Here is a 144179-nt window from a genome sequence, read left to right on the forward strand (position 1 = left end):
GTGGTCTAAACCCTTCCAAGATTGTGAGGGCAAGGAAATAGTTGGTTGTGTCAGTTGTGCTGAATTTAGAGAAATCTAATATTATATTAGGGTTGAACTTATTTACAAGGTATAATGCAACTATCGATTGAAAAGAAAGGTGGCAACTCTTGAATCTAAAAGTGAGGACCCATTTGTGTTCCTAGGTAAGGTTCAAGGTCCCGAAATTCATTAATCTCAACATTTAAGGCTGAAGGGATTACTATGGGATGGATGTACCAATTTTTTTTTACTTAGTGTGGCCAATATTATAAAGGGAACATCAGTGAGATTGGGGCACAATCTTGTGGCTCAAGGTTTTTAGATGCTTTTAGAGGAGCCACTAGGGTTATTGGTTAAGCAAGAAATTGATTCTGAATTAAAGTTGTAATGGGAGTAAAACCTTTATTTAAAATTTTGAATTGGATGGTAATTGTAGAATTGAAAGGAGTGAAGATTTAGTTGTAGGAAGGTTGAGCTTGAAATTACCAGTTTAAGTATTTCATTCTTGAGTACGCCAATGTTATTGGTGAAGATTAAGTATCCTTTGATAAGGACAGATGTTATGCTAAATAATTTTAGGAAAGGATCATCTTCTCTAGAATTGGTCTCGATTTGGTAATTACCAGTTGAAGACTCGAAAGGAGGATATTCTTAAAACAGTTTTCGTACCGATGACTCCATAATTGTCTTCAGTAAGGGTATTGTGATTCCTTTGGATGATGTTGTAACGTTTCTAGAAGCATAAGTTTTATGCCAAATATGATAAATGCAAATCTCGCTGAACCTAAAATTTACGATAAAGGTTAGAAGTTTTCTGGAATTAACAGGATGCTACAGATAATTGTTGGGGGTTGTTAACACCCTTAATAATTAGATCGAAAGAATTGAAAATAGAGGTTAACTATTGTACCAATGATAACATTGTTAGCCAGTGAGAAGAAAATGTGATTCAAGGTGGTACTTCTAAACAAGGAATAGATTGTACTCTAACACAGTTTAGGAGAGTTATTGCCTAACTATCGCGGCTACTGAAGGAATATGAGAAGTGGTATTTAAGCCATGATATTGGATTGGCAGTAATCGTTTTACATTGAAAGTTGGGCACCGTTTTTCTATGTGGATTTTTTATATGGTGAAAATGTGAAGTCTATACGGATCACAAAAGTATCAAATACTTTTCTTTTGAAAGAATTTAGATGGGAGGCAGTGGTAACGGTTAAAGTTGATTGAAAATTTTGAACTGTGTGATTTATTACCACTTGGAGAAGTAAATTAGTAGTAAATACCTTAAACTGAGGAGATTTAGGACAAGTTTGTAAAGCGAAAAGATTTTACTATCGGTTGTTGGGAATGTAACCAGAATAGGGATTGAGTTCATGATTGGAGAACTTACTAATATTATGTGGTAGTTTAATCTGTTGAAAGAAATAAAATGGCCCAGTAGAGTCATTATGAACTTTAGAAGTACGAGGAAAGGTTTGGAACTAGATTGGCAAAGAACTTTGATTTTGCTTGAAGGAAATTTTACGATATAAACCAGATTGTTGTATCAGTCCGATAAGAATACTGAGTGGAAGGTTCTAAATGAGTTTTCATGTAACAACAGTTATTAGAGCACTGTTAAAGTGATACTGATGCAGTTTAAAGATTCAAGTTTGTATATTGCTTATATAATGGATGAAAGAGCTATGCTAATCTTAAGTGTAGAAATATTAAATTTCAAGTCGGGAATTCTATCTTTCTTCAGGTGGTTCCAATAAAAAGGGAAAATTCAGATATTGGTCAGAAAAGGGAGTTAAGTCCCAGGTTAATCAGCCTGTTTGAGTTTTCAGAAAGGGAAGGTCGGGTAGCTTATTAGCTAACCATACTCCCTGTTTTATTTAGAGTTTATAACATATGCTTCAAGGTTTTAGAAATACAAAGTGGAAGAAATCCATATACAAACCTGGGAGAATATTGAATTTCAAACAGATTTGTTATATGAGGAACAATGGGTACAGATTTTAGAACAGAAAAGAGAAAGTGCTGCGGAACCAAAACTATAACACTAGTTCCAGTGCTGTGAAAGAACAATAAGAGTGAGAGGCAATTTGAAAGATGAAGGCACAGTTGCGAGAGCTGTGTCTCGAGTTGTTAGAATAAATTTCGAGGACGAAATTTCTATAAGGAGGGGATAATTGTAATATCCCGAGAATTATATTGATATTTATTTGGCCATATTTTATTAAATATGTGATTATGTGGGTATTAGAGTAGGATTATAATCCTACTTAAACTAATCATGAGTTGATTAGGGAAATATGAATTAATGATTAATAAAGCGTAATTTATTAATTACGGAGATTGTACTGGAATATGTGGGTATCGTAGATACCATATGTAATATCCCGGAAAATAAATAATGTTTAAATAGACATATTTTATTGAATATGTAATTATTTTGGAAACGAAGTAAGATTATGATCTTACTTGGGATAATTATTGAGAATTTATTTAACGAAATAAAATATTTTCGGGCACAGCAATTGTGGAAATTTAGCGATGTGGTTAGTAATGTCACGACATTAAATGAAAGAATTATTTTGAGAATATCCCGGATTAAGTTAGAATTTTATTAGAATGTCGGATTGGGAAATTAGTAAAAAATTACCAAAATGCCCCTAGGTTATAATTTAAGCTTAGGTTATTTTGAGGGATAGTTTAGTCATTTTAATGTTTTGACATTTGTTTTTTTTCTACATATTTATTTTGTGGGCTGATTGTTTAAAAAAAAAAAAAGAAAAGAAAAGGAAAAGGAAATTTTTTTTACTATTACTTAAGGACCAAGTAACCTCAAATGACCAACTTCTTCTTCTTCTTTCTCTTTCTCTCGTGCAAGCCTTGAAGCCAGCCAAAATTTGTGGAAAACTTTGCTGAAAATCATCTCTTTCTTGTTGAATCAATTCATAAAACACCATAGAAGTTTGAGGTAATCTTTGTTATGTTTTCTTTTCTTTTCTCCTTGATTTCCTATGGTTTTGGGTTAGTTTTGGTTAGGGTTTTAAAGTTTCAAGGGGCTGTGAGTTATATGGATGATGGAGTATGATCTTGGGGTAGTTTTGAGATTGTTTGAAGTTATAATGGTTGGATGTAGGGGGCTGGTTTGGAGTGAATAAGCTAGATGAGGCTAAAGTAGAGTTTTTCTTCACTTGAGTATGTGAATTTGATTAAATGAATGAGTTGTTGTGTTTTGAAGCTTGAGATATGTTGTTTTATAGTTATTACACTGTTCTGGAAAGTTTGGTTAGGTTTGGAGGAGTTTTGGGTCGAAATTGGAGAAGAGAACCTTAAGTTCTGGTACGCAGAACCTGGTCGACCGGATGGGTTCTGGTGTACCAGAACCGGTCGACCGGTTGCTTGCAGGGGAATTTTCCGAATTTGCCTCATGTTCAGTTTTGACCCGGGGAAATTGTGTACTATCTGTTTTAAATTAAATATGGGATGCTTGACCTAAATTGGGGTTGCTGGGAGTTAGGTTACGGTTGATTTCTAAATTAGGGTTTTAATCCGGAACTTTGAGTTAAGGTATTTATTGTGTTTCAATTGTCGTGACATAGGACCGGGATTGCTTAGATTGTTCTTCCACTCAGATCGGCCATACTTTTGACTTCTGAATTAAGGTAAGAAAAGTATTAAATACTGTAAAAGATTAATGTTTTGATTGTTACAGATTCGATTGAGATCGAAATCTTGTTAAACGTTATTGTGACTTAGTCCTAATCGAGGTTGACGATATGTACTGGATGTGACTCGATTATGATCGAGGGAAAATAATAGGAAACGATTATTATCGTTTGACTCGATTATGATCGAGGGAAGTATTATGAAACGATTATTATCGTTTGACTCGATTATGATCGAGGGAATTATTATGACACGATTATTATCGTTGTGGCTCGATTATGATCGAGTAGAAGAAACGGTTATTACCGTTATGAGTAATTACTCCTGAAACCGCGGATAGGTTTCTTACTTATCGTTTGTTGTATCGGACAACGATAGTGACATATACAGCTCGTGGTTAACGAGTGGTAGGGGTACTTTATGAAGTACCTAAATTATGTGGTTATGAAGTTGTGGAACGATCAAGCGTGTTATTATGTGATGAGTTGTAACTAAATTATTGTGTTATGGTATGATTGAATGAACGTTATATTATTTATGAAATTAGTCTCTGTAACTGTCGGGGGTGAAAAAAATACATGCTGTAGGGATGTAAGAATTGAGTGCTTTATGAAGCAATAAGATTATGTGTTTGAGTGTTTTATTAAGCACTGAGATTATGTGGTTACTGTAATATATGAATTAGAGTTATTTATGAGGTACTGAAAGTGAGTGTTTATAATGTTGTGTGATTAAGGTACTTAATAAACCACTGAGATGGTTGATTATGAATAGCTATAAATATTCTTTATTATGTATTAAATTTGCTTACATAAGCATTATGTTATTTTTTTTGTATATGTAGATTGACATAAGTAAGACCTACCGGTATGTATATTATATTGTTATGAAATCTGTCTGCACTTTCCATAAAGTCTAATTAGTCGCTTTTCTTGCTGAGTCTTTGTGACTCACGGGTGCTTCGTGGTGCAGGTATGGAAGTTGGTAGCTGTGTTCGGCCATGAGTCAGAGGTCTCCAGCAATGTACATATCAGCCTGAGGTCTTGGCTTCTGGAAAGCAGGATCGGAATTCCTTTCTATGTTTGGAAATGTAATTTATTGTAAAAGAATATTTTTATTTTATAAACAGGGGATCCCTATATTACGACATTATTTAAAATAAAAGTCTTTATGTTGAATTTAATTAAAGATTTAAATTAAACCACACTTTTCTAAAAATTATAGATTAATAATATTAAGTTATAAAAGCACACACGTGGCGTTCCTGAGAGTCAGGGCGTTACAGTTTCACTTCAGCTTTCGGCTCCTCTTTCTTTGCCTGGGGGAAATCTTTCTTGAAATGCCCCACCATGCCACACAGGAAGCATGTCTTCCGGTTATACTCTCCCGGATGATGTTTCTTGCACCGTGGACACTCAGGGTAAGAGTAACCCTGACGTCCTCCTCTGCCTTGGTTCCCACGGAACCGCTTACTTTGCCCCCGAGCCACCAGAAGCTGGAACAACTTTTCTTTTCTGCTCAGTGGTGGAGTCACCACCATCCCTACCATAAACAGGAGTAGAAACAGTGGGGGTTCCACCAACACTCGGAGTCACCCGGGGCTCCTGAAGGAATTTCACTGCCCCCTCAGCTCTCAAAGCCTTTTCAACCATCTCCGCATATGTGGTTGCTTCAGTGGTAGTAATCACTAGATCATGTCGAATCTTTGCACTCAAACCCCCCAAATATTTTTCTTTCTTGCTGAAGTCGGTTGAGACAATCCCAACTACAAGCTTGGCCAAACGGTCAAACTTTGTCGTATACTTTGTAACCGACATTCCCTCAGTTTGAACTAGATCAGTGAACTCTTTCCGCTTTGCACTGCAGACTGCTTCATTGTAATACTTGGAGTTAAACAACTCCTTGAATTCTTCCCAGGTCATTAGCGTGACGTCTCGAGTGAGGGTTATCAACTCCCACCACACGAGAGCGTCTTCCTGAAACTGAAAAAGTGGCGCAGGTTACCCGGTTATTTCCAACCACTCCCATAAAATTGAGAATACGATCAATCACTGAAAGCCATTGCTCGGCCTTCATCACATCAGGGCCTCCTAGAAACACTGGAGGTTCCTGTTTCCGGAATCCTTCGTACAACGGCTCCATACGGTTGCCAACAACAAGTTGTTCTGCTGGCACCGCAGGAACTGCAACGGCCTGCACCACTTGAGGAGGCACGGCAGGAGGACCCTGCTGCCTCAGTCTTTGGATCTCTTCATCTTGCTGGCGGATTCTATCTTGCATTTCAGCAAATCTTTGCTCCCAATCAGGAGGAGCTTGAGGTGGATTTACAGGGCGACCACCCTGAGCTCTGCCACGGCCACGGCCGCGACCACGAGGATTTTGAGGATTCCTCTGACTGCCTCTGGTCTCAACCATGCCACCCTGACTTCTTGTATTTCGCGGGGCGTCCATTTAATAGGACTTAGCCTGCGAATCCATAAGTCAAGCAGGTCAGACAGCGATCAAAACTTAACACCGCTCTTAAAGACTTAAAGGCAACACACTTTTATAATTAATTAATTAAAATCTAATATGCTTCCTAACATGCTTTTACATTCACATTTATGTAAAGTACTAAACAAGTACGGGCTTACTGAACCGTGAACCGAGCTTTCTCAGATGAAGATTGTACATGTCTTAGCAAGCTTCGGTAGACAAACCTGGCGGCTCTGATACCAAAATTGTAACGCCCTAATGCTAAGGCACGCTACAGTGCTTTTTCAATTATTGTGCAATCTTTGCTAATCAAAGAAATTTCTCGAAAAACGTGTCAAATTAAAACTTTTGCTTTAAATATTAAACTTTGTAATATAATATAATATTTACAGATTCCGGGATCCCGTTTTCAAACTTTATAAAATATACTTTTCAAAATACATAATTTCCAGGTCGCACAGCGACTATCAAAATACGACTCCCAGATGTCCCGAGACCGAACACTCCAGGTCGCGCTGCTTGACATGTACAATCTCACCCGAGCTCAGGTTCATTCTTGTTCAGCCTTCGGCTTTCCTTTACCTACACATGGAAGCAGAAACTGTGAGTCAACAGACTCAGTAAGAAATGCATATAACATACCATATAATTTTCGACCTGTAAATAGGCGCCCATACACCTATTTACAGAGCTTAACAGATGAGTATGAACGTTCAATACCAGGGTACAACCACTATACCACATACACATCGTACCTCACTGTACGAGTGTTGGTAGGGTTTACCCCGAACACTGACTAACACTAAGTAACACCTTAGCATTTTCCCGTGCCCGTGTTGGTATCACTATATCGTACTCGCAGTGACAATAATCACTATACCAATGCACTCTATAACTTAATCATACAAGTGTTGGTAGTGCATAATATAATTCAAGCATGCATATACAATCACATATACACACATTCACATAATCACATCATACATTATACACAGTTCTTACCTGTTTTCCGAATTCAAGTGTGCTGGTCGACCTGAACGGAATTCACGTGCTAGATGGATGCCCTAATCACAATAATTGCAACACAGATGAGTGACTCGCTAAATCACTTTCCAGGACTTAAACTTGAAACTAAAAGTTTCCCTATCGAGAAACCTCATGGCAATACCCTAAATATATCAAAATTGGGCAAAACTAGGGTTCTGGAAATTCCCCCAACAGGCAGACCGGTTCCCAACCGGAAATCCAGTTCTGGGTCACCATCCGGTCGACCGGTTGGTAAAGGTCCCCCAGAACCGGAATTCCGGTTCTGTGCTGGGAACCCAAAAATTTCCCCCATGACCTCAAATCTCAACCAAACCTTATCAAACTCTCCAGTACACCTATACAATGCATAAACAACCATTTCCAACCAACAATTCACAAAACAAACCAACAATACTCAACTTGCCATTAAAGACCAAAGCTTTGAACTCTATGTTCAAAGTTGCATAAAACTAACACCAAGCATCAAAACCAGTTGCTAGGGACTTAGATTAACTCAAATAAACCCTAATTTTCAGACTAAACAAACATCACACTCTAACAGCCACTGTTTAGGAAAAACATAACTTAAAATCAATGAAAAAGCTTAAAATCACATTTTCAATGGTTCTAGGGCTTACCTTAGATGAAACCTCCTTGAATCCTAGCTTAATCCCAGAAAATGGAAGAGAAAATTTGATCTTTGCCCTTGCTTAGCCCCAGCCGAAAGAGAGAGAGAGAGAGAGAGAGAGAGAGAGAGAGAGAGAGAGAGAGAGAGAGAGAGAGAGAGAGAGAGAGAGAGAGAGAGAGAGAGAGAGAGAGAGAGAGAGAGAGAGAGAGTTCAAGAAATAACTAAATTTCGAATTTTCCTTCTTTTCTTAATTGTTTTCTTTTCTTCAAAGTAATCCCTTTATTTTTCAATCAACAATAAAATTAATTAGGTGTCATCACCCATGGCTGCCACCTACTCCCACCAAGGAAAAGACTAAAATGCCCTTTAGACTTAAAACTAGGGTATTTCTAAAGCTAGGGGTAAAATGGTCAATTTCCATAACCCCGCTCAATCCCGATAATTTATTTTCTCTAAAATATTTCCCACTATGACATAAGGTTCTAAACTTACCCATGTGATCAATCTAGCCATCCATCGCATTTTCCGTTGTCGCCAAGCAAAAATTACAAAAATAACATATTTCACATATAAGCTAAATAATACCCCTAGAGTTTTATAAAATCTCCAGAATTGAGAAATTATAACTGTAATATTTATTTCTAAATATTGGGGTCCACAATTAAATTAATTCACAAATAATAATAAAATAATAGAAATTAGTGCTAATTGCCTTTACTAATCCACATTACTAGAGCGGTCATTACAACCCAAGTCGAACCCAGACCAAGATCAGAAACAAGGACTTAGACCAGGAACTGAATCCAGACTCAGATCGGCATTGGAACTTGGGACTCGAACCCAACCTAGACCAAGTCCCAGGAAGCCAACCCACACACGGACCCTTATATGGACCTAGACTGAAATTAGGACCTCAACCCAAACTCAGACCAGGACTCGAGCTCCGACCCGAACTCAAACCCAAACTCGAACTGAGAATTGCAAATGGAACTAGAACCAAACTAGGACTAGGACCAGGACCAGGACCTAAACCCAAACCCAAACCCAGATCAAAACCCAGACAGAGACCTAAACCCCAACCGAGACTAGGACTCGAACCCGAACCTAGACCAGGACCCAAACCCACAAAATAACCAGGACCTGGACCCAGAATAAGGATAGGGACCTGGGAAATAGAAGAAGGACTTACACCTAGTACCCGACCCAGACCCAAACTTGAACCAAGGACCCAGGTCGTGACTCGACACCAGAAATGCAACCAGACTGCGACCCGATATTGGGATCCAGATCTAGACCCAGCGCTTGGACAAAACCCGTAGTCGGTTTCTGGATTTAGGACCCAGCCCTACACCCGAACCCACACCCAGTCCCAAACCCAAAAGTGGACACGAACCCGTACCCTGTGACCCAAAATTGGAACCAAAACCGGAAGTTGACCAGGACTTGAACTAGGACTTAGACTTGGAATCATAACAGAAATTGGACCTAGATCCAGAACCGTAACCGGACCACGACCCGGACTCCAAATCAGACGTAGACCCGAAGTGGGAGCTGGACCCGGATCCCCACCCAAACCTGGACTCAGGATCCGAACCCGAACCTGAACTCAGACCAAAACATGGAACCAGACTAGGAACACAGAACCAGGGTCGGGACCTAGAACCGCACCCCAGTCTCGATCCCGAACCCAAACTCAAAAATGGGACATGGGACCTGAACCCGAAAAGGACCGAGACCCGTGATAGTGATCCAGATCTTGACTCGGGATTCGGGTAAAGGGTCTTGGAAAAGACCAGTAGTCGGTGTCTAAATCAGGAACTCAGACTAGGACCAGAACCCAGACGAAGAACCAAACCCGCACCCAGACCTAGACTTGGGACCACAAATTAGAAGCTGAAAAAGAATCGCCGAACAAGGACCCTAGAACAAGACTATGTCGTGACCAGGACCCAGACCCAGACCTAGAACCGAAAAGAGACCTAGCCTCAGACCCAAACTGAGACTGGAACTCGGGCCAGGACACTGTCGTGTACCCGGACAGGAACTGAGACTCGGACCAGGACCTAAATCTGGGACCCGATCCCAAACACAGACTTGGACCTAGATAGGGATTCAGATACGAAACTTGACTCGGGCCAAGACGCAGACTTGGATCGGAATGCTGGACCTAGATTTGGACCGAGATCCTGACCCACACCCAAACTTGGACCCGCACTCTGGACCCGAACTTGGACCTGGACCCGAACCTAGACCCAGATCGGGGTCTAGACCTAGACACAAACCCGGACACAGACTACCACCGGAACTCAAACACCCAATCCTAGAATCGGACCAACACCTAGATTCGGACCCGAACCCAACTCGAACCCAGACCAGGATCAGAACCAAGGACTTAGACCCAAAACTGAATCCAAACTCAGATTGGGATTGGAACTTGGGACATGGTGTGGGGAATTATTTTACCAGGATCTTAGATCTACTCACAAGTATGTTTATTAACATCCTAAATATAAACTTTCTAAAACGATAAAATAAACACATATAAAGTTAAGAAAACCTTACATTGATGCAGCGGAATAAATGTCTCCTTCCACTCAGATCTCTAACCCTTGATTCCTTTCTGTAGCAGAGTATAATCAAGATCTGAGCCCGAATGTCCTTCTTCTTCAAGTTTTGATCCTTCACAGTCTTCCAATCTATGATTGAGTTACTGCTTGCTGTGTGTGGGCACTTACTCTTTCACTAGGGTCACGAAAAAGATGAAGGGAAAAGAGAGAGAGAGATTTCGGCCAAGGTAGAGAGTGAGGAAGGCTCAGTTTTCTGAAGAGAGAAATTTCTGTCAGAAAGCTAATCTGAAAACTTGTGTTTTGACTGAGCCATCACTTTCTATTTATAGGCAACTACTAGGTCTAGGTTTAGAATTATTTGGCATTAAAATAATGAAAATATTAATTTGAAAAAGCCTTTTAAGTGGCCGGCCATATGGTGTTAATGGGCCTCACTTAATTTTGCAATTTTATCAAATTTTATCTCTATTTTCTCAAAAATGCCAATTTTCCAATTCTAACCTTTTAAATGCCAAAACTAATTATTTAATAACTAAAATAGATTATTAAATAATATTGTCATTTAATTTAATTATTAATTAGACATATAAAGTCTATTAATAAATAAATAAACCTAGAAAACTCTTTTCCTTACAATTTCACCCCTGCTTAGTGAAAATTCATAAAATTCGACATAGTCTAACTTTAGAATTATAATTGATCAATCACGAATCAATTAATGAGTCTTACAAGCAGAATGTTCTCAACTAGAATGGGGACCATGGATCTATATGCTGAGCTTCCAATAAGTGAACCAAATTTACCAAGTAAATTCCTACTTATTAATTCTTCGTTGAATCCACTCTTAGAACTTAGAATTGCACTCTCAGACTTATAAAGAGCATATTGTATGTTTCACGATACCAATATACTATCTCATTTAACCATTGTTATAATCTTATTGTGATTTAAAGATCCTCTATATAGATGATTTACATCGAGATGGGATTTCTTTACCGTTCTCACCCCTCAATGTATTTTGCCCCTTAAAACACTTAGCTACCTGTAAATGGTGTTTAGTGATCTAATAATTAGTCAGTTAAACAAGAGCTCATCCATTTACTTCTATTTGCTAAGCTCGAAGGGAATCATCACTTGACCTCTATACACCAGTAGAAGCTATAGATTCCATATTTATGTTCAGCACTCCCACTCAATCATACTATCATGTTCCCAAAATATACGTATCACCCTGACCCGAAAGTAGGCTTAACTAATAAATCTAAGAACATGAATAGCACTCCTGAGTTGAGCCTAAGCATATCAGGATTTAGATTCTTTTTAATCTTAAGATCAACTACTGATATTGACTTGGAAAGATATGTATAACGGTAAGTTTGTAATATCTTAACTTAGTTGCAATATCGGTCCAGTCCAATGTATACTCCATACATTCGAAACTAGTATACTTTACTAATGTCCTGGAAAGAACATAACACTTACTCCAAGTGTAAGTGCACATCATCGCTGATTATCACATTAGTGTAAATCCAATAACACTGATGAAACAGGGACCAAAACTTTTGATTCATATGATCACAATCACATTCCACTGTGTTGACGATACTGTAATTGTGAATAAACATATGATCTGGATTTAACTGATTTTGTGTGTATGAATGTAATAAACATATTAAACATGTTAAACCACTAGCATGTAAAATTCATGCAAACATCAATCACTTCAAATTTCTTATATTGATAACTAATCAGATTGTAAAGAGTTTTATTTAGGGCATAAAACCTAACAAACTCCTACTTGCACTAATATAAAACAAACTGCGCAAATAGGTCAATCTGATGTCTCGATCTTCAGATCAAGTGTAGTATATTTGAATCCACCCAAACTTCTGGAAACTAGTTCATAAAAACTCTTATGAAACATCCTTTACTATATGCTTTACTCATCAAGGGATACTGAAATCTTTACTGTTTTAAAAGTACATCTGAATTAACAGAAGACATATCTCTCATATTTTAAAATATGTAATTGAGATAATACAGTGTAGACTTTTTTTAGTGATTTAACTTTCTGGTATTTTCGAATAGACCAAGTTATAGTTCTTCTCTGGTAGAGCTTGAATTATTATACAATAATTCCTCCACCCCCAAAGTAAGCACCATCTTATAGAATTTCGAAATTAGATGGTGAGATACAGGGATAACTGATACACAGTTCCTTAATATCTGACATATAGATCACTTTCATAAATCTTTCTTGAATATCTTCTAATGTTCCCTATTCGATTACATCTCAGATAGCTCCCACTCAATAGCAGATGTCTGGTTAAATAATACTTTTAACCTCTGATTGTTTAGAGAGTTACCTAGTTATGACTTTTGTATTAGTCTAAAACTTTAAGTTAATACTAAGTCATCAACATAGCATACTAGTATTTGAAGTGAAAAATACATGCCAGAGATAAAGTAATCAAAATTAAGATACCATAAAATTTTATGAGGATTAAGAATTCTTGGTTCAAGTCATTCGAATGGACTGAACTAGAGTTCTTTATCTTATTCTCATAATTCATATAAGCTATACCTATCCATGTGAATGGTTAGATTTGCTTTTCAGTAATGTTCTTAAGTACCTATCACAAGTATCAACCTAATGAAGATGGGTATAGAACTTTAAAATTCTCCCACTCAATTAAGGTAGTGTGAAACTTTAACAAAGAACTTTCAAAGGTATCAAACTTTTACTTACAACAGTAAAATCGAAATGGAACATACAATCAAGATCAAGAATTTATATTGACAATAGCTGACTCATTATATTACTTCTATGTTTAAACAAGATATGTGTTTCATAGGGAATTGTGGAATAGACTCCACCCCTAAGAATATACATATAGGGTACTATGGATAACCTCCACCCCTAAGTATATAGAGATTATGATCCACCCCTAAAGGTTGTAAAGATCATGATTCTCTTAGTGTGATAGAGTTTATGTGGAGTTGAATACTATCCAGAGTTCATTAGGTATAAAAGATCGTTGAACTGCATAGTTTTCTTAACTTTTCTCCACCCCTATCAGATTATAAGATCCTTTTATTCAACAAATTCTTAATAATTGTATGAGAATTGACAATTATTGATAAACATACAAATAATTTGTAGTGTTTATATAATATAACTCTATGAAGAGTTGTAAATATTATAGAATTTGCATCAATAATAAAAACACTTACACATACAAACGTACAAATATAATGTGGTAATAATTGATGAAGATAAAATAAATGAAGCTCAATCTCATAATTTGCAATAGGGAATTTCGAAAAAAAAAACTTTATTAATAAAAAAAAATGTATTGCAACAATATGAGAGAAATAGGGATAAATATCCCTAACTAAAATTTGAAATCCAAACTGTCTTTAAACTAAAACAATTAATTCAAAAATTGAAGAGCTTCATCTGGACGATTTCACCCTTGGTCAAGCTTTCTCATCCAACTCAGTTGAGTTCAAGTAGCTTGGCCTATAGGAAGAAGAAAACAAATAAACAAAGTTTAGTCCAGAATCATAAATCCAATTGGAAAATAATTCACTAAAACTCTTAAAGTTTATAAATGGAAATACCTTGTTTCTTTGCAAGAAGTTTAGGACACTGGGGTTTCCAATGACCTTTTTCATTGCAGTGGAAACACTTTCCTTTAAGTTTAGCATCACCAGAAGGAGCAGCCTTTTTCATGGCTTTTGTTCGCTTCTTGGTGTTCTTCCACTTCTTCTTCGATTTGGGCTTTGAAGCAGAGGCAACATTTGCTTCAGGTTTCATCGTCCCATTACCATTACCGGGATTGTGAGGTTTACTCCCTTTCTTCTTGGGTCCTCCAATCAAATTTTCATAAGTTTGAAGGTCATTGACTAATTCATGAAAGTCAATTTCCTTCTTATTCATGACATAATTTGATGTGTATGGTAGAAATGCTGGAGTCAGGCTATTCAAGATAAGACTAACTTGAGTAGCACTGTCCATTTCAGCACCATGATCCTGGGCTCCTTGGAAATAACTGGACATGAGGAGAACATGATCACGCACGTTTTGATGAGGTTCCATCCGTGCATTAATGTACTTCTTAGTCGCGTCAAAGCGTGACTAAAGTGATGCCTTACCGAATAGCTCATTTAACTTCGTCATAACTTCAGCAGCCTTCTCAGTTTTAGAAAACCGAGTTTTGAGGGTGTCAACCATGCTAGAAAGCATAAAGTATAGAGCTTTGTCATTTGCCTTCTGCCAACGCTCATACTTTTCTTTCACAGCTTTGGATGCATTATCCCTAGGCACTTCAGGTGACGGCTCAGTTAAAACAAACAAGGCACTTTCTCCTATGAGAGCAATATTAATGTTCTCATTCCATTTATTAAAGTTAGATCCATTCAGCTTATTTTCAGTCAACAGTGATAACATGGGATTCATTTTGACAAAACAGGATACTACAAAATAATAGAAATCAACAAATAGAAATTAAAAAATGGTTTAACACACAAAATCAATTCAGAAATTATAAGCACATAGCAAGTAGGAATGATATGAGAAAATACTTAAAAATTCAATCCTAAATAATTTCCAAGGTTTTCAACAAACTGATATCAGTGTCCCGTTTAGGCGAGAGTCAAAGCTACCATCCATTGATTAGAGTTGTCAGCTCATCTAAAATGTTAAACATTCTAGCAACCTTTTATTCGATCAAGATCAGAATCCAGCGTTGTCCCGTTTAGGCGAGAGTCAAGGCTATTCTATCTCATGAGCTTCTACCATTGTTTCGCAATTTGCAAGTCAAATATGGTCGCCACCATTAGGGTGATCTATACCATATAAAACACTTACAAACCACTTATCATGCGAGATTAAACGGTGCGAAATTGCTAATGAACGTTCCTCCATTAGGGAGGATTACTCACTAAAACAAACGCGGTGTAAAACCCACAATGGAGATCGAATATCTTAATAATAATAAAGCTCATTGTTTAAAATGTATTTTCTTTATTATTCTAATAAATAAATCTCATTAAATTCTATTTAAGAATTAAAATTCAAAAAATAAGAATTTAATATAATATTTATAAAATTATACTTAGATGGTGATTGAAATAAAATTAATTATTTCCATCTTAGTAATAATCTTAAATATAAATATTAAGGAAATTAATTTAAGTTGAATTAAATAAATAATTAGCAACTTAAAAATTTCCTTTGAGAATATATTTATTGGGTTCGAAAATTTAAAGTATATAAATATACAATTTTCGAAAAATAATAAAAATAGAAAAGAAATACTTCAAGCAAAAATATCACCTATCTAGATTTTCTTTTGACTAGTTAATTCAATTTCTAATAATATATATATATATATATTTTAAATTCATTTATTTTAAATTAATCAATTAGATGAAAAAATCATTGATTGTAGTTTGTCCAAGAATTAATTAAAATAAATAATTAATTTACAACTCAATCTATTTTTCAAAATAAAAAATTCGAAAATATTGCATAAATAAAATGCAATTTTTTAAATTGATTAATAAAATAAAGAAAAATATATATTTTGAAAATTATTTAAATTTAAGTTGAAAAATTAAATTTCAATCTAAAAATAATTTTCTATTTTAATTAAGTGTCATGAAAAATCAATAAATATTCAAGTATCATGATGAAAATCAACTTAGATATTTACATTTTTCAACTTAATTAAATGTATTAAATTCAAGAAATAATAATTAAGTGTAGAGAAGCCTTAATTATTAATTTCTATTTAATACTAGGAAAAATATACTTAATAAAATTGTACCAAAATTAATTATTTAAATAATTAATTTCACAAAGTATGATTTTCCTATTTAAATATTAGAATTAATAAGTAGTCTAGAAATTACTATCTAGAAAATATCTTATTTGACTAAGTATCTTTTCAAAATTTGAAAAATATCTAATTTAAGTTATATAGAAAAAAATCTAAAACTTAAATAATTTCAAATCTAAATTTAATTAAATATCACTAATTAAGTTGTAACCACTTAATTTGAAGATATCTTTTGAAGTTAATATTTGAAAAGATATTAACCAAAAAAATATCTAAGATATTCCATTTCAAGTTAATATTTGAAAAGATATTAACTTAAAAAATATCTTAAGAATCTTTAATAACTGATGCCTAAGATTCCTCAACTTGATTTAAAATTTAAATCAAATATTCAAATTTAAGTTAGTTAAGAAAAATCAGTTGATACAACTAATTTATAACTTAAATAGGAATATTTAATTAAATAAGCTCCAGAAAGAATCTTAGTTAGTTAAAATTCTATATTTAATTAAATACAAGAAAAATACAAATAGTTTGTCTAGAAATAATATCTAAACTAAAAGTGTTTTTCTTAAAATTAACTTTAAAATATTAAAATGAAAAATAAATTTCCATATATTTTAAAAGTTAATTATGTTGCTAATTCAATTTTATTAGGTCAAACTAATATAATTAACCTAGTACAGTTATTCAAATCAGGCAAATGGGCCTTCACAATTGGGGTAGTTCATGTGAGGGGGTGCTGGGTTCAGTATGTCGTACCCACTTCTATGGCTCCCAACTCTCACACAAGGCCCAAAAGAGAGGAATTTAACCTTAAAATGAATAACTGTTATTAATTGAATAGGTCCAATAACTAAATGGACCTAAATAAAATCTATCATGGTGTGACATTTTATTTAGCAACAACCTATATGTATCTATATTAAAACAAAATAAACATATAGGCTCACACAGGCACACTTTGGATGGATCCTATCATGTTGCTAGGTCATACACAGATGAAAGAAGATTGTAAAATTTACCTGTTACAAATTATTAACTTGACCAAGGGAGCCATCAGATCATTAGATCTGGCAAAAAGTAACCATGGCTATTTGCAATCAAGTAATAATAGGTTTTTAAAACTTACACACAAGCTAAAAACACATACTCCTGCAACAAGGTTAGCTGGATAGTTGGAAGTAGGATTTATTTAATTTTAAATAAATAATTTCGAAAAATAAATAATTAAATAATAAAAAAAATATTTTAATTAATTTCGAAAAAAATAAAATTTAAAAAAATTTAATTAATTTCGAAAATAAAATAAAAAAATAAATTTAAATTTCGAATTTATTAAAAAATAAATATTTAAAATTAAACCTACTATTTTGAAAAATTAGGTTTCAACCAACCTAAATATCATTTCAAAAATTTACTAACTACTTTTAAAAATTAAATGTTATTTTAAAAATAAAAATTAAATAAAAATTAGAAAAGATAAATGAAATATCTTTTCAGATTTTTAAATTTAATTCAAATAAATAAAATAACAAAATTTAAAAGTTAGCAAAATATCTTATATCTATTTAAAATTACATGATTATAAATATCTTATTTTAAATTTAAATATGGTCAAAATATCTAAAAAGATTTAATTAAAAAATCTTACAAAGATAAGATATTTTTAAAATATCTTAAAAGATAAGATATTTTTAAAATATCTTAAAAGATATTATAAATATCTTATAAAATCTGACCTTAAATTTAAAAAAAATATAATCAAATTTAAAAATAAGATAGATTTTTAAGCAAAAAGATAAATACTAATTCTATTCAAATTCAAATTACACTAATATCTTGAATTAAATTAAAAAAAAATAAATTAATTCAAAATGATAATTAGAATTGAATTAGAAATAGTAATAGTATATATACAAAATCATACAAAAAATTGGAAGTTAATTCCATGAAAAAGTATGAAAAATTGAAGAAAAAAGGAAAAATTCGAAACTGTACGGACAGTTCTGCGATCGCAAGAAAATATCAGCACAGCCCTCATTTTGTCAAATCTTCAAAAAATCATAACTAATTCAAATAAAATCCAAATTGAGTTCTGTAAAAGGCTAACTTGCTTAATTTTTTTCATACTATCCAATAAAAATAATTCCCGAAACGAAATCACAATTATTTTTTACGAAAATTTCACAAACATCAATCAATCATTAAATAACATCCAATACAACATGATACCATCCAAAGAACATACAAACAATCGTTTTAAAGTCCAAATTACATGTAAGTAAATCAATACCATGGCTCTGATACCAGTTGTTGGGAATTATTTTACCAGGATCTTAGATCTACTCACAAGTATGTTTATTAACATCCTAAATATGAACTTTCTAAAACGATAAAATAAACACATATAAAGTTAAGAAAACCTTACATTGATGCAGCGGAATAAATGTCTCCTTCCACTCAGATCTCTAACCCTTGATTCCTTTATGTAGCAGAGTATAATCAACATCTGAGTCCGAATGTCCTTCTTCTTCAAGTTTTGATCGTTCACAAGTATGTTTATTAACATCCTAAATATGAACTTTCTAAAACGATAAAATAAACACATATAAAGTTAAGAAAACGTTACATTGATGCAGCGGAATAAATGTCTCCTTCCACTCAGATCTCTAACCCTTGATTCCTTTATGTAGCAGAGTATAATCAACATCTGAGTCCGAATGTCCTTCTTCTTCAAGTTTTGATCGTTCACAGTCTTCCAATCTATGATTGAGTTAGTGCTTGCTGTGTGTAGGCACTTACTCTTTCACTAGGGTCACGAAAAAGATGAAGGGAAAAGAGAGAGAGAGATTTCGGCCAAGGTAGAGAGTGAGGAAGGCTCAGTTTTCTGAAGAGAGAAATTTCTGTCAGAAAGCTAATCTGAAAACTTGTGTTTTGACTGAGCCATCACTTTCTATTTATAGGCAACTACTAGGTCTAGGTTTAGAATTATTTGGCATTAAAATAATGAAAATATTAATTTGAAAAAGCCTTTTAAGTGGCCGGCCATATGGTGTTAATGGGCCTCACTTAATTTTGCAATTTTATCAAATTTTATCTCTATTTTCTCAAAAATGCCAATTTTCCAATTCTAACCTTTTAAATGCCAAAACTAATTATTTAATAACTAAAATAGATTATTAAATAATATTGTCATTTAATTTAATTATTAATTAGACATATAAAGTCTATTAATAAATAAATAAACCTAGAAAACTCTTTTCCTTACAATTTCACCCCTGCTTAGTGAAAATTCATAAAATTAGACATAGTCTAACTTTAGAATTATAATTGATCAATCACGAATCAATTAATGAGTCTTACAAGCAGAATGTTCTCAACTAGAATGGGGACCATGGATCTATATGCTGAGCTTCCAATAAGTGAACCAAATTTACCAAGTAAATTCCTACTTATTAATTCTTCGTTGAATCCACTCTTAGAACTTAGAATTGCACTCTCAGACTTATATAGAGCATATTGTATGTTTCACGATACCAATATACTATCTCATTTAACCATTGTTATAATCTTATTGTGATTTAAAGATCCTCTATATAGATGATTTACATCGAGATGGGATTTCTTTACCGTTCTCACCCCTCAATGTATTTTGCCCCTTAAAACACTTAGCTACCTGTAAATGGTGTTTAGTGATCTAATAATTAGTCAGTTAAACAAGAGCTCATCCATTTACTTCTATTTGCTAAGCTCGAAGGGAATCATCACTTGACCTCTATACACCAGTAGAAGCTATAGATTCCATATTTATGTTCAGCACTCCCACTCAATCATACTATCATGTTCCCAAAATATACGTATCACCCTGACCCGAAAGTAGGCTTAACTAATAAATCTAAGAACATGAATAGCACTCCTGAGTTGAGCCTAAGCATATCAGGATTTAGATTCTTTTTAATCTTAAGATCAACTACTGATATTGACTTGGAAAGATATGTATAACGGTAAGTTTGTAATATCTTAACTTAGTTGCAATATCGGTCCAGTCCAATGTATACTCCATACATTCGAAACTAGTATACTTTAGTAATGTCCTGGAAAGAACATAACACTTACTCCAAGTGTAAGTACACATCATCACTGATTATCACATTAGTGTAAATCCAATAACACTGATGAAACAGGGACCAAAACTTTTGATTCATATGATCACAATCACATTCCACTGTGTTGACGATACTGTAATTGTGAATAAACATATGATCTGGATTTAACTGATTTTTTGTGTATGAATGTAATAAACATATTAAACATGTTAAACCACTAGCATGTAAAATTCATGCAAACATCAATCACTTCAAATTTCTTATATTGATAACTAATCAGATTGTAAAGAGTTTTATTTAGGGCATAAAACCTAACACATGGACCCAACCTAGAACAAGACCCAGGACGCGAACCCACACTTGAAGCCTGATTCTGACCTAGAATGAAATCACGACCCGAACCCAAACTCATACCAAGACTCGAACTCTGACCCGAACTCAAACCGAAACTCGAACTCAGAATCGCAAATGGAACTAGAACCGAACTAGGACTAGGACCAGGACCAGGACCTAAACCCAAACACGAACACAGATCAAAACCCAGACAAAGACCTAAACCCGAACCAAGACTAGGACTTGAACCCGAACATAGACCGGGACCCAAACCAACACAATGACTGGGACCTGGACCAAGAATCAGGATAGGGACCTCGGAAACAGAACTACGATCGAGACCTAGTACCCGATCTAGACCCGAACTAGAACCTAGGACACAGCTCGTGACCCGACACCAGAACTGGAACCTGACGGGGACTCGAGATTGGGATCCGGATCTGGACCTAGGGCTTGGAAAAAACCGGTAGTCGGTGTTTGGATTTGGGACCTAACCCTGGACCTGAACCCTGACAAAGACCCGAACCCACACCCAGACCTGAACCCTGTCCCAAACCCAAAAGTGGACCCGACCCCGTACCGTATGACCTAAAATTGGAACCAAAACTGGAAGTTGACCGAGACTTGAACTAGGACTTGGACTTGGCATCATAACTGAAATTGGACCTAGATATAGAACCGTAACTGGACCAGGACCCGAACTCCAAATCAGACCTAGACACGAATTAGGAGCCAGACCCGGATCCCAACCCAAACCTGGAGTGAGGACCCGAACCCGAACCTGAACTCCGACCCAAACATGGAACCACACTAGGGACACAGAACCAGGGTCGGGACCTAGAACTGCACCCCAGTCTCGATCTCGAAACCAAACTCAGAAATGGGACTTGAGACCTAAATAAGAACCAGACCGAGACCCGTGGCAGTGATCCAGATCTTTACTCGGGATTTCGGTAACAGGGCCTGGAACAGACCAATAGGCGGTGTCTAGATCTGGGACTCAGACTAGGACCAGAATCCAGATGAAGAACCAAACCCGAACCCAGACCTAGACCTGGGACAAAAAAATAGAACCTGAACAAGAATCGCCGAACCAGGACCCTAGAATAAGAGTAGGACCGTGACCAGAACACGGACCCAAACCTAGAGCCGAACAAAGACCTAGCCTCAGACCCAAACTGAGACTCGAACTCGGGCCCGGACACGGTCGTGTACCCAGACCAGAACTGAGACCCGAACCTGAACCTATATCAAGGACTTGATCCCAAACACAGACATTGAACTAAATAGGGATTCGAATACGAAACTGGACTCGGACCAAGAACCTGATTGGGATCGAAATGGTGGACCTAGATCTGGACCGAGATCCTGACCTAGACCCAAACTTTGACCTGGACCCGAACCTAGACCCAGATTGGGCTCGAGACCTAGACAAAAACTCGGACACAGACTCGGAGCCGAACTCAAACACCCACACCTAGAATCATACCAAAAGCTACACCTGGACCCAGACCCAACTCGAACCCAGACCAGGATCAGAACCAAGGACTTAGACATAGAACTGAATCCAGACTCACATCGGGATTGGAACGTGGGACTCAGACCCAACCTAGACCAAGAACCAGGACGCGAACCCACACCCGGAGCCTGATCTGGACCTAGACTGAAATCAGGATCTGAACCCAAACTCAGACCAGGACTCGAACTCCGACCCGAACTCAAACCCAAACTTTAAGTCAGAATCGCAAATGGAACTAGAACCGAACTAGGACTAGGACAAGGACCAGGACCTAAATTCAAACTTGAACCCAGATCAAAACCTAGACAGAGACCTAAACCCGAACTGAGACTAGGACTCGAACCTGAACCTAGACCACGACCCAAACCCAAAAAATAACCGGGATGTAGACCCAGAATCAGGATAAGGACTTGGGAAACAGAACTATGACCGAGACCTAGTACCCGACCCAAACCCAAACTTGAACCTAGGACCCAGCTCGTGACCCGGCACCAGAAATGGAACAGACTGGGACCCGAGATCGGGATCCAGATCAGGACCCAGGGCTTGGTCAAAACCCGTAGTCGGTGTCTGGATTTAGGACCCAGCCCTGGACCCGAACCCACACCTGTACTCGAACCCAGTCCCAAACACAAAAGTGGACACGAACCCGTACCCTGTGACCCAAAATTGGAACCAAAACAGAAAGTTGACCGGGACTTGAACAAGGACTTTGACTTGGAATCATAACTGAAATTGGAGCTAGATCCAGAACCGTAACCGGACCAGGACCCAGACTCCAAATCAGACCTAGACCAGAATTGGGAGCCGGACCCGGATCCCAACCCAAACCCGGACTCGGGTTCGAACCCGAAACTGAACTCAAACCCAAACATGGAACCAGACTAGGAACACAAAACAAGGGTCGGGACCTAGACCCGCACCCCAGTCTCGATCCCGAACCCAAACTCAGAAATGGGACATGGGACCTGAACAAGAACCAAACCGAGTCCCGTGAAAGTGATCCAGATCTTGACTCGAGATTCCGGTAACGGGGCCTGGAACAGACCAGTAGTCGGTGTCTAGATCAGGGACTCAGAGTTGGACCAGAACCCAGACGAAGAACCAAACCCGAACACAGACCTAGACCTGGGACACAAAATTAGAAGCTGAAAAAGAATCGCCGAACAAGGACCCTAGAACAAGACTATGCCGTGACCAGGACTAAGACCCAGACCTAGAACTGAACACAGACCTAGCCTCAGACCCAAACTGAGACTAGAACTCGGGTTAGGACACTGTCGTGTACCCAGACTGGAACTGAGACCTGGACCTTGACCTAAATAAAGGACCCGATCCCAAACACATACTTCGATCTAGATAGGGATTCAGATACGAAACTTGACTCGGACCAAGACGCAGACTTGGATCGGAATGCTGGACCTAGATCTGGACCGAGGTCCTGACCCAAACCCAAACATGGACCTGCACTAGGGACCCGAACCTAGACCCAGATCGAGGTCCAGACCTGGACACAAACCCGGACACAGACTAACACCCGAACTCAAACACCCACACCTAGAATCGGACAAAAAGCTAGATAAGACCCGGACCCAACTCGAACCCAGACCAGGGTCAGAACGAAGGACTTAGACCCAGAACTGAATCCAAACTCAGATCGGGATTGGAACATGGGACTGGGACCCAACCTAGACCAAGACCCAAGACGTGAACCCACACCCGGAGCCTGATTGTGACCTAGACTTTAATCACCACCCAAACCCAAACTCATACCAAGACTCGAACTTCGACCCGAACTCAAACCAAAACTTGATTTCAGAATCGCAAATGGAACTAGAACCAAACTAGGACTAGGACCAAGACCAGGACCTAAACCCAAACCCGAACCCAGATCAAAACCTAGACAGAGACCTAAACCCGAACTTAGACTTGGACTCGAACCCGAACTTAAACCGAGGCCCAAACCCACACAATGACCGGGACTTAGACCCAGAATCAGGATAGGGACCTAGGAAACAGAACTAGGACCGAGACCTAGTACCCGACCCAGACCCGACCTTGAACGTACGACCCAGCTCGTGACCCGGCACAAGAAAGGGAACCAGACGGGGACCCGAGATAGGGATCCGGATTTGGACCCAGGGCTTGGACAAAACCCGTAGTCGGTGTCTGGATTTGGGACCTACCCCTGGACCCGAACCCTGACAAAGACTCGAACCCACACCCGGACCTGAACCCAGTCCCAAACCCAAAAGTGGACCCGACCCCGAACCCTGTGACCCAAATCGGAACGAAAACTTGAAGTTTACCGAGACTTGAACTAGGACTTGGACTTGGCATCATAACTGAAATTGGACCTAGATATAGAACCGTAACTGGACCAGGACCCGGACTCCAAATCAGACCTAGACCCGAATTGGGAGCTGAACCCGGATCCCAACCACAACCTTGACTCGGGACTCGAACCCTAACCAGAACTCAGACCTAAATATGGAACTAGACTAGGGATACAGAACCCGGGTTGGGACGTAGAAACGCAAGCCCTTCTCGATCCCGAACCCAAACTTTAAAATGGGACTTGAGACCTGAACCAGGACCAGACGGAGACCGTGACAGTGATCCAGATCTTGACTCGGGATTCGGGTGACGGGGCCTTTAACATACCAGTAGTCGTTGTCTAGATCTTGGACTCAAACTAGGACCAAAACCCAGACAAAGAACCAAACCCGAACACAGACCTACACCTGGGACAAAAAATTAGAATCTGAACAAGAATCGCCGAACCAGGACCCTAGAACAAGACTAGGACCGTGACCAGGACACGGACACAAACCTAGAGCCGAACAAAGGCCTAGCTTCAGACCCAAACTGAGACTGGGACTCGGGCCCAGACACGGTCGTGTACCCAGACCAGAACTGAGACCCGAACCTGGACCTAAATTTGGGACCCCATCCCACACACAGACTTGGACCTAGATAGGGATCCGAATACGAACCTGGACTCAGACGAAGACCCAAACTGGGATCGAAATGTTGGACCTAGATCTGGACCGAGATCCTGACCCAGACCCAAACTTGGACCCGCACTCGGGACCCGAACCTAGACCCAAATCAGGGTCCAGACTTGGACACAAACTCGGACACAGACTCGATCCCGAACCCAAACTCAGAAATGGGACCTGGGACCTAAACCAGCACCAGACCGAGACCCGTGACAGTGATCCAGATCTTCACTCCGGATTCGGGTAACGGGGCCTGGAACAAACCGGTAGGCGGTGTCTAGATTAGGGACTCAGACTAGTACCACAACCCAGACGAAGAACCAAACCCGATCCCAGACATAGACTTTGGACCCAAAATTAGAACCTGAATAAGAATCGCCGAACAGGGACCCTAGAACAAGACAAGGACCGTGACCAGGACCTGGACCCAGACCTAGAACCGATCACAAACCTAGCCTCAGACCCAAACTAAGACTAGAACTCGGGCCCGAACAAGGTCGTGTACACAGACCGGAACTGAGACCCAGACCTGGACCTAAATCTTGGACCCGATCCCAAACACAGACTTTGACCAAGATAGGGATCCAGAAACGAAACTGGACTCGGACAAATACCTAGACTGGGATCGAAATGCTGGACCTTGATCTGGACCGAGATCCTGACCCAGATCAAAACTTGGACCCGCACTTAGGACCCGAACTTGCACCTGGACACGAACCTAGACCCAGATCGGGGTGCAGACCTGGACACAAACCCGGACAAAGACTAGTACCCGAACTCAAACACCCTCACCTAAAATCAAACCAAAAGCTAGACCTGGACCCGGACCCAACTCGAACCTAGACCAAGATCAGAACCAAGGACTTAGACCCAGAACTTAATCCAGACTTAGATCGGGATTGGAACTTTTGACTCGGACCTAATCTAGACCAAGACCCAGGACACGAACCCACACCCGGAGCCTCATCTGGACCTAGACTGAAATAAAGACCTGAACCCAAACTCAGACCAAGACTCGAACTCCGACCCGAATTGAAACCCAAACTCGAACTCAGAATCGTAAATTAAACTAGAACCGAACTAGGACTAGGACCGGGACAAGAACCTAAAACCCAATCCCGAACCTAGATCAAAACCCAAACAGAGACTTAAACCCGAAACGACACTAAGACTCGTACCCAAACCAAGACCGGAACAAAAACCAACACAAAAACCGGGACCTGGACCCAAACCCAGAATCAGGATAGACACCTGGGAAACACAACTAGCATAGGGAACTAGTACCCGACCCAGACCCAAACTTGAACATAGGACCCAGCTCGTAACTCGGCACCAGAAATGGAACCAGACTGGGACTCGAGATTGGGATCCAGATCTGGACCCAAGGGTTGGACAAAACCTGTAGTCGGTGTCTCGATTTATGACCCAGCCTTGGACCCGAACCCGGACAAGGACCCGAACCTACAACAGACCTGAACCTAGTCCCAAACCCAAAAGTGGACATGAACCCGTACCCTGTGACCAATAATTGGAACCAAAACTGGAAGTTGACCGGGACTGGAACTAGGTTTTGGACTTAGAATCATAATTGAAATTGGACCTAGATCCAGAACCATAACCGGACCAGGACCCAAACTCCAAATCAGAGCTAAACCTAAATTGGAAGCCGGACCCGGATCCCCACCCAAACCTGGACTCGAGACCCGAACCCGAACCTAAACTCAGACCTAAACATGGAACCAGACTAGGGACACAGAACCAGGGTCGGGACCTAGAATCGCACCCAGTCTCGATCCCAAACCCAAACTCAGAATTGGGAGCTGGGACGTGAACCAGAACCAGACCGAGACCCGTGACAGTGATCCAGATCTTGACTCAGGATTTGGGTAACGGGGCCTTGAACAGACCAGTAGTCGGTGTCTAGATCTGGGACTCAGACTAGGACCAGAACCCAGACGAAGAACCAAGCCCGAACCCAGACCTAGACTTGGGACCCAAAATTAGAACCTGAACAAGAAATGCTGAACCAGGACCCCAGAACAAGACTACGTCCGTGACCAGGAACTGGACCCAGACCTAGAACCGAACACAGACCCAGCCTCAGACCCAAACTGAGACTGGAACTCGTGCCCAGACACGATTGTGTACCAAGACAAGAACTGAGACCCCGACCTAGACCTAAATCTGAGACCCGATCCCAAACACCCGGAGCCTGATTTGGACCTAGACTAAAATCAGGACCCAAACCCAAACTCAGACCAGGACTCGAACTCTGACCTGAACTCAAACCCAAACTCGAACTTAGAATCGCAAATGGAACTAGAACCAAACTAGGACTAGGACCAGGAACAGGACCTAACCCCAAACCCGAACCTAGATCAAAACCCAGACAGAGACCTAAACCCGAAACGATAATAAGACTTGAACCCGAACCTAGACCGGGACCCAAACCCACACAATAACCAGGACCTAGACCCATAATCAGGATAGAGACCTGGGAAACAGAACCAGGACCGGGAGCTAGTACCGGACTCAGACCTGAACTTCAACCTAGGACCCAGCTCGTGACCCGGCATAAGAAATGGAACCAAACTGGGACCCGAGATTGGGATTCGGATCTGGACCCAGGGCTTTGACAAAACCCGTAGTCAGTGTTTGGATTTATGACCTAACCTTGACCCAAACCCTGAAAAGGACCCGAACCCACACCCGGACCTGAACCCAGTCCCAAACCCAAAAGTGGACCCGAACCCGTACCCTGTGACTAGTGTTGCACATAAACACCACGGGGATGGGGACCCGCGTGGATCTGCCCCTACTTAGCGGGGATCGGATGCGGGGACGGGGTTGATTTTACGTACCCGAGTCGGAGGCGGGGCGGGGTCGGGGAAAGTACTATCCGCCCCGATTTATCCCCGATTGTATATTAATACATATAAATTATAATTGTTAATTACTTATAATAAATATATACCTTGGACTTTTCCTCTTCTCAATATATGTCATTTCATATTCATTGATTAATTACATATATAATTATATATGACATTTATATGGTTTACGGTTTACCCTTTTTTTTTGTAATCATATCAATTTGATTTTAAAAATCTTGCTGATTGATTGGTGATTGGTATTGTAAATTGCAAATGAATATAAAAACTAAAAAGTCACCTCAGTAACCTTACCTCACCCTCACCCATCGACTATTATATATTAAAAGTAATTGATATTAAATTGCAATTGATTGGTAATTGGTGATTTGAGAGGATAATAATAGTAATTGATATTAAATTTCATAAATTATATGTTATTAATTTAAAAAGATTTTACTGAATATTATATATTAATAGTATATTTGCATACAAAGTAGAGTATATAGTATATACATACAAGCAGATATCTTATATATTGTTTTCACTTTTTCAGTTTCTTTTACAGTCTAAACTAAAATTCCTCTCGCATAGATTGAGGTTGTAGTGTGTGTGATACTGATAGTGGCTCTGAAATGGAAGGAAATATGATGTTAGTAGTACTCTATTTTACTTTTAGTAGAATATTTTTTTTTTTTTGAATAATATTCTGAAATTTATTTTTTTTATTATTATTATTAATATCATTCATTCTTTTCTTTGGTAGTAATTTTTTTTGTCTTGTATGTATACTATATATATATATTTATTAAAATTTGAGGTAAATTTTATATTGTATATATATATATTTATTAAGATTTGAAAATTTTTACCTTGTACGTAAATTGATATGTGATATATGTATAATTGTGCATAATTGATGAATGTACATAAATTTATATATACATACACGATTCACATGAATATAAAGATAGATTATAATAGTAGAACAAAATATTATTTTGTATTTTATTCCTAATAAGATGTATGGAATGTATATAAGTATATGTTGTAACTGTTTTCTTGTATCGACTTTTGCATGTTTATATTTGTGTGTCTTACATATGTTATTTATGTTTATATCTACATGTAAAGTTGTAATTCTTGTAAATCTTGCGGTATATTATATATATATATTAGATTTTGTATTTAAATATGTGTATCATATTATATATAATAAAATAAGTTTATGTATTACATATATTTTTTTATGTTTTATTATTTTATGTTATTCTATTTTAAACATTATAAATTTATAAGTCTATAACTGTTTTTTCTTTTGTACTTTAAAATAATTTTTGCATTTTATCATGTGTATATTGACCTTTTACATGTCTATTATTATATGTAGTGGAACTATGAGTGAGAATGAAAAAGACACACCATCAACATATGGACAAATGGAAGGAGACTCATCAACTCCTCTTAATAATATTGATTCAGAAACTCAAACTATTATTGATGATGAGAATACTTAGGTGAAGAGAAAATTGACTTCTTTTGTTTGGAAACATTTCAAGAAGGTAAAAATTGAAGGAGTTGATAAGGCAATTTGCAACTACTAGTCAAATGAAATTGGGAGGATCAAGCAGAAATGGAACGAGACATTTACATGATCACTTCAAGATTTGTCCTCTTAGAAAGAATCGTGATATAAAACAATCAATCTTGAATCCAAGTAGGAAGAAGGATGGAAGTACTTCTCTTGCTGCCCACAACTTTGACCAAGAGTTTTCAAGAGAAAAAATTGCTAAGATGATTGTTTTGCACGAGTATCCACTCAATATGGTTGAGCATGATGGATTTAGAAGCTTTGTCAACTCTCTCCAGCCATTATTCAGACATGTATCTCGAACTACTATTAGGAGGGATATTTTGAAGATATATGAGAATGAAAAGACCAAGACAATGAACTCAATGAATGACAATCGTAGTAGAGTTGCGATTACAACTGACTTGTGGACATCAAATAATCAAAAGAGAGGGTATATGGTGGTGACTGCACATTATATTGATGATTCTTGGATTTTGCGTAATCGAATTATCAGGTAATATGATAAATTGCTTAGAATTTTTTTTATTATGTCAATATTTGATATCGATATATGCTAATAATTTTTTTGTGTACATTCAGGTTTATATATGTGCCCGCCGCTCATACTGCTAAACTTCTAACAAAAGTGTTGATGGAGTGTTTGATTGAATGGTCTATTGAGCGTAAGTTGTCTACCCTTACCTTAGATAACTGTACTGTGAACATTGCCATGATGGATCAAATGAAAGAAAAATTGAGAAATGCTTCTTTACTAATGAAAGGGGAACTACTTCACATGAAATGCTCTGCTCATATCTTGAACTTGATTGTTCAACAAGAACTAGGGGCAATTCAAGGTGCCATAGAAACTATACGTGAGAGTGTAGTTTTTTGGACTGGCACTCCAAAAAGAGTTGAAAAGTTTGAAGAGGCTAAGAAAGGATTATCATGCTCTAGCAACAAAAGGTTTGTGATTGATTGCAAGACTAGGTGGAATTCTACTTATTTGATTCTAGGTGTGGGTTCGCGTCCTGGGTCTTGGTTTAGGTTGGGTCCAAGTCCCAAGTTCGAATCTCGATCTGAGTTTGGATTCAGTTCTGGGTCTAAATCCTTGGTTTCGATCCTGGTCTGTGTTCGAGTTGGGTCCGGGTCCCAATCTAGCTTTTGGTTCGATTCTAGGTGTGGGTGTTTCAGTTTGGGTGGGAGTCTGTGTCCAGGTTTGTGTCCAGGTCTGGACCCCGAGCTGGGTCTAGGTTCGGGTCCTGGTCCAAGTTTGGGTCCCGAGCGCGGGTCCAAGTTTGGGTCTGGGTCAGGATCTCGGTCCAGATCTAGGTCCAGCATTCCGATCCAAGTCTGCGTCTTGGTCTGAGTCAAGTTTCGTATCTGAATCCCTATCTAGGTCCAAGTCTGTGTTTGGGATCGGGTACCAGATTTACGTCCAGGTTCGGATCTCAGTTCCGGTCTGGGTACACGACAGTGTCTTGGCCCGAGTTCCAGTCTCAGTTTGGGTATTAGGCTAGGTAATTGTTCGGTTCTAGGTCTGGGTCCTGGTCACGGCATAGTCTTGTTCTAGGGTCCTTGTTCGGCGATTCTTTTTCAGCTTCTAATTTTGGATCCCAGGTCTAGGTCTGGGTTTGGGTTTGGTTCTTCATCTGGGTTCTGGTCCTAGTCTGAGTCCCTGATCTAGACACCGACTACTTGTCTGCTCCAGGCCCCGTTACCCGAATCTCGAATCAAGATCTAGATCACTTTGACGGGACTCGGTCTGGTTCAGGTTCAGGTCCCATGTCCCATTTCTATGTTTGGGTTCAGGATCGTGACTGGGGTGCGGTTCTGGGTCCTGACCCTGGTTCTGTGTTCCTAGTCTGGTTCCATGTTTGGGTATGAGTTCAGGTTCGGGTTCGTGTCCCGAGTCCAGGTTTGGGTTGGGATCAGGGTCTGACTCCCAAATCGGGTCTAGGTCTGATTTGGTGTCGGGGTCCTGGTCCGGTTACGATTCTAGATCTAGGTCCAATTTCAGTTATGATTCAAAGTCCAAGGCCTAGTTCAAGTCCCGGTCAACTTCCGGTTTTGGTTCCAATGTTGGGTCACAAGGTATGGGTTCGTGTCCACTTTTGGGATTGGGACTGGGTTCAGGTCCGGGTGTGGGTTCGGGTTCAGGGCTGGGTCCGAAATCAAGACACCGACTACGGGTTTCGTCCAAGCCCTTGGTCCAGATCTGGATCCCAATCTCGGGTCCCAGTCTGGTTCCATTTCTGGTGCCGGGTCACGAGCTCGATCCTATGTTCAAGTTTGGGTCTGGGTCGGGTACTAGGTCTCGGTCCTTATTTTGTTTCCCAGGTCCCTATCCTGATTCTGGATCCAGGTCCCAGTTATTTTGTGGGTTTTGGTCCTGGTCTAGGTTCGGGTTCGAGTCCTAGTCTCGGTTCGGGTTTAGGTCTCCGTCTGGGTTTCTATCTGGGTTCAGCTTTGGGTTTAGGTCCTGGTCCTAGTCCTAGTCCTAGTTCGGTTCTAGTTCCATTAGCGATTCTCAGTTCGAGTTTGGGTTTGATTTTGGGTCGGAGCTCGAGTCCTGGTCTGAGTTCGAGTTCGGGTCCTAATTTCAGTCTAGGTCTAGATCAAGGTCTGGGTGTGGGTTCGCTTCCTGGGCCTTGGTCTAGGTTGGGTTCGAGTCCCAAGTTCCAATGCCGATCATAGTCTGGATTCAGTTCTTGGTCTAAGTCCTTGGTTCTGATCTTGGTCTGGGTTCGAGTTGGGTCCGGGTCCGGGTCTAGCTTTTGGTCTGATTCTAGGTGTGGGTGTTTCAGTTCGGGTGGGAGTCTGTGTCTGGGTTTGTGTCCATGTCTGGACCCTCATCTGGGTCTAGGTTCGGGTCCAGGTCCAAGTTCGGGTCCCGAGTGCGGGTCCAAGTTTGGGTCTGGGTCATGATCTCGGTCCAGATCTAGGTACAATATTTCGATCCAAGTCTTGATCTCGATCCGAGTCCAGTTTCGTATCCGAATCACTATCTAGGTCCAAGTCTCTATTTGGGATCAGGTCCCAGATTTAGGTCCAGGTCCGAGTCTCAATTCTGGTCTAGGTACACGACCGTGTCCGGGCCTGAGTTCCAGTCTCTGTTTGGGTCTAAGGCTAGGTCTGTGTTCGGTTCTAGGTCCTGGTCCTGGTCACGGTCTCAGGTAATTCTTGTTCAGGTTCTAATTTTGGGTCCCAGGTCTAGGTCTGTGTTCGAGTTTGGTTCTTCGTCTGGATTCTAGTCCTAGTCTGAGTCCCAGATCTAGACAACGACTACTGGTCTTTTCCTGGCCCCATTACAAGAATACCGAGTCAAGATCTGGATCCCATTTCTAAGTTTGGGTTGAGGATCGAGGCTGGGGTGCGGTTCTAGGTCCCGACCCTGGTTCTGTGTCCCTAGTCTGGTTCCATGTTTGGGTCTGAGTTCATGTTTAGGTTGGGATCAGGGTTCGACTCCCAAATCGGGTCTAGGTCTGATTTGGAGTCGGGGTCCTGGTCCGGTTACGATTCTGGATCTAGGTCCAATTTCCGTTATGATTCCAAGTCCAAGGCCTAGTTCAAGTCCCGGTCAACTTTCGGTTTTGGTTCCAATTTTGGGTCACAAGGTATGGGTTCGTGTCCACTTTTGGGATTGGGACTGCGTTCAGGTCCGGGTGTGGGTTCGGGTCCAGGGCTGGGTCCGAAATCCAGACACCGACTACGGGTTTTGTCCAAGCCCTTGGTCCAGATCTGGATCCCAATCTCGGGTCCCAGTCTGGTTCCATTTCTGGTGCCGGGTCACGAGCTCGGTCCTAGGTTCAAGTTTGGGTCTGGGTCGAGTACTAGGTCTCGGTCCTTGTTTTGTTTCCCAGGTCCCTATCCTGATTCTTGGTCCAGGTCCCAGTTATTTTGTGGGTTTTTGTCCTGGTCTAGGTTCGGGTTCAAGTCCTAGTCTCGGTTTGGGTTTAGGTCTCTGTCTAGGTTTTTATCTGGGTTCAGCTTTGGGTTTAGGTCCTGGTCCTGGTCCTAGTCCTAGTTAGGTTCTAGTTCCATTTGCGATTCTCAGTTCGAGTTTGGGTTTGAGTTCAGGTCAGAGCTCGAGTCCTGGTCTGAGTTTGAGTTCGGGTCCTAATTTCAGTCTAAATCTAGATCAGGGTCCGGGTGTGGGTTCGCTTCCTTGGCCTTGGTCAAGGTTGGGTTCGAGTCCCAAGTTCCAATGCCGATCAGAGTCTGGATTCAGTTCTTGGTCTAAGTCCTTGGTTCTGATCTTGGTCTGGGTTCGAGTAGGGTCTGGGTCCGGGTCTAGCTTTTTGTCTGATTCTAGGTGTGGGTGTTTCAGTTTGGGTGGAAGTTTGTGTCCGGGTTTGTGTCCATGTCTGGACCCCGATTTGGGTCTAGGTTCGGGTCCAGGTCCAAGTTCGGGTCCCGAGTGCGGGTCCAAGTTTTGGTCTGGGTCAGGATCTCGGTTCAGATCGAGGTACAACATTTCGATCCAAGTCTTGGTCTGGGTCCGAGTCCAGTTTCGTATCCGAATCACTATCTAGGTCCAAGTCTGTGTTTGGGATCGGGTCCCAGATTTAGGTCCATGTCTGGGTCACAATTCCGGTCTAGGTACACGACTGTGTCCGGGCCTAAGTTCCAGTCTCTGTTTAGGTCTGAGGCTAGGTCTGTGTTCGGTTCTAGGTCGTGGTCCTGGTCACAATCTGAGGTAATTCTTCTTCAGGTTCTAATCTTGGGTCCCAGATCTAGGTCTGTGTTCGGGTTTGGTTCTTCGTCTAGGTTCTGGTCCTAGTCTGAGTCCCAGATCTAGACACCGACTACTGGTCTGTTCCTAGCCCCATTACCAGAATACAGAGTCAAGATCTGGATCACTGTCTCGGGTCTTGGTTTGGTTCCTCTTTAGGTCCAAGGTCCCATTTCTGAGTTTGGGTTCAGGATCGAGACGGGGGTGCGGTTCTAGGTCCCGACTCTAGTTCTGTGTTCGTAGTCTGGTTCCATGTTTGGGTCTGAGTTTAGGTTCAGGTTCGGGTCCCGAGTCCAGGTTTGGATTCGGATCCAGATCCGGATCCCAATCTCGGGTCTAGTCTGGTTCCATTTCTGGTGCCAGGTCACGAGCTAGGTCCTAGGTTCAAGATCGCGTGTGGGTCGGGTACTAGGTCCCAGTCCTAGTTTTGTTTCCCAGGTCCCTATCCTTATTCTGGGTCTAGGTCCCGGGTATTGTGCGGGTTTGGGTCCCGGTCTAGGTTCGGGTTCGAGTCCTAGTCTCGGTTCGGGTTTAGTTCTCTGTCTACGTTTTGATCTAGGTTCGGGTTTGGGTTTAGGTCCTTGTCCTGGTCCTAGTCCTAGTTCGGTTCTTGTTCCATTTGCGGTTCTAATTCGAGTTTGGGTTTCAGTCTATGTCCAAATGAAGCTCCGGGTGTGGGTTCGCGTCCTGGGTCTTGGTCTAGGTACGGTCCGAGTCCCAATTTCCAATCCCATTATGAGTCTAGATTCAGTTCTGTGTCAAGTCCTTGGTCCTGATCCTGGTCTGGGTTCGAGTTTGGGTCCGGGTCTAACTTTGGGTCTGATTCTAGGTGTGGGTGCTTAAGTTCGGTTCCGAGTCTGTGTCCGGATTTGTGTCCAGGTCTGGACCCCGATATGGGTCTAATTTCCGGTCCAGGTCCAAGTTTTGGTCTGAATTCCAGTCTCAGTTTGGGTCTGAGGCTAGGTATGTGTTCGTTTGGGACTGGGATCAGGTCCGGGTGTGGGTTCGGGTCCAGGGCTGGGTCCCAAATGCTGACACCGACTTCTAGTTTTGTCGAAGTCGTAGGTCCAGATCTGGATCCCAATCTCGGGTCCCAGCCTCGTTCCATTTCTGCTGCCGGGTCACGAGCTGGGTCGTCCTGGTCGTAGTTCTGTTTCTCAGGTCCCTATCCTTGGGTTTGAGTCCCGGTCTAGGTTTGGGTTCGAGTCCTAGTCTCGGTTCGGGTTTAGGTCTCTGTCTGGGTTTTGATCTAGGTTCGGGTTTTGATTTAGGTCCTGTTCCTGGTCCTAGTCCTAGTTCGGTTCTAGTTCCATTTGCGATTCTGAGTTCGAGTTTGGGTTTGAGTTCGGGTCAGAGTTCGAGTCATGGTGAGAGTTCGGGTTCGGGTCCTGATTTCAGTCTATGTCCAAATCAGGCCCTGGGTGTGGGTTCGCGTCCTGGAACTTGGTCTAGGTTTGGTCCGAGTCCCAAGTTCCAATCCCGATCTGAGTCTGGATTCAGTTCTAGGTCTAAGTCCTTGGTTCTGATCTGGTCTGGGTTCGAGTTTTGGTCCGGGTCTGGGTCTAGCTTTGGGTCTGATCCTAGGTGTGGGTGTTTGAGTTGGGGTCCGAGTCTGTGTCTGGGTTTGTCTCCAGGTCTGGACCCCGATCTGGGTCTAGTTCGAGTCCAGGTCCAAGTTCGGGTCCGGAGTGCGGGTCCTAGTTTAGGTCTTGGTCAGGTTCTCGGTCCAGATCTAGGTCCAGCATTTCGATCCCAGTCTGGTTCTTGGTCCAAGTTTAGGTTCCTATCCGGATACCTATCTAGGTCCAAGTCTGTGTTTGGGATCGGGTCACAGATTTAGGTCCATGTCCTTGTCTCAGTTTTGGTCTGGGTACACGACCGTGTCCAGGCCCGAGTTCCAGTCTCAGTTTGGGTCTGAGGCTAGGTCTATGTTCGAGTCTAAGTCTGGGTCCGGGTCGTGGTCACGGTCCTAGTCTTGTTCTAGGGTCCTTGTTCGGCGATTCTTGTTCAGGTTCTAATTTTAGGTCCCAGGCCTAGTTGAGGGTTCGGGTTTGGTTCTTCGTCTGGGTTTTGTTCCTATTCTAAGTCCCACATCTAGACACCGACTACTGGTCTGTTCAAGGCATCGTTACCCGAATCCCGAGTTAAGATCTGGATCACTGTCACGGGTCTCGATCTGGTTCTGGTTCAGGTCCCAAGTCCCATTTCTTAGTTTGGATTTGGGATCGAGACTGGGGTGCGGTTCTAGGTCTCGACCCTCGTTCTGTGTCCCTATCTGGTTCCATGTTTGGGTCTGAGTTCAGTTTCGGGTTCGGGTCCCGAGTCCAGGTTTGGGTTGGGATCCGGGTCCGGCTCCAATTCCGTTCTAGGTCTAATTTGGAGTTCGGGTCCTGCTACAGTTACGGTTCTGGATCAAGGTCCAATTTCAATTATGATTCCAAGTCCATGTGCTAGTTCCAGTCCCGGTCAACTTCTGCTTTTGGTTCCAATTTTTGGTCACAGGGTACGGGTTTGGGTCCACTTTTAGGTTTGGGACTGGGTTCATGTCCGCGTTTGGGTTCGGGTCCTTGTTAGGGTTCGGGTCTAAGGCTGGGTCATAAATCCAGACACCGACTACGGGTTTTGTCCAAGCCCTGGGTCCAGATCCAGATCCCAATCTCGGGTCCCAGTCTGGTTCCACTTCTGGTGCCTGGTCACGAGCTGGGTCCTAGGTTCAAGTTCGGGTCCGGGTCGGGCACTAGGTCCCGGTCCTAGTTCTGTTTCCCAGGTCTCTATCCTGATTCTTTTGGGTTTTGTGCCCTAAATAAAACCCATTGCAATATAATCATATTTACTTATTAATAAAGATCAGAAATAACATTTTATGTTGCATGGTTCACATGATTTATTTCATGATTATATATATAATGTATGAATTCTATTTAAGTCTAGAACATATGAATTTGTTAATGATTATAGTGTTGTCAGCACAGTGGAATATAATCTTAATTATATGTTCGAAAGTTTATTCCCTGATTTGTCAGTTCACTGGATTTAGACTGACATGATAATCAGCAATAGGTATTCTTACACCTTGGATAAGTGTTATGTCCTTTCTACGGCATTGGCAAAGTTTACCAGTATCGGATGTATGGAGTATACATCGGAAGGGACCGATATTGAACTTTGATTAGATTTGTTAAAATTTAACGTAATATCTATTCAATTCAATATCACCCGTTGATCCTAGATCAAATGATCTTAATCCTGATATGATTAGGTTTGATCTCAAGAGTATTATACATGTTCTTTGATTTTTCAGTTAAGCCTACTTTTGGGTCAGGGTGATACGTACATTTTGGGAACTTGATAGTATAATTGAGTGGGAGCGCTAAGATAAATAGGGAGTCTATAACTTCTATAGGAATTTTGAAGTGAAACGATGATATCCTTCGAGCTCGGCTAAACAGAGATAAATGGTGGAGATCTCATTTCACTTTGCTGAAATATCATTTATACGGAGCTAAGTATTTTAAGGATAAAATACATTGAAGGTGTAACGGTAATTTAGTGCCTAGTCAATGTAGATCATCTATTAGAGGGTCATTATCAAATTAGGATTATAACAACGGATAACTAGTAGCGTATCTATATCGTGGAACATATAGAGCGTTCTATGTAACTGAGAGTGCAATTCCAAGTTCTAAGTGTGGATTCAATAAGGAATTAATAAGTTAGGGAATTTACTTGGTAAATTGGGTTCCACTCCCTGTCAACTTTCGGTTTTGGTTCCAATTTCTAGTCACAGGGTACGTGTTCGGGTCCACTTTTGGGTTTGGGACTGGGTTCAGGTCTGGGTCCTTGTCAAGATTCCCAAATCCAGACACCGACTACGAGTCCAGTGCTGGGTCCCAAATCCAGACACCGACATCGAGTTTTGTCCAAGCCCTGGGTCCAGATCCAGATCCCAATCTCTGGTCCCAGTCTCGTTCCATTTCTGGTGCTGGGTCACAAGCTGGGTCCTAGGTTCAAGTTCGGGTCTGGGTAAAGTACTAGGTCCTGGTCCTAGTTCTGTTTCCCAAGTCCCTATCCTAATTCTGGGTCCAGCTCCCGGATATTGTGTGGGTTTGGGTCCCCGTCTAGGTTCGGGTTCGAGTCTTAGTCTCGGTTCGGGTTTAGGTCTCTGTCTGGGTTTTGATCTGGGTTCAGGTTTGGGTTTAGGTCGTGGTCTTGGTCCTAAGTTTAGGTCTAGTTCCATTTGCGATTCTGAGTTTGAGTTTGGGTTTGAGTTCGGGTCGGAGTTCGAGTCCTGGCCTGAGTTTGGGTTCGGGTCCTGATTTCAGTCTAGGTCAAGATTAGGCTCCGGGTGTGGGTTCGCGTCCTGTGTCCTCGTCTAGGTTGGGTCCGAGTCCCAAGTTCCAATCCCGATCTGAGACTGGTTTCAATTTTGGGTCTAAGTCCTTTGTTCTGATCCTGGTCTGAGTTCGAGTTTGGTCCGGGTCCGCGTCTAGCTTTTGGTCTGATTCTAGGTGTGGGTGTTTGAGTTCGGGGTCCAATTTTAGTTATGATTCCAAGTCCAAGTCCTAGTTCTAGTCTCGGTCAACTTCTGGTTTTGGCTCCAATTTTGGGTCACACGGTACGGGTTCGGGTCCAAGGCTGGGTCCCAAATCCAGACACCGACTATGGGTTTTGTCCAAGCCCTTGGTCCAGATCAAAAATCCTATCTCGGGTCCCAGTCTGGTTCCATTTCTTGTGTTGGGTCACGAGTTAGCTCCTTGGTTCAAGTTCGGGTCTGGGTTAGGTACTAGGTCCTGGTCCTAGTTTTGTTTCCCATGTCCCTATCCTGATTTTGGGTCTAGGTCCCAGTTATTGTGGGGGTTTTTGTCCCGGTCTAGGTTCAGGTTCGAGTACTAGTCTCGGTTCGGGTTTAGATCTCTGTCTGGGTTTTGATTTGGGTTCGGGTCTTTGGTTTAGGTCCTTGTCCTGGTCCTAGTGCTAGTTCGATTCTAGTTCCATTTGCGATTCTGAGTTCGAATTTGGGTTTGAGTTCGGGTTGAAGTTCGAGTCCTGGTCTGAGTTTGGTTTCGGGTCCTGCTTTCAGTCTAGGTCCAGATCAGGCTCCTGGTGTGGGTTCCGTCCTAGGCCTCGGTCTAGGTTGGGTCCGAGTCCCAAGTTTCAATCCCAATCTGAGTCTGGATTCAGTTCTGGGTCTAAGTCCTTGGTTCTGATCCTGGTCTGGGTTCGAGTTGGGTCCGGGTCCGAGTCTAGCTTTTGGTCCGATTCTAGGTGTTGGTGTTTGAGTTTGGGTGCGAGTCTGTGTCCGGGTTTGTGTCCAGGTCTGGACCCCGATCTGGGTCTAGGTTCGGGTCCAGGTCCATGTTCGGGTCGCTAGTGTGGGTCCAAGTTTGGGTCTGGGTCAGGATCTGGGTCCAAATCTACGTCAAGCATTTCGATCCCAGTCTGGGTCTTGGTCCGAGTCCAGTTTCGTATCCGGATTCCGCTCTAGGTCCAAGTCTGTGTTTGGGATCGGGTCCCAGATTTAGGTCCAGGTCCCAGTCTCAGTTCCGGTTTGGGCACACGACTGTGTTTGGGCACGAGTTCCAGTGTCAGTTTGGGTCTGAGGCGAGGTCTGTGTTCGGTTGTAGTTTTGTGTCCGGGTCCTGGTCACGGTCCTAGTCTTGTTCTAGGGTCCTGGTTCGGCTATTCTTGTTCAGGTTCTAATTTTGGGTCCCAGGTCTAGGTCTAAGTTCAGGTATGGTTGTTCGTCTAGGTTCTGGTCCTAGTTATAGTCCCAGATCTAGACACCGACTACTGGTCTGTTCTAGGCCCCTTTACCCGAATCCCGAGTCAAGATCTGGATCAATGTCACGGGTCTCGGTCTGGTTCTGGTTCAGGTCCCAGGTCCAATTTCTGAGTTGGGTTCGGGATCGAGACTGAGGTGCGGTTCTAGGTCCCGACCCTCGTTCTGTGTCCCTATCTGGTTCCATGTTTGGGTCTGAGTTCAGGTTTGGGTTCGGGTCCTGAGTCCACGTTTGGGTTGGGATCCGGGTCCGGCTCTCAATTCGGGTCTAGGTCGGATTTGGAGTCCGGGTTCTTGTCCGGTTACATTTCTAGATCTAGGTCAAATTTCAGTTAAGATTCCAAGTCCAAGTCCTAGTTCCAGTCCCGGTCAACTTCCAATTTTGGTTCCAATTTTGGGTCACAGGTAGGGATGCACATGGGGACGGGGCAATGCGGGGAATGCATTCCCCGCCCCCGTACCCGCCTATTATATTTCCCCGTCCCCGGATATTCCCCATCGGGGAACGGGTGGGGAATCCCCGTCGGGGGTGGACACCATAACGGGGACCCGTTTATTGAAAAAAAATGTAAAAATACAAAATTAATATTTGCAAATATTAAATTAAAAACAACAATAACATAAAACTAAATTCATTCCATAATTGATAGTCAATTAGATAAATTCTAAAATTAAAAATCCTTCAATGTAAAACTTAAAATCCATAAACATAAGCTTAAAACATAAACATAAACTTGAGAACCAAACAAACACACACAACTTAATAAAATTGTAATAATGTCTTCATCTTCAACTTTGAAATCTAGTAGTAGTCACCACCACCATTCAAGAGTTTTTATTCTTCAAGCATCGTAATCCACAAAACTTGGGCCCTAAAATAAAAATGTAATCAATTATAAGTAAATAGATATTTTAAAGAAAAAATAGTAAACAAACAAATAAATAAATGCTAACTTACCGCTTCATCATCTTCCACATCATCAAAAAATGTAATATATGAAGCCTCATTTTGTGATGCATCTATGAAATAAACAATATTGGCATTAATATATTTTTTTAATATAAAAGAAAATTAAATAATAAGAGTAGGTTAGAATAAACATACCTAATTTCTCATCCCATAGCCAATCTTGTGTACATACTAAAGCCTCCAACATGTTCGGATGAAGCCTATTTCGACAAGGAGTCACATGTCTTCCACTAGTACTGAAAGCAGACTCAGATGCAACTGTAGACACTGGGATAGCCAAAACATCTCTAGCAACTTGTTGTAATATTGGATATTTAAGACCATTTGTCTTTCACCAAGCTAAAATATCAAACTCTCCACTCCTAGGCAAAACTGCTTCCTCCAAGTATAAGTCTAACTCAGACTTGTAAGTTTCCACATTTGAAGTACTACTAACATACAAGTCAAAACCAACTAAATCATCTACACATCCATCATTATCTCCACCAACTCCAGAAGCATTGAACCTTGGATCCAAAACAGTTGCTATGGCTAATATGCCATGAATGGAAGTCCAATACTGCTCAAATTTATCCATCATATTTAATGCCATAATCCTAATCTCATCATAGAAAGATTTAAGACACTCCTTAAGCAACAACCAAATTTCACAAATCTTAGAGAAGAAATGATTAGCAGTAGGATATTTAGTTCCAAAAAACATCACAGTTACATTGTAAAACAACTTCAATTCTTCACACATAACTTTCGCCAAAAGCCAATCTCGCTCACTAGGTTCTTTTTTGTAATTTTTCTCAGTATGTATTAGACGACTAAATACATCTTTATAAATAATGGCACTAGTAAGCATCAAATAAGTAGAATTCCACCTAGTCTTGCAATCAAGCACTAACCTTTTGTTGCTAGAGCATGATAATCCTTTCTTAGCTTCTTCAAACTTTTCAACTCTTTTTGGAGTGCCAGTCCAAAAAACTGCACTCTCACGTGTAGTTTCCTATGGCAACTTGAATTGCCCCTAGTCCTTGTTGAACAATCAAGTTCAAGATATGAGCAGAGCATTTCATGTGAAGTAGTTCCCCTTTCATTAGTAAAGAAGCATTTCTCAATTTTTCTTTCATTTGATCCATCCTGGCAATGTTCACAGTACAGTTATCTAAGGTAAGGGTAGACAACTTACGCTCAATAGACCATTCAATCAAACACTCCATCAACACTTTTGCTAGAAGTTTAGCAGTATGAGGGGCGGGCACATATATAAACCTGAATGTACACAAAAAAAAAATATTAGCATATATCGATATCAAATATTGACATAATAAAAAAAATTCTAAGCAATTTATCATATTACCTGATAATTCGATTACGCAAAATCCAAGAATCATCAATATAATGTGCAGACACCACCATAAACCCTCTCTTTTGATTATTTGATGTCCACAAGTCAGTTGTAATCGCAACTCTACTACGATTGTCATTCATTGAGTTTATTGTCTTGGTCTTTTCATTCTCATATATATTCAATATATCCCTCCTAATAGTAGTTCGAGATACATGTCTGAATAATGGCTGGAGATAGTTGACAAAGCTTCTAAATCCATCATGCTCAACAATATTGAGTGGATACTCATGCAAAACAATCATCTTAGCAAGTTTTTCTCTTGAAAACTCTTGGTCAAAGTTGTGGGCAGCAAGCAGTCCCAGTCATCTTCTGATTTTGATTCAAAATTTGGGTCACATGGTACGGGTTCGGGTCCAACTTTGGGTTCGGGACTGGGTTCAGTACTAGGTGTGGGTTCGGGTCAAGGGCTGGGTCCCAAATCCTGACACTAACTTTGGGTTTTGTCCAAGCCCTGGGTCCAGATCCGGATCCCAATCTAGGGTCTCAGTCTGGTTCCATTTTGTGTGCCGGGTCACGAGCTGGGTCTTAGGTTCAAGTTAAGATCTAGGTTCGGGTTTGGGTTTAGGTCCTGGTCCTGGTCCTAGTCCTAGTTCGTTTCTAGTTCCATTTGCGATTTTGAGTTCGAGTTTGGGTTTCAGTTCGGGTCGTAGTTCGAGTAATGGTCTGAGTTTGGGTTCGGATCCGAATTTCAGTCTAAGTCCAAATTAGGCTCCTGGGGTGGGTTCGCTTCCTTGGTCTTGGTCTAGGTTGGGTCCGAGTCCCAAGTTCCAATCTAAATCTGAGTCTGGATTCAGTTCTTGGTCTAAAACATTGGTTCTGATCCTGGTCTGGGTTTGAGTTGGGTCCGGGTCCGGGTCTAGCTTTAGGTCTGATTCTAGTTGTGGGTGTTTGAGTTCGGGTCCGAGTCTGTGTCCGTGTTTGTGTCCAGGTTTGGACACCGATCTTGGTCTAGGTTCGAGTCCAGGTCCAAGTTTGGGTCCCAAGTGCGGGTCCAAGTTTGGTTCTCGGTCCAGATCTAGGTCCAGTATTTCGATCCCAGTCTGGGTCTTGTTCCATGTCCAGGTTCGTATCCGGATCCCTATCTAGGTCCAAGTCTGTGTTTGAGATTCTTATTTAGGGTCCTGGTTCGGTGATTATTGTTCAGGTTCTAATTTTGGGTCCCAGGTCTAGGTCTGGGTTCGGGTTTGGTTTTGGTCCTAGTTTGAGTCCCAGATCTAGACAACGCCTACTGGTCTGTTCCAAGCCCCGTTACCCGAATCCTGAGTCAAGATCTGGATCACTGTCACGAGTTTCGGTGTGGTTCTGGTTTTGGTCCCAAGTCCCATTTTTTAGTTTGGGTTCAGGATCGAGGCTGGGGTCGATTCTAGGTCCCGACCCTGGTCCTGTGTCCTTAGTCTGGTTCCATGTTTGGGTCTGAGTTCAGGTTCGGGTTAAGTTCCCGAGTCCAGGTTTGGGTTGGGATGCGGGTCCGGCTCCCGATTCGAGTCTAGTTTAGATTTGTAGTCCGGGTCCTTGTCGGGTTACGGTTTTGGATCTAGGTACAATTTTAGTTATGATTCCAAGTCCAAGCCCTAGTTCCAGTCCCGACCAACTTCCAGTTTTGGTTCCAATTATGGGTTACAGGGTACGGGTTGGGGTCCTGTTTTGGGTTAGGGCTTCGGTTCAGGTTTGGGTGTGGGTTCGGGTCCTTGTCAGGGTTCGGGTCCTTATCAGGGTTCGGGTCTAAGGCTGGGTTTTAAATCCAAACACCGACTACAGGTTTTGTCCAAGCCCTCGGTCCAGATCCATGTCCCGATCTCTGGTCCCAGTTTTGTTCCATTTCTGGTGCAGGGTCACGATCTGTGTCCTAGGTTCAAGTTTGGGTCTTGGTCGGGTACTACGTCCCGGTCCTAGTTCTGTTGCTCAAGTTAGGTCACGGTCTAGGTTCGGGTTTGAGTGCTAGTCTCGGTTCAGGTTTAGGTCTGTGTCTGGGTTTTGATCTGGGTTCGAGTTTGGGTTTAGGTCCTTGTCCTAGTCCTAGTTCGATTCTAGTTCCATTTGCGATTCTGAGTTCGAGTTTGGGTTTAAGTTCGAGTCGGAGTTGGAGTCCTGGTCTGAGTTTGGGTTCGGGTTCTGATTTCAAACTAGGTCAAGATCAGGCTCCGGGTGTTGGTTCGCGTCCTGGGTCTTTGTCTAGGTTGGGTCCGAGTCCCAAGTTCCAATCCCGATCTGAGTCTGGATTCAGTTATGGGTCTAAGTCCTTGGTACTGATCCTGGTCTGGGTTCGAGTTTGGGCCGGGTCCGTGTCCGGGTCTAGCTTTTGGTATGATTCTAGGTGTGGGTTTTTGAGTTTGGGTCCGAGTCTGTGTCCAGGTTTGTCTCCAGGTCTGGACCCCTTTCTGGGTCTACGTTCGGGTCCAGGTCCAAGTTCGGGTCTCGAGTGCGGGTCCAACTTTGGGTCTGGGTCGGGTTCTCGGTCCAGATCTTTTTGCAGCATTTCGATCCTAGTTTGGTTCTTGGTTCGAGTCCAGTTTCGTATTCAGATTCCTATCTAGGTCCAAGTCTGTGTTTGGGATCGGGTCGCAGATTTATGTCCAGGTCAGGGTCTGAGTTCCGGTGTGGGAATACGACTGTGTTCGGGCCCGAGTTCGAGTCTCAGTTTGGGTCTGAGGCTAGGTTTGTGTGGCTAGGTTTGTGTTTTGTTCTAGGTCTGGTTCCGGGTCCTGGTCACGGTCCTAGTCTTGTTCTAGGGTCCTGGTTCGGTGATTCTTGTTCAGGTTCTAATCTGAGTCCCAGATCTAGACCCCGCCTACTGGTTTGTTCCAGGTCCCGTTACCCAAATACCTAGTCAAGATCTAGAACACTGTCACGGGTTTCGGTCTGGTTCTGGTTAGGGACCAGGTCCAATTTTGTGTCCCTAGTCTGGCTCCATGTTTGGGTCTAAGTGCAAGTTCGAGTTTGGGTCTCGAGTCCAGGTTTGGGTTGGGATCCGGGTCCGGCTCCCAATTCGGGTCCAGGTCTGATTTGGAGTCCGGGTCCTGGTCGGGTTACGGTTCTGGATCTAGGTCATATTCAGTTATGATTCCAAGTCAAAGTCCTTGTTCCAGTCCCGGTCAACTTCCGATTTTGGTTCCAATTTTGGGTCACAGGGTACGGGTTCGGGTCCACTTTTGGGTTTGGGACAAGGTTCAGGTCCGGGTGTGGGTTCGGGTCCTTGTCAGGGTTCGGGTCCAGGGTTTGGTCCCAAATCCACACTTAGAACTTGCAATTGCACTCTCTGTCAACTTCCAATTTTGGGTCGTAGGGTACGGGTTCGGGTCCTCTTTTGGGTTAGGAACTGGATTCAGCTCCGGTTGTGGGTTCGGGTCCTTGTCAAGGTTGGGGTCTAAGGCTGGGTTTTAAATCCAAACACCGACTAAAGGTTTTGTCCAAGCCCTGGGTCCAGATCCGGGTCCCAATCTGGTTCCATTTCTAGTGCCGAGTCACGATCTGGGTCCTAGGTTGAAGTTCGGGTATGGGTCGGGTACTAGGTCCGGGTCCTAATTCTGTTTCCCACGTCCCTATCCTTATTCTAGGTCCAAGTCCCGGTTATTGTGTGGGTTTGGGTCCTGATCTAGGTTCGGGTTCGAGTGCTAGGCTCTGTTCGGGTTTAGGTCTCTGTCTGGGTTTCGATCTGGGTTCGCGTTCGGGTTTAGGTCCTAGTCCTGGTCCTAGTCCTAGTTCGATTCTAGTTCTGTTTCCCTGGTGTCTATCATGATTCTGGGTCCAGGTCCCGGTTATTGTGTGGGTTTGGGTCCCAGTCTATGTTCGGGTTCGATTCTTAGTGTCGTTTCGAGTTTAGGTCTCTGTCTGGGTTTTGATTTGGGTTCAGGTTTGGGTTTAGGTCTTGGTCCTCGTCGTAGTCCTAGTTCGGTTCTAGTTCCATTTGCGATTGTGAGTTCGAGTTTGGGTGTGAGTTCGGGTCGGAGTTCCAGTCCTGGTCTGAGTTTGGGTTCTGGTCCTGATTTCAGTCTAGGTCCGGATCAGGCTCTAAGTGCGAGTTCGCGTCCTGGGTCTTGGTCTAGGTTGGGTCCGAGACCCAACTTCCAATCTCGATCTGAGGTTGGATTCAGTTCTGGGTGTAAGTCCTTGGTTCTAATCCTGGTTTGTGTTCGAGTTGGGTCCGGGTCCGAGTCTACCTTTTTGTCTGATTCTGGGTGTGGGTGTTTGAGTTCGGGTCCGAGTCTGTGTCCGGGTTTGTGTCCAGGTCTAGACCCTGATCTGGGTCTAGGTTCGTTTCCAGGTTCAAGTTCGGGTCCTAAGTGCAGGTCCAAGTTTGGGTCTGGGTTAGGATCTCGGTCAAGATCTATGTCTAGCATTTCGATCCCAATCTGGGTCTTTGTCTGAGTCCAGTTTCGTATCCGGATCCCTACCTAGGTCCAAGTCTGTGTTTGGGATCGGGTCCCAGATTTAGGTCCAGGTCCGGGTCTCAGTTCTGGTCTGGGTACACGACCGTGTTCAGATCGGAGTTACAGTCTCAGTTTGGGTCTGAGGCTAGGTCTGTGTTCGGTTCTTGGTCTAGGTCCGGGTCCTGGTCAAAGTCCTAGTCTTGTTCTAGGGTCCTGGTTCGGCGATTCTAGGTCAAGTTCTAATTTTGGGTCCCAGGTCTAGGTCTGGGTTCTGGTTTTGTTCTTTGTTTGGGTTCTGGTCCTAGTCTGAGTCCCAGAACTAGACACCGACTACTGGTCTGTCCAAGGCCCCCTTACCCGAATCCCTAGTCAATATCTGGATCACTGTCACGGGTCTCGATCCTTTTCTGGTTCAGGTCCCAGGTCCCATTTCTGAGTTTGGGTTCTGGATTTAGATTGGGGTGCGGTTCTAGGTCCTAACCCTGGTTCTGTGTCCCTAGACTAGTTCCATGTTTGAGTCTGAGTTCAGGTTCGGGTTCGGGTCCCAAGTCCATGTTTGGGTTGGGATCCAGGTCCAGCTCCCAATTCGGGTCTAGGTCTAATTTGGAGTTTGGGTCCGGTTACGGTTCTGGATCTAGGTCCAATTTCAATTACGATTCCAAGTCCAAGTCCTAGTTCCAGTCCCGATCAACTTCCAATTTTTGGTCACAAGGTACGGGTTCAGCTCTGGGTGTGGGTTCGGGTCCTTATCAGGGTTCGGGTGCAAGGCTGGGTCATAAATCCAGACACCGACTACGGGTTTTGTCCAAGCCCTGGGTCCAGATACGGATCCCAATCTCGGGTCCCAGTCAGGTTCCATTTCTTTTGCCGGGTCACTAGCTGGGGCCTAGGTTGAATTTCAGGTCTGAGTCGGGTACTAGGTCCCAGTCCTGGTTCTGTTTCCAGGTCTCTATCCTGATTATGGTTCTAGGTCCTGGTTATTGTGTGGGTTTGGGTCCCTGTCTAGGTTCGGGTTCGAGTCTTAGTGTCGTTTCGTGTTTAGGTCTCTGTCTGGGTTTTGATCTTGGTTCAGGTTTTGGGTTAGGTCCTGGTTTTGGTCCTAGTCCTAGTTCGGTTCTAGTTCCATTTGCGATTCTAATTTCGAGTTCAGGTCAGAGTTCGAGTCCTGGGCTTAGTTTGGGTTTGGGTCTTGATTTCAGTCTAGGTCCAGATCAGGCTCCGGGTGTGGGTTCGCGTCCTGGGTCTTGGTCTAGGTTGGGTCCTAGTCCCAACTTCCAATCCCGATCTGAGTCTGGATTCGGTTCTGGGTCTAAGTCCTTGGTTCTGATCCTGGTCTGGGTTCAAGTTGGCTCCGGGTCTGGGTCTAGCTTTTGGTATGATTCTGGGTGTGGGTGTTTGAGTTCGGCTCTGAGTCTGTGTCCGGGTTTTTGTCTAGGTCTGGACCCCGATCTGGGTCTAGGTTCGGGTCCTGGTCCAAGTTCGGGTCCTGAGTGGGCGTCCAAGTTTGGGTCTGGGTCAGGATCTCGGTCAAGATCTAAGTCCAACATTTCGATCCTAGTTTGGGTCTTGGTCTGAGTCCAGTTTCGTATTCGGATCCCTATTTAGTTCCATGTCTGTGTCTGGGATCGGGTGCCAGATTTAGGTCCAGGTTCGAGTCCCAGTTCCAGTCTGGGTACACGACCGTGTCCTGGCCCGAGTTCCAGTCTCAATTTGGATCTGGCGCTAGGTCTATGTTCGGTTCTAAGTTTGGATCCGTGTCCTAGTCACGCTCCTAGTCTTGTTCTAGGGTCCTGGTTCGGCGATTCTTGTTCAGGTTCTAATTTTTTGTCCCAAGTCTAGGTTTGGGTTCAGGTTTGGTTCTTCGCCTAGGTTCTGGTCCTAGTCTGAGACCCAGATCTAGACACTGCCTATTGGTCTGTTCCAGGCCCCGTTACCCGAATTTCGAGTTAAGATTTGAATCACTGTCACGGGTCTCGGTCTGGTTCCTGTTTAGGTCTCAAGTCCCATTTTTTGAGATTGGGTTCGGGATTGAGACTGGGGTGCACTTCTAGGTCTTGACCCTTGTTCTGTGTCCCTAGTCTAGTTTCATGTTTGGGTCGGAGTTTAGGTTCATGTTCGAGTCCCGAGTCGACGTTTTGGTTGGGATCCGGGTCTGGCTCCAAATTCGTGTCTAGGTCTGATTTGGAGTCCGGGTCCTTGTCCAGTAACGGTTCTATATCTATGTCCAAATTCAGTTATGATGCCAAGTCCAGGACCTAGTTTAGGTCTCGGTCAACTTCCCGTTTTGGTTCCAATTTTAGGTCACAGGGTATGGGGTCGGGTCCATTTTTGGGTTTGGGACTGGGTTCAGGTCCGGGTGTGGGTTAGGGTCTTTGTCAGGGTTCAGCTCCAGGGCTAGGTCCAAAATCCAGACACTGACTACGGGTTTTGTCCATGCCTTGGGTCTAGATCCGAATCCCAATCTCGGGTCCCCGTCTGGTTCCATTTCTGGTGTCGGGTCACGAGCTGGGTCCTAGGTTCAAGTTCGGGTCTGGGTCAGGTACTAGGTGTCGGTCCTAATTCTGTTTCCCAGGTCCCTATCCTGATTCTGGGACCAGGTCCCGGTCATTGTGTGGGTTTGGGTCGAGGTCTAGGTTCGGTTCGAGTCCTAGTCTCAGTTCGGGTTTAGGTCTCTGTCTGGGTCATTATATGGGTTCGGGTTTGGGTTAAGGTCCTGGTCCTGGTCCTAGTGCTAGTTTGGTTCTAGTTCCATTTACGATTCTGAGTTCGAGTTTGGGTTTGAGTCTTGGTATGAGTTTGGGTTCGCGTCCTGGGTCTTGGTCTAGGTTGGGTCCAAGTCCCATGTTCCAATCCCGATCTTAGTTTGGATTCAGTTCTGGGTCTAAATCCTTGGTTTCGATCCTGGTCTGTGTTCGAGTTGGGTTCGGGTCCCCATCTAGCTTTTGGTTCGATACTAGGTGCGGGTGTTTGAGTTCGGGTGGGAGTCTGTGTCCGGGTTTGTGTCCAGGTCTGGACCCCGAGCTGGGTCTAGGTTCGGGTCCAGCTCAAAAATCGGGTCCCGAGTGCGGGTCCAAGTTTAGGTCTGGGTCAGGATCTCGGTCCAGATCTAGGTCCAGCATTCCGATCCAAGTCTTCGTCTTGGTTCGAGTCAAGTTTCGTATCTGAATCCCTATCTAGGTGCAAGTCTGTGTTTGGGATCAGGTCCCAGATTTACGTCCATGTTCGGGTCTCAGTTCCGGTCTGGGTACACGACAGTGTTCTGGCCCGAGTTCCAGTCTCAGTTTGGGTCTGAGGCTAGGTAATTGTTCGGTTCTAGGTCTAGCTCCTGTTCACAGCATAGTCTTGTTCTAGGGTCCTTGTTCGGCGATTCTTTTTCAGCTTCTAATTTTGGATCCTAGGTCTAGGTTTTGGTTCGGGTTTGGTTCTTCGTCTGGGTTCTGGTCCTAGTCTGAGTCCCTGATCTAGATACTGACTACTGGTCTGTTCCAGGCCCCGTTACCCGAATCTCGAATCAAGATCTGGATCACTTTCACGGGACTCGGTCTGGTTCATGTTCAGGTCCCATGTCCCATTTCTAAGTTTGGGTTCGGGATCGAGACTGGGGTGCGGTTCTAGGTCCCGATCCTGGTTCTGTGTTCCTAGTCTGGTTCCATGTTTGGGTCTGAGTTCAGGTTGAGGTTCGGGTCCCGAGTCCAGGTTTGGGTTGGGATCAGGGTTCGACTCCCAAATCGGGTCTAGGTCTGATTTGGAGTCCGGGTCCTAGTCCAGTTACGATTCTGGATCTAGGTCCAATTTAAGTTATGATTCCAAGTCCAAGTCCTAGTTCTAGTCCCGGTCAACTTCCGGTTTCGGTTCCAATTTTGGGTCACAAGGTACGGGTTCGTGTCTACTTTTGGGATTGGGACTGGGTTCAGGTCCGGGTGTGGGTTCGGGTCCAGGGCTTGGTCCGAAATCCAGACACCGACTACGGGTTTTGTCCAAGCCCTTGGTCCAGATCTGGATCCCAATCTCGGGTCCCAATCTGGTTCCATTTCTGGTGCCGGGTCACGAGCTGGGTCCTAGGTTCAAGCTTGGGTCTAGGTCGGGTACTAGGTCTCGGTCCTTATTTTGTTTCCCAGGTCCCTATCCTGATTCTGGGTCCAGGTCCCAGTTATTTTGTGGGTTTTGGTCTTGGTCTAGGTTCGGGTTCGAGTCCTAGTCTCGGTTCGGGTTTAGGTCTCCGTCTGGGTTTCTATCTGGGTTCAGCTTTGGGTTTAGGTCCTGGTCCTGGTCCTAGTCCTAGTTCGGTTCTAGTTCCATTTGCGATTCTCAGTTCGAGTTTGGGTTTGAGTTTGGGTCGGAGCTCGAGTCCTGGTCTGAGTTCGAGTTCGGGTCCTAATTTCGGTCTAGGTCTAGATCAGGGTCCGGGTGTGGGTTCGCTTCCTGGGCCTTGGTCTAGGTTGGGTTCGAGTCCCAAGTTCCAATGCCGATCATAGTCTGGATTCTGTTCTTTGTCTAAGTCCTTGGTTCTGATCTTGGTCTGGGTTCGAGTTGGGTCCGGGTCCGGGTCTAGCTTTTGGTCTGATTCTAGGTGTGGGTGTTTCAGTTCGGGTGGGAGTCTGTGTCCGGGTTTGTGTCCATGTCTGGACCCTCATCTGGGTCTAGGTTCGGGTCCAGGTCCAAGTTCGGGTCCCGAGTGCGGGTCCAAGTTTGGGTCTGGGTCATGATCTCGGTCTAGATCTAGGTACAATATTTCGATCCAAGTCTTGATCTGGGTCCGAGTCAAGTTTCGTATCCGAATCACTATCTAGGTCCAAGTCTCTGTTTGGGATCAGGTCCCAGATTTAGGTCCAGGTCTGGGTCTCAGTTCTGGTCTAGGTACACGACCGTGTCCGGGCCTGAGTTCCAGTCTTTGTTTGTGTCTAAGGCTAGGTCTGTGTTCGGTTCTAGGTCCTGGTCCTGGTCACGGTCTGAGGTAATTCTTGTTCAGGTTCTAATTTTGGGTCCCAGGTCTAGGTCTGTGTTCGAGTTTGGTTCTTCGTCTGGATTCTGGTCCTAGTCTAAGTCCCAGATCTAGACAACGACTACTGGTCTTTTCCTGGCCCCATTACCAGAATACCGAGTCAAGATCTGGATCACTGTCTCGGGTCTCGGTTTGGTTCCTCTCTAGGTCCCATGTCCCATTTCTGATTTTGGGTTGAGGATCGAGGCTAGGGTGCGGTTCTAGGTCCCGACCCTGGTTCTGTGTCCCTAGTCTTGTTCCATGTTTGGGTCTGAGTTCATGTTTGGGTTGGGATCCAGGTCCAGCTCCCAATTCGGGTCTAGGTCTAATTTGGAGTTTGGGTCCTGGTCCAGTTACGGTTCTGCATCTAGGTCAAATTTCAATTATGATTCCAAGTCCAAGTCCTAGTTCCAGTCCCGATCGACTTCCAATTTTGGTTCCAATTTTGGGTCACAAGGTACGGGTTCGCGTCCACTTTTGGGTTCGGGACTGGGTTCAGGTCCGGGTGTGGGTTCGGGTCCTTGTCAGGGTTCGGGTCCAAGGCTGGGTCATATATCCAGACACCGACTACGGGTTTTGTCCAAGCCCTGGGTCCAAATCAGGATCCCAATCTCGAGTCCCAGTCTGGTTCCATTTCTTGTGGCGGGTCACGAGCTGGGTCCTAGGTTGAAGTTCAGGTCTGAGTCGGGTACTAGCTCCCGGTCCTGGTTCTGTTTCCAGGTCTCTATCCTGATTACGAGTCTAGGTCCTGGTTATTGTGTGAGTTTGGGTCCCTGTCTAGGTTCGGGTTCGAGTTTGAGTGTCGTTTCGGGTTTAGGTCTCTGTCTGGGTTTTGATCTTGGTTCGGGTTTGGGGTTAGGTCCTTGTCCTGGTCCTAGTCCTAGTTCGGTTCTAGTTCTATTTGCGATTCTTTGTTCGAGTTTGGGTTTGAGTTTAGGTCGGAGTTCGAGTCCGGGTTTAGTTTGGGTTCGGGTCTTTATTTCAGTCGAGGTCCAGATCAGGCTTCGGGTGTGGGTTCGCGTCCTGGGTCTTGGTCTAGGTTGGGTTTGAGTCCCAAGTTCCAATCCCGATCTGAGTCTAGATTCGGTTTTGGGTCTAAGTGCTTGGTTCTGATCCTGGTCTGGGTTCGAGTTGGCTCCGGGTCCGGGTCTAGCTTTTGGTATGATTCTAGGTGTGGGTGTTTGAGTTCGACTACGAGTCTGTGTCCGGGTTTTTGTCTAGGTCTGGACCCCGATCTGGGTTTATGTTCGGGTCCAGGTCCAAGTTTGGGTTCCGAGTGTGGGTCCAAGTTTGGGTCTTGGTCAGGATCTCGGATTAGATCTAGGTCCAGCATTTCGACCCTAGTCTGGGTCTTAGTCTGAGTCCAGTTTCGTATTCGGATCCCTATTTAGTTGCATGTCTGTGTTTTGGATCGGGTGCAAGTTTTAGGTCCAGGTTCGGGTCTCAGTTTCGGTCTAGGTACACGACCGTGTCAGGGCCCGAGTTCCAGTCTCAATTTGGGTCTGAGGGTAGGTCTATGTTCAGTTCTAGGTCTAGGTCCGTGTCCTGGTCACGCTCCTAGTCTTGTTCTAGGGTCCTAGTTCGGCGATTCTTGTTCAGGTTCTAATTTTTTGTCCCAAGTCTAGGTTTGGTTTCAGGTTTGGTTCTTCGTCTAGGTTCTGGCCCTAGTCTGAGTCCCAAATCTAGACACTGCCTATTGGTCTTTTCCAGGCCCCGTTACCCAAATCCCAAGTCAAGATCTGGATCACTGTCGCGGGTCTCGGTCTGGTTCCTGTTTAGGTCTCAAGTCCCATTTCTGAGATTGGGTTCGGGATCGAGACTAGGGTGCAGTTCTAGGTCCTGACCCTGGTTCTGTGTCCCTAGTCTAGTTTCATGTTTGTGTCGGAGTTCAGGTTCATGTTCGGGTCCCGAGTCTAGGTTTTGGTTGGGATCCGGGTCCGGCTCCAAATTCGTGTCTAGGTCTGATTTGGAGTCCGGGTCCTCGTCCAGTTACGGTTCTATATCTAGGTCCAATTTCAGTTATGTTGCCAAGTCCAAGTCCTAGTTCAGGTCTCAGTCAACTTCCCGTTTTGGTTCAAATTTTGGGTCACAGGGTATGGGGTCGGGTCCACTTTTGGGTTTGGGACTGGGTTCAGGTCTGGGTGTGGGTTCAGGTGTTTGTCAGGGTTCAGGTCCAGGGCTAGGTCCAAAATCCGGACATTGAATACGGGTTTTGTCCATGCCCTGGGTCAAGATCCGAATCCCAATCTCGGGTCCCCGTCTGGTTCCATTTCTGGTGCCGGGTCACGAGCTGGGTCCTAGGTTCAAGTTCGGGTCTGGGTTGGGTACTAGGTCTCGGTCCTAGCTCTGTTTCCTGGGTCCCTATCTTGATTCTGGGACTAGGTCCCGGTCATTGTGTGGGTTTGGGTTCGGGTCTAGGTTCGGGTTCGAGTCCTAGTCTCGGTTCGGGTTTAGGTCTCTGTCTAGGTTTTGATCTGGGTTCGGGTTTGGGTTTAGGTCCTTGTCCTGGTCCTAGTGCTAGTTCGGTTCTAGTTCCATTTGTGATTCTAAGTTCGAGTTTGGGTTTGAGTTCAGGTCGGAGTTCGAGTCTTGGTATGAGTTTTGGTTCGGATCGTGATTTCAGTCTAGGTCAGATTCAGGCTCACGGTGTGGTTTCGCGTCCTGGGTCTTGGTCTAGGTTGGGTCCAAGTCCCAAGTTCCAATCCCGATCTGAGTTTGGATTCAGTTCTGGGTCTAAATCCTTGGTTTCGATCCTGGTCTGGGTTTGAGTTGGGTCCGGGTCCCAATCTAGCTTTTGGTCCAATTCTAGGTGTGGGTGTTTGAGTTCGGGTGGGAGTCTGTGTCCGGGTTTGTGTCCAGGTCTGGACCCCGAGCTGGGTCTAGGTTTGGGTCCAGGTACAAGTTCGGGTCCCGAGTGCGGGTTTAAGTTTGGGTCTGGGTCAGGATCTCGGTCCAGATCTACGTCCAGCATTCCGATCCAAGTCTGCGTCTTTATCCGAGTCAAGTTTCGTATATGAATCCCTATCTAGGTCCAAGTCTGTGTTTGGGATCGTGTCCCAGATTTAGGTCCAGGTTCGGGTCTCAGTTCGGGTCTAGGTACACGACAGTGTCCAAGCCCGAGTTCCAGTCTCAGTTTGGGTCTGAGGCTAGGTCTGTGTTCGGTTCTGGGTCCAAGTTGAGATTGGAACGATGACCCTAGAATAAGACTAGGACCGTGACCAGGACCCGGACCCTGATCTAGAACCGAACACAGACCTAGCCTCAGACCCAAATTGAGATTGGAACTCGGGCCCGCACACGGTCGTGTACCCAAACCGGAACTGAGACCCGGACTTGGACCTAAATCTTGGACCCGATCCCAAACACAGAGACCTAGATAGGGATCCGAATAGAAACTTGAAATGCTGGACCTAAATCTGGACCGAGATCGTTACCCGGACCCAAACTTGGACCCGTACTCGAGACCCGAACTTGGACCTAGATCCGAACCTACACCCAGATCGGGGTCCAGACCTGGACACAAACCTGAACACAGAGTCAGACCCGAACTCAAACCCACACCAAGAATCATACCCAAAGCTAGACCCGAACCCGGACCCAAAGTCGAACTCAGACAAGGATCAGAACCAAGGACTTAGACCCAAAACTTAATCCAGACTCAGATCGGGATTGGAACTTGGGACTCGAACCCAACCTAGACCACGAACCCGAACTTGAACTAAGACCAAGTTGATATTCACTTTTCTTTCAATTAATGTTTTGATCACTTTCTTGCTGAGTCTCTCTGACTCACGGGTGCTTTATGGTGCAGGTAAAGGGAAGGCTAAAGTTGAGCAACCATGAGTTTGTGGTCGCAGCAGCAATGTACATACCAGCCGTAGGCAGCCCAGTAAACAGGATGCTCTATTTTGATTGTATTTTACGAAATATAAAGTTTATGTTGTAAAATACTTTGAAACCATTTTGTAAATATTTTTAAAACAGGGGGACCCCGTAGTCCATATTATCTATCTATTGTTAAACGATTTAAAAGTTGAATTTTAATTATCATAATTTAATTACCCACACTTTTAATATAATTACATATTATATAATTATCAGTATTTTATTAAATTGCACACACGTGGCGTCCCTGTTGGACAGGGCGTTACACTAGATCTGTGACTCAGACTAGGACCGGAACCCAGACGAAGAACCAAACCCGAATCCATACCTAGACTTGGGACCAAAAATTAGAACCTGAACAAGAATCGCCGAACCAGGACCCTAGAACAAGACTAGGACCGTTACCAGGACACGGACCTAAACCTAGAATCGAACACAGACCTAGCCTCAGACCCAAACTAAGACTGGAACTAGGGCCTGGACACGGTCGTGTACCCAGACCGGAATTGAGACCCGGACCTGGACCTAAATCTAGGACCCGATCCCAATTACAGACTTGGACCTAGATAGGGATCCGGATACGAACCTGGACACGAACCAAGACCCATTCTGGGATCGAAATGCTTGACCTAGATCTGGACTGAGATCCTTACCCAGACCCAAACTTGGACCTGCCCTCGAGACCCGAACTTTGACCAGGACCCGACCCTAGACCTAGATCGGGGTCCACACCTGGACACAAACCCAGACACAGACTCGAACCTAAAATCAAACACCCACACCTAGAATCAGACCCAAAGCTAGACTAGGACCCAAACCCAAACTCGAACAAAGACAAGGATCAGAACAAAGGACTTAGACCCAGAACTGAATCCAGACTCCAATCGGGATTGGAACTTGGGACTCCGACCCAACCTAGACCAAGACCCAGGGTGCGAACCCACACCTGGAGCCTGATCTGGACATAGACTGAAATCCGGACTCGAACCCAAACTGAGACCAGGACTCGAACTCCGACCCGAACTCAAACCCAAACTCGAACTAAGAATCGCAAATGGAACTAGAACCCAACTAGGACTAGGACCACGACCAAGACCTAAACCCAAACCTGAACCTAGATCAAAACCCAAACAGAGACCTAAACCCAAACCTAGACTAGGACTCGAACTAAAACCCGAACTTGAACCTAGGACCCAGCTCGTGAACTGGCACCAAAAATGCAACCAGACTGGGACCCAAGATCGGGATTCAGATCTGTACACAGGGCTTGGACAAAACCCGTAGTCAGTGCTGGGATTTGGGACCCAGGCCTGGACCCGAACCCTGACAAGGACTCGAACCCACACCCGGACCTGAACCCAGTCCCAAACCCAAAAGTGGACCCTAACCCGTACATTGTGACCCAAATTTGAACCAAAACTGGAAGTTGGCCGGGAATGGAACTAGGACTTGGACTTGGAATCATAACTGAAATTGGACCTAGATCCAGAACCGTAACCGGACCAGGACCCGAACTCCAAATCAGACCTAGACCCGAATTGGGAGCCGCACCCGGATCCCAACCCAAACCTGGACTTGGGACCCGAACCCGAACTTGAACTCAGACCAAAACATGGAACGAGACTAGGGACATAGAACTAAGGTCGGGACCTAGAACCACACCCTAGTCTCGATCCCGAACCCAAACTCAGAAATGGGACCTGGGACCTAAACTAGAACCAGACCGAGACCCGTGATAGTTATCCACATCTTAACTCGGGATTTGGGTAATGGGCATGGAACAGACCAGGAGTCGGTGTCTAGATTCTGGACTCAGACTAGCACCAGTACCCAGACAAAGAACCAAACCCGAACCCAGACCTTGACCTTGGATCCAAAATTAGAACCTGAAAAAGAATCGCCAAACCAGGACCCCAGAACAAGACTAGGACCGTGACCAGGACTCAGACCCAGACCTAGAACCGAACACAGACCTAGCCTCAGACCCAAACTGAGACAGGAACTCGGGCACGGACATGGTTGTGTACAAAGACCGGAATTGAGACCCGGACCTGGACCTAAATCAGGCACCCGATCCCAAACACAGACTTGGACCTAGATAGGGAACCGGATACGAACCTGGACTCGGACCAAGAACCAGACTGGGATCGAAATGCTTGACCTAGATCTGGACCGAGATCCTGACCCAAATCCAAACACTTACCCGCACTCGGGACCCGAACTTGGAACTGGACCCGAACCAACACCCAGATAGGTGTCCATACTTGGACACAAACCCGGACACAGACTTGGATCCGAACTCAAACCCAGACCTAGAATCAGACCCAATGCTAGACCCGGACCCAAACCTAAACTAGAACCTAGACCAGCATCAGAGCCAAGGACATAGACCCAAAACTTATTCCAGACTCAGATTAGGATTGGAACCTGGGACTCGGATCAAACCTAGACCAAGACCCAAGACGCGAACCCACATCCGGAGCCTGATCTTGACCTAGACTGAAACCCGGACCCGAACCCAAACTCATACCAGGACTCGAACTCTGACCCGAACTTAAACCCAAACTCGAACTCAGAATCGCAAATGCAAGTAGAACGAAACTCGGACTAGGACAAGGACCAGGACCTTAACCCAAACCCAAATCCTTATCAAAACCCAGACAGAGACATAAACCCGAACCGAGACTAGGACTCGAACCTGAACCTAGACCGGGACCCAAACCCACATAATAACAGGGACCTGGACCCAGAATCAGGATAGGGACCTAGGAAAAAAAACTAGGACAACGACCTAGTAACCGACCCAGATTCGAACTTGAACCTAGGACCCAGCTTGTGACTCGGCTCCAGAATTGGAACCAAACTTGGACCCGAGATTGGGATCCGGATCTAGACACAGGTCTTGGAAAAAACCCGTAGTCGGTGTCTGGATTCGAGACCCATCCCTAGACCCGAACCCTGACAATTACCTGAACCAACACCCGGACCCGAACACGTACCCTGGGACCAAAAACCAGAAGTTGACCGGGACTGAAACTAGGTTTTGGACTTGGAATCAAAACTGAAATTGGACCTAGATCCAGAACCGTAATCGGACAAGGACCCGGACTCCAAATCAGACCTAGACCCGAATTGGGAGCCGGACCCAGATCCCAACCCAAACCTGGACCAGGGACCCGAACCCGAACCTGAACTCAAACCCAAACATGGAACCAGACTAGGGACACAGAACCAGGTTCAGGACCTAGAACCCCACCCTAGTCTCGATCCCGAACCCAAACTCAGAAATGGGATCTGGGACCTGAACCAAAACCAGACCGAGACCCGTGACGTGATCCAGATCTTGACTCGAGATTCAGGTAACGAGGCCTGGAACAAACCCGTAGTCGGTGTCTAGATCATGGACTCAGTGTAGGACCAAAACCCAGACGAAGAACCAAACCCGAACCCAGACCTAGACTTGGGACCTAAAATTAGAACCTGAACAAGAATCGTCGAATCAGGACCCTAGAACAAGACTAGGACCGTGACCAGGACCTTGAGCCACACCTAGAACCGAACCCAGACCTTGCCTCAGACCCAAACTGAGACTGGAACTCAGGCCCGGACACGGTCGTGTACCCAGACCGGAACTGAGACCCGGACGTGGACCTAAATCTGGGACTCCATCCCAAACACAGACTTGCACCTAGATAGCGATCCGAATACGAACCTGGACTCGGACCAAGACCCAGAATGGGATCGAAATGCTGGACCTAGATCAGGACCGAGATCCTGACCCAGACCGAAAATTGGACCAGCACTCGGGACCCAAACCTCGACCCAGATCGGGGTCCAGACCTGGACCCAAACCCAGACACATACTCAGACCCGAACTCAAACACCCACACCTAGAATCAGACACAAAGTTAGACCCGGACCCGGACCCCAACTCGAACCCAAACCAGGATCACAGCCAAGGACTTAGACCCAGAAATGAATCAAGACTCAGATCGTGATTGGAACTTGGGACTCGGACCCAACCTAGACCAAGACCAAGGACACGAACCCACACCCGGAGACTGATCTGGACCTAGACTTAAATTCGGACCCGAACCCAAACTCAGATTTTAAACTCAGAATAGGACTCGAACTCTGACCCGAACTCGAACTCAGAATCGCAAATGGAACTAAAATTGAACTAGGACTAGGACTAGGACCACGACCATAACCCAAACCCGAACCCAGATCAAAACCCAGACAGAGACCTAAACGCGAACCTAGACTAAGACTGGAACCCGAACCTAGACCGAGATCCAAACCCACACAATAACCAGGACCTCGAACCAGAATAAGGATAGGGACCTGGGAAACAGAATTAGGACCGGGACCTCGTACCCGACCTAGACCCGAACTTGAACCTAGGACACAGCCCTGGACCCGAACCCTGAGAAGGACCCGAACCCACACCCGGACCTGAACCTAGTCCCAAACCCAAAAGTGGACCCGAACCCGTATCCTGTGACCCAAAATTGGCACAAAAACAAGAAGTTGACCGAGATTGGAACTAGGTGTTCCACTTGGAATCATAACTGAAATTGGACCTAGATCCATAACCGTAATCAGACCAGGACCCGGACTCCAAATCAGACATAGAATCTAATTGGGAGCCGAACCCGGATCCCAACCCAAACCTGGACTCGGGACCCGAAAACCGAACTTGAACTCAGACCCAAACATGGAACTAGATTAGGGACACAGAACTTGGGTTTGGACCTAGAACTACACCCTAGTCTCGATCCCGAACCCAAACTCAGAAATGGGACCTGGGACCTGAACCAGACCCAGACCGAGACCCGAGACAGGGATCCAAATCTTGACTCAATATTTGGTGTCTAGATCTTGGACTCAAACTAGGACCAAAACCTAGACGAAGAACCTAACCCGAACCCAGACCTAGACTTGCGACCCTAGAACAAGACTAGGACCGTGACCAGGACCATGACCCTGACCTAGCACCGAACCCAGACCTAGCCTCAGACCCAAACTGAGACTGGAACTCTGGCCCGGACACGGTCATGGACCCAGACCGGAACTGAGACCCGGACCTGGACCTAAATCTGGTACCCGATCCCAAACACAGACTTGGACCTAGATAGGGATCTGGATACGAACCTAGACTCAGACCGAGACCCAGACTAGGATGAAAATGCAAGACCTAGATCAGGACCGAGATCCTGACCCAGACCAAAACTTGGACCCGCACTCGGGACCCAAACCTAGACCTTGATCGGGGTCCAGACCTGGACACAAATCCGGACACAGACTCGGACCCGAACTCAAACACCAACACCTAGAATCAGACCCAAAGCTAGACCCGGATCCAGACCCAAACTCGAACCCAAACCAGGATCACAACCAAGGACTTAGACGTACAAATGAATCCAGACTCAGATCGAGATTGGATCTTGGGAATTGGACCCAACCTAGACCCAGACCCAGGACACGAACCCACACCCAGAGCCTGTTCTGCACCTAGACTGAAATTCGGACCCGAACCCAAACTCAGACCAGGACTCGAACTCTGACCCGAACTCAAACTCAGAATCGCAAATGGCACTAAAACTGATATAGGACTAGGACCAGGACCAGGACCTCATCCCAAACCCGAGCCCAAATCAAAACCCAAACAAAGACCTAAACCAGAACCTAGACTGGGACTCAACCCCGAAGCTAGACCGGGACCATAACCCACACAATAACGGGGATCTGGACCCAGAATCAGGATAGGGACCTAGGAAACAGAAGTAGGACCGGGACCTAGAACCTGACCCAGACCCGAACATGAACCTAGGACCCAGCTCGTGACCCGGCACCAGAAATGGAACTAGAGTGGGACCCGAGATTGGGATCCAGATCTGGACCCAGGGCTTGGACAGAACCCATAGTTGGTGTTTGGATTTGGGACACAGCCCTGGACCCGAACCCTGGCAAGGAGCCGAACCTACACCCGGACCTGAACCCAGTCCCAAACCTAAAAGTTGACCCGAATAAGTACCCTATAACCCAAAATTGGAACCAAAACCGAAAGTTGACCGGGACTGGAACTAGGACTTGGACTTGGAATCATAACTGAAATTGGACCTAGATCCATAACCGTAACCGTAACCGGACCCGGACTCCAAATCAGACCTAGACCCGAATTGTAAAGACAGCTTAGCTTAAATTTGGAAATTAGCTGTTAATTAAGATTTAATTATGAAAATTATTTATAGATATTTAAATAATTATTTATGTTGTTATATTTGAATTCAGAAAGCTTTTGATGTCATATAGTGAAATTTCATAATTTTTCATTTCGGTGCCCGGCAACATGGAACGCGGTGTATGGCTCAGTAGAATCACAATTTAGTATTTTAGTATATTAGGACGGTTTAGTTAGACATTGGGAATGTCGGGATTAGGCGGGAATTTAGAGTTTTCCAAAAAATACCCTTAAGTGCTTTTTAACCCTTTTAGTGTGGGAGTGGCAAAATGGTCATTTTGCCCCATTAGTTTTGTTTGCCATTTTTGTGACTTTAGACAAGTTAATTTAATTATCCTATGCTGATATTATGTTTAGTAAAACCTTTTTTAGTCATTATTGCAAAATAAGGAAAAGTTGGAAAATTAAAGAAAAAGTCAAAAATCCCATTTTTTCTCTCACGCTCTCTCTCTCTCTCTCTCTCTCTCTCTCTCTTTCGCAACCTCTAGAACCAGCTAAGGTTCTGAATTTTTTACTGCTTCAAGCTGTGTTTTGCATCCATTTTGAGTTCAATCCAAGCTCTAGGTATAGTTCTTGCTCTCTCTCTTTAGTTTTTTGTAAATTAAGTAAGAAAATGGTTGCATGCTTAGTTTTTGGTGTTGTGCTTGCTGTTAATTATTGTTGTTGTTTTAAGAAGCTTTGATATGTTTAATTGAGTTTATTCAAGCTAGTTTTGTTTTTAGTTGGTGGGATTTAACCTTGTGTTAAGCTTTAAACTAAAAACTATGGTTTTTATTGTAAAATGAGAAATTAGTTGCTGTGATTTCTATTTGTGCTTGGGTTTGTTTTCTGGGGTTATATGATTATATATGTTTAATTGAGCAGGTTTTGTTAGCTAATTAGTTGGATGAGCAAGCTTTGAGTTTTGAACTCAAGCTTGACTCATCAATGGTGGTTTTTGATTCTAAGGGTATAGGGTTGTTTTGATGCTTTGAGTTTGTTCTTTGGGGTATTTAGAACAGGTCTGGAAGGTTGCATGAAGTTTGGGGTTGCATGAGAAATTAATTTTTTAAGTTTCCTGCACTGAACCGGAATTCTGTTTCAGTATAGCCTGTAGGAACCGGAATTCCGGTTGGTATTTTGGGTTCCTCCCAGAACCGGAATTCCGGTTGTAGAACCGGTCTACCGGTTGGGGAAAAATTGGGAACCCTAGTTCTCCCCTTTTTGTGTTGTTTAGGGTATTGCCATGCTTTTTATCGATAGGGAAACTTTTAGTTTCTAGTTTAAGTCCCCGGGAAGTGATTTAGCGTGTCACTTATCAGTGTTGTGATTATTATGGTTTAAGAGCCTGTAATTCGCCGAGCAGTTCGTTCCACTCAGGTTGACCGGCACACCTGAATTCGGAATCGAGGTAAGATTAGTATAACAGTATGGATATGTATTTACATGTTTAGCGTGCATGTTAGGAACCCTGTTAGATTACATTAGATATTTATTTTGGCTTCGTACCATTCGAAAGTATCACATCGATACGGCTAGAGTTTGACTAGCGTACCGAGTATAGGCTGATATTATGGTCGATGGTATTGTACTATTTGACTATACCACATCGGTAAGGCTAGAGTATGACTAGCGTACCGAGTATAGGCTGATACTGTAACACATCGGCAAGGCTAGAGTATGACTAGCGGCTGGAGTATGACTAGTGTACCGAGTATAGGCTGTTACTCTGTCAAAACTACCATTGTACGAACGTTTGAGGCTCAGTACCGTGTGGGACATGGGGTTTAGGGTTGTGGTCAGGGGTATGGGCGTCTGATCATAACCCGGGATTTATGTATGTTTTATGATTTATGCTTTTCTTACTGAGTTTATCGACTCACAGTGCTATGTTTATGTGTAGGTAAGGGCAAGGCCAAAGCTGAGGAACGGTGAGGACGAGCCGATGAAGATTGTACATGTCGGGGCGGTTAGCCCTGGAGCGTACGATCCTTGGGACATCATGGCTTCTGTAATTAGTCGCTGGGCGACAAGTATTTTGTACTAGACAGTGACTTTTTTTATAAGTATTTTGTAAATGAGATCCCAAAGTATTTTGTATGAAATGTTATAAGTATTTAACTAAATAAGAAAAATTTTAATTAATCACGATTTCCATAAACCTCCTTGATTAGCAACGAGCGGCAAAGTACGTTTAAAAATCACGTAAACACGCCTATGCTAGTTAGAGTGTAACAATTTGGTATCAGAGCCGTCAGGTTGTCTTCCGAAGATCATCACGACGTGTACAATCATCATCAACAGTTAGCTCGTTCTACGGTTCAGTAAGCTTTTATTGCTTCAGTAGCTTATTTTAATTATTATGAATTAAGAAAAGCCTGTTAGGAAGCATGTTAGTAGCCTGATAGTAGAATAGGCGCATATTTTTTAATTTCCAAATTAAGCGGCATTAGTAAGCTCGTTGATCATGATCTGATATGCAAACTCTTGGTTGCGCAGGCTGTTCAGACTAGATGGACGCCAGGCAAAATACCAGGAGTCAAGGCAATTCAGTCGGGTCAAATGAAGGTCAGGGAGCTCAGTTTCCCCCAAATGCTAGGGGCCAAGGTAGAGGTCCCCAGGGCAGGGCTCGTGGCTTGGGTGATGTTAAACCGCCACAGGCTGCCCAAGCCACTCAGGAAGCTCAGAATTGGGAAAATAGGCTTGCAGAAATGCAAGCCAGAATTGAGGAACAAGATAATGAGATCCAGCGATTGAGACAGCAGGGTGCTCCTGCAATGCCTGTTCCAGAAGTTCCTGTGGCACCTGCCCCTCTTGTCCAGGTCGAACCAGTGGTAGCGGAAAATAGAATGGAACCTCTGTATGAAAGGTTCCGCAAGCAGGCACCTCCCGTTTTTCTGGGAGGTCCGCACGTCATGAAAGCCGAGCAGTGGCTAACTGTGATCACCAAGATTTTGAATTTAATGGGTGTCACCGGGAATGACAGAGTGGTGTGTGCCAGTTTTCAGTTTCAAGATTACGCATTGGTGTGGTGGGACATGGTGTCTTTGATACACGATGTCACCACGATGACCTGGGAAAAGTTTCAGGAACTTTTCAATGTGAAGTACTATAATGAGGCCGTTAGAAGTGCCAAGAGAAAAGAATTTACTCACCTGACCTAGAAAGAGAACATGAGCGTTACTGAGTATACAATGCAGTTTGATCGGTTGGCGAGGTTGGCCTCGGGAATTATGCCAACCGATTTTAGTAAAAAGGAAAAGTATTTGGATGGACTGAATGTGAAGATTAAGCATGATTTGATGATTACTACAGACGACAAAACCACCTATGCTGAGATGGTGGAGAAAGCACTGCGAGATGAGGGCGCAGTCTGGTGCATGACTGAGTCAGCTAGGACTCTAATGGTTGGCATGGCTCCTATCCCTCCTGCATCAGGCTATAGCAGGGGAGGTAGTGGTTCGGCCATTGACCAAAAAAGGAAAGCATCCACTGCAATCGGTGGCTCAGGTTAGAACAAGCTGTTCCGAGGGAACCAGAGTAGAGGCGGTCGTCACGGTAGTTCTAAGACCTGATATTCCTACCCAGAGTGCCCCAGTTGTAAAAGGCACCATCTGGGTGAGTGTAGAGGACAGGGGTGCTTCCAGCGTGGCATGCCAGGACACTACAAGAGGGATTGCCCTCAACTTAGAGTAGAAGTACCAAAGGCTTGGGCGAGACCCAATCCAGCTAGGATGTTCGCCATTTCTCAGGCTGATGCTGAACCAGCACTTTACTGGTGACAGGTTAGCTCTCAGTTAACAATTCTTTTTACTCCGTATTGTTTGACTCTGGGGCCACACACTCTTATGTGGTAGCCAGAATCTTTAGTAAATTGGATAGACCGCATGATAGTTATGAATCAGGGTTTGGAACCCTATTACCTGGCGGAGAGTTAGTTATCTCCAAAAGGTGGATTAGGTCTATGCCGATCAAAATTGAGGGTAGGGAGTTAAGTGCTGACCTAATAGATATGAGCTTAGTAGATTTTGATATTATTCTAGCATTTGATCACGTCCTGGGTCTTGGTCTAGGTTGGTTCCGAGTCCCAAGTTCCAATCCCGATCAGATTCTGGATTCAGTTCTGGGTCTAAGTCCTTGGTTCTGATCCTGGTCTGGGTTTGAGTTGGGTCTGTTTTCTAGCTTTTGGTCTGATTCTAGGTGTTGGTGTTTGAGTTCGGGTGCGAGTCTGTGTTCGGGTTTGTGTCCAGGTCTGGAACCCGATCTGGGTCTAGGTTCGGGTCCAGGTCCAAGTTTGGGTCCCTAGTGTGGGTCCAAGTTTGGGTATGGGTCAGGATCTCGGTCAAAATCTAGGTCCAGCATTTCGATCACAGTCTAGGTCTTGGTCTGAGTCCAGTTTCGTATCCGGATCCCGATCTAGATCCAAGTATGTGTTTGGGATCGGGTCCCAAATTTCGGTCCAGGTCCGGGTCTCAGTTCAAGTCTGGGTACACGACCGTGTCTGGGCACGAGTGCCAGTGTCAGTTTGGGTCTCAGGCTAGTTCTGTGTTCGGTTCTAGTTTTGGGTCCGGGTCATGGTCACAGTCCTAGTCTTGTTCTAGTGTCCTGGTTCGGTGATTCTTATTCAGGTTCTAATTTTGTGTCCCAGGTCTAGGTCTGGGTTCGAGTTTGGTTCTTCGTCTAGGTTCCGGTCCTAGTCTTAGTTCCAGATCTAGACACCAACTACTGGTCTGTTCTAGGCCCCTTTACCCGAAACTCGAGTCAAGATCTGGATCACTGTCACGGGTCTCGGTCTAGTTCTCGTTCAGGTCCCAAGTCCCATTTCTTAGTTGGGTTTGGGATCAAGACTGGGGTGCGGTTCTAAGTCCCGACCTTGGTTCTGTGTCCCTAGTCTGGTTCCATGTTTGGGACTAACTTCAGGTTCGGGTTCGGGTTCGGGTTCGGGTTTGGGTCCCGAGTCCAGGTTTAGGTTGGGATCCGGGTACGGCTCCCAATTCGGGTCTAGGTCTTATTTGGAGTCCGGGTCCTGGTCCGGTTACGGTTTTGGATCTAGGTCCAATTTCAATTATGATACCAACTCCAAGTCCTAGTTCCAATCCCGGTCAACTTCCAGTTTTGGTTCCAATTTTGGGTCACAAGGTACGGGTTCGGGTCCACTTTTGGGTTTGGGACTCGATTCAGGTCCGGGTGTGGATTCGGGTCCTTGTCTGGGTTCGGGTCCAGGGTTGGGTCCCAAATCCAGACACTGACTACGGGTTTTGTCCAATCCTTGGGTCCAGATCAAGATCCGAATCTAGGGTCCCAGTCTGGTTCCATTTCTCGTGTCGGGTCACGAGCTGGGTCCTAGGTTCAAGTTCGGGTTTGGGTCGGGTAGTACGTCTCGGTCCAAGTTCTGTTTCCGAGGTCCCTATCCTTATTCTGGGCCAGGTCCTGGTTATTGTTTAGGTATCGGTCCAGGTCTAGGTTCGGGTTCGAGTCCTAGTCTCTGTTCAGGTTTAGGTCTCTGCCTGGGTTTTAATCTGGGTTCGGGTTTGGGTTTAGGTCCTGGTCCTGGTCCCAGTCCTAGTTTGGTTCTAGTTCCATTTGCGATTCTGAATTCGAGTTTGGGTTTGAGTTCTGGTCAGAGTTCGAGTCCTGGTCTGAGTATGGGTTTGGGTCCGGATTTAAGTTTATATCTAGATCAGGTTCCGGGTGTGGGTTCGCGTCCTGGGTCTTTGTCTAGGTTGGGTCCGAGTCCCAAGTTCTAATCCAGATTTGGGTTTGGATGTAGTTCTTGATTTAAGTTCTTGGCTCTGATCCTAGTTTTGGTTCGAGTTTGGGTCGGGGTCCGGGCCTAGCTTTGGGTCTGATTCTAGGTGTGGGTGTTTGAGTTCGGGTGCGAGTCTGTGTTCGGGTTTGTGTCCAGGTCTAGACCCCGATCTGGGTCTAGGTTCGGGTCCAGGTGGAAGTTTGGGTCCCGAGTGCAGGTCCAAGTTTGGGTTTGGGTCAGGATCTCGGTGAATATTTAGATCCAGTATTTCGATCCCAGTCTTAGTCTTGGTCCGAGTCCAGGTTTATATCTGGATCACTATATAGGTCCAAGTCTTTGTTTGGGATCGTGTCCCAGATTTAGGTCCAAGTTCGGGTCTCAGTTCCGGTCTAGGTACACGACCGTGTTCGGGCCCATGTTCCAGTCTCAGTTTGGGTTTGAGGTTAGGTCTGTGATCGGTTGCGGGTCTGGGTCGGGTACTAGGCCCGGATCCTAGTTCTGTTTCCTAGGTCCCTATCCTGATTATAGGTCTAGGTTTCGGTTATTGTGTGGGTTTGGGTCACGGTCTAGGTTCAGGTTCGAGTACTAGTCTCGGTTCGGGTTTAGGTCTCTATCTGGGTTTGGATTTGGGTCCAGGTTTGGGTTTAGGTCCTTGTCCTAGTCCTAGTCCTAGTTCGGTTCTAGTTCCATTTGCGATTCTGAGTTCGAATTTGGGTTTGAGTTCGGGTCAGAGTTTGAGTCCTGGTCTTAGTTTGGGTTCAGGTCCTGATTTAAGTCTAGGTCCAGATTAGGCACCGAGTGTGGGTTCACGTCCTGGGTCTTGGTCTAGGTTGCTTCCGAGTCCCAAGTTCCAATCCCGATCAGAGTCTGGATTCAGTTTTGGGTCTAAGTCCTTGGTTCTGATCCTGGTTTGGGTTTGAGTTGGGTCTGTGTCCGGGTCTAGCTTTTGGTCTGATTCTAGGTGTTGGTGTTTGAGTTCGGGTGCGAGTCTGTGTTCGGGTTTGTGTCCAGGTCTGGAACTCGATCTGGGTCTAGGTTCGGGTCCAGGTCCAAGTTCGGGTCCCTGGTGTAGGTCCAAGTTTGGGTCTGGGTCAGGATCACGGTCCAAATCTAGGTCCAGCATTTCGATCACAGTCTGGGTCTTGGTCCGAGTCCAGTTTCGTATCCGCATCCCGATCTATATCCAAGTATGTGTTTGGGATCGGGTCCCAGATTTAGGTCCAGGTCCGGGTCTCAGTTCAAGTCTGGGTACACGACCGTGTCTGGGCACGAGTGCCAGTGTCAGTTTGGGTCTCACGCTAGTTCTGTGTTCGGTTCTAGTTTTGGGTCCGGGTCATGGTCACAGTCCTAGTCTTGTTCTATTGTCCTGGTTCGACGATTCTTGTTCAGGTTCTAATTTTGTGTCCCAAGTCTAGGTCTGGGTTAGAGTTTTGTTCTTCGTCTAGGTTCTGGTCCTAGTCTTAGTTCCAGATCTAGACACCAACTACTGGTCTGTTCTAGGCCCCTTTACCCGAAACTCGAGTCAAGATCTGGATCACTGTCACGAGTCTCGGTCTGGTTCTGGTTCAGGTCCCAAGTCCCATTTCTTAGTTGGGTTCGGGATCAAGACTGGGGTGCGGTTCTAAGTCCCAACCTTGGTTCTGTGTCCCTAGTCTTGTTCCATGTTTGGGACTAAGTTCAGGTTCGGGTTCGGGTTCGGGTCCCGAGTCCAGGTTTAGGTTGGGATCCGGGTCCGGCTCCCAATTCGGGTCTAGGTCTGATTTGGAGTCCGGGTCCTGGTCCGGTTACGGTTTTGGATCTAGGTCCAATTTCAATTATGATTCCAAGTCCAAGTCCTAGTTCCAATCCCGGTCAACTTCCAGTTTTGGTTCCAATTTTGGGTCACAAGGTACGGGTTCGGGTCCACTTTTGGGTTTGCGACTCGGTTCAGGTCCGGGTGTGGATTCGGGTCCTTGTCAGGGTTCGAGTCCAGGGTTGGGTCCCAAATCCAGACACTGACTACGGGTTTGTCCAATTTTTGGGTCCAGATAAAGATCTGAATCTAGGGTCCCAGTCTGGTTCCATTTCTCGTGCCGGGTCACGAGCTGGGTCCTAAGTTCAAGTTCGGGTCTGTGTCGGGTAGTACGTCTCGGTCCTAGTTCTGTTTCCCAGGTCCGTATCCTTATTCTGGGCCAGGTCCCGGTTATTGTTTAGGTATCGGTCCCGGTCTAGGTTCGGGTTCGAGTCCTAGTCTCTGTTCAGGTTTAGGTCTCTTCCTGGGTTTTGATCTGGGTTCGGTTTTGGGTTTAGGTCCTGGTCCTGGTCCCAGTCCTAGTTTGGTTCTAGTTCCATTTGCAATTCTGAGTTCGAGTTTGGGTTTGAGTTCTGGTCGGAGTTCGAGTCCTGGTCTGAGTATGGGTTCGGGTCCGGATTTAAGTCTATATCTAAATCAGGTTTCGGGTGTGGGTTCGCGTCCTGGGTCTTTGTCTAGGTTGGGTCCGAGTCCCAAGTTCCAATCCAGAGTTGGGTTTGGATGTAGTTCTTGGTCTAAGTTCTTGGCTTTGATCCTAGTTTGGGTTCGAGTTTGGGTCCGGGTCCGGGCCTAGCTTTGGGTCTGATTCTAGGTGTGGGTGTTTGAGTTCGGGTGCGAGTCTGTGTTCGGGTTTGTGTCCAGGTCTAGACCCGGATCTGGGTCTAGGTTCGGGTCCAGGTCGAAGTTCGGGTCCCGAGTGCAGGTCAAAGTTTGGGTTTGGGTCAGGATCTCGGTCAATATTTAGATCCAGTATTTCGATCCCAGTCTTAGTCCTGGTCTGAGTCCAGGTTTGTATCTGGATCCCTATATAGGTCCAAGTCTTTGTTTGGGATCGTGTCCCAGATTTAGGTCCAAGTCCGGGTCTCAGTTCCGGTCTAGGTACATAATCGTGTCCGGTCCCATGTTCCAGTCTCAGTTTGGGTTTGAGGTTAGGTCTGTGATCGGTTGTGGGTTTGGGTCGGGTACTAGGCCCGGATCCTAGTTCTGTTTCCTAGGTCCCTATCCTGATTATGGGTCCAAGTTTCGGTTATTGTGTGGGTTTGGGTCACGGTCTAGGTTCAAGTTCGAGTACTAGTCTCGGTTCGGGTTTAGGTCTCTATCTGGGTTTGGATTTGGGTCCAGGTTTGGGTTTAGGTCCTTGTCCTAGTCCTAGTCCTAGTTCGGTGCTAGTTCCATTTGCGATTCTGAGTTCGAATTTGGGTTTGAGTTCGGGTCAGAGTTTGAGTCCTAATCTGAGTTTGGGTTCAGGTCCTGATTTCAGTCTAGGTCCAGATCAGGCACCGGGTGTGGGTTCACTTCCTGGGTCTTGGTCTAGGTTGGTTCCAAGTCCCAAGTCCCAATCCCGATCAGAGTCTGGATTCAGTTCTGGGTCTAAGTCCTTGGTTCTGATCCTGGTTTGGGTTTGAGTTGGGTCTGTGTCCGGGTCTAGCTTTTGGTCCGATTCAAGGTGTTAGTGTTTGAGTTCGGGTGCGAGTCTGTGTTCGGGTTTGTGTCCAAGTCTGGAACTCGATCTGGGTCTAGGTTCGGGTCCAGGTCCAAGTTCGGGTCCCTAGTGTGGGTCCAAGTTTTGGTCTGGGTCAGGATCTCGGTCCAAATCTAGGTCCAGCATTTCGAGCACAGTCTGGGTCTTGGTCCGAGTCCAGTTTCGTATTCAGATCCCGATCTAGATCCAAGTATGTGTTTGGGATCGGGTCCAAGATTTAGGTCCAGGTCCGGGTCACAGTTCAAGTGTGGGTACACGACCGTGTCTGGGCACGAGTGCCAGTGTCAGTTTGGGTCTCAGGCTAGTTCTGTGTTCGGTTCTAGTTTTGGGTCCGGGTCATGGTCACAGCCCTAGTCTTGTTCTATTGTCCTGGTTCGGCGATTCTTGTTCAGGTTCTAATTTTGTGTCCCAGGTCTAGGTCTGGGTTCCAGTTTGGTTCTTCGTCTAGGTTCTGGTCCTAGTCTTAGATCCAGATCTAGACAACGACTACTGGTCTGTTCTAGGCCCCTTTACCCGAAACCCGAGTCAAGATCTGGATCACTATCACGGGTCTCGGTCTGGTTCTGGTTCAGGTCCCAAGTCCCATTTCTTAGTTGGGTTCGGGATCGAGACTGTGGTGCAGTTCGAGGTCCCGACCCTAGTTCTATGTCCCTAGTCTGGTTCCATGTTTGGGTTTTTGTTTAGGTTCGGGTTCGGGTCCCGAGTCCATGTTTGGTTTGGGATCTGGGTCCTGCTCACAATTCGGGTCTAGGTCTTATTTGGAGTCCGTGTTCTTGTCCGGTTACGGTTTTGGATCTAGGTCCAATTTCAGTTATGATTCCAAGTCCAAGTCCTAGTTCCAGTCCCGGTCAACTTCTGGTTTTGGCTCTAATTTTGGGTCACAGGGTACAGGTTCAGGTCAACTTTTAGGTTTGGGACAGGGTTCAGGTCTGGGTGTGGGTTCGGGTCCTTGTCAGGGTTGGGGTCCAAGGGTGGGTCCCAATGCCTGACACCATCTACGGGTTTTGTCCAGGTCCATTGTTCTGGTCCTGGCCTGGGTTCGAGTTGGGTCCGGGTCCGGGTCTAGGTTCGCGTTCGAGTCCTAGTCTCTGTTCAGGTTTAGGTCTCTGCCTGGGTTTTGATCTGGGTTCGGGTCTGGGTTTAGGTCCTGCTCCTGGTCCCAGTCCTAGTTTGGTTCTAGTTCCATTTGCGATTCTGAATTCGAGTTTGGGTTTGAGTTCTGGTCAGAGTTCGAGTCCTGGTCTGAGTATGGGTTTGGGTCCGGATTTAAGTCTATATCTAGATCAGGTTCCGGGTGTGGGTTCGCGTCCTGGGTCTTTGTCTAGGTTGGGTCCAAGTCCCAAGTTCTAATCCAGATTTGGGTTTGGATGTAGTTCTTGATCTAAGTTCTTGGCTCTGATCCTAGTTTTGGTTCGAGTTTGGGTCCGGGTCCGAGCCTAGCTTTGGGTCTGATTCTAGGTGTGGGTGTTTGAGTTCGGGTGCGAGTCTGTGTTCGGGTTTGTGTCCAGGTCTAGACCCCGATCTGGGTCTAGGTTCGGGTCCAGGTGGAAGTTTGGGTCCCGAGTGCAGGTCCAAGTTTGGGTTTGGGTCAGGATCTCGGTCAATATTTAGATCCAGTATTTCGATCCCAGTCTTAGTCTTAATCCGAGTCCAGGTTTGTATCTGGATCACTATATAGGTCCAAGTCTTTGTTTGGGATCGTGTCCCAGATTTAGGTCCAAGTTCGGGTCTCAATTCCGGTCTAGGTACACGACCGTGTCCGGGCCCATGTTCCAGTCTCAGTTTGGGTTTGAGGTTAGGTCTGTGATCGGTTGCGGGTCTGGGTCGGGTACTAGGCCCGGATCCTAGTTCTATTTCCTAGGTCCCTATCCTGATTATGGGTCTAGGTTTCGGTTATTGTGTGGGTTTGGGTCACGGTCTAGGTTCAGGTTCGAGTACTAGTCTCGGTTCGGGTTTAGGTCTCTATCTGGGTTTGGATTTGGGTCCAGGTTTGGGTTTAGGTCCTTGTCCTAGTCCTAGTCCTAGTTCGGTTCTAGTTCCATTTGCGATTCTGAGTTCGAATTTGGGTTTGAGTTCGGGTCAGAGTTCGGGTCCCAATGCCTGACACCATCTACGGGTTTTGTCCAGGTCCATTGTTCTGGTCCTGGCCTGGGTTCGAGTTGGGTCCGGGTCCGGGTCAAGCTTTTGGTCTGATTCTAGGTGTGGGTGTTTGAGTTCAGTCTAAGTCCAAATCAGGCTCCGGGTGTGGGTTCGCGTCCTGGGTCTTTGTCTAGGTTGGGTCCGAGTCCCAAGTTCCAATCCCGATCTGAGTCTGGATTCAGTTATGGGTCTATGTCCTTGGTTCTGATCCTGGTCTATGTTCGAGTTAGGTCAAGGTCCGGCTCTAGCTTTTGGTCTGATTCTAGGTGTGGGTGTTTGAGTTCGAGTCCAAGTTTGTGTCCGGGTTTGTGTCCATGTCTGAACCCCGATCTGGGTCTAGGTTCGGGTCCAGGTCCAAGTTCGGGTCCCAAGTGGGGGTCCCAGTTTGGGTCTGGCTCAGGATCTCGGTCCAGATCTAGGTACAACATTTTGATTCTAGTCTAGGTCTAGGTCTGAGTCCCATTTCTTATCCGGATCCCTATCTACGTCCAAGTTTGTGTTTGGGATCAGGTCTCAGATTTTGGTCTAGGTCCGGGTCTCAGTTCTGGTCTGGGTACATGACCGTGTCCGGGCCCGAGTTCCAGTCTCAATTTTGGTCTAAGGCTAGGTCTGTGTTCGATTCTACGTCTGGGTCTGGGTCTTAGTCACAGTCACGGTCCTAGTCTTGTTCTACGGTCCCGGTTCGGCGATTCTTGTTGAGGTTCTAATTTTGGGTCCCATGTCTAGGTGTGGGTTCGAATTTGGTTCTTCATCTGGGTTCACGTCCCAGTCTGAGTTCCAAATCTAGACACTGCCTACTGGTCTGTTCAGAGCCCTGTTACCCAGATCCTGAGTCAAGATCAGGATCACTGTCACGGGTCTCGTTCTGGTTCTGGTTCAGGTCCCAGTTCCCGTTTTTGAGTTTGGGTTCAGAATCGAGACTGGGGTGCGGTTCTAGGTCCCGACCCTGGTTCTGTGTCCCTAGTCTGGTTCCATGTTTGGGTCTTAGTTCAGGTTCGGGTTCGATTCCCGAGTCCAGGTTTGGGTTGGTATCCGGGTCAGGCTCCCAATTCGGGTCTAGGTTTTATTTGGAGTCTGGGTCCTGGTCCGGTTACGGTTCTTGATCTAGGTCCAATTTCAATTATGATTCAAGGTCCAAATCCTTGTTCCAGTCCCGGTCAACTTCCGGTTTTGGTTCCAATTTTGGGTCCCAGTCTGGTTCCATTTCTGTTGCCGGGTCACGAGCTAGCTCCTAGATTAAAGTTCGGGTCTAGGTCGGGTATTAGGTTCCTGTCCTAGTTCTGTTTCCCAGGTCCCTATCCTGATTCTAGGTCTAGGTCCGGGTTATTGTGTGGGTTTTGTCCCGGTCTAGGTTCGGGGTCAAGTCTTAGTGTCGGTTCGGGTTTAGGTCTCTGTCTGGGTTTTGATCTGGGTTCGAGTTTGGGTTTAGGTCCTAGTCCTGGTCCTGGTCCTAGTCCTTGTTCTGTTCTAGTTCCATTTGTGATTCTAAGTTCAAGTTCGGGTTTGAGTTCAGGTCGGAGTTCGAGTCCTGGTCTGAGTTTGGGTTCGGGTCCTGATTTCAGTCAAGGTCGAGATCAGGCTCCTCGTCCTGGGTCTTGGTCTAGGTTGGGTTCGAGTCCCAAGTTCCAATCCCGATCTTAGTCTTGATTCAGTTTTGGGTCTAACTCCTTGGTTCTGATCCTGGTCTGGGTTCGAATTAGGTCTGGGTCAGGTTCTAGCTTTTGGTCTGAGTCTAAGTGTGGGTGTTTGAGTTCGGGTCTGAGTTTGTGTTTGGGTTTGTGTCCAGGTCTGAACCTCGATCTGGGTCTTGGTTCGGGTCTAGGTCCAAGTTTGGGTCCCGAGTGCGGGTCCAAGTTTGGGTCTGGGTGAGGATCTCAGTCCAGATCTAGGTCCAGCATTTCGATCCAAGTCTGGGTCTTGGTCCGAGTACAGTTTCGTATCCGGATCCCTATCTAGGTGCAAGTCTGTGTTTGGGATCGGGTCCCATATTTAGGTCTAGGTCCAGGTCTCAGTTCTCGTCTGGGTACACGACCGTGGCCATGCTCGAGTTCCAATCTCAGTTTGGGTCTGAGGCTAGGTCTGTGTTCGGTTCTAGATCTGCGTCCGGGTCCTGGTCACGGTCCTAGTCTTGTTCTAGGATCCTGGTTCAGCGATTCTTGTTCAAGTTCTAATTTAGGGTACCATGTCTAGGTCTTGGTTCGGGTTTGGTTCTTTGTCTGGGTTCTGGTCCAAGTCTGAATCCCAAATCTAGACATCGCCTACTAGTCTGTTCCAGGCCCTGTTACCCGAATCCCGAGTCTAGATCTGGATCACTGTTACGGGTCTCGGTCTCGTTCTGGTTTAGGTGCCAGGTCCCATTGTTGAGTTTGGGTTCGAGATCAAGACTAGGGTGCGGTTCTAGGTCCCGACCCTGGTTCTATGTCCCTAGTCTTGTTCCATGTTTGGGTCTGAGTTCAGGTTCAGGTTCTAGTCCCGAGTCCAGGTTTGGGTTGGGATCCGGGTCCGGCTCCCAATTCGGGTTTAGGTCTGATATGGAGCCTGGGTCCTGGTCCATTTACGGTTCTTGATCTAGGTCTAATTTCAGTTATGATTCCAAGTCCAAGTCCTAGTTCCACTCCAGTCAACTTCCAGGTTTGGTTCCAATTTTGGGTCACAGGGTACGGGTTCAGCTCCTCTTTTAGGTTTTGGACTGGGTTCAGGTCCGGGTGTGTGTTCGTGTCCTTGTTAGGGTTCGGGTCCAAGGCTGGGTCCCAAATCCAGACACCGACAACGGGTTTTGTCAAAGCCCTGGGTCTTGATCCGAATCCCAATCTCGAGTCCCTGTCTGGTTCCATTTCGTGTGAAAGGTCACGAGCTGGGTCCTAGGTTCAAGTTCGGGTCTGGATCAGGTACTAGGTCCCGGTCCTAGTTCTGTTTCCCTGGTCCCTATCCTGATTTTGGCTCTAGGTCCCGGTTATTATGTTGGTTTGGGTCCCGGTCTAGGTTCGGGTTCGAGTCCTAGTCTCAGTTCGGGTTTAGGTCTCTGTCTGGGTTTTGATCTGGGTTCGGGTTCGAGTTTAGGTCCTAGTCCTAGTTCGATTTAGGTTCCATTTGCGATTCTGTGTTTGAGTTTGGGTTTGAGTTCGGGTCGGAGTTCGAGTCCTGGTCTGAGTTTGGGTTCGGGTCCTGATTTCAGTCTAGGTCCATATCAGGCTCCGGGTGTGGGTTCGCGTCCTGGGTCTTGGTCTAGGTTGGGTCTGAGTCCCATGTTCGAATCCCGATCTGAGTCTTGATTAAGTTCTGGGTCTAAGTCCTTGGTTCTGATCCTGGTCTTGGTTCGAGTTGGATCTGGCTCCGAGTCTAGCTTTTGGTCTGATTCTATGCGTGGGTGTTTTAGTTCGGGTTTGAGTCTGTGACCGGATTAGTGTCCAGGTCTGGACCCCGATCTTGGTCTAGGTTCTGGTCCCGAGTGCGGGTCCAAGTTTAAGTCTGGGTCAGGATCTCGATCCAGATCTATGTCCAAAATTTCTATCCCAGTCTCGGTCTAAGTTCGAATCCAGTTTTGTATCCGGATCCCTATCTAGGTCCAAGTCTGTGTTTGTTATCGGGTCCCAGAATTAGTTCCAGGTCCGGGTCTCAGTTACGGTCTGGGTACACGACCGTGACCGGGCCCGAGTTCCAGTCTCAGTTTGGGTCTGAGGCTAGGTCTGTGTTCGATTCTAGGTTTGGGTCCGGGTCCTGGTCACGGTTCTAGGTCCCGACCCTGGTTCTGTGTCCCTAGTCTGGTTCCATATTTGGGTTTGAGTTCAGGTTCGGGTTCGGGTCCCGAGTCCAAGTTTGGGTTGGGATCCGGGTCCGGCTCCCAATTCGGGTCTAGGTCAGATTTTGAGTCCGAGTCCTTGTCCGGTTACGGTTCTGTATCTAGGTCCAATTTCAGTTATGATTCCAAGTCCAAGTACTAGTTCAAGTCCCGGTCAACTTCCAGTTTTGGTTCCAATTTTGGGTCACAGGGTACTGGTTCGGGTCCCCTTTTGGGTTTGGGACTAGGTTCAAGTTCGGGTATGGGTTCGAATCCTTATGAGGATTCGGGTCCAGGGCTGGGTCTTAAATCCAGACACCGACTACGGGTTTTGTCCAAGCCCTTGGTCCAGATCCAGATCCCAATCTCGGGTCCCAGTCTGGTTCCATTTCTGTTGCAAGGTCACGAGCTGGGTCTTTGGTTCAAGTTCAGGTCTGGGTCAGGTACTAGGTCTCAGGCCTATTTCAGTTTTCCAGGTCCCTATACTAATTCTGGCTCCAGATCCCAGTTATTGTGTCGGTTTGCATCCCGGTCTAGGTCTGGGTTCGAGTCTTGGTGTCGGCTCCAGTTTAGGTCTCTTCTTGGATTTTGGTCTGGGTTCGGATTTGGGTTTAGGTCCTCGTCCTAGTTCGGTCCTAGTTCCATTTGCGATTCTGAGTTCGAGTTTGGGTTTGAGTTCCGGTCAAAGTTCGAGTCCTGGTCTGAGTTTGGGTTCGGGTCTTGATTTCAGTCTAGGTCCAGATCAGGCTCCGGGTCTTGGTCTAGGTTTGGTCCGAGTCCCAAGTTCCAATCCCGATCTGAGTCTGGATTGAGTTCTGGGTCTAAGTGCATGGTTTTAATCCTGGTCTGGGTTCCAGTTTGGGGCCTGGTCCGGGTCAAGCTTTTGGTCTGATTCTAGGTGTGGGTGTTTGAGTTCGGGTCCGAGTCTTTGTATGGGTTTGTGTCCAGGTCTGCACCCCCATCTGGGTCTATGTTCGGGTCTAGGTCCAAGTTCGGGTCTCAAGTGCGGGTCAAAGTTTGGGTCTGGGTCAAGATCTCGGTCCAAATCTAGGTCCAGCATTTCGATCCCAGTCTGGGTCTTGGTCCGAGTCGAGTTTCGTATCTGGATCCCTATCTAAGTCCAAGTCTGTGTTTAGGATTCTAGTTCATAGTCCTAGTTCCGCGATTCTAGTTCAGGTTCTAATTTTGGGTCCCAGGATTGGCTTGGGATCTTTGTCCGGCTCCCAATTCGGGTCTAGGTCTTATTTGGAGTCCGGGTCCTGGTGGGGTTACGGTTCTGGATCTAGGTCCAATTTCAATTGTGGTTCTAAGTCCAAATCCTAGTTCCAGTCCCATTCATCTTCTGATTTTGGTTCAAATTTTGGGTCACATGGTACGGGTTCGGGTCAACTTTTGGTTCGGGACTGGGTTCAGTACCAGGTGTGGGTTCGGGTCCAGGGCTGGGTCCCAAATCCTGACACAAACTTTGGGTTTTGTCCAAGCCCTGGGTCCAGATCCGGATCCCAATCTCGGGTCCCAGTCATGTTCCATTTCTAGTGCCGGGTCACGAGCTGGGTCTTAGGTTCAAGTTAAGATGTGGATTCAAGTTTTGGTTTAGGTCCTGGTGCTGGTCCTAGTCCTAGTTGGGTTCTACTTCCATTTGCGATTTTGAGTTCGGGTTTGGGTTTGAGTTCGGGTCGGAGTTCGAGTCATGGTCTGGGTTTGGGTTCGGGTCTGGATTTAAGTCTAAATCCAAATTAGGCTCCAGGTGTGGGTTCGCTTCCTGGGTCTTGGACTAGGTGTGGGTTCGGGTCCCAAGTGCGGGTCCAAGTTTGGTTATTGGTCAGGATCTCGGTCCAGATCTAGGTCCAGCATTTCGATCCCAGTCTGGGTCTTGTTCCGTGTCCAGGTTCGTATCCGGATCCCTATCTAGGTCCAAGTCTGTGTTTGGGATTCTTATTCAGGGTCCTGGTTCGGTGATTATTGTTCTTGTTCTAATTTTGGGTCCCAGGTCTAGGTCTGGGTTCGGGTTAGGTTTTGGTCATAGTTTGAGTGCCAGATCTAGATACCGCCTACTGGTCTGTTCCAGGCCCCGTTACCCGAATCCTGAGTCAAGATCTGGATCACTGTCACGGGTCTCGGTCTGGTTCTGGTTTAGGTCCCAGGTCCCATTTTTTAGTTTGGTTTCGAATTAGGTCTGGGTCAGGTTCTAGCTTTTGGTCTGAGTCTAAGTGTGGGTGTTTGAGTTCGGGTCTGAGTTTGTGTCTGGGTTTGTGTCCAGGTCTGAACCTCGATCTGGGTCTAGGTTCGGGTCTAGGTCCAAGTTTGGGTCCCGAGTGCGGGTCCAAGTTTGGGTCTGGGTGAGGATCTCAGTCCAGATCTAGGTCCAGCATTTCGATCCAAGTCTGGGTCTTGGTCTGAGTACAGTTTCGTATCCGGATCCCTATCTAGGTGCAAGTCTGTGTTTGGGATCGGGTCCCATATTTAGGTCTAGGTCCAGGTCTCAGTTCTCGTCTGGGTACACGACCGTGGCCAGGCTCGAGTTCCAATCTCAGTTTGGGTCTGAGGCTAGGTCTGTGTTCGGTTCTAGATCTGCGTCCGGGTCCTGGTCACGGTCCTAATCTTGTTCTAGGATCCTGGTTCGGCGATTCTTGTTCAAGTTCTAATTTAGGGTACCAAGTCTAGGTCTTGGTTCGGGTTTGGTTCTTCGTCTGGGTTCTGGTCCAAGTCTGAATCCCAAATCTAGACATCGCCTACTAGTCTGTTCCAGGCCCTGTTACCCGAATCCCGAGTCTAGATCTGGATCACTGTTACGGGTCTGGGTCTGGTTCTGGTTTAGGTGCCAGGTCCCATTTTTGAGTTTGGGTTGGAGATCAAGAGTAGGGTGCGGTTCTAGGTCCCGACCCTGGTTCTATGTCCCTAGTCTTGTTCCATGTTTGGGTCTGAGTTCAGGTTCAGGTTCTAGTCCCGAGTCCAGGTTTGGGTTGGGATCCGGGTCCGGCTCCCAATTCGGGTTTAGGTCTGATATGGAGTCCGGGTCCTGGTCCATTTACGGTTCTTGATCTAGGTCTAATTTCAGTTATGATTCCAAGTCCAAGTCCTAGTTCCAGTCCCAGTCAGCTTCCAGTTTTGGTTCCAGTTTTGGGTCAGAGGGTACGGGTTCAGCTCCTCTTTTAGGTTTTGGACTGGGTTCAGGTCCGGGTGTGTGTTCGTGTCCTTGTTAGGGTTCGGGTCCAAGGCTGGGTCCCAAATCCAGACACCGACAACGGGTTTTGTCAAAGCCCTGGGTCTTGATCCGAATCCCAATCTCGAGTCCCTGTCTGGTTCCATTTCGTGTGCAAGGTCACGAGCTGGGTCCTAGGTTCAAGTTCGGGTCTGGGTCGGGTACTAGGTCCCGGTCCTAGTTCTGTTTCCCTGGTCCCTATCCTGATTTTGGCTCTAGGTCCCGGTTATTATGGTTGTTTTGGTCCCGGTCTAGGTTCGGGTTTGAGTCCTAGTCTCAGTTCGGGTTTAGGACTCTGTCTGGGTTTTGATCTGGGTTCAGGTTCGGGTTTAGGTCCTAGTCCTAGTTCGATTTAGGTTCCATTTGCGATTCTGAGTTTGAGTTTGGGTTTGAGTTCGGGTCGGAGTTCGAGTCCTGGTCTGAGTTTGGGTTCTGGTCCTGATTTCAGTCTAGGTCCATATCAGGCTCCGGGTGTGGGTTCGCGTCCTGGGTCTTGGTCTAGGTTGGGTCTGAGTCCCATGTTCGAATCCCGATCTGAGTCTTGATTAAGTTCTGGGTCTAAGTCCTTGGTTCTGATCCTGGTCTTGGTTTGAGTTGGATCTGGCTCCGAGTCTAGCTTTTGGTCTGATTCTAGGCGTGGGTATTTTAGTTCGGGTCTGAGTCTGTGACCGGATTAGTGTCCAGGTCTGGACCTCGATCTTGGTCTAGGTTCGGGTCCCGAGTGCGGGTCCAAGTTTAAGTCTGGGTCAGGATCTCGATCCAGATCTATGTCCAAAATTTCTATCCCAGTCTGGGTCTAAGTTCGAATCTAGTTTTGTATCCGGATCCCTATCTAGGTCCAAGTCTGTGTTTGTTATCGGGTCCCAGAATTAGTTCCAGGTCCGGGTCTCAGTTACGGTCTGGGTACACGACCGTGTCCGGGCCCGAGTTCCAGTCTCAGTTTGGGTCTGAGGCTAGGTCTGTGTTCGGTTCTAGGTTTGGGTCCGGGTCCTGGTCACGGTTCTAGGTCCCGACCCTGGTTCTGTGTCCCTAGTCTGGTTCCATATTTGGGTTTGAGTGCAGGTTCGGGTTCGGGTCCCGAGTCCAAGTTTGGGTTGGGATCCGGGTCCGGCTCCCAATTCGGGTCTAGGTCAGATTTTGAGTCCGAGTCCTGGTCCGGTTACGGTTCTGTATCCAGGTCCAATTTCAGTTATGATTCCAAGTCCAAGTACTAGTTCAAGTCCCGGTCAACTTCCAGTTTTGGTTCAAATTTTGTGTCACAGGGTACTGGTTCGGGTCCACTTTTGGGTTTGGGACTGGGTTCAAGTTCGGGTATGGGTTCGAATCCTTATGAGGATTCGGGTCCAGGGCTGGGTCTTAAATCCAGACACCGACTACGGGTTTTGTCCAAGCCCTTGGTCCAGATCCAGATCCCAATCTCGGGTCCCAGTCTGGTTCCATTTCTGTTGCAAGGTCACGAGCTGGGTCCTAGGTTCAAGTTCAGGTCTGGGTCAAGTACTAGGTCTCAGGCCTATTTCAGTTTTCCAGGTCCCTATACTAATTCTGGCTCCAGATCCCAGTTATTGTGTCGGTTTGCATCCCGGTCTAGGTCTGGGTTCGAGTCTTGGTGTCGGCTCGAGTTTAGGTCTCTTTTTGGATTTTGGTCTGGGTTCGGATTTGGGTTTAGGTCCTCGTCCTAGTTCGGTCCTAGTTCCATTTGCGATTCTGAGTTCGAGTTTGGGTTTGAGTTCTGGTCAAAGTTCGAGTCCTGGTCTGAGTTTGGGTTCGGGTCTTGATTTCAGTCTAGGTCCAGATCAGGCTCCGGGTCTTGGTCTAGGTTGGGTCCGAGTCCCAAGTTCCAATCCCGATCTGAGTCTGGATTGAGTTCTGGGTCTAAGTGCATTGTTTTAATCCTGGTCTGGGTTCCAGTTTGGGGCCTGGTCCGGGTCAAGCTTTTGGTCTGATTCTAGGTGTGGGTGTTTGAGTTCGGGTCCGAGTCTGTGTATGGGTTTGTGTCCAGGTCTGCACCCCCATCTGGGTCTAGGTTCGGGTCTAGGTCCAAGTTCGGGTCTCAAGTGCGGGTCAAAGTTTGGGTCTGGGTCAAGATCTCGGTCCAAATCTAGCTCCAGCATTTCGATCCCAGTCTGGGTCTTGGTCCGAGTCGAGTTTCGTATCTGGATCCCTATCTAAGTCCAAGTCTGTGTTTATGATTCTAGTTCATAGTCCTAGTTCCGCGATTCTAGTTCAGGTTCTAATTTTGGGTCCCATTATTGGCTTGGGATCTTTGTCCGGCTCCCAATTCGGGTCTAGGCCTTATTTGGAGTCCGGGTCCTGGTCGGGTTACGGTTCTGGATCTAGGTCCAATTTCAATTGTGGTTCTAAGTCCAAATCCTAGTTCCAGTCCCATTCATCTTCTGATTTTGGTTCAAATTTTGGGTTACATGGTACGGGTTCGGGTCAACTTTTGGTTCGGGACTGGGTTCAGTACCAGGTGTGGGTTCGGGTCCAGGGCTGGGTCCCAAATCCTGACACAAACTTTGGGTTTTGTCCAAGCCCTGGGTCCAGATCCGGATCCCAATCTCGGGTCCCAGTCATGTTCCATTTCTAGTGCTGGGTCACGAGCTGGGTCTTAGGTTCAAGTTAAGATCTGGATTCAGGTTTTGGTTTAGGTCCTGGTCCTGGTCCTAGTCCTAGTTGGGTTCTACTTCCATTTGCGATTTTGAGTTCGAGTTTGGGTTTGAGTTCGGGTCGGAGTTCGAGTCATGGTCTGGGTTTGGGTTCGGGTCTGGATTTAAGTCTAAATCCAAATTAGGCTCCAGGTGTGGGTTCGCTTCCTGGGTCTTGGACTAGGTGTGGGTTCGGGTCCCAAGTGCGGGTCCAAGTTTGGTTCTGGGTCAGGATCTCGGTCCAGATCTAGGTCCAGCATTTCGATCCCAGTCTGGGTCTTGTTCCGTGTCCAGGTTCGTATCCGGATCCCTATCTAGGTCCAAGTCTGTGTTTGGGATTCTTATTCAAGTTCCTGGTTCGACGATTATTGTTCAGGTTCTAATTTTGGGTCCCAGGTCAAGGTCTGGGTTCGGTTTTGGTTTTGGTCCTAGTCTGAGTCCCAGATCTAGACACCGCCTACTGGTCTGTTCTAGGCCCCGTTACCCGAATCCTGAGTCAAGATCTGGATCACTGTCACGGGTCTCAGTCTGGTTCTGGTTTAGGTCCCATGTCCCATTTTTGAGTTTGGGTTCAGGATCGAGACTGGGGTGCGATTCTAGGTCCAGACCCTTGTTCTGTGTCCTTAGTCTGGTTCCATGTTTGGGTCTGAGTTCAGGTTCGAGTTAAGGTCCCAAGTCAAGGTTTGGGTTGGGATCCGGGTCCGGCTCCAAATTCGGGTCTAGCTCTGATTTGTAGTCCGGGTCCTAGTCCAGTTACAGTTTTGGAACTAGGTACAATTTCAGTTATGATTCCAAGTCCAAGTCCTAGTTCCAGTCCCGACCAACCTCCAGTTTTGGTTCCAATTTGTGGTTACAGGGTACGGGTTCGGGTCCTATTTTGGGTTAGGGCTTCGGTTCAGGTCTGGGTGTGGATTCGGGTCCTTGTTAGGGTTCGGGTCCAAGGCTGGGTTTTAAATCCAAACACCGACTACAGGTTTTGTCCAAGCCCTCGGTCCTGATCCAGGTCCCAATCTCGGGACCCAGTCTGGTTCCATTTCTGGTGCAGGGTCACGATATGGGTCCTAGGTTCAAGTTTGGGTCTTGGTCGAGTATTACGTCCCGGTCCTAGTTCTGTTTCCCAGGTCCCTATCCTTATTCTGAGTCAAAGTCCGAGTTATTGTGTGGGTTTAGGTCACGGTCTAGGTTCGGGTTCGAGTGCTAGTCTCGGTTCGGGTTTAGGTCTTTGTCTGGGTTTTCATCTGGGTTCGGGTTTGGGTTTAGGTCCTTGTCCTAGTCCTAGTTCGATTTTAGTTCCATTTGTGATTCTGAGTTCGAGTTTGGGTTTAAGTTTGAGTCGGAGTTTGAGTCCTGGTCTGAATTTGGGTTCGGGTCCTGATTTCAAACTAGGTCAAGATCAGGCTCCGGGTGTGGTTCGCTTCCTGTGTCTTTGTCTAGGTTGGGTCCGAGTCCCAAGTTCCAATCCCGATCTGAGTCTGGATTCCATCCTGGGTCTAAGTCCTTGGTTCTGATCCTGGTTTGCGTTCGAGTTGGGGCCGGGTCCGGGTCTAGCTTTTGATCTGATTCTAGGTGTGGGTGTTTGAGTTCGGGTGCGAGTCTGTGTCCGGGTTTGTGTCCATGTCTGGACCCCGATCTGGGTCTAGGTTCGAGTCCAGGTCCAAGTTCGGGTCCCGAGTGCGGGTCCAAGTTTGGGTCTGGGTCAGGATCTCGGTCCAGATCTAGGTACAACATTTCGATCCAAGTCTTTGTTTGGGTCCGAGTCCAATTTCTTATCCGAATCACTATTTAGGTCAAAGTCTGTTTTTGGGATCGGGTCCTAGATTTAGGTCCATGTCCGGGTCTCAGTTCTGGTCTAGGTACACGACCGTGTCCGGGCGTGAGTTCCAGTCTCAGTTTGGGTCTGAGGCTAGGTCTGCGTTATGTTCTAGGTCGTAGTCCTGGTCACGGTCTGAGGTAATTCTTGTTCAGGTTCTAATCTTGGGTCCCAGGTTTAGGTCTGTGTTCGGGTTTGGTTCTTCGTCTGGGTTCTGGTCCTAGTTTGAATCCCAGATCTAGACACCGACTACTGGTCTATTCCTAGCCCCATTACCAGAATACCAAGTCAAGATCTGGATCACTGTCTCGAGTCTCGGTCTGGTTCCTCTTTAGGTCCCAGGTCCTATTTCTGAGTTTGGGTTCAAGATCGAGACTAGGGTGCGGTTCTAGGTCCTGACCCTGGTTCTGTGTCCCTAGTCTGGTTCAATGTTTGGGTCTGAGTTCAGTTTCGGATTCGGGTCCCGAGTCCAGGTTTGGGTTGGGATCCGGGTCCGGCTCCAATTCGGTTCTAGGTCTGATTTGGAGTTCGGTTCCTGGTACAGTTACGGTTCTGGATCAAGGTCCAATTTCTGGGTCCAGATCCGGATCCCAATCTCGGGTCCCAGTCTGGTTCCATTTCTTGTGCCTGGTCCAGAGCTGGGTCCTATGTTCAAGTTCGGGTCCGGGTCGGGTACAAGGTCCCGGTCCTAGTTCTGTTTCCCAGGTGTCTATCCTGATTTTGTTGGGTTTTGTGCCCTAAATAAAACCCATTTCAATATAATCATATTTACTTATTAATAAAGAACAGAAATACCATTTTATGTTGCATGGTTCACATGATTTATTTCATGATTATATATATAATGTATGAATTCTATTTAAGTCTAGAACATATGAATTTGTTAATGATTATACTGTTGTCAGCACAGTGGAATATAATCTTAATTATATGTTCGAAAGTTTATTCCCTGATTTGTCAGTTAACTGGATTTAGACTGACATGATAATCAGTGATAGGTATTCTTACACCTTGGATAAGTGTTATGTCATTTCTACGTCATTGGCAAAGTTTACCAGTATCGAATGTATGGAGTATACATCAAAAGGGACCGATATTGAACTTTGATTAGATTTGTTAAAATTTACCGTAATATCTATTCAATTCAATATCACCCGTTGATCCTAGATCAAATGATCTTAATCCTGATATGATTAGGTTCGATCGCAAGACTATTATACATGTTCTTTGATTTTTCAGTTAATCCTACTTTTGGGTCAAGGTGATACGTACATTTTGGGAACATGATAGTATAATTGAGTGGGAGCGCTAAGATAAATAGGGAGTCTATAACTTCTATAGGAATTTAGAAGTGAAACGATGATATCCTTTGAGCTCAGCTAAACAGAGATAAATGGTGGAGATCTCATTTCACTTTGCTGAAATATCATTTATACGGAGCTAAGTGTTTTAAAGATAAAATACATTGAAATTGTAACGGTAATTTAGTGCCTAGTCAATGTAGATCATCTATTAGAGGGTCATTGATCAAATTAGGATTATAACAATGGATAACTAATAGCGTATCTATATCGTGGAACATATAGAGCGTTCTATGTAATTGAGAGTGCAATTTCAAGTTTTAAGTGTGGATTCAATAAGGAATTAATAAGTTAGGGAATTTACTTGGTAAATTCGATTCCACCCCTCGTCAACTTTCGGTTTTGGTTCCATTTTTGAGTCACAGGGTACGTGTTCGGGTCCACTTTTGGGTTTGGGACAGGGTTCAGGTCCGGGTGTGGGTTTGGGTCCTTGTCAAGGTTCCCAAATCCAGACACCGACTACGAGTCCAGTGCTGGGTCCCAAATCCAAACACCGACTACGAGTTTTGTCCAAGCCCTGGGTCCAGATCCGGATCCCAATCTCTGGTCCCAGTCTCGTTCCATTTCGGGTGCCGGGTCACAAGCTGGGTCCTAGGTTCAAGTTCGGGTTTGGGTAGGGTACTAGGTCCCGGTCCTAGTTCTGTTTCCCAAGTTCCTATCCTAATTCTGGGTCAAGGTCCTGGATATTGTGTGGGTTTGGGTCCCGGTCTAGGTTCGGGTTCGAGTCCTAGTCTCGGTTCAGGTTTACGTCTCTGTCTGGGTTTTGATCTGGGTTCGGGTTTGGGTTTAGGTCCTAGTCCTGGTCCTAGTCCTACTTGTGTTCTAGTTCCATTTGCGATTCTGAGTTTGAGTTTGGGTTTGAGTTCGGGTCATAGTTCGAGTCCTGGCCTGAGTTTGTGTTCGGGTCCTGATTTCAGTTTAGGTCCAGATCAGGCTCCGAATGTGGGTTTGCGTCCTGTGTCCTCGTCTAGGTTGGGTCCGAGTCCCAAGTTCCAATCCCAATTTTAGTCTGGATTCAATTTTTGGGTCTAGGTCCTTGGTTTTGATCCTGGTCTTGGTTCGAGTTGGGTCCGGGTCCGTCTAGCTTTTGGTCTTATTCTAGGTGTGGGTGTTTGAGTTCGGGTCGGAGTCTGTGGCCAGGTTTGTGTCCAGGTCTGGACCCCGATCTGGGTCTAGGTTCGGGTCCAGATCCAAGTTCGGGTCCCGAGTGCGGGTCTAAGTTTGGGTTTGGGTCAGGATCTCGGTCCAGATCTAGTTCCAGCATTTCGATCCCTGTCTGGGTCTTGGTCCGAGTCCAGTTTCGTATTCGGATCCCTATCTAGGTCCAAGTCTGTGTTTGGGATCGAGTCCCAGATTTAGGTCAAGGTCCGGGTCTCCGTTCCGGTCTGGGTACACGAGCGTGTCCGAGCCCGAATTCCAGTCTCAGTTTGGGTCTGAGGCTAGGTCCGTGTTCGGTTCTAGGTCTGTGTCCAGGTCCTGGTCACAGTCCTAGTCTTGTTCTAGGGTCCTGGTTCGGCGATTCTTGTTCACGTTCTAATTTTGGTTCCCAGGTCTAGGTCTCAGTTCGGGTTTGGTTCTTCGTCTGGGTTCTGGTCCTAGTATGAGTCCCAGATCTAGACACCGCCTACTGGTCTGTTCTAGGCCCCGTTACCCGAATCTCGAGTTAAGATCTAGATCACTATCAAGGGTCTCGGTCTGGTTCTGGTTTTGGACCAATGTCCCATTTCAGAGTTTGGGTTCAGCATCGAGATTGGGGTGCGATTCTAGGTCCCAACCCTGGTTCTATGTCCCTAGTCTGGTTCCATGTTTGCGTTTGAGTTCAGGTTCGGGTTCGGGTCCCGAGTCCAGGTTTTGGTTGGGATCTGTGTCCGGCTCCCAATTTCGGTATAGGTCTGATTTGGAGTCCAGGCCCTAGTCCGGTTTTAGTTCTTGATCTAGGTCCAATTTCAGTTGTGATTCCAAGTCCAAGTCCTAGTTCCAGTCTCGGTCAACTTCCGCTTTTGGTTCCAATTTTGGGTCACAGGATACGGGTTCGGGTCCACTCGGATCTGGACCAAGGGCTTTGACAAAACCCGTAGTCGGTGTCTAGATTTTGGACCCAGCCCTTGACCCAAACCCACACCCGGACCTGAACCCAGTCCCAAACCAAAAAGTGGACCCGAACTAGTACCTTGTGACCCAAAATTGGAAGCAAAACTGGAAGTTGACAAGGACTTGAAGAAGGACTTGGACTTGGAATCATAACTGAAATTGGACATAGATCCAGAACTGTAACCGGACCAGGACCTGGACTCCAAATTAGACCTAGACCCGAATCGGGAGAAGGACCCGAATCCCAACCCAAACCTGGACTCGAGACCCGAACCCGAAACTAAACTCAAACCCAAACTTGGAACCAGACTAGGGACGCAGAACCAGGGTCGAGACCTAGAACCGCACCCTAGTCTCGATCCCGAACCCAAACTCAGAAATGGGACCGGGGACCTGAACCAGAAAAAGACGAGACTCGTGACAGTGATCAAGATCTTGACTCGGGATTTGGGTAACGGGGCCTAGAAGAGACGAGTAGTCGGTGTCTAGATCTGGGACTCAAACTAGGACCAGAACCAGACGAAGAACCAAACCCGAACCCAGACCTAGTCCTGGGCCCCAAAATTAGAACATGAACAAGAATCGCCGAACCAGGACCCTAGAACAAGACTAGGACCGCGACGAGGACCCGGACCCAAACCTAGAACCGAACACAGACCTAGCCTCAGACCCAAACTGAGACTGAAACTCGGGCCCGGACAGGGTCGTGTACCCAGACCGGAATTGAGACCCGGACTTGGAGCTAAATCTTGGACCCGATCCCAAACATAGACTTGTACTTAGATAGGGATCCGGATACGAACCTGGACTTGGAACAAGACCCAAACTATGATCGAAATGCTAGAATAATATCAAAATCTACTAAGCTCATTTCTATTAGGTCAGCACTTAACTCCCTACCCTCAATTTTGATCGGCATAGACCTAATCCACCTTTTGGAGATAACTAACTCTCCGCCAGGTAATAGGGTTCCAAACCCTGATTCATAACTATCATGCGGTCTATCCAATTTACTAAAGATTCTGGCTACCACATAAGAATGTGTGGCCCCAGAGTCAAACAATACGGAGTGAAAAGAATTTTTAACTGAGAGCTAACCTGTCACCACTAAAGTGCTGGCTTCAGCATCAGCCTGAGAAATGGCGAACACCCTAGCTGGATTGGGTCTCGCCCAAGCCTTTGGTGCTTCTACTCTAAGTTGAGAGAAATCCCTCTTGTAGTGTCCTGGCATGCCACGCTGGAAGCACCCCTATCCTCTACACTCACCCAGATGGTGCCTTTTACAACTGGGGCACTCTGGGTAGGAATATTGGGTCTTAGAACTACCCTGACGACCGCCTCTACTCTGGTTCCCTCGGAACCGCTTGTTCTAACTTGAGCCACCGGTTGCAGTGGATGCTTTCCTTTTCTGGTCAATGGCCAAACCACTACCTCCCCTGCTATAGCCTGATGCAGGAGGGGTAGGAGCCATGCCAACCATTAGAGTCCTAGCAGACTCAGTCATGCACCAGACTGCGCCCTCATCTCGTAGTGCTTTCTCCACCATCTCAGCATAGGTGGTTTTGTCGTCTGTAGTAATCATCAGATCATGCTTAATCTTCACATTCAGTCCATCCAAATACTTTTCCTTTTTACTAAAATCGGCTGGCACAATTCCCGAGGCCAACCTCGCCAACCGATCAAACTGCATTGTATACTCAGTAACGCTCATGTTCTCTTTCTAGGTCAGGTGAGTAAATTCTTTTCTCTTGGCACTTCTAACAACCTCATTATAGTACTTCACATTGAAAAGTTCCTGAAACTTTTCTCAGGTCATCGTGGTGAAATCGTGTATCAAAGACACCATGTCCCACCACACCAATGCGTAATCTTGAAACTGAAAACTGCCACACACCGCTCTGTCATTCCCGGTGACACCCATTAAATTCAAAATCTTGGTGATCACAGTTAGCCACTGCTCGGCTTTCATGACGTGCGGACCTCCCAGAAAAAGCAGAGGTGCCTGCTTGCGGAACCTTTCATACAGAGGTTCCATTCTATTTTCCGCTACCACTGGTTCGACCTGGACAACAGGGGCAGGTGCCACAGGAACTTCTGGAACAGTCATTGCAGGAGCACCCTGCTGTCTCAATCGCTGGATCTCATTATCTTGTTCCTCAATTCTGGCTTGCATTTCTGCAAGCCTATTTTCCCAATTCTGAGCTTCCTAAGTGGCTTGGGCAGCCTGTGGCGGGTTAACATCACCCAAGCCACGAGCCCTGCCCTGGGGACCTCTACCTTCGCCCCTAGCATTTGGGGGAAACTGAGCTCCCTGACCTTCATTTGACCCGACTGAATTTCCCTGACTCCTGGTATTTCGCCTGGCGTCCATCTAGTCTGAACAGCCTGCGCAACCAAGAGTTGGCATATCAGATCATGATAAACGAGCTTACTAATGCCGCTTAATTTGGAAATTAAAAAATATGCGCCTATTCTACTATCAGGCTACTAACATGCTTCCTAACAGGCTTTTCTTAATTCATAATAATTAAAATAAGCTACTAAAGCAATCAAAGCTTACTAAACCGTAGAATGACCTAACTGTTGATGATGATTGTACACGTCGTGATGATCCTCGGAAGACAACCTGGCGGCTCTGATACCAAATTGTTACACTAGTCTAGGTCCAGATCAGTCTCCGGGTGTGGGTTCGTGTCCTTGGTCTTGGTCTAGGTTGGGTCCGAGTCCCAAGTTCCAATCACGATCTGAGTCTTGATTCATTTCTGGGTCTAAGTCCTTGGTTGTGATCCTGGTTTGGGTTCGAGTTTGGGTCCGGGTCCGGGTCTAACTTTGGGTCTGATTCTAGGTGTGGGTGTTTGAGTATGTGTCCGGGTTTGGGTCCAGGTCTGGACCCTGATCTGGGTCGAGGTTTGGGTTCCGAGTGCTGGTCTAATTTTTGGTCTGGGTCAGGATCTCGGTCCTGATCTAGGTCCAGCATTTCGATCCCATTCTGGGTCTTGGTCCGAGTCCAGGTTCGTATCCGGATCGCTATCTAGGTGCAAGTCTGTGTTTGGGATGGAGTCCCAGATTTAGGTCCACATCCAGGTCTCAGTTCCGGTCTAGGTACACGACCGTGTCCGGGCACGAGTTCCAGTCTCAGTTTGGGTCTGAGGCAAGGTCTGGGTTCGGTTCTAGGTCTGGCTCAAGGTCCTGGTCAGGGTCCTAGTCTTGTTCTAGGGTCCTGATTCGACGATTCTTGTTCAGGTTCTAATTTTAGGTCCCAAGTCTAGGTCTGGGTTCGGGTTTGGTTCTTCGTCTGGGTTCTGGTCCTACACTGAGTCCATGATCTAGACACCGACTACTGGTTTGTTCCAGGCCTCGTTACCTGAATCTCGAGTCAAGATCTGGATCACTGTCACGGGTCTCAGTTTGGTTTTGGTTCAGGTCCCAGATCCCATTTCTGAGTTTGGGTTCGGGATCGAGACTAGGGTGGGATTCTAGGTCCCGAACTTGGTTCTGTGTCCCTAGTCTGGTTCCATGTTTGGGTTTGAGTTCAGGTTCGGGTTCGTGTCCCTGGTCCAGGTTTGGGTTGGGATGTGGGTCCGGCACCCAATTCAGGTCTAGGTCTAATTTGGAGTCTGGGTCCTTTTCCGATTACGGTTCTGGATCTAGGTCCAATTTAAGTTTTGATTCCAAGTCCAAAACCTAGTTCCAGTCCCGCTCAACTTCGGGTTTTGGTTCCAATTGTGGGTCCCAGGGTACGTGTTCGGGTCCGGGTGTTGGTTCGGGTAACTGTGAGGGTTCGGGTCTAGGGATGGGTCCCGAATCCAGACACCGACTACGAGTTTTGTCCAAGACCTGCGTCTAGATCCGGATCCCAATCTCGGGTCCAAGTTTGGTTCCAATTCTGGAGCCGAGTCACAAGCTGGGTCCTAGGTTTATGTCTCTGTCTGGGTTTTGAACAGGATTTGGGTTTGGGTTAAGGTCCTGGTCCTTATCCTAGTCCGAGTTTCGTTCTACTTCCATTTGCGATTCTGAGTTCGAGTTTGGGTTTAAGTTCGGGTAAGAGTTTGTGTCCTGGTCTGAGTTTGGGTTCGGGTCCGGGTTTCAGTCTAGGTCCAGATCAGGCTCCGGATGTGGGTTCGCGTCCTGGGTCTTGGTCAAGGTTTGATCCGAGTCCCAAGTTCCAATCCTAATCTGAGTTTGGATTAAGTTTTGGGTCTAAGTCCTTGGCTCTGATCCCGGTCTAGGTTCTAGTTTAGGTCTGGGTCCGGGTCTAGCATTGGGTCTTATTCTAGGTCTGGGTTTGAGTTCGGATCCAAGTCTGTGTCCGGGTTTGTGTCCAGGTATGGACACCTATCTGGGTGTTGGTTCGGGTCCAGTTCCAAGGTTGGGTCCCGAGTGCGGGTAAGTGTTTGGATTTGGGTCAGGATCTCGGTCCAGATCTAGGTCAAGCATTTCGATCCCAGTCTGGTTCTTGGTCTGAGTCCAGGTTCGTATCCGGTTCCCTATCTAGGTCCAAGTTTGTGTTTGGGATCGGGTGCCTGATTTAAGTCCAGGTCCCGGTCTCAATTCCGGTCTTTGTACACAACCATGTCCGTGCCCGAGTTCCTGTCTCAGTTTGGGTCTGAGGCTAGGTCTGTGTTCGGTTCTAGGTCTGGGTCCGAGTTCTGGTCACGGTCCTAGTCTTGTTCTGGCATCCTGGTTTGGCGATTCTTTTTCAGGTTCTAATTTTGGATCCAAGGTCAAGGTCTGGGTTTAGGTTTTGTTCTTTGTCTGGGTTCTGGTGCTAATCTAAGTCCAGAATCTAGACACCGACTCCTGGTCTGTTCCATGCCCATTACCCAAATCCCGAGTTAAGATGTGGATCACTATCACGGGTCTCGGTCTAGTTCTAGTTCAGGTCCCAGGTCCCATTTCTGAGTTTGGGTTCGGGATCAAGACTAGGGTGTGGTTCTAGGTCCCGACCTTGGTTCTATGTCCCTAGTCTCGTTCCATGTTTTGGTCTGAGTTCAAGTTCGGGTTCGGGTCCCAAGTCTAGGTTTGGGTTGGGATCTGTGTGCGGCTCCCAATTCGGGTCTAGGTCTGATTTGGAGTCCGGGTCCTGGTCCGGTTACGGTTCTGGATCTAGGTCCAATTTCAGTTATGATTCCATGTCCAAGTCCTAGTTCCAGTCCCGGCCAACTTCCAGTTTTGGTTAAAATTTGGGTCACAGGGTACGTGTTCGGGTCCACTTTTGGGTTTGGGACTGGGTTCAGGTCCGGGTGTGGGTTCGAGTCCTTGTCAGGGTTCGGGTCCAGGCCTGGGTCCCAAATCCCAGCACCGACTACGGGTTTTGTCCAAGCCCTGTGTCCAGATCTGAATCCTGATCTTGGGTCCCTGTCTGGTTCCATTTTTGGTGCCAGTTCACGAGCTGGGTCCTAGGTTCAAGTTCGAGTCTGGGTCGGGTACGAGGTCCTAGTCCTGGTTCTGTTTCCCAGGTCCCTATCCCGATTTTGGGTCAAGGTCCCGATTATTTTGTGGGTTTGGGTCCCGGTCTAGGTTCGGGTTTTAGTTCGAGTCCTAGTCTAGGTTCGGGTTTACGTCTCTGTTTGGGTTTTGATCTAGGTTCAGGTTTGGGTTTAGGTCTTGGTCCTAGTCCTAGTCCTAGTTGGGTTCTAGTTCCATTTGCGATTCTTAGTTCGAGTTTGGGTTTGAGTTCGGGTCGGAGTTCGAGTCCTGGTCTCAGTTTGGGTTCGAGTCCGGATTTCAGTCTATGTCCAGATCAGGCTCCAGGTGTGGGTTCGCACCCTGGGTCTTGGTCTAGGTTGGGTGGGAGTCCCAAGTTCCAATCCCGATTGGAGTCTGGATTCAGTTCTGGGTCTAAGTCCTTGGTTCTGATCCTGGTCTTTGTTCGAGTTTGGGTATGGGTCCTAGTCTAGCTTTGGGTCTGATTCTAGGTGTGGGTGTTTGATTTCAGGTTCGAGTCTGTGTCCGGGTTTGTGTCCAGGTCTGGAACCCGATCTAGGTCTAGGGTCGGGTGCTGGTCCAAGTTCGGGTCTCAAGTGCAGGTCCAAGTTTGGGTCTGGGTAAGAATCTCGGTCCAGATCTAGCTCAAGCATTTCGATCCCAGTCTGGGTCTTGGTTCGTGTCCAGGTTCGTATCCGGATCCCTATCTAGGTCCAAGTCTGTGATTGGGATCGGGTCCTAGATTTAGGTCCAGGTTCGGGTCTCAATTCCGGTCTGGGTGCACGACCGTGTCCAGGCCCTAGTTCCAGTCTTAGTTTGGGTCTGAGGCTAGGTCTGTGTTCGATTCTAGGTTTAGGTCCGTGTCCTGGTAACGGTCCTAGTCTTGTTCTAGGGTCCTGGTTCGGCGATTCTTGTTCAGGTTCTAATTTTGGGTCCCAAGTCTAGGTATGGGTTCGGGTTTGGTTCTTCGTCTGGGTTCCGGTCCTAGTCTGAGTCACAGATCTAGTGTAACGCCTAGTCCAACAGGGACGCCACGTGTGTGCAATTTAATAAAATACTGATAATTATATAATATGTAATTATATTAAAAGTGTGGGTAATTAAATTTTGATAATTAAAATTCAACTTTTAAACCGTTTAACAAAAGATAGATAATATGGACTACGGGGTCCCCCTATTTTAAAAATATTTACAAAATGGTTTCAAAGTATTTTACAACATAAACTTTATATTTCCCAAAATACAATCAAAATAGAGCATCCTGTTTACTGGGCTGCCTACGGCTGGTATGTACATTGCTGCTGCGACCACAAACTCATGGTTGCTCAACTTTAGCCTTCCCTTTACCTGCACCATAAAGCACCCGTGAGTCACAGAGACTCAGCAAGAAAGTGATCAAAACAATAATTGAAAGAAAAGTGAATATCAACTTGGTCTTATGCCATCATATTTACTCACTATACAATTTAATAAGCATTCCTTTAAACATTACACAGTCTTGGTACTTAATAAAGTACCCCTTTTTACAACTCGTCACATACGAGCTGAATATGTCACTATCGTTGCTCGATAAAGCAAACGATAAGTAAGAAACCTAACCGCGGTTTCAAGAGTAATTACTCATAACGGTGATAACCGTTTCCAACCCTAGGTCATAACCTAGGCTTATTAAATATTTAATAAAAATCTTGATAATAATCAAGATCACTTCCATTCAACCAATAAACTTTAACCACATACGGTGCTTACCACTTTTCTTACCATAATTCAGAAGTCAAGAATATGGCCGACCTGGGTGGAAAAACAAGCTAGGCAATCCGGGTCCTATGTCACGACAATTGAAACACAATAAATACCTTAACTTAAAATTCCGGATTAAAACCCTAATTTTAAAACCGATTAGACTTAGCTTTCACCAACTTTAAAATAATTCAAATAACTCAAAATCATTCAAAGGCAGGTACTAGGTTCAACCCCGAACCAAAACAGGGTTCAGAGAAAAACCCGAGAAATTTTCCCCTGCTGTAACCGGTCGACCGGTTCTGATACACCAGAACCAATCCGGTCGACCGGTTGCTGTCAGACCAGAAAAATTCAAGGTTTTCTTCCCCAGCTCGAACCAAAACCATTTCAGACCTAAATTGCATTTCCAGAACAGTTAAATATACCAAGTATAACATATTCAACACATCATTTAATCACAATTCACCATTTAACTCAAAATCACCATCTCACTTGACAATTTGCACTAAACATCACTTTCAACACCAATTCAACAGAACAGCCCTTAACCTCACTTAATTTTCATTCAAACAAGTTCCAATTAAACCCTAAGAACCTACCTTACCCTCAGTTTACACCCCAGCTCAGAATTCATTGAAAACCTTCACCCAAACCTAAACTAAACTCAAAAAAACCAATCAAGAGAAGAGTAGAAAATCATACCTTCACTTAGCTAGCTTCTAGGGCTTAGATTAGCTCAAGAGTGGATGAAATAAAATGAGTTTCACTTGGTTCCCAGCTGCTCGTAGGGCTCGGCAGAAGGAGAAGAAGAAGAGAAGCTTGGTGTTGATTTTTTTGAAAATGTTTTCTTGCCTTGGAAGGAAACTCTTTAAATAAGGGTTTTCTTTCTTTTTTTTTTTAAATAATAGGCAGCTTAAAAAAATGAAAGAAAAGTCAAATAAAGGGTTCCATTGAATTTGCTAATCTACCCCTCTCACATAATTTTTTTTTTTTTAAAAAAAAAACCTTAGGGTCATTTTGGTAATTTTACTAATTCCCCAATCTGACATTCTAATAAAATTCTAACTTAATCCGAGATATTCTCAAAATAATTCTTTCATTTAATGTCATGACATTACTAACCACATAGCTAAATTTCCACAATTGCCGGGTCCAAAAATAACGTATTTCATTAAATAATTTCTCAACAATTTACCTAAGTAAGATCATAATCCTACTTCATTTCCCAAGTAATTACATATTTAATAAAATATGTCCATTTAAATATTATTTATTTTCTCGAATATTACATCTAGACACCGACTACTGGTCTGTTCTAGGCCCCTTTACCTGAATCCAGAGTTAAGATCTTGATCACTGTCACGGGTCTCGATCGTGTTCTGGTTCAGGTCCCAAGTCCCATTTTTGAGTTATGGTTCGGGATTCAGACTGGGGTGCGGTTCTAGGTCGCGACCCTGGTTGTGTGTCCCTAGTTTGGTTCCATGTTTGGGTGAGAGTTCAGAATTGGGTTGAGGTCACGAGTCCAGGTTTGGGTTCGGATCCGGGTCCGGCTCCCAATACGGGTCTGATTTTGGAGTGCGGTTCCTGGTCCGGTTATGGTTGTGGATCTAGCTCCAATTTCAGTTATGATTCCAAGTCCCAGTCCAAGTTCCAGTCCCGGTCAACTGCCAGTTTTGGTTCTAATTTTGGGACATAGGGTACGGTTTCAATTCCACTTTTGGGTTTGGGATTGTGTTCAAGTCCGGGTGTGGGTTTGGGTCCTTATCAGGGTTCGGGTCCAGGGCTAGGTCCCAAATCCAAACACCGACTACGTGTTTTGTCCATGTCCTGTGTCCAAATCCGGATCCCAATCTCGGGTCCCAGTCTGGTTCCATTTCTGGTGTCGGGTCACGAGTTTGGTCTTAGGTTCAAGTTCGGGTCTGGGTCGGTTACTAGGTCCCAGTCCTAGTTCTATTTCCCAGGTCCCTATCCTGATTCTAGGTCCATGTCGCGGTTATTGTGTGGGTTTGGGTCCCAGTCTATGTTCGGGTTCGAGTCCCAGTCTAGGTCCAAATCTGGCTACGGGTGTGGGTTCGCGTCCTGGATCTTGGTCTAGGTCTGGTCCGAGTCCAGGGTTCCGATCCCGATCTGGGTCTGGATTTAGTTCTGGGTCTAAGTCCTTGATTCTGATCCTGGTCTGGGTTCGAGTTTGGGTCTGGGTCTAGCTTTGGGTTTGATTCTAGGTGTGGGTTTGAGTTTGGGTCTGAGTTTCTGTCTGGGTTTTTGTCCAGGTCTGGACCCCGATCTGGGTGTAGGTTCGGGTCCAGGTCCAAGTTCGGATCCGGAGTGCGGGTCAAAGTTTGTGTCTAGGTCAGGATCTCGGTCCAGATCTAGGTCTAGCATTTTGATCCCAGTTCTGTTCTTGGTCCGAGTCCAGGTTCGTATCCGGATCCCTATCTAGGTCCAAGACTGTGTTTCGAATCAGGTCCTAGATTTAGGTCCTGGTCCGGGTCTCAATTCCAGTCTGGGTAAACAACTGTGTCCCGGCCCGAGTTCCTGTCTCATTTTGGGTCTGAGGCTAGGTCTGTGTTCCGTTCAAGGTCTGGGTCCGGGTCCTGGTGACGGTCCTAGTCTTATTCTAGGGTCCTTGTTCGGTGATTCTTGTTCAGGTTCTAATTTTGGTTCTTCGTCTGGGTTCTGGTCCTAGTCTGAGTCACAGATTTAAACACCGACTACTGGTCTGTTCCAAGCCCCGTTACCCGAATCCCAAGTCAAGATCTGGATCACTGTCACGGGTCTCGGTCTGGTTCTGGTTCAGGTGGCAGGTCCCATTTCTGAGTTTGGGTTCGGGATCGTGACTGGGGTGTGGTTCTAAGTCCCGACCCTAGTTCAGTGTCCCTAGTCTAGTTCCATGTTTGGGTTTGAGTTCAGGTTCGGGTTCAGGTCACGAGTCCAGGTTTGGGATGGGATCTTGGTCTGGCTCCCGATTCGGGTCTAGGTCTGATTTGGAGTCCGAGCCCTGGTCCAGTAACGGTTCTGGATCTAGGTCCAATTTCAATTATGATTCCAAGTCGAAGTCCTAGTTCTTGTCCCGGTCAACTTCCAGTTTTGGTTCCAATTTTGGGTCACAGTGTACGGGTTCGAGTCCACTTTTGGGTTTCGGACTGGGTTCAGGTCCGGGTTTGGGTTTGTGTCCTTGTCAGAGTTCGTGTCAAGGGCTGGGTCCCAAATCCAGACACCAACAACGGGTTATGTCCAAGCCCATGGTCCAGATCTGGATCCCAATCTCGGATCCCAGTTTGTTTCCATTTCTAGTGCCGGGTCACGTGATGGGTCGTAGGTTCAAGTTCGGCTCTAGGTCAGGTACTAAGTCCCAGTCCTAGTTCTTGTTTTAGGTCCCTATCCTGATTCTGGGTTTAGGTCCCAGTTATTGTGTGGGTTCGGGTCTCGGTCTAGGTTCAGGTGTGAGTCCTAGTCTCAGTTCGGGTTTAGGTCTCTATTTGGGTTTTGAACTAGGTTCGGGTTTGGGTTTAGGTCCTTGTCCTGGTCCTAGTCCTAGTTCGGTTCTAGTTCCATTTGCGATTCTGAGTTCGAGTTTGGGTCGGAGTTCTAGCCCTTATCTGAGTTTGGGTTCGTGTCTGGATTTCAGTCGAGGTCTTGATCAGGCTCCAGGTGCGGCTTCGCGTCCTGAATCTTGGTCAAGGTTTGGTTTCAGTCCCAAGTTCCAGTCTCGATTTGATTTTGAATTTAGTTCTGGGTCTAAGTACTTGGTTCTGATCCTGGTCTGGGTTCGAGTTTTGTTTCGTGTCCGACTCTAGCTTTGGGTCTGATTTTATGTGTGGGTTTGAGTTCGGGTCTGGACCCCGATCTGGGTGTGGGTTTGAGTCTGTGTCCGGGTTTGTGTCAAGGTCTGGACCCCGATCTGGGTGTAGGTTCGGGCCCAGGTCCAAGTTCGAGTCCAGAGTGCGGGTACAAGTAAGGGTCTGGATCAGGATCTCGCTCTAGATCTAGGTCCAGCATTTCGATCCCAGTCTAGGTCTTGGTCGGAGTCCAAGTTCGTATCCGGATCCCTATCTAGGTCCAAGTCTATGTTTGGGATCGAGTCCTAGATTTATGTCCTGGTTCGAGTCTCAGTTCCGGTATGGGTTCCAGTCTCAGTTTGGGTTTGTGGCTAGGTCTGTGATCGATTCTGGGTCTGCGTCCGGGTCCTGGTCGCGGTCTTAGTCTTGTTCTAGGATCCTGGTTCGGCGATTCTTGTTTAGGTTCTAATTTTTGGTCCCAGGTCTAGGTCTTGGTTCGGGTTTGGTTCTTCGTCTGGGTTCTGGTCCTAGTCTGAGTCCCAGATCTAGACACCGACTACTGGTCTGTTCTTGGCCCCGTTACCTGAATCCCGAGTCAAGATATGGATCACTGTCACGGGTCTCGGTCTAGTTTTGGTTCAGATCTCAGCTCCCATTTTTGAGTTTGGGTTCGGGATCGAGACTGGGGTGCGGTTCTAGGTCCCGACCCTTGTTTCGTGTCCCTAGTCTGGTTCCATGTTTGGGTCTGTGTTCAGGTTCGGGTACGGGTTTCGAGTCCAGGTTTTGTTGGGGATCCTGTTTCGGCTCCCAATTTGGGTCTAGGTCTGATTTGGAGTTCGGGTCCTGGTCTGGTTAGGGTTCTTGATCTAGGTCCAATTTCAGTTATGATTCCAAGTCCAAGTCCTAGTTCCAGTCCCGGTCAACTCCCAGTCTGGTTCCATTTCTAGTTCCCGGTCACGAGCTGGGTCCTAGGTTCAAGTTCAGGTCTGGGTCGGGTACTAGTTCCGGTCCTAGTTATGTTTCCCTAGTCCCTATCCTAATCCTGGGTCCAGGTCCTAGTTATTGTGTGGGTTTCGGTCCCGGTCTAGGATCGGGTTCGACTCCTAGTCTCGGTTTGGGTTCCGGGTTTTGATCTGGGTTCGGGTTTGGGTTTAGGTCGTGGTCATAGCCCTAGTTCGGTTCTAGTTCCAATTGCGATTCTGAGTTCGAGTTTGGGTTGGAGTTCAGGTCGGAGTTCGAGTCCTTGTCTGAGTTTGAGATCGCGTCCGGATTACAGTCTAGGTCCAGATCAGGCTCCGGGTGTGGGTTCGTGTCCTGGGTCGTGGTCTAGGTTGGGTTCGAGTCCCAAGTTCCAATCCCGATCTGAGTCTGGATTAAGTTTTGGGTCTAAGTCCTTGGTTCTGATCCTTGTCTGAGTTCGACTTTGGGTCTGGGTTCGGGTCTAGCTTTGGGTATGATTCTTGGTGTGGGTTTGAGTTCGGGTCTGACTCTATGTTCAGGTTTATGTCCAGGTCTGGACCCCGATCTGGGTGTAGGCGGATCTAGGTCCAAGTTCGGGTCTCGAGTACGGGTCCAAGTTTGGGTCTGGGTCACGATCTCGGTCAAGATTTATGTCCAGCATTTCAAGTTTCTATTCGGATCCCTATCTAGGTCTCTGTGTTTGGGATCAGGTCCAAGATTTAGGTCCAAGTCCGGGTCTCAGTTCCGGTTTGTGTACACGACCGTGTGCGGGCCCGAGTTCCAATCTCAATTTGGGTCTGAGGCTAGGTCTGTGTTCGGTTCTAGATCAGGGTCCGGGTCCTGGTCACGGTCCTAGTCTTATTCTAGGGTCATGGTTTGACAATTCTTGTTCAAGTTCATATTTTGGGTCCCAGGTCTAGGTCTGGGTTCGAGTTTGGTTATTCGTCTGGGTTCTGGTTCTCCTTTGAGTCCCAGAACCAGACCGAGTCCCGTGAAAGTGATCCAGATCTTGACTCGAGATTCGGGTAACGTGGCCTGGAACAGACCAGTAGTCGGTGTCTAGATCAGGGACTCAGACTAGGACAAGAACCCAGACAAAGAACCAAACCCGAACCCAGACCTAGACCTGGTATCCAAAATAAGAAGCTGAAAAAGAATCGCCGAACAAGGACCCTAGAACAAGCCTATGCCGTGACAAGGACCCAGACCTAGAACCGAACACAGACCTAGCCTCAGACCCAAACTGAGACTGGAACTCGGGCTTGGACACTGTCGTGTACCTAGACCGAAACTGAGACCCGAACCTGGACCTAAATCTGGGACCCGATCCCAAACACAGACTTGGACCTAGATAGGGATTCAGATACGAAACTTGACACGGACCAAGACGCAGACTTGGATCGGAATGCTGGACCTAGATCTGGACCAAGATCCTGACCCAGACCCAAACTTGGACCCGTACTCGGGACCCGAACTTGGACCTGGACCCGAACCCAGACCAGGATCGAAACCAAGGATTTAGACCCAGAACTGAATCCAAACTAAGATCGGGATTGGAACTTGGGCCTGATTCTGACCTAGACCAAGACCCAGGACGCGAACCCACACCAGAGCCTGATTCTGACCTAGACTGAAATCACGATCCGAACCCAAACTCATACCAAGACTCGAACTGAGACCTGAACTCAAACCCAAACTCGAACTCAGAATCACAAATGGAACTAGAACCGAACTAGCACTAGGACCAGGACCAGGACCTAAACCCAAACCCGAACCCAGATCAAAACCTAGAAAGAGACCTAAACCCGAACTGAGACTAGGACTCGAACCCGAACCTAGACCCGGACCCAAACCCACACAATGACCGGGACCTAGTCCCAGAATTAGGATAGGGACCTAGGAAACAGAGCTAGGACCGAGACCTAGTACCCGACCCAGACCCGAACTTGAACCTAGGACCCAGCTCGTGACCCGGCACCAGAAATGGAACCAGACTTGGACCCGAGATTGGGATTCGGATCTGGACCCAGGGCATGGACAAAACCCGTATTCAATGTTTGGATTTTGGACCTAGCCCTGGACCTGAACCCTGACAAACACCTGAACCCACATCCGGACCTGAACCCAGTCCCAAACCCAAAAGTGGACCCCACCCCATACCCTGTGACCCAAAATTTGAACAAAAACGGGAAGTTGACTGAGACCTGAACTAGGACTTGGACTTGGCAACATAACTGAAATTGGACCTAGATATAGAACCGTAACTGGACAAGGACCCGGACTCCAAATCAGACCTAGACACGAATTTGGAGCCGGACCCGGATCCCAACCAAAACCTGGACTCGGGACCCGAACATGAACCTGAACTCCGACCCAAACATGAAACTAGACTAGGGACACAGAACCAGGGTCAGGACCTAGACCTAAACAGGAACCTAAACAGGAACCAGACCGAAACCCGTGACAGTGATCCAAATCTTGACTCGGGATTCGGGTTACGGGGCCAGGAACAGACAAGTAGTCGGTGTCTAGAACTGGGACTCAGACTAGGACCAGAACCCAGACGAAGAACCAAACCCGAACCCAGATCTAGAGCTGGGAAAAAAATTAGAACCTGAACAAGAATCGCCGAACTAGGACCCTAGAACAAGACTAGGAGCATGACCAGGACACCGACCCAGACCTAGAACCGAATATAGACCTAGCCTCAGACCCAAATTGAGAATCGAACTCGGGCCCTGACACGGTCGTGTACCTAGACCGAAACTGAGACCCGAACCTGGACCTAAAACTTGCACCCGATCCCAAACACAGACATGCAACTAAATAGGGATCCGAATACGAAACTAGACTCGTACTTAGACCCAAGACCCAAACTTGGACCCGCACTCGGAACCCGAACTTGGACCTGGACCCGAACATAGACCCAGATCGGGGTCCAGACCTAGGCAAAAACCCGGACACTGACTCGTAGTCGAACTCAAACACCCACACCTAGAATCATACCAAAAGCTAGACCCGGACCCGGAGCCAACTCGAACCCAGAAAAAGATCAGAACCAAGCACTTAGACCCAGAACCGAATCTAGACTCAGATCGGGATTGGAACTTGGGACTCGGACCCAACCTAGACCAAGACCCACGACACGAACCCACACCCGAAGCCTAATCTGGACCTAGACTGAAATAAAGACCCGAACCCAAACTAAACCTGGACTAGAACTCCGACCTGAACTCAAACCCAAACTCGAACAAAGAATCGTAAATAGAACTAGAACCGAACTAGGACTAGGACCAGGACTAGGACCAAACCCCAAACCCGAACCAAGATCAAAACCCAGACAGAGACCTAAACCCGAAACGACACTTAGACTCGAACCCGAACCTAGACAGGGACCCAAACTCACACAATAACCAGGACCTAGACTCATAATCAGGATAGAGACCTGGAAACAGAACTAGGACCGGAACCTAGTACCCGACTCAGACCTGAACTTCAACCTAGGACCCAGCTCGTGACCCGCCACAAGAAATGGAACCAGACTGGGACTCGAGATTGGGATCCGGATCTGGACCCAGGGCTTGGACAAAACCCGTAGTCGGTGTCTGGATATATGACCCAGCCTTGGACCCGAACCCTGACAAGGACCCGAACCCACACCCGGACCTGAACCCAGTCCCGAACCCAAAAGTGGACGCGAACCCGTACCTTGTGACCCAAAATTGGAAGTCGATCGGGACTGGAACAAGGACTTGGACTTGGAATCATAATTGAAATTTGACCTAGATCCAGAACCGTAACCGGACCAGGACCCAAACTCCAAATTAGACCTAGACCCGAATTGGGAGCTGGACCTGGATCCCAACCCTAACATGAACTCAGACCCAAACATGGAACCAGACTAGGGACACAGAACCAGGGTCGGGACCTAGAACCGCACCCCAGCCTCGATCCTCAACCCAAACTCAGAAATGGGACATGGGACCTAGAGAGGAACCAAACCGAGACCCGAGACAGTGATCCAGATCTTGACTCGGTATTCTGGTAATGGGGCCAGGAAAAGACCAGTAGTCGTTGTCTAGATCTGGGACTCAGACTAGGACCAGAATCCAGACAAAGAACCAAACTCGAACACAGACCTAGACCTGGGACCCAAAATTAGAACCTGAACAAGAATTACCTCAGACCGTGACCAGGACCACGACCTAGACCTGGGACCCAAAATTAGAACCTGAACAAGAATTACCTCAGACCTAGCCTTAGACCCAAACAGAGACTGGAACTCAGGCCCGGACACGGTCGTGTACCTAGACCAGAACTTAGACCCGGACCTGGACCTAAATCTGGGACCCGATCCTAAACAGAGACTTGGACCTAGATAGTGATTCTCATACGAAACTGGACTCGGACCCAGATCAAGACTTGGATCAAAATATTGTACCTAGATCTAGACCGAGATCATGACCCAGACCCAAACTTGGACCTGCACTCGGGACCCGAACTTGGACCTGGACCCGAACCTAGACCCAGATGAGGGTCCAGACATGGACAAAAACCCGGACACAGACTCCCACCCGAACTGAAACACCCACACCTAAAATAAGACCGAAAGCTAGACCCGGACCCGGACCCTACTCGAACCCAGAACAAGATCAGAACCAAGGACTTAGACCAAGAACTGAATCCAGACTATGATCGACATTGGAACTTGGGACTCGAACCCAACCTAGACCAAGGCCCAGGAAGCGAAGCCACACCCGGACCCTGATCTAGACCTAGACTTAAATTAGGACCGGAACTCGAACTCAGACCAGGACTCGAGCTCCGACCAGAACTCAAACCCATACTCGAACTGAGAATCGCAAATGGAACTAGAACCGAACTAGAACTAGGACCAGGACCAGGACCTAAACCCAAAGCTGAACCCAGATAAAAATCCAGACGGAGACCTAAACCCGAACCGAGACTAGGACTCGAACCCGAACCTAGACCAGGACCAAAACCCACAAAATAACTGGGACCTGGACCCAAAATCAGGATAGGGACCTGGGAAACAAAATAAGGACCGAGACCTAGTACCCGACCCAGACCCAAACTTGAACCTAGGACCGAGCTCGTGACCCGGCAGCAGAAATGGAACCAGACTGGGACCCAAGATTGGGATCCAGATCTGGACCAAGGGCTTGGACAAAACCCGTAGTCGATGTCTAGATTTCAGACCCAGCCCTGGACCCGAACCAACACCCGGACCTGAACCCAGTCCCAATCCCAAAAGTGGACACGAACCCGTACCTTGTGACCCAAAATTGGAACCAAAACTGGAAGTTGAACGGGACTAGAACTAGGACTTTGACTTGGAATCATAACTTAAATTGGACCTAGATCCAGAATCGTAACCGGACCAGGACCCGGACTCCAAATCAGACCTAGACCCGATTTGGGAGTCGAACCCTGATCCCAACCCAAACCTGGACTCGGGACCCGAACCCAAACCTGAACTCATACCCAAACATGGAACCAGACTAGGAACACAGAACCAGGGTCGGGACCTAGAACCGCACCCCAGTCTCGATCCCGAACCCAAACTTAAAAATGGGACATGGGACCTGAACATAAACCAGACCGAGTCGCGTGAAAGTGATCAAGATCTTGATTCGAGATTCTGATAACGGGGCCTGGAACAGACCAGTAGTCGGTGTCTAGATCAGGGACTCAGACTAGGACCAGAACCCAGACGAAGAACCAAACCCGAACCCAAACCTAGACCTAGTATCCAAAATTAGAAGCTGAAAAAGAATCGCCGAACAAGGACCCTAGAACAAGACTATGTTGTGAACATGAGCCAGACCTAGAATCGAACAATTACCTAGCCTCAGACCCAAACTGAGACTGGAACTCAGGCCAGGACACTGTCGTGTACCCAGACCGGAACTGAGACCCGAACCTGGACGTAAATCTGGGACCCGATCCCAAACACAGACTTGGACCTAGATAGGGATTCAGATACGAAACTTGACTCGAACCAAGACGAAGACTTGGATCGGAATGCTGGACATAGATCTGGACCGAGATCCTGACCCAGACCTAAACTTGGACCCGCACTCGGGACCCGATCTTTGAGCTGGACCCGAACCTAGACCCAGCTCGGGGTCCAGACCTCAACAAAAACCCGGACACAGACTCCCACCCGAACTCAAACACCCACACCTAAAATCAGACCGAAAGCTAGACCCGGACCCGGACCCAACTCGAACCCAGACAAAGATCAGAACCAAGGACTTAGACCAAGAACTGAATCCAGACTATGATCGGCATTGGAACTTGGGACTCGAACCCAACCTAGACCAAGGCTCAGGAAGCGAACCCACACCCAGACCCTGATCTAGACCTAGACTGAAATTAGGACCGGAACTCGAACTCAGACCAGGACTCGAGCTCCGACCCGAACTCAAACCCAAACTCGAATTGAGAATCGAAAATGGAACTAGAACCGAACTAGGACTAGGACCGGGACCAGGACCTAAACCCAAAGCTGAACCCAGATAAAAACCCAGACGGAGACCTAAACCCGAACCGAGACTAGGACTCGAACCCGAACCTAGACCAGGACCAAAACCCACAAAATAACTGGGACCTGCACCCAGAATCAGGATAGGGACCTGGGAAACAAAATAAGGACCGAGACCTAGTACCCGACCCAGACCCAAACTTGAACCTAGGACCCAGCTCGTGACCCGGCACAAGAAATGGAACCAGACTGGGACCCGAGATTGGGATCTAGATCTGGACTAAGGGCTTGGACAAAACCCGTAGTCGGTGTCTAGATTTCGGACCCAGCCCTGGACCCGAACCCACACCCGGACCTGAACCCAGTCCTAATCCCAAAAGTGGACACGAACCCGTACCTTGTGACCCAAAATTGGAACCAAAACCGGAAGTTGAACGGGACTAGAACTAGGACTTGGACTTGGAATCATAACTTAAATTGGACCTAGATCCAGAATCGTAACCGGACCAGGACCCAGACTCCAAATCAGACCTAGACCCGATTTGGGAGTCGAACCCTGATCCCAACCCAAACCTGGACTCTGGACCCGAACCCAAACCTGAACTCAGACCCAAACATGGAACCAGAGTAGGAACACAGAACCAGGGTCGGGACCTAGAACCGCACCCCAGTCTCGATCCCGAACCCAAACTTAAAAATGGGACATGGGACCTGAACATAAACCAGACCGAGTCGCGTGAAAGTGATGAAGATCTTGATTCGAGATTCTGATAACAGGGCCTGGAACAGACCAGTAGTCGGTGTCTAGATCAGGGACTCAGACTAGGACCAGAACCCAGACGAAGAACCAAACCCGAACCCAAACCTAGACCTAGTATCCAAAATTAGAAGCTGAAAAAGAATCGCCGAACAAGGACCCTAGAACAAGACTATGCTGTGAACATGAGCCAGACCTAGAATCGAACAATTACCTAGCCTCAGACCCAAACTGAGACTGGAACTCAGGCCAGGACACTGTCGTGTACCCAGACCGGAACTGAGACCCGAACCTGGACGTAAATCTGGGACCCGATCCCAAACACAGACTTGGACCTAGATAGGGATTCAGATACGAAACTTGACTCGAACCAAGACGAAGACTTGGATCGGAATGCTGGACATAGATCTGGACCGAGATCCTGACCCAGACCTAAACTTGGACCCGCACTCGGGACCCGATCTTTGAGCTGGACCCGAACCTAGACCCAGCTCGGGGTCCAGACCTCAACAAAAACCCGGACACAGACTCCCACCCGAACTCAAACACCCACACCTAAAATCAGACCGAAAGCTAGACCCGGACCCGGACCCAACTCGAACCCAGACAAAGATCAGAACCAAGGACTTAGACCAAGAACTGAATCCAGACTATGATCGGCATTGGAACTTGGGACTCGAACCCAACCTAGACCAAGGCCCAGGAAGCGAACCCACACCCAGACCCTAATCTAGACCTAGACTGAAATTAGGAACGGAACTCGAACTCAGACCAGGACTCGAGCTCCGACCCGAACTCAAACCCAAACTCGAACTGAGAATCGAAAATGGAACTAGAACCGAACTAGGACTAGGACCAGGACCAGGACCTAAACCCAAAGCTGAACCCAGATAAAAACCCAAACGGAGACCTAAACCCGAACCGAGACTAGGACTCGAACCCGAACCTAGACCAGGACCAAAACCCACAAAATAACTGGGACCTGGACCCAGAATCAGGATAGGGACCTGGGAAACAAAATAAGGACCGAGACCTAGTACCCGACCCAGACCCAAACTTGAACCTAGGACCCAGCTCGTGACCCGGCACCAGAAATGGAACCAGACTGGGACCCGAGATTGGGATCCAGATCTGGACTAAGGGCTTGGAAAAAACCCGTAGTCGGTGTCTAGATTTCGGACCCAGCCCTGGACCCGAACCCACACCCGGACCTGAACCCAGTCCCAATCCCAAAAGTGGACACGAACCCGTACCTTGTGACCCAAAATTGGAACCAAAACCGGAAGTTGAACGGGACTAGAACTAGGACTTGGACTTGGAATCATAACTTAAATTGGACCTAGATCCAGAATCGTAACCGGACCAGGACCCGGACTCCAAATCAGACCTAGACCCGATTTGGGAGTCGAACCCTGATCCCAACCCAAACCTGGACTCGGGACCCGAACCCAAACCTGAACTCAGACCCAAACATGGAACCAGAGTAGGAACACAGAACTAGGGTCGGGACCTAGAACCGCACCCCAGTCTCGATCCCGACCCCAAACTTAGAAATGGGACATGGGACCTGAACATAAACCAGACCGAGTCCCGTGAAAGTGATCTAGATCTTGATTCGAGATTCTGATAACGGGGCCTGGAACAGACTAGTAGTCGGTGTCTAGATCAGGGACTCAGACTAGGACCAGAACCCAGACGAAGAACCAAACCCGAACCCAAACCTAGACCTAGGATCCAAAATTAGAAGCTGAAAAAGAATCGCCGAACAAGGACCCTAGAACAAGACTATGCTGTGAACATGAGCCAGACCTAGAACCGAACAATTACCTAGCCTCAGACCCAAACTGAGACTGGAACTCAGGCCAGGACATTGTCGTGTACCCAGACCGGAACTGAGACCCGAACCTAGATGTAAATCTGGGACCCGATCCCAAACACAGACTTGGACCTAGATAGGGATTAAGATACGAAACTTGACTCGAACCAAGACGAAGACTTGGATCGGAATGCTGGACCTAGATCTGGACCGAGATCCTGAACCAGACCTAAACTTGGACCCGCACTCGGGACCCGATCTTTGAGCTGGACCCGAATCTAGACCCAGCTCGGGGTCCAGACCTCAACAAAAACCCGGACACAGACTCCCACCCGAACTCAAACACCCACACCTAAAATCAGACCGAAAGCTAGACCCGGACCCGGACCCAACTCGAACCCAGACAAAGATCAGAACCAAGGACATAGACAAAGAACTGAATCCAGACTATAATCGGCATTGGAACTTGGGACTCGAACCCAACCTAGACCAAGGCCCAGGAAGCGAACCCACACCCAGACCCTGATCTAGACCTAGACTGAAATTAGGACCGGAACTCGAACTTAGACCAGGACTCGAGCTCCGACCCGAACTCAAACCCAAACTCGAACTGAGAATCGAAAATGGAACTAGAACCGAACTAGGACTAGGACCAGGACCAGGACCTAAACCCAAAGCTGAACCCAAATAAAAACCCAGACGGAGACCTAAACCCGAACCGAGACTAGGACTCGAACCCGAACCTAGACCAGGACCAAAACCCACAAAATAATTGGGACCTGGACCCAGAATCAGGATAGGGACCTGGGAAACCAAATAAGGACCGAGACCTAGTACCCGACCCAGACCCAAACTTGAACCTAGGACCGAGCTCGTGACCCGGCACCAGAAATGGAACCAGACTGGGACCCGAGATTGGGATCCAGATCTGGACTAAGGGCTTGGACAAAACCCGTAGTCGGTGTCTAGATTTCGGACCCAGCCCTGGACCCGAACCCACACCCGGACCTGAACCCAGTCCCAATCCCAAAAGTGGACACGAACCCGTACCTTGTGACCCAAAATTGGAACCAAAACCGGAAGTTAAACGGGACTAGAACTAGGACTTGGACTTGGAATCATAACTTAAATTGGACCTAGATCCAGAATCGTAACCGGACCAGGACCCGGACTCCAAATCAGACCTAGACCCGATTTGGGAGTCGAACCCTGATCCCAACCCAAACCTGGACTCGGGACCCGAACCCAAACCTGAACTCAGACCCAAACATGGAACCAGAGTAGGAACACAGAACCAGGGTCGGGACCTAGAACCGCACCCCAGTCTCGATCCCGAACCCAAACTTAGAAATGGGACATGGGACCTGAACATAAACCAGACCGAGTCCCGTGAAAGTGATCTAGATCTTGATTCGAGATTCTGATAACGGGGCCTGGAACAGACTAGTAGTCGGTGTCTAGATCAGGGACTCAGACTAGGACCAGAACCCAGACGAAGAACCAAACCCGAACCCAAACCTAGACCTAGGATCCAAAATTAGAAGCTGAAAAAGAATCGCCGAACAAGGACCCTAGAACAAGACTATGCTGTGAACATGAGCCAGACCTAGAACCGAACAATTACCTAGCCTCAGACCCAAACTGAGACTGGAACTCAGGCCAGGACATTGTCGTGTACCCAGACCGGAACTGAGACCCGAACCTAGATGTAAATCTGGGACCCGATCCCAAACACAGACTTGGACCTAGTAGGGATTAAGATACGAAACTTGACTCGAACCAAGACGAAGACTTGGATCGGAATGCTGGACCTAGATCTGGACCGAGATCCTGACCCAGACCTAAACTTGGACCCGCACTCGGGACCCGATCTTTGAGCTTGACCCGAACCTAGACCCAGCTCGGGGTCCAGACCTCAACAAAAACCCGGACACAGACTCCCACCCGAACTCAAACACCCACACCTAAAATCAGACCGAAAGCTAGACCGGACCCGGACCCAACTCGAACCCAGACAAAGATCAGAACCAAGGACTTAGACCAAGAACTGAATCCAGACTATGATCGGCATTGGAACTTGGGACTCGAACCTAACCTAGACCAAGGCCCAGGAAGCAAACCCACACCCAGACCCTGATCTAGACCTAGACTGAAATTAGGACCGGAACTCGAACTCAGACCAGGACTCGAGCTCCGACCCAAACTCAAACCCAAACTCGAACTGAGAATCGAAAATGGAACTAGAACCGAACTAGGACTAGGACCAGGACCAGGACCTAAACCCAAAGCTGAACCCAGATAAAAACCCAGACGGAGACCTAAACCCGAACCGAGACTAGGACTCGAACCCGAACCTAGACCAGGACCAAAACCCACAAAATAACTGGGACCTGGACCCAGAATCAGGATAGGGACCTGGGAAACAGAATAAGGACCGAGACCTAGTACCCGACCCAGACCCAAACTTGAACCTAGGACCGAGCTCGTGACCCGGCACCAGAAATGGAACCAGACTGGGACCCGAGATTGGGATCCAGATCTGGACTAAGGGCTTGGACAAAACCCGTAGTCGGTGTCTAGATTTCGGACCCAGCCCTGGACCCGAACCCACACCCGGACCTGAACCCAGTCCCAATCCCAAAAGTGGACACGAACCCGTACCTTGTGACCCAAAATTGGAACCAAAACCGGAAGTTGAACGGGACTAGAACTAGGACTTGGACTTGGAATCATAACTTAAATTGGACCTAGATCCAGAATCGTAACCGGACCAGGACCCGGACTCCAAATCAGACCTAGACCCGATTTGGGAGTCGAACCCTGATCCCAACCCAAACCTGGACTCGGGACCCGAACCCAAACCTGAACTCAGACCCAAACATGGAACCAGAGTAGGAACACAGAACCAGGGTCGGGACCTAGAACCGCACCCCAGTCTCGATCCCGAACCCAAACTTAGAAATGGGACATGGGACCTGAACATAAACCAGACCGAGTCCCGTGAAAGTGATCTAGATCTTGATTCGAGATTCTGATAACGGGGCCTGGAACAGACTAGTAGTCGGTGTCTAGATCAGGGACTCAGACTAGGACCAGAACCCAGACGAAGAACCAAACCCGAACCCAAACCTAGACCTAGGATCCAAAATTAGAAGCTGAAAAAGAATCGCCGAACAAGGACCCTAGAACAAGACTATGCTGTGAACATGAGCCAGACCTAGAACCGAACAATTACCTAGCCTCAGACCCAAACTGAGACTGGAACTCAGGCCAGGACATTGTCGTGTACCCAGACCGGAACTGAGACCCGAACCTAGATGTAAATCTGGGACCCGATCCCAAACACAGACTTGGACCTAGATAGGGATTCAGATACGAAACTTGACTCGAACCAAGACGAAGACATAGATCGGAATGCTGGACCTAGATCTGGACCGAGATCCTGACCCAGACCTAAACTTGGACCCGCACTCGGGACCCGATCTTTGAGCTGGACCCGAACCTAGACCCAGCTCGGGGTCAAGACCTCAACACAGACCCGGACAAAGACTCCCACCTGCACTCAAACACCCACACCTAGAATCGGACCAAAAGCTAGATTGGGACCCGAACCCAACTCGAACACAGACCAGGATCGAAACCAAGGATTGAGACCCAGAACTGAATCCAAACTCAGATCAGGATTGGAACTTGGGACTTGGACCCAACCTAGACCAAGACCCAGGACGCGAACCCAAACTCATACCAGACTCAAACCCAAACTCGAACTCAGAATCGCAAATGGAACTAGAACCGAACTAGCACTAGGACCAGGACCAGGACCTTAACCCAAACCCGAACCCATATGATGACCGAGAAAGAGACCTAAACCCGAACCGAGACTAGGACTCGAACCGAACCTAGACCTCGACCCAAACCCACACAATGACTGGGACCTGGTCCCATAATCAGGATAGGGACCTGGGAAACAGAACTAGGACCGAGACCTAGTACCTGACCCAGACCCGAACTTGAACCTAGGACCCAGCTCGTGTCCCGACACCAGAAATGGAACCAGACGGGGACCCGAGATTGGGATTTGGATCTGGACCAAAGGCATGGACAAAACCCGTAGTCGGTGTCTGGATTTTGGACCTAGCCCTGGACCTGAACCCTGACAAAGACCCTAACCCACACCCGGACCTGAACCCAGTCCCAAACCCAAAAGTGGACCCGACCCCATACCCTGTGACCTAAAACTGGAACCAAAACGGGAAGTTGGCCGACACCTGAACTAGGACATGGACTTGGCATCATAACTGAAATTGGACCTAGATATAGAACCGTAACTGGACAAGGACCCGGACTCCAAATCAGACCTAGACACAAATTTGGAGCCAGACCCGGTTCCCAACCAAAACCTCGACTCGGGACTCGAACATGAACCTAAACTCCAACCCAAACATGAAACTAGACTAGGAACACAGAACCAGGGTCAAGACCTAGAACTGCACCCCAGACTCAATCCCGAACCCAATCTCAAAAATGGGACTTGAGACATAAACAGGAACCAGACCGAGACCCGTGACAGTGATCCAAATCTTGACTCGAGATTCGGGTAACGGGGCCTGGAACAGACTTATAGGCAGTGTCTAGATCTGGGACTCAGACTACGACCAGAACCTAGGCAAAGAACCAAACCGGAACCCAAACCTAGACTTGGGACAAAAAATTATAACCTGAACAAGAATCGCCGAACCAGGACCCTAGAACAAGACTAGGAGCGTGACTAGGACACGGATTCAAACCTAGAACCGAACATAGACCTAGCCTCAGACCCAAATTGAGACTGGAACTCGGGCCAGGACACGGTCGTGTACCCAGACTGGAACTGGGACCCGAACCTGGACCTAAATCTGGCACCCGATCCCAAACACAGAAATGGAACTAAATAGGGATTCGAATACGAAACTGGACTCAGACCAGGACCCAGACTAGGATCGAAATGCTGGACCTTGATCTAGACCGAGATCTTGACCCAGACCCAAACTTGGACGTCCACTCGGGACCCGAACTTGGACCAGGACCCGAACCTAGATCCAGATCGCGGTCCAGACCTAGACAAAAACCCAGACACAGACTCGGAGCCGAACTCAAACACCCACACCCAGAATCATACCAAAAGCTAGACCCGGACCCGGAGCCCACTCGAACCCAGACCAGGATCAGAACCAAGGACTTAGACCCAGAACCGAATCCAGACTCAAATCATGATTGGAAGTTGGGACTCGGACCCAACCTAGACCAAGACCCAGGACGCGAACCCACACCCGGAGTCTGATCTGGACCTAGACTGAAATCAAGACCCGAATCCAAACTAAGACCAGGACTCGAACTCCGACCTGAACTAGAACTTAGAATCGCAAATGGAACTAGAACCGAACTAGGACTAGGACCAGGACCAGGACCTAACCCCAAACCTGAACCAAGATCAAAACCCAGACAGAGACCTAAACCCGAAACGACACTAAGACTCGAACCCGAACCTAGATAGGGACCCAAACCCACACAATAACCAGGACCTAGAACCATAATCAGGATAGAGACCTGGAAACAGAACCACGACCGGGACCTAGTACCTGACTTAGACCTGAAATTCAACCTAGGCCCCAGCTAGTGACCCGGCACAAGAAATGGAACCAGACTGGGACCCGAGATTGGGATCCGTATCTGGACCCAGGGCTTGGACAAAACTCGTAGTCGGTGTCTGCATTTATGACCCAGCCTTGGACCCGAACCCTGATAAGGAACCGAACCCACACCCCGACCTGAACCCAGTCCCAAACCCAAAAGTGGACGCGAACCCGTACCTTGTGACCCAAAATTGGAAGTTGATCGGGCCTGGAACTAGGACTTGGACTTGGAATCATAATTGAAATTGGACCTAGATCCAGAACCGTAACCGGACCCAAACTCCAAATTCGACCTAGACCCGAATTGGGAGCTGGACCTAGATCCCAACCCAAACATGGACTTGGGACCCGAACCCGAACCTGAACTCAGACCCAAACATGGAAGTAGTCTAGGGACACAGAACCAGGGTCAGGACCTAGAACCGCACCCTAATCTAGATCCAGAACCCAAACTCAGAAATGGGACCTGGGACCTGAACCAGAAAACGATCGAGACCCGTGACAGTGATCCAGATATTGACTAGGGATTCGGGTAAGGGGGCCTTGGACAGACCAGTAGTCGGTGTCTAGTTCTGGGACTCAGACTAGGACCAGAACCCAAACAAAGAACAAAACCAGAACGCAGACCTAGACCTGGGACCCAAAATTAGAACTTGAACTAGAATCACCGAACCAGAACCCTAGAACAAGACTAGGACTTTGACCAGCACCCGGACCTAGACCTAGAACCGAAGACAGACGTAGCCTCAGAACCAAATTGAGACTGTAACTCTGACAAGAACACGGTCGTGTACCCAGACCAGAACTGAGACCCGGACCTGGACCTAAATCTGGGACCCGATCCCAAACACAGACTTGGAACTAGGTAGGGATCCGGATACGAAACTGGACTCGGACAAAGACCCAGACTGGGATCGAAATGCTGGACATAGATCTTGACCGAGATCCTAACCCAGACCCAAACATGGACCCGCACTTGAACCTGGAAACGAACCTAGACCTAGATCAGGGTCCAGACCTTGATACAAACCCGGACACAGACTCGGACCCGAACTCAAACACCCACACCCAGAATCAGACCAAAAGGTAGACTCGGACCCGGACCCAACTCGAACACAACCCAGGATCAGAACCAAGGACTTACACCCAGAACTGAATCCAACCTCAGATCAAGATTGGAAGTTGGGTCTCGGACCCAACCTAGACCAAGACCAAGGACGCGAACCCACACTCAGAGCCTGATCCGGACCTAGACTGAAATCAGGACCAGAACCCAAACTCAGACCAGGACTCGAACTCCGACCCGAACTCACACCCAAACTCGAACTCAAAATCGTAAATGGAACTAGAACCGAACTAGGACTAGGACGAGGACCAGGACTTAAACCCAAACCCGAACCCAGATCAAAACCCAGACAGAGACCTAAACTCGAAACGACACTAAGACTCGAACCCGAACCTAGACTGCGACCCAAACCCACACAATAACCGGGACCTTGACCCAGAATCATGATAGAGACCTGGGAAACAGAACTAGGATCGGTACCTACTACTCGACCCGAACCCGAACTTGAACGTAGGACCCAGCTCGTGACCCGGCACCAGAAATGGAACCAAAATGAGACTCAAGATTGGGATCCGGATCTAGACCCAGGGCTTGGACAAAACATGTAGTCGGTGTCTGGATTTATGACCCAGGCTTGGACCCGAACCCTGAAAAGGACCCAAACCCAAACCCGAACATGAACCCAGTCCCAAACCCAAAAGTGGACCCGAACCCGTACACTGTGACCGAAAATTGGGACCAAAAGCGGAAGTTGACCGGGACCGGAACTAGGACATGGACTTGGAATCATAATTGAAATTGGACCTTGATCAAGAACTGTTACCGGACCAGGACCCAAACTCCAAATCAGACCTAGAACCGAATTGGGAGCCGGACCCGGATCCCAACCCAAACCTTGACTCGGGACCCGAACCCGAACCTGAACTCAGACCCAAACATGGAACCAGACTAGGGACACAGAACCAGGGTCGGGACCTAGAACCGCACCCCAGTCTCGATCCCGAACCCAAACTCAGAAATGGGACCTATGACCTGAACCAAAACCAGACCGAGACCCGTGACAGTGATCCAGATCTTGACTCGAGATTCGGGTAACGGGGTGTAACGCCCTAATCTATAAGGACGCCACGTGTGTGATTTTATAAACTAGTTTAATACTAATAGAATAATTAATTATTAAAAAACCGTGATAATATTAAAAACTTGACTAAAATAAAACACTAAAAATGGACATTATAACGGCATAAAAAGTGTGTTCCGGGAATCCCTGTTGTAAAAAGTTTTGCTAAAGAAATATGTACGACAACCATTTAAACATAAAATCAAAATACACAGCAGATACAACCAGTCTAAAACAACTCCTGGCAACTCGGCACGCAGGCCGGCGAGGTCAATATGTACATTGCTGGAGAAGACTGCCACCTCATGGTTGATCTAGCTTTTCTTTGCCTTTACCTGCACCACATAGCACCCGTGAGTCACAAGGACTCAGCAAGAAAAGTAATAATAACAATCATATAGCTTATTATTCGAATATTGTCATTTATACACAATAAAAATCAAACCATCACACTTTGTTCATAAGATGAAATCCAAATCACTACTGGCATCTGCCACGAATAAACATTAGTATACAGATATTTGGTAATACAAAACCATTATACCAATAATGGAATTCATATTCATTTAATCATATAAATAATATATATGTTACCTCATAAAGCAACCCTCTTCATGACATCATGTTGCCTAATTAGGCAAGTCGATGCTTTAATCTGATGATCTTGTATTGTATCGCCTAATCAGGCAAGCCCATGCCATAGCCTGGCACCCATATGTCGCATAACTGCATCACCTAATCAGGTGAGCCTATGCCCAAAAACCTGCACCCATATATCATACAATTGCATCACCTAATCAGGTGAGCCCGTGCCACAATCTGGCACCAATATATCGCATCGTCTAACTAGACGAGCTCGTACCTACGCCCGGTACTTATCATGTCACTGACGCCCGTACTTACGCCCAGTACGTCGCCAGGAAAATCGCATCGCCTAATCAGGTGAGCCCATACCTACACTCGGTACTCATCATATATCACTGACGCCCGTACTTACGCCCAGCACGTTACCAGGAAAATTGCATCACCTAATCAGGTGAGCCAACATATCACATGCATAATATTATCACATTATCAATACTCAACCAATCAATCTTTTCAATATATAACAATATTAACTATATCTCAATATTAATCAATTCATAACAATACTAATTGTATTACATACAATGTACTATGCAGTACAATATACTTTTCAATATATAACAATATTAACTATATCTCAATATTGATCAATTCATAACAATACTAACGGTATTACATACAACGTACTATGCAGTACAATATACTTTTCTATATATAACAATATTAACTATATCTCAATATTGATCAATTCATAACAATACTAACGGTATTACATACAACGTACTATGCAGTACAATATACTTTTCTTACCTTTAATCCAGGTTCATACATTTCAATCAATCCAAGTGGAGAACTATCCTCGATGATCCCGGCCCTATGTCACAACAACGATAAACTAATAAGTGTTTATCCTAAAACACTGCTTATATTCACATAAGACAATCTAGGGTTTTCTACCAAACCCCGCGGTATAAATACACTAAAATAAAAATTATATTTCAGCTCTAAAACATACACATTATTGTAGAGCTCGTCTCAAGCTTCGAAACGGTATATAGAATATCCAAAACGGACACCCGAGTCAAAAGTTATGACAAAAATACGATTTCTGATCTCTTAGGAATTTCTATAAACTGTGAAATACGAAAATTTCAATTTTCGCACTCACCGAAACACTACCAAAACTTATCCAAATCACTCCAAACTTCACAGGGTGCATGTATGCCATAAATACTACCATCCTTACGTAACAGAAATAAAAATCGACCCCTTAAATGAAAAACGCCATTAACGTTCGGACTAAGCTTTAAAAAGTTCCAAACTCGATTTCTAACTCAAAAATCACTTCTAATTCAACAAGAAAATATCGAAACTAGTCCCATGACTACCCGAGAACAATTCTATAAGGTCAGAACCTTCATAACTATTCTAATTCACAAAACCCCTATACGAAACCAATTGTTTTTAAACTTAAAATGAAATTAAACCATACCTTAAGCTTCCCTCTTCAAAGATTTGCTATCCTGCTACTACCAGAGCTTAGATCGCTAAGTTTTGGATTGAAAATTGAAGAAAATAGATATAAGGGGAGAAGGTTTTATCGAAGGAGGGAGAACGAGGGTTTCGTTCGTCGTTCGTTCTGTTCTGTTTCACTGATAACTTAACATATATATATATATAAAAGTTAACTTACGTTAACTTATATATAAATAATATTATAATAATATAATAATAATAATAATAATATAATATAATATATTAATAATAATAATATAATAATATTAATAAAAACTTTATTATTAATAATTATCTTATTATTTCTTAGCCACTAAGAAATCTCTATTTTTAGGGTATTTGGTCAACTTCGAGTACCCTAAAATACCCCAATATTTCTAAAATCAACTTATCCCAATAATCTCATCAATATTTCTAACTAAAACTGTTGTGACATTTTTGGCCTCCAATCGGGTCTCCAGGGTCGCCAAACTTGAAAATATTTTTATTTCACAAATAACTCATATTATATCCACGTATTTCAAATAAATCCCCGTAATTAACAAATTACGCTTATATATCCACTTATTGAGTCTCCGGGGTCGTCGAACCTGAAATATTTTTATTCCACATATAGCTCATATTACATTCACACATGCTATATAAATCTCCGTAATTAACAAATTACGATTATTTACTCACTTATAGCAAAATTTAAATTTTATCTTTGAAATAAATTAGTAGGATCATAATCCCACTTATTACTCGATTAATTCATAATATCAATATAAACCCTAATTATTTACCATTTAACTTATCGGGATATTACAACCATCCCCTCCTTATAGAAATTTCGTCCTCGAAATTTATTTAAACAATTCGGGATATTACCCCAATATTTATGATTCTAATTCTCAAATTGCTGCTTCTATCTTACTGTCTTTTTTATAGCACTTTCTTAACTAGTAGAATTGTCTCATTTCATCTTTCTAGTCCAAAACCTGGACAAGATATTTTTCTCATATAATAAATTTGTCTGAAGTTTAACATCGTCACAACTCAGAACATGGGTCGAGTACGATTCATATTTTCTCAACATGGAGACATGAAACACATTATATACTCCGACAACGCAGAGTTAAGGCTAGCTAATAGGATACCTAGCCTATTTAATCCAGTGAACATGTATATAATAGTTCTCTTGTACCACACTTATTAAGGTACCTAACCAGTGGTACATTTAATTATCACTTTTTAAATAAACACCTCATAAGGGAAGATATTATTCTAAGATATTCTAACCTTTATCAAATATGCTCACAGTATATTTCTAATATTCTATTGATCTTCGCAGTTACCCACCTTTCAAGAATAAAGCATTATACTATTTTCGCTTTAACTTCCATGGTTCTCAATAACCTTCTTTAATTCTTAACATCATAGCCAAAAATATCAACCTTGGAATTTTACAAGATTAGACTATTCCTTTGTATGAATTTTGTATTCTCATTTATAGTATAAATTGTCTACACTGATAGACAACATATTAACTCTGTATGTCCAATCGTTACTACTCGGTCAAAATCATAAGATCCCATAGTACATAATTCATAATTATGTCTTTCTATTCCTTCTATGAGATCTCCTAAGCTGATCTACGACTTAACTTAGTAACAAGTTAAGTATTCATTTCTGATAGATATTCAATTAGAGCACTTCTTATTTCCACTCACTTACTTGTCTCAATACCTTGTAAATTTCTGCTTATTAACACATCACTTCCTCTTAATAATTTCTGGAACGACTACCGATTTTGCATCCTAATATGAATCTTTCTAGCGTACTTTGTCCTCACTCATACACTTCCCGGGGTGACTCCCTGAAGGATTTCCCATCTTGAGATTACCCCAACTTAAATATGCTTAACTCCAAAGTATACTCATGGTGGGTTATCAGAAAGTAGATGCTTCTTTGTCGTTCTTAATTGTATTTCTTGCTTTCATTCTTTCATTAATAAAATTCAATTGCTATCACTCCCTTCATAAACCTCTTGCAATTCCTCATCGGTTTTTGTTCACTTAAACTCGAGGAATTCCCATCTTATTGTCAACTTAAATCTTGTTCATCTCCACTTATTTTGACTTGTATCAATTTCCCTTGAATTGACAGAACTTTTAATTAATTTTTTTTTTTCCAATCATTTACGATTAACCACCATTATAAAGTAATTTGATTAAACCTATACAGTAGAGGCAACACTGCTCATACTAGGTACCCACAACTAAACTGGAAATACCCATTTCCCGAATTCTCAACTAATAACAATTAATTAAAGATCATTCCTTGATCCTGAAGTTTCTTTTCATCATCACCACTAAGGTTTCACTCCGTGATTCATATGATACCATTGCTTCTCTGCAATCATCACTATCTTCATACTTCGTTAACCACTTTAAAACTTATTCTACACTCAATTATATAACTCGTTGTTTAATAAACAACCTACTTTGTGATCCAACATCCACCAATCACTCAATTACGTGTCTATTAAATTGCATCTCAATTCATAAGCTTTTCTCCATTCTGGGTGAGTATGCCTTTCCATAATTGCACAATAAAGTAATCTTTTTCCAAAATGTCAATGGTCTCCTTATATACCATATTGACTATCCAGTCAATTATAAAGTACTCTCCATCATTACCGTATCACCTTAAGTAATTTAGGTAATCTTCTTTACTTCAGTGATACCACTACTCTTCCTGACGTTCTTTTATACGTTACACACTTTATGCCTCCATTGGGCCCTTACGCCCATAGAATGATGGCTCTTATACATGACTTCATCACTCTAGTTGTTTCTTGGACTGACGACTGGTCCCACGAACCAATCCAAGTGTTTCTAACGTGCTTTGCTCTGACTCGCACGCTTCATGGGAAAATTTCCTAAATGAAACCACCCCAAGTCAAGGACACTCAACCATGGAGTTCCTTCATGCCGAGCTACCAAAACAAGATGCTTCTTGCTAACATAGGTAGTCCAACGACTACATAATCTCAAAATTACTACACAATCATCACCTTCAATTCATCTGGGATTCCAGACAATACTCATAAATTGTCCCACCTTTGGTAACGCTAGATCACTTCTAAACAAAAGATTTTGTTATTTGAATCAATTAGATCGATGCCTCCATTAACTACTCATTTTCTATATTCCACTAGGGAATATCAACAATTTAACTCATATTGTCATCTTTCTAATCTGTCTATCCTGTTAAATGGATTACCATTAAATAACATACATGCACAGTCCATTCAGATTTCTTGATGTCTCTAACTAAATGTACAATGTTTAATATCAATAGTAATTATAATATTGCCCATAAATTCTAACTTGAGTTGGCCGAAGGACCGATATCCCTGTCCCCTTGAGTCATAACCAGCACTTGGGCAAGACCCGTACACTTTTCTCCTTTAACATAAGTCTTTCTTAACTACGTGTAGGTTCTTTTCAGATGACCCGCTACCCCATAAAAAAAAACAAGATATGGCTCTAAATTGGCTCAAATGGCGCCTTTTTGCATCTTGAACACTCAGGATAAGGTCACCATCTCTTATACTCACTTTGACCGCTATCATGGTCACCCTAGAACCTTTCGTTTTATCCCATAAATTGTGGTTCATTTAGTTTTTGCTTCTTGATCTATTAGTAAGGTGGCTTCATATATTCCACCACATCTAGTGGTACAACAGGAAGTCTCGGTAGTATAAGAACAAACACAAGATGAGCCTGCTATCTTTTCAAATCTTAGATTTATTTTTTTCTCCTTGTCGTCTAACCATGTCCTGTAAAACAGAATTTACATGTTCCCAGCATTATGGTCATAAATAATTCTCTTCCATATTGTTTGCCCTGAGCCCAAATAGCTCGCTAATCAGACTATTTGATTGCCCTTACTGTATAACTTATCACATATTTAGTCCACGTCTTCTAACTATTTAAAACTCAGACGGATATTAATATCAATATGCATATACCATACACATATTCTTATCAAAATTATCAGTATGTTACTTTTCCCAACATACTTTATAATTGCCTAGGCAGGTAATCCAATAGCAAATAATATAAATACTTACTATATACCATGAGTCGACCTGTCCTCGCAAATGAAATGTACATATTCGACCAGTCTTCAGGACCTTTAAAACCATGGCTGCTCTGATACCAAGTTGTAACGCCCTAATCTATAAGGACGCCACGTGTGTGATTTTATAAACTAGTTTAATACTAATAGAATAATTAATTATTAAAAAACCGTGATAATATTAAAAACTTGACTAAAATAAAACACTAAAAATGGACATTATAACGGCATAAAAAGTGTGTTCCGGGAATCCCTGTTGTAAAAAGTTTTGCTAAAGAAATATGTACGACAACCATTTAAACATAAAATCAAAATACACAGCAGATACAACCAGTCTAAAACAACTCCTGGCAACTCGGCACGCAGGCCGGCGAGGTCAATATGTACATTGCTGGAGAAGACTGCCACCTCATGGTTGATCTAGCTTTTCTTTGCCTTTACCTGCACCACATAGCACCCGTGAGTCACAAGGACTCAGCAAGAAAAGTAATAATAACAATCATATAGCTTATTATTCGAATATTGTCATTTATACACAATAAAAATCAAACCATCACACTTTGTTCATAAGATGAAATCCAAATCACTACTGGCATCTGCCACGAATAAACATTAGTATACAGATATTTGGTAATACAAAACCATTATACCAATAATGGAATTCATATTCATTTAATCATATAAATAATATATATGTTACCTCATAAAGCAACCCTCTTCATGACATCATGTTGCCTAATTAGGCAAGTCGATGCTTTAATCTGATGATCTTGTATTGTATCGCCTAATCAGGCAAGCCCATGCCATAGCCTGGCACCCATATGTCGCATAACTGCATCACCTAATCAGGTGAGCCTATGCCCAAAAACCTGCACCCATATATCATACAATTGCATCACCTAATCAGGTGAGCCCGTGCCACAATCTGGCACCAATATATCGCATCGTCTAACTAGACGAGCTCGTACCTACGCCCGGTACTTATCATGTCACTGACGCCTGTACTTACGCCCAGTACGTTGCCAGGAAAATCGCATCACCTAATCAGGTGAGCCCGTACCTACACTCGGTACTCATCATATATCACTAACGCCCGTACTTACGCCCAGTACGTTACCAGGAAAATTGCATCACCTAATCAGGTGAGCCAACATATCACATGCATAATATTATCACATTATCAATACTCAACCAATCAATCTTTTCAATATATAACAATATTAACTATATCTCAATATTAATCAATTCATAACAATACTAATTGTATTACATACAATGTACTATGCAGTACAATATACTTTTCAATATATAACAATATTAACTATATCTCAATATTGATCAATTCATAACAATACTAACGGTATTACATACAACGTACTATGCAGTACAATATACTTTTCTATATATAACAATATTAACTATATCTCAATATTGATCAATTCATAACAATACTAACGGTATTACATACAACGTACTATGCAGTACAATATACTTTTCTTACCTTTAATCCAGGTTCATACATTTCAATCAATCCAAGTGGAGAACTATCCTCGATGATCCCGGCCCTATGTCACAACAACGATAAACTAATAAGTGTTTATCCTAAAACACTGCTTATATTCACATAAGACAATCTAGGGTTTTCTACCAAACCCCGCGGTATAAATACACTAAAATAAAAATTATATTTCAGCTCTAAAACATACACCATATTGTAGAGCTCGTCTCAAGCTTCGAAACGGTATATAGAATATCCAAAACGGACACCCGAGTCAAAAGTTATGACAAAAATACGATTTCTGATCTCTTAGGAATTTCTATAAACTGTGAAATACGAAAATTTCAATTTTCGCACTCACCGAAACACTACCAAAACTTATCCAAATCACTCCAAACTTCACAGGGTGCATGTATGCCATAAATACTACCATCCTTACGTAACAGAAATAAAAATCGACCCCTTAAATGAAAAACGCCATTAACGTTCGGACTAAGCTTTAAAAAGTTCCAAACTCGATTTCTAACTCAAAAATCACTTCTAATTCAACAAGAAAATATCGAAACTAGTCCCATGACTACCCGAGAACAATTCTATAAGGTCGGGACCTTCATAACTATTCTAATTCACAAAACCCCTATACGAAACCAATTGTTTTTAAACTTAAAATGAAATTAAACCATACCTTAAGCTTCCCTCTTCAAAGATTTGCTATCCTGCTACTACCAGAGCTTAGATCGCTAAGTTTTGGATTGAAAATTGAAGAAAATAGATATAAGGGGAGAAGGTTTTATCGAAGGAGGGAGAACGAGGGTTTCGTTCGTCGTTCGTTCTGTTCTGTTTCACTGATAACTTAACATATATATATATATAAAAGTTAACTTACGTTAACTTATATATAAATAATATTATAATAATATAATAATAATAATAATAATATAATATAATATATTAATAATAATAATATAATAATATTAATAAAAACTTTATTATTAATAATTATCTTATTATTTCTTAGCCACTAAGAAATCTCTATTTTTAGGGTATTTGGTCAACTTCGAGTACCCTAAAATACCCCAATATTTCTAAAATCAACTTATCCCAATAATCTCATCAATATTTCTAACTAAAACTGTTGTGACATTTTTGGCCTCCAATCGGGTCTCCAGGGTCGCCAAACTTGAAAATATTTTTATTTCACAAATAACTCATATTATATCCACGTATTTCAAATAAATCCCCGTAATTAACAAATTACGCTTATATATCCACTTATTGAGTCTCCGGGGTCGTCGAACCTGAAATATTTTTATTCCACATATAGCTCATATTACATTCACACATGCTATATAAATCTCCGTAATTAACAAATTACGATTATTTACTCACTTATAGCAAAATTTAAATTTTATGCTGAAATAAATTAGTAGGATCATAATCCCACTTATTACCTGATTAATTCATAATATCAATATAAACCCTAATTATTTACCATTTAACTTATCGGGATATTACACGGGGCCTCGAACAGACAAGTAGTCGGTGTCTAGATCTTGGACTCAAAATAGGAATCAAACCTAGACGAAGAATAAAACCCGAACCCAGACCTAGACTGGGACCGTGACCAGGACCTTGACCCAGACCTAGAACCGAACACAGACATAGCCTTAGACCCAAATTGAGACTGGAACTCGGGCCCGGACACGGTCATGTACCCAGACCAGAACTGAAACCCGGACCGGGACCTAAATTTGGGACCGATTCAAAAAACAAACTTGGACCTACATAGGGATCCAGATACGAAACTGGACTCGGACCAAGACCCAGACAGGGATCGAAATGCTTGACCTAGATCTTGACCGAGATCCTAACCCAGACCCAAACTTGGACCCGCACTCAAGACCCGAACTTGGACATCGAAACGAACCTAGACTTAGATCAGGGTCCAGACCTGGACACAATCCCGGACACAGACTCGGACCTGAACTCAAACACCCACACCTAGAATCAACCCGAAATGTAGACCTGGACCCGGACCCAACTCGAACACAAACCAGGATCAGAACCAAGGACTTACACCCAGAACTGAATCCAACCTCAGATCAAGATTGGAAGTTGGGTCTCGGACCCAACCTAGACCAAGACCAAGGACGCGAACCCACACTCAGAGCCTGATCCGGACCTAGACTGAAATCAGGACCAGAACCCAAACTCAGACCAGGACTCGAACTCCGACCCGAACTCACACCCAAACTCGAACTCAAAATCGTAAATGGAACTAGAACCGAACTAGGACTAGGACGAGGACCAGGACTTAAACCCAAACCCGAACCCAGATCAAAACCCAGACAGAGACCTAAACTCGAAACGACACTAAGACTCGAACCCGAACCTAGACTGCGACCCAAACCCACACAATAACCGGGACCTTGACCCAGAATCATGATAGAGACCTGGGAAACAGAACTAGGATCGGTACCTACTACTCGACCCGAACCCGAACTTGAACGTAGGACCCAGCTCGTGACCCGGCACCAGAAATGGAACCAAAATGAGACTCAAGATTGGGATCCGGATCTAGACCCAGGGCTTGGAAAAAACATGTAGTCGGTGTCTGGATTTATGACCCAGGCTTGGACCCGAACCCTGAAAAGGACCCAAACCCAAACCCGAACATGAACCCAGTCCCAAACCCAAAAGTGGACCCGAACCCGTACCACAGCAACCGAAAATTGGGACCAAAAGCGGAAGTTGACCGGGACCGGAACTAGGACATGGACTTGGAATCATAATTGAAATTGGACCTTGATCGAGAACCGTAATGGGACCAGGACCCAAACTCCAAATCAGACCTAGAACCGAATTGGGAGTCGGACCCGGATCCCAACCCAAACCTTGACTCGGGACCCGAACCCGAACCTGAACTCAGACCCAAACATGGAACCAGACTAGGGACACAGAACCAGGGTCGGGACCTAGAACCGCACCCCAGTCTCGATCCCGAACCCAAACTCAGAAATGGGACCTATGACCTGAACCAAAACCAGACCGAGACCCGTGACAGTGATCCAGATCTTGACTCGAGATTCGGGTAACGGGGCCTCGAACAGACAAGTAGTCGGTGTCTAGATCTTGGACTCAAAATAGGAATCAAACCTAGACGAAGAATAAAACCCGAACCCAGACCTAGACTGGGACCGTGACCAGGACCTGGACCCAGACCTAGAACCGAACACAGACATAGCCTTAGACCCAAATTGAGACTGGAACTCGGGCCCGGACACGGTCATGTACCCAGACCAGAACTGAAACCCGGACCGGGACCTAAATTTGGGACCGATTCAAAAAACAAACTTGGACCTACATAGGGATCCAGATACGAAACTGGACTCGGACCAAGACCCAGACAGGGATCGAAATGCTTGACCTAGATCTTGACCGAGATCCTAACCCAGACCCAAACTTGGACCCGCACTCAAGACCCGAACTTGGACATCGAAACGAACCTAGACTTAGATCAGGGTCCAGACCTGGACACAATCCCGGACACAGACTCGGACCTGAACTCAAACACCCACACCTAGAATCAACCCGAAATGTAGACCTGGACCCGGACCCAACTCGAACACAAACCAGGATCAGAACCAAGGACTTACACCCAGAACTGAATCCAACCTCAGATCAAGATTGGAAGTTGGGCCTCGGACCCAACCTAGACCAAGACCAAGGACGCGAACCCACACTCAGAGCCTGATCCGGACCTAGACTGAAATCAGGACCAGAACCCAAACTCAGACCAGGACTCGAACTCCGACCCGAACTCACACCCAAACTCGAACTCAAAATCGTAAATGGAACTAGAACCGAACTAGGACTAGGACGAGGACCAGGACTTAAACCCAAACCCGAACCCAGATCAAAACCCAGACAGAGACCTAAACTCGAAACGACACTAAGACTCGAACCCGAACCTAGACTGCGACCCAAACCCACACAATAACCGGGACCTTGACCCAGAATCATGATAGAGACCTGGGAAACAGAACTAGGATCGGTACCTACTACTCGACCCGAACCCGAACTTGAACGTAGGACCCAGCTCGTGACCCGGCACCAGAAATGGAACCAAAATGAGACTCAAGATTGGGATCCGGATCTAGACCCAGGGCTTGGACAAAACATGTAGTCGGTGTCTGGATTTATGACCCAGGCTTGGACCCGAACCCTGAAAAGGACCCAAACCCAAACCCGAACATGAACCCAGTCCCAAACCCAAAAGTGGACCCGAACCCGTACCCTGTGACCGAAAATTGGGACCAAAAGCGGAAGTTGACCGGGACCGGAACTAGGACATGGACTTGGAATCATAATTGAAATTGGACCTTGATCGAGAACCGTAATGGGACCAGGACCCAAACTCCAAATCAGACCTAGAACCGAATTGGGAGTCGGACCCGGATCCCAACCCAAACCTTGACTCGGGACCCGAACCCGAACCTGAACTCAGACCCAAACATGGAACCAGACTAGGGACACAGAACCAAGGTCGGGACCTAGAACCGCACCCCAGTCTCGATCCCGAACCCAAACTCAGAAATGGGACCTATGACCTGAACCAAAACCAGACCGAGACCCGTGACAGTGATCCAGATCTTGACTCGAGATTCGGGTAACGGGGCCTCGAACAGACAAGTAGTCGGTGTCTAGATCTTGGACTCAAAATAGGAATCAAACCTAGACGAAGAATAAAACCCGAACCCAGACCTAGACTGGGACCGTGACCAGGACCTGGACCCAGACCTAGAACCGAACACAGACATAGCCTTAGACCCAAATTGAGACTGGAACTCGGGCCCGGACACGGTCATGTACCCAGACCAGAACTGAAACCCGGACCGGGACCTAAATTTGGGACCGATCCCAAAAACAAACTTGGACCTACATAGGGATCCAGATACGAAACTGGACTCGGACCAAGACCCAGACAGGGATCGAAATGCTTGACCTAGATCTTGACCGAGATCCTAACCCAGACCCAAACTTGGACCCGCACTCAAGACCCGAACTTGGACATCGAAACGAACCTAGACTTAGATCAGGGTCCAGACCTGGACACAATCCCGGACACAGACTCGGACCTGAACTCAAACACCCACACCTAGAATCAACCCGAAATGTAGACCTGGACCCGGACCCAACTCGAACACAAACCAGGATCAGAACCAAGGACTTACACCCAGAACTGAATCAAACCTCAGATCGGGATTGGAACTTGGGACTAGGACCCAACCTAGACCAAGACCCAGGACGCGAACCCACACTCAGAGCCTGATCTGGACCTAGACTGAAATCAGGACCCGAACACAAACTCAGACGAGGACTCGAACTCCGACCCGAACTCAAACCCAACCTCGAACTCAGAATCGCAAATGGAACTAGAACTGAACTAGGACTAGGACGAGGACCAGGACCTAAACCCAAACCAGAACCCAGATAAAAACCCAGACAGAGACCTAAACCCGAAACGACACTAAGACTTCAACCCAAATCTAGAATGGGACCCAAACCCACACAATAACCGGGACCTGGACCCAGAATCAGGATAGAGACCTTGAAACAGAACTAGGATCAGGACCTACTACCCGACCCGGACCCGAACTTGAACCTAGGATCCAGCTCCTGACCCGACACCAAAAATGGAACCAGACTGGGACTCGAGATTGGGATCCGGATCTGGACCCAGGGCATGGACAAAACCCGTAGTCGGTGTCTGGATTTATGAACCAGCGTTGGACCCGAACCCTGACAAGGACCTGAACCCACACCCGAACATGAACCCAGTCCCAAAGCCAAAAGTGGACCCGAACCCGTACCCTGTGACCCAAAATTGGAACCAAAAGCGGAAGTTGACCGGGACTGATACTAGGACTTGGACTTGGAATCATAATTGAAATTGGACCTTGATCCAGAACCGTAACTGGACCAGGACCCAAACTCAAAATTAGACCTAGAACAGAATTGGGAGCCGGACCCGGATCCCAACCCAAACCTAGACTCGGGACCCGAACCCGAACCTGAACTTAGACCCAAACATGGAACCATGCTAGGGACAAAGAACCAGGGTCAGGACCTAGAACCACTCCTCAGTCTCGATCCCGAACCCAAACTCTGAAATGGGACCAGGAAGCTGAACCAAGACCCAGACTGGGATCAAAATGCTGGACCTAGATCAAGACCGAGAACCCTACCCAGAACGAAACTGGGACCCGCACTCGGGACCTGAACTTGGACCTCGACCTGAACCTAGACCCAAATCGGGGTCAGACCTGGACACAAACCCAGACACAAACTCGGACCCAAACTCAAACACCCACACCTAGAATAAGACCCAAAGCTAGACCCGGACCCGGACCCAAACTCGAACCAAGACAAGGATCAAAACCAATGACTTAGACCCAGAACTTAATCCAGACTCAGATCGGGATTGGAACTTGGGACTCGGACCCAACCTAGATCAAGACCAAGGACGCGAACCCACATCTGGATCTTGATTTGGACCTAGACTGAAATCTGGACCCGAACCCAAACTACGACCATGACTCAAACTCCAACCCCAACTCATACCCAAACTCGAACTTAGAATCGCAAATGGAACTAGAACCGAACTAGGACTAGGGCCAGTACCTAAACCCAAACCCGAACCCAGATCAAAACCCAGACAGAGACCTAACCCGAACAGAGACTAGGACTAGAACTCGAACCTTGACCGAGACCCAAACCCACACAATAACTGGGACCTGGACCCAGAATCAGGATAGGGACCTGGGAAACAGAACTACGACCAGGACGTACTACCTGTCCAAGACCTTAACTTGAACCTAGGACCCAGCTCATGACCCGACACAAAAAATGGAATCAGATAGGGACCCGAGATTGGGATCCAGATCTGGACCAAGGGCTTTGACAAAACTAGAAGTCGGTGTCAGGATTTGGGACCCAGCCCTGGACCCGAACACTGACAAGGACCAAACCACACCCGGACCTGAGCCCAGTCCCAAACCCAAAAGTGGACCCAAACCCACACCCGGACCTGAACCTAATCCAAAACCCAAAAGAGCACCCGAACCCGTACCTTGTGACCCAAAATTGAAACCAAAATGAGAATTTGATCGTGATTGGAACTAGGATTTGGACTTGGAATCATAATTGAAATTGGCCCTGGATCCAGAACCGTAACTAGACAAGGACTCGGACTCCAAATAAGACGAAGACCCAAATTGGGAGCCGGACCCAAATCCAAACCGATTCCTGGACTCGGGGCCCGAACCCGAACCTGAACTCAAACCAAAACATGGAACCATGCTAGGGACAAAGAACCATGGTCGGGACCTAGAACCGCACTGCAGTCTCGATCCCGAACCCAAACTCAGAAATGGGACCTAGGACCTGAACCAGAACCAGACCGAGACCCGTGACAGCAATGGGACCTGGACCAGAACTCGGTGTCTAGATTTCGGACTCAGACTAGGACTAGAACCCAGACGAAGAAAACAACCCGAACCTAGACCTTGACCTAGGACCAAAAATTAGAACCTGAACAAGAATCGCCGAACCAGGATCCTAGAACAAGACTAGGACCGTGACCAGGACCCGGACCCAGACCAAGACCCGAACACAGACCTAGCCTCAGACCAAAACTGAGACTAGAACTCGGGCCTAGACACGGTCGTGTACTAAGACTGGAATTGAGACCCAGACTTCGACCTAAATCTGGGACCCGATCCCAAACACAGACTTGGACCTAGATAGGGATCCGGATACGAACCTGGACTCAGACCAAGACCCAGACTGGGATCGAAATGCTGGACCTAGATCTGGACCGAGATCCGGACCCAGAACCAAACTTGTACTCGCACTCAGGACCCAAACTTGGACCTGGACCCGAACGTAGACCCAGATCGGGGTCCAGACTTGGACACAAACTCGGACACAGACTCGGACCCGAACTCAAGCACCCACACCTAGAATGAGACCCAAAGATAGGCCCGGACACGGACCCAAACTCAAACCCAGACCAGGAGCAGAACCAAGGACTTAGACCCAGAACTGAATCCAGACTCACATCGGGATTGGAACTTGGGGCTCGGACCCTACCAAGCCCAAGACCCAGGACGCGAACCCAGAGCCTCATCTGGACCTAGAATGAAATAAGAACCCGAACCCAAACTCAGACGAGGACTCGAACTCCGACCCGAACTCAGACCCAAACTCGAACTCAGAATCGCAAATGGAACTAGAACCGAACTAGGACTAGGACCATGAAAAGGACCTAAACCCAAACCCGAAACCAGATCAAAACCCAGATGGAGACCTAAACCTGAACCAAGACTAGGACTCGAATTCGACTCTAAACTGGGACACAAACCCACACAATAATCAGGACCTGGCCCAAAAATCACGATAGGGACCTGGCGAAACAGAACTAGAAGCGGGACCTAGAACCCGACCCATACCCGAACTTGAACCTAGGACCTAGCTCGTGACCCGGCACAAGAAATGGAACCAGACTGGGACCCGAGATCGGGATCCAGATCTGGAACCTAGGCTTTCACAAAACCCATAGTTGGTGTGTGGATTTGGTACCCAGCCCTTGACCCCCACCCTGACAAGGACCCGAACACACACCTGGACCTGAACCTAGTCCCAAACCCAAAAATGGACCCAATCTGTACCCTGTGACCAAAAATTGGAACAAAAATCGGATGTTGACCGGGACTGGAACTAGGACTTGGACTTGGAATCATAACTGAAATGGGACCTATATCCAGAACCGTAACCGGACCAGGACCCGGACTCCAAATCAGACCTAGACCGGAATGGGGGATCCCAACCCAAACTTGGACTCGAGACCCAAACCCAAAACTAAACTTAGACCAAAACATGGAGCCAAACTAGGGACACAGAACCAGGGTCTGGATCTAGAAATGCACCCCAGTCTTGATCCGGAACCCAAACTCAGAAATTTGACCTGGGACCTAAACCAGAACCAGACCGAGACCCGAGACCCGTGACAGTGATCTAGATCTTGACTCGCAATTTAGGTAACGGGGCCTTGAACAGACCAGTAGGCGGTGTCTAGCTCTGGGACTCAAACTAGGACCCAGACCTAGACTTGGGACAAAAAATTAGAACCTGAACAAGAATCGCCGAACCAGGACCATAGAACAAGACTAGGATCGTGACCAGGACCCTGACCCATACCTAGAACCCAACACAGACCTAGTCTCAGACCCAAACTGAGACTGGAACTCAGGCCCGGACACGGTCGTGTACCCAAACCGGAACTGAGACCCAGACCTGGACCTAAATCTGGGACCCGATCCCAAACACAGACTTGGACCTAGATAGGGATCTAGATACGAAATTGGACTTGGACAAAGACCCAGACTGGGATCGAAATGCTGGACCTTGATCTGGACCGAGATCCTGACCTATACCCAAACTTAGAACCGCACTCGGGATCCAAACTATGACCTAGACTCGAACCTAGACCCAGATCGGGGTCCAGACCTAGACACAAACCCGAACACAGACTCGGACCCGAACTCAAACACCCATACCTAGAATCATACCAAAAGCTACACCTGGACACAACTCGAACCCAGAAGAGGATAAGAACCTACGACTTAGACCCAGAACTTAATCCAAACTCAGATCGGAATTGGAACTTGGGACACGGACCCAACCTAGACCAAGATCCAGAGCGCGAACCCACACCCGGAGCCTGATCTTGACCGAGGCTGAAATCAGAACGCGAACCCAAACTCAGATCAGTACTCGAACTCCGACTCGAACTCAAACCCAAACTCGAACTCAGAATCGCAAATGGAACTAGAATCGAACTAGGACTAGGACCAGGACTAGGACCTAAACCCAAACCCAAACCCAGATCAAAACCCAGACAGCTAAACTCGAACCGAGACTAAGACTCGAACCCGAACCTAGACGGGGACCCAAACCCACACAATATCCGGGACCTGGACCCTGAATTAGGATAGGGACTTGGGAAACAGAACTAGGACCGGGACCTAGTACCCTACCCAGACCCGAACTTGAACCTAGGACCCAGCTTGTGACCCGGCACCAGAAATGGAACGAGACTGGGACCAGAGATTGGGATCTGGATCTGGACCCAGGGCTTGGACAAAACTCGATGTCGGTGTCTAGATTTGGGACCCAGCACTGGACTCGTAGTCGGTGTCTGGATTTGGGAACCTTGACAAGGACCCGAACCCACACCCGGACCTGAACCCAGTCCCAAACCCAAAAGTGGACCTGAATACGTACCCTGTGACTAAAAATTGGAACCAAAATCGAAAGTTGACGGGGAGTGGAACCCAATTTACCAAGTAAATTCCCTAACTTATTAATTCCTTATTGAATCCACACTTAGAACTTGGAATTGCACTCTCAGTTACATAGAACGCTCTATATGTTCCACGATATAGATACGCTACTAGTTATCCATTGTTATAATCCTAATTTGATAAATGACCCTCTAATAGATGATCTACATTGACTAGGCACTAAATTACCGTTACACCTTCAATGTATTTTATCCTTAAAATACTTAGCTCTGTATAAATGATATTTCAGCAAAGTGAAATGAGATCTCCACCATTTATCTCTGTTTAGCCGAGCTCGAAGGATATCATCGTTTCACTTCAAAATTCCTATAGAAGTTATAGACTCCCTATTTATCTTAGCGCTCCCACTCAATTATACTATGAAGTTCCCAAAATGTACGTATCACCCTGACCCAAAAGTAGGCTTAACTGAAAAATAAAAGAACATGTATAATACTCTTGAGATCGAACCTAATCATATCAGGATTAAGATCATTTGATCTAGGATCAACGGGTGATATTGAATTGAATAGATATTACGTTAAATTTTAACAAATCTAATCAAAGTTCAATATCGGTCCCTTCCGATGTATACTCCATACATCCGATACTGGTAAACTTTGCCAATGCCGTAGAAAGGACATAACACTTATCCAAGGTGTAAGAATACCTATCGCTGATTATCATGTCAGTCTAAATACAGTGAACTGACAAATCAGGGAATAAACTTTCGAACATATAATTAAGATTATATTCCACTGTGCTGACAACACTATAATCATTAACAAATTCATATGTTCTAGACTTAAATAGAATTCATACATTATATATATAATCATGAAATAAATCATGTGAACCATGCAACATAAAATGTTATTTCTGATCTTTATTAATAAGTAAATATGATTATATTGAAATGGGTTTTATTTAGGGCACAAAACCCAAAAGAATCAGGATAGAGACCTGGGAAACAGAACTAGGACCGGGACCTAGTGCCCGACCCGGACCCGAACTTGAACCTAGGACCCAGCTCGTGACCAGGCACCAGAAGTGGAACCAGACTGGGACCCGAGATTGGGATCTGGATCTGGACCCAGGGCTTGGACAAAACCCGTAGTCAGTGTCTGGATTTATGACCCAGCCTTAGACCCGAACCCTGACAAGGACCCGAACCCAAACCCGGACATGAACCCAGTCCCAAAACTAAAAGTGGACCCAAACCCGTACCCTGTGACCAAAAATTGGAACCAAAAGCAGAAGTTGACCGGGACTGGAACTAGCACATGGACTTGGAATCATAATTGAAATTGGAGCTTGATCCAGAACCGTAACTGTAGCAGGACCCGAACTCCAAATTAGACCTAGAACGGAATTGGAGCCGGACCCGGATCCCAACCCAAACCTGGACTTGTGACCCGAACCCGAAACTGAACTCAGACCCAAACATGGAACCAGACTAGGGACACAGAACCTGGGTCGGGACCTAGAACCGCACCCCAGTCTCGATCCCGAATCCAAACTCAGAAATGGGACTTGGGACCTGAACCAGAACCAGACCGAGACCCGTGACAGTGATCCAGATCTTAACTCGGGATTCGGGTAACGATGCCTTGAACAGACCAGTAGTCGGTGTCTAGATCTGGGACTTAGAATAGGAACCAAACCCAGACGAAGAACCAAACCCGAACCCTCACCTAGACCTGGGACCAAAAATTAGAACCTGAACAAGAATCGCCGAGCAAGGACCCAAGAACAAGACTAGGACCGTGACCAGGACCCGGACCCAGACCTAGACCTGAACATAGACCTAGCCTCAGACCCAAACTGAGACTGGAACTCAGGCCCGGACACGGTCGTGTACCCAGACCGAAACTGAGACCCGGACCTGGACCTAAATCTGGGACTCGATCCCAAACACAAACTTGGACCTAGATAGGGATCCGGATAGGAACTTGGACTTGGACCAAGACCTAGACTAGGATCGAAATGCTGGACCTAGATCTGGACCGAGAACCTGACCCAGACCCAAACTAGGACCCGCACTCCGGACCTGAACTTGGACCTGGACCCGAACCTAGACCCAGATCGGGGTCTTGACCTGGACACAAACACGGACACAGACTCGGACCCCAACTTAAACACCCACACCTAAGATCAGACCCAAAGCTAGACCCGGACCCGGACCCAAACTCGAACTCAAACCAGATCAGAACCAAGGACTTAGACCCAGAACTGAATCCAGACTCAGATCGGGATTGGAACTTGGGACTCGGACCAAACCTAGACCAAATTCCAGGACGCGAACCCACACCCAGAGCCTGATTTGGACCTAGACTGAAATCAGGACCCGAACCCGAACTCTGACCATGACTCGAACTCCGACCCGAACTCAAACCCAAACTCGAACTCAGAATCGCAAATGGAACTAGAACCGAACTAGGACTAGGACCAGGAACAGGACCTAAATCGAAACCCGAACCTAGATCAAAACCCAGACAGAGACCTAAACCCGAACCGAGACTAGGACTCGAACCCAAACCGAGACCGGGACTCAAACCCAAGGATAGGGACCTGAGAAACAGAACTACGACCAGGACGACCCAGCTCGTGACCCGGCACCAGAAATGGAACGAGGCTGGGACCCGAGATTGGGATCCAGATCTGGACCTACGACTTCGACAAAACTAGAAGTCGGTGTCAGCATTTGGGACCCAGCCCTGGACCCGAACCCACACCCAGACCTGATCCCAGTCCCAAACGAACACAGACCTAGCCTCAGACCCAAACTGAGACTGGAACTCAGACCAAAACTTGGACCTGGACCAGAACTTAGACCAATATCGAGGTCCAGACCTGGACACAAACCCAGACACAGACTCGGACCCGAACTCAAGCACCCACACGTGGAATCAGACCCAAAGTTAGACCCGGACCAAAACTCGAACCCAGACCAGGATCAGGACCAAGGACTTGACACAGAACTGAATCCAGACTCATATTGGGATTGGAAATTGGGACTCGGACCCTACCTAGACCAAGACCCAGGACGCGAACCCACACCCGGAGCTTTATTTGGACATAGACTGAAACCCAAACTCGAACTCAAAACCGCAAATGGAACAAGAACCGAAATAGGACTAGGACCAGGACAAGGACCTAAACTCAAACCCGAACCCAGATCAAAATGCAGACAGAGAACTAAACCCGAACCGAGACTAGGACTCGAACCCGAACCTAGACCGGGACCCAAACCCACACAATAGCCGGGACCTAGACCCAAAATAAGGATAGGGACCTGGGAAAAAAAACTAGGACCGGGACCTAGTACTCGACCCAGACGCGATCTTGAACCTAGGACCTAGCTCGTGACCTGGCACCAGAAATGGAACCAGACTGGACCCGAGATCTATATCCGGATCTGGATCCCAACCCAAACCTGGACTCGAGACCCGAACCTGAGCCTGAACTCAGACCCAAACATGGAACCAGACTACGGACACAGAACTAGAGTCGGGACCTAGAACCGCACCCCAGTCTCGATCCTGAACCGAAACTCAGAAATGGGACCTGGGACCTAAAGAGGAACCAGACCGAGACCCGAGACAGTAATCCAGATCTTGACTCGGTATTCTGGTAATGGGGCCAGGAACAGACCAGTAGTCGGTGTCTAGATCTGGGACTCAGACTAGGACCAGAACCTAGACGAAGAACCAAACCCGAACACAGACCTAGACCAGGGACCCAAGATTAGAACCTGAACAAGAATTACCTCAGACCGTGACCAGGACCACGACCTAGAACCGAACACAGACCTAGCCTCAGACCCAAACAGAGAATGGAACTCAGGCCCGGACACGGTCGTGTACCTAGACCGGAACTCAGACCCAAACATGGACCTAAATCTGGAACCTGATCCCAAACACAGACTTGGACCTAGATAGTGATTTGGATACGAAACTGGACTCGGACCCAGACCAAGACTTGGATCGAAATGTTGTACCTATATCTGGACCGAGATCCTGACCCAGACCCAAACTTGGACCCGCACTCGGGACCCGAACTTGGACTTGGACCCGAACCTAGACCCAGATCGGGGTCTAGAACTGGACACAAACCCGGACACACACTCGCACCCGAACTGAAACACCCACACCTAGAATGAGAAAAAATGCTAGACCCGGACCCAGACCCAACTCGAACCCAGACCAAGATCAGAACCAAGGACTTAGACCAAGAACTGAATCCAGACTCAGATCGGCATTGGAAATTGGGACTCGGACCCAACCTAGACCAAGACCCAGGAAGGGAACCCACACCCGGACCCTGATCTAGACCTAGACTGAAATTAGGACCCGAATTCAAACTCAGACCAGGACTCGAGCTCTGACCTGAACTCAAACCCAAACTCGAATTGAGAATCCCAAATGGAACTAGAACCGAACTAGGACTAGGACCTGGACCAGGACCTAAACCCAAAGCTGAACCCAGATCAAAACCCAGACAGAGACCTAAACCCGAACCGAGACTAGGACTCGAACCCGAACCTAGACCAGGACACAAATCCACAAAATAACTGGGACCTGGACCCAGAATTAGGATAGGGACCTGGGAAACAAAACAAGGACCGAGACCTAGTACCCGACCCAGACCCAAACTTGAACCTAGGACCGAGCTCGTGACCCGGCACCAGAAATGGAACCAGACTGGGACCCGAGATTGGGATCCAGATCTGGACCAAGGGCTTGGACAAAACCCGTAGTCGGTGTCTGGATTTCGGACTCAGCCCTGGACCCGAACCCACACCCGGACCTGAACCCAGTCCCAATCCCAAAAGTGGACACGAACCCATACTTTGTGACCCAAAATTGGAACCAAAACCGGAAGTTGACCGGGACTTGAACTAGGCCTTGGACTTAGAATCATAACTGAAATTGGACCTAGATCCAGAATCGTAACCGGACCAGGACCTGGACTCCAAATCAGACCTAGACCCGATTTGGGAGTCGAACCCTGATCCCAACCCAAACCTGGACTCGGGACCCGAACCCGAACCTGAACTCAGACCCAAACATTGAACCAGACTAGGAACACAGAACCAAGGTCGGGAGCTAGAACCGCACCCCAGTCTCGATCCCGAACCCGAACTTAGAAATGGGACATGGGACCTGAACCTGAACCAGACCGAGTCCCGTGAAAGTGATCTAGATCTTGATTCGAGATTCGGGTAACGGGGCCTGGAACAGACCAGTAGTCGGTGTCTAGATCAGGGACTCAGACTAGGACCAGAACCTAGACGAAGAACCAAACCCAAACCCAGACCTAGACCTGGGATCCAAAATTAGAAGCTGAAAAAGAATCGCCGAACAAGGACCCTAGAACAAGACTATGCCGTGACCAGGACCCAGACCTAGAACCGAACAATTACATAGCCTCATACCCAAACTGAGACTGGAACACGGGCCAAGACACTGTCGTGTACCCAGACCGGAACTGAGACCCGAACCTGGACGTAAATCTGGGACCCGATCCCAATCACAGACTTTGACCTAGATAGGGATTCAGATACGAAACTTGACTCGGACCAAGACGCAGACTTGGATCGGAATGCTGGACCTAGATCTGGACCGAGATCCTGACCCAGACCCAAACTTGGACCCGCACTCGTGACCCGAACTTGGACTAGGACCCGAACCTAGACCCAGCTCGGGGTCCAGACCTGGAGACAAACCCGGACACAGACTCCCACCCAAACTTAAACACCCACACCTAGAATCGGACCAAAAGCTAGATTGGGACCCGGACCCAACTCGAACACAGACCAGGATCGAACCCAAGGATTTAGACCCAGAACTGAATCCAAACTCAAATCGAGATTGGAACTTGGGACTTGGACCCAACCTAGACCAAGACCCAGGACGCGAACCCACACCCAGAGCCTGATTCTGACCTAGACTGAAATCACGATCCGAACCCAAACTCATACCAAGACTCGAACTCTGACCCGAACTCAACCCCAAACTCGAACTCAGAATTGCAAATGGAACTAGAATTGAACTAGCACTAGGACCAGGACCAGGACCTAAACCCAAACCCGAACCCATATAATGACCCAGAGAGAGACCTAAACCCGAACCGAGACTAGGACTCGAACCCGAAGCTAGACCCGGACCCAAACCCACACAATGACCGGGACCTAGTCCAAGAATCAGGATAGGGACCTGGGAAACAGAACTAGGACCGAGACCTAGTACCCGACACAGACCCGAACTTGAACCTAGGACCCAGCTCGTGACCCGACACTAGAAATGGAACCAGACGGGGACCCGAGATTGGGATTCGGATCTGGACCCAAGGCATGGACAAAACCCGTAGTCGGTGTCTGGATTTGGGACCTAGCCCTGGACCTGAACCCTGACAAAGACCCGAACCCACACCCGGACCTGAACCCAGTCCCAAACCCAAAAGTGGACCCGACCCCATACCCTGTGACCTAAAATTGGAACAAAAACGGGAAGTTGACCGAGACCTGAACTAGGACTTGGACTTGGCATCATAACTGAAAGTGGACCTAGATATAGAACCGTAACTGGACAAGGACCCGGACTCCAAATCAGACCTGGACACCAATTTTGAGCCAGACCCGGATCCCAACCAAAACCTTGACTCGGGACTCGAACATGAACCTGAACTCCGACCCAAACATGAAACTAGACTAGGGACACAGAACCAGGGTCAGGACCTAAAACTGCACCCCAGTCTCGCTCCCGAACCCAAGCTCAAAAATGGGACTTGAGACCTAAACAGGAACCAGACCAAGACCCGTGACAGTGATCCAAATCTGACCCAAACCCAAACTTGGACCCCCACTCGGGACCCGAACTTGGACCTGGACCCGAATAAAGACCCAGATCGGGGTCCAGACCTAGACAAAAACCCGGACACAGACTCGGAGCCGAACTCAAACAACCACACCCAGAATCATACAAAAAGCTAGACCCGGACCCGGAGCCAGCTCGAACACAGACCAGGATCAGAATCAAGCACTTAGACCCAGAACCGAATCCAGACTCAGATCGGGATTGGAAGTTGGGACTCGGACCCAACCTAGACCAAGACCTAGCACGCAAACCCACACCTGGTGCCTGATCTGGAGCTAGACTCAAATAAAGACCCGAACCCAAACTAAGACCAGGACTCGAACTCCGACCTGAACTCGAACTTTGAATTGCAAATGGCACTACAACCGAACTAGGACTAGGACCAACACCAGGACCTAACCCCAAACCTGAACCAAGATCAAAACCCAGACAGAGACCTAAACCCGAAACGACACTAAGGCTCGAACCCGAACCTAGACAAGGACCCAAACCCACACAATAACCATGACCTAGACCCATAATCAGGATAGAAACATGGAAACAGAACCAGGACCGGGACCTAGTACCCGACTCAGACCTGAACTTCAACCTAGGCCCCAGCTCGTGACCCGGCACAAGAAATGGAACCAGACAGGGACCCGAGATTAGGATCCGTATCTGGACCTAGGGCTTGGACAAAACCCGTAGTCGGTGTCTAGATTTATGACCCAGCCTTGGACCCGAACCCTGATAAGGACCCAAACCCACACCCAGACCTGAACCCAGTCCCAAACCCAAAAGTGGACGCGAACCCGTACCTTGTGATCCAAAATTGGAAGTTGATCGGGACTGGAACTAGGACTTGCACTTGGAATCATAATTGAAATTGGACCTAGATCCAGAACCGTAACCGGACCCAAACTCCAAATTAGACCTAGACCTGAATTGGGAGCTGGACCTGGATCCCAACCCAAACATGTACTCGGGACCTGAACCCGAACCTGAACTCAGACCCAAACATGGAACCAGTCTAGGGACACAGAACCAGGGTCAGGACCTAGAACCGCACCCCAATCTAGATCCAAAACCCAAACTAAGAAATGGGACCTGGGACCTGAACCAGAAAAGGACCGAGACCCGTGACAGTGATCTAGATCTTGACTCGGGATTCGGGTAAGGGGGCCTTGGATAGACCAGTAGTCGGTGTCTAGTTCTGGGACTCAGACTAGGACCAGAACCCAAACAAAGAACAAAACCAGAACCCAGACCTAGACCAAAAATTAGAACTTGAACTAGAATCGCCGAACCAGGACCCTAGAACAAGACTAGGACTTTGACCAGGACCCCGACCCAGACCTAGAACCGAACACAGACCTAGCCTCAGACCCAAACTGAGACTGTAACTCCGGCCCGGACACGGTCGTTTACCCAGACCAGAACTGAGACCCAGACCTGAACCTAAATCTGGGACCCGATCCCAAACACAGACTTGGACCTAGATAGGGATCCGGATACGAAACTGGACTGGGACAAAGACCCAGACTGGGATCGAAATGCTGGACCCAGAATCACGATAGAGACCTGGGAAACAGAACTAGGATAGGTACCTACTACCCGACCCGAACCCAAACTTGAACCAAGGACCCTGCTCGTGACTCGGCACCAGAAATGGAACTAAAATGGGACCTGAGATTGGGATCCGGATCTGGACCCAGGGCTTGGACAAAACATGTAGTCGGTGTCTGGATTTATGACCCAGCCTTGGACCCGAACCCTAAAAAGGACCTAAACCCAAACTCGGACATGAACCCAGTCCCAAACCCAAAAGTGGACCCGAACCCGTACCCTGTGACTTAAAATTGTAACCAAAAGCAGAAGTTGACCGGGACTGGAACTAGGAGATGGACTTGGAATCATAATTGAAATTGGAACTTGATCCAGAACCGTAATCGGACCAGGACCCAAACTCCAAATCAGACCTACAACCGAATTGGGAGCCGGACCCGGATCCCAACCCAAACCTTGACTCGGGACCCGAACCCGAACCTGAACTCAGACCCAAACATGGAACCAGACTAGGGACACAGAACCAGGGTCGGGAC

The 144179-nt window shown here is 46.2% G+C and overlaps 1 protein-coding gene across 1 annotated transcript; it reads left to right on the forward strand.

Moving 5' to 3' along the window:
- The first annotated feature begins 29667 nt into the window (after nucleotides 1–29667).
- Nucleotides 29668–31239, forward strand: LOC133034325 (zinc finger BED domain-containing protein RICESLEEPER 2-like). The gene is made up of 3 exons (XM_061109387.1): nucleotides 29668–30146; nucleotides 30233–30598; nucleotides 31233–31239. The coding sequence occupies exons 1-3, from the start codon at nucleotides 29668–29670 to the stop codon at nucleotides 31237–31239; spliced, it is 852 nt and encodes a 283-aa protein (XP_060965370.1).
- Nucleotides 31240–144179: the final 112940 nt, after the last annotated feature.

Source organism: Cannabis sativa, chromosome 2 (genome assembly GCF_029168945.1).
Source record: "Cannabis sativa cultivar Pink pepper isolate KNU-18-1 chromosome 2, ASM2916894v1, whole genome shotgun sequence".
Taxonomy (NCBI): Eukaryota; Viridiplantae; Streptophyta; class Magnoliopsida; order Rosales; family Cannabaceae; genus Cannabis; species Cannabis sativa.

Bases quoted from the DNA above. Each gene is read 5' to 3' on its own strand.
- LOC133034325 (XM_061109387.1), top strand. From the start codon at position 29,668: ATGAAATTGGGAGGATCAAGCAGAAATGGAACGAGACATTTACATGAT. The intron at 30,147-30,232 runs GTAATATGATAA...GTGTACATTCAG, and splicing joins TTGCGTAATCGAATTATCAG to GTTTATATATGTGCCCGCCG.